This window comes from Coregonus clupeaformis, chromosome 18, assembly GCF_020615455.1.
Source record: "Coregonus clupeaformis isolate EN_2021a chromosome 18, ASM2061545v1, whole genome shotgun sequence".
In the NCBI taxonomy this organism is placed as follows: Eukaryota; Metazoa; Chordata; class Actinopteri; order Salmoniformes; family Salmonidae; genus Coregonus; species Coregonus clupeaformis.
The window spans coordinates 52,277,202-52,399,789 of NC_059209.1; the positions used below are offsets into that span (position 1 = coordinate 52,277,202).

At 44.5% G+C, this 122,588-nt stretch overlaps 5 protein-coding genes across 14 annotated transcripts in view; 2 read left to right on the forward strand and 3 right to left on the reverse strand.

The window, feature by feature from the left end:
• LOC121573811 (pleckstrin homology domain-containing family A member 2) overlaps positions 1 to 10,956 on the reverse strand; it is a 13,048-nt gene extending 2,092 nt beyond the window's left edge. The window contains exons 1-10 of one of the 2 annotated variants that reach the window (XM_041886132.2): positions 10,833 to 10,956; positions 9,037 to 9,201; positions 8,717 to 8,773; positions 8,565 to 8,613; positions 8,273 to 8,370; positions 3,219 to 3,347; positions 2,963 to 3,064; positions 728 to 796; positions 343 to 413; positions 191 to 254 (exon numbers count right to left, since the gene is read on the reverse strand). In XM_041886132.2, the coding sequence (XP_041742066.1) occupies positions 191 to 254; positions 343 to 413; positions 728 to 796; positions 2,963 to 3,064; positions 3,219 to 3,347; positions 8,273 to 8,370; positions 8,565 to 8,613; positions 8,717 to 8,773; positions 9,037 to 9,177 (780 nt within the window). In that variant the 5' untranslated portion in view covers positions 9,178 to 9,201; positions 10,833 to 10,956. The other variant, XM_041886123.2, reaches the window with a different exon arrangement.
• Positions 10,957 to 21,687: 10,731 nt separating this feature from the next.
• Positions 21,688 to 34,595, reverse strand: LOC121573797 (transforming acidic coiled-coil-containing protein 1-like). Its single transcript, XM_041886099.2, has 13 exons — positions 33,755 to 34,595; positions 31,714 to 31,805; positions 29,053 to 29,464; positions 28,034 to 28,094; positions 27,600 to 27,684; positions 26,877 to 26,929; positions 25,080 to 25,214; positions 24,889 to 24,965; positions 24,700 to 24,743; positions 24,424 to 24,584; positions 24,205 to 24,311; positions 23,983 to 24,103; positions 21,688 to 23,386 (listed from the first exon to the last, which is right to left on the reverse strand). Exons 1-13 carry the CDS (start codon positions 33,874 to 33,876, stop codon positions 23,318 to 23,320), a joined length of 1,539 nt encoding a protein of 512 aa, XP_041742033.2. The 5' UTR covers positions 33,877 to 34,595; the 3' UTR covers positions 21,688 to 23,317.
• Positions 34,596 to 58,591: 23,996 nt separating this feature from the next.
• Positions 58,592 to 86,339, reverse strand: LOC121573780 (phospholipase DDHD2). Of its 4 annotated transcripts, XM_041886058.1 has the most exons (20): positions 86,261 to 86,339; positions 85,403 to 85,688; positions 82,486 to 82,678; positions 82,040 to 82,230; positions 81,676 to 81,765; positions 81,375 to 81,495; positions 81,060 to 81,149; positions 80,725 to 80,866; positions 80,241 to 80,449; positions 71,243 to 71,310; positions 70,791 to 70,910; positions 70,615 to 70,710; positions 68,989 to 69,183; positions 67,957 to 67,983; positions 67,124 to 67,279; positions 66,911 to 67,013; positions 66,609 to 66,770; positions 66,255 to 66,356; positions 63,478 to 63,646; positions 58,592 to 59,891 (listed from the first exon to the last, which is right to left on the reverse strand). In XM_041886058.1, the coding sequence occupies exons 2-20, from the start codon at positions 85,553 to 85,555 to the stop codon at positions 59,810 to 59,812; spliced, it is 2,469 nt and encodes an 822-aa protein (XP_041741992.1). In that variant the 5' UTR covers positions 85,556 to 85,688; positions 86,261 to 86,339; the 3' UTR covers positions 58,592 to 59,809. The 4 variants fall into 4 exon arrangements, with proteins under 4 accessions (XP_041741992.1, XP_041742002.1, XP_041742010.1 ...); XM_041886068.1 differs by lacking the exon at positions 67,957 to 67,983; XM_041886076.1 differs by lacking the exon at positions 66,255 to 66,356.
• On the forward strand, positions 84,378 to 98,456 carry LOC121573769 (tuftelin-interacting protein 11). Of its 4 annotated transcripts, none has more exons than XM_041886015.2 (15): positions 84,378 to 84,490; positions 88,193 to 88,411; positions 88,681 to 88,846; positions 88,996 to 89,164; positions 89,368 to 89,495; positions 94,878 to 95,039; positions 95,138 to 95,329; positions 95,477 to 95,656; positions 95,797 to 95,931; positions 96,056 to 96,162; positions 96,266 to 96,434; positions 96,633 to 96,876; positions 97,296 to 97,438; positions 97,574 to 97,739; positions 97,903 to 98,456. In XM_041886015.2, the coding sequence occupies exons 1-15, from the start codon at positions 84,459 to 84,461 to the stop codon at positions 98,250 to 98,252; spliced, it is 2,562 nt and encodes an 853-aa protein (XP_041741949.2). In that variant the 5' UTR covers positions 84,378 to 84,458; the 3' UTR covers positions 98,253 to 98,456. The 4 variants fall into 4 exon arrangements, with proteins under 4 accessions (XP_041741949.2, XP_041741978.2, XP_041741957.2 ...); XM_041886044.2 differs by lacking the exon at positions 84,378 to 84,490 and adding an exon at positions 86,460 to 86,532; XM_041886023.2 differs by lacking the exon at positions 84,378 to 84,490 and adding an exon at positions 87,709 to 87,836.
• Positions 98,457 to 99,508: 1,052 nt separating this feature from the next.
• Positions 99,509 to 119,790, forward strand: LOC121573754 (THO complex subunit 5 homolog). 3 transcript variants are annotated; one of them, XM_041885983.2, is made up of 20 exons: positions 99,509 to 99,631; positions 101,460 to 101,637; positions 101,730 to 101,873; positions 103,404 to 103,517; positions 103,631 to 103,728; positions 103,869 to 104,015; positions 104,101 to 104,215; positions 104,505 to 104,637; positions 104,769 to 104,846; positions 105,379 to 105,425; positions 109,003 to 109,102; positions 110,346 to 110,454; positions 110,531 to 110,632; positions 110,758 to 110,854; positions 110,970 to 111,081; positions 111,178 to 111,281; positions 111,509 to 111,596; positions 111,717 to 111,832; positions 111,981 to 112,171; positions 119,493 to 119,790. In XM_041885983.2, the coding sequence occupies exons 2-20, from the start codon at positions 101,482 to 101,484 to the stop codon at positions 119,554 to 119,556; spliced, it is 2,115 nt and encodes a 704-aa protein (XP_041741917.2). In that variant the 5' UTR covers positions 99,509 to 99,631; positions 101,460 to 101,481; the 3' UTR covers positions 119,557 to 119,790. The 3 variants fall into 3 exon arrangements, with proteins under 3 accessions (XP_041741917.2, XP_045082875.1, XP_041741926.2); XM_045226940.1 differs by having other exon boundaries at positions 101,460 to 101,574; XM_041885992.2 differs by having other exon boundaries at positions 101,465 to 101,637.
• The last annotated feature ends 2,798 nt before the right edge of the window (positions 119,791 to 122,588 follow it).

The following is a 122,588-nucleotide window of genomic DNA, read 5'->3' on the forward strand; positions in this document are numbered from 1 at the left end:
TATTTTTACCCTAACCTTAACTCTAAACCCAAAAACCCTAAACCTTAATCTTAAAATAGCATTTGAACAGATTCAGGACATGGAAACTTTTTTTTAAGTTCTTGTTTTCCTACCTTGTAAGGCAATTCGGGTGAATTGTTAGGACATTGGGGTCCTGATAAGGTAGGAAAACAAGTACACACTCACTTACCTGGACGTAGAAAACCCTAGAGCTGGTGATGATCTCAAACAGGTTATCCCTCATCAGCAGGTCCCTGACAGAGAGATGACTAGGTAAGACAGCGAGATTGTGTGTGTGTGTGTGTGTGTGTGTGTGTGTGATAGAGATAGTGTGACTCTCACCCAGATTTGACCAGACACTCATGGACCTTCTGAATGTCTCTCAGAAGAACCGCTCTTAGCGGCTCCTTATCCTGAAATACATATCAAATACAGGTTACACACACGCCATCGTTTATCAGAGAAACCCCAAACTTTACTCTGTTCCACTGACAGAAACACATCTGTCACACAGGACACTGAAGCACACACCACACCAAAGCAGAAACAAAGACTTAAACATGGAGGACACATGTTTTACCCACGATGTATTGTCTTGGTTTGAATTTACTCCAAAGCCATTTGAGGACATCTGTAATTACACCTTACTGGGGTTTAAACAGCAACAGTTACCACCCAGAACCACTCACAGAGGAGAGGGGAGAGGAGAGACAGGATATGACCTCACCGTCTCACACTTGTAGTAACTGACAGCATTGTTGTCCAGCATGAAGAAACGCCTTTTCCAGCTTTTCCTCTGAAACACACAACCGATTAGTTCAAAAGTGTGTGTGCGTGTGTATGTATGTAGCAACGTACATGCCCCGCCTACCTGAGGATGTGTCTTTTTCAGCCATCTATTTCCTGTGTTTGAGGGGTGCAACATCCACTTGGCACTTAAATCTCTCTGGATCGATTGCTTTCATTTTACTCTGTCCTTTTTTCCAGTTAACTTTACGACCGCAGAGAATGTTTGTAATGTCCTGTCAAACACACCCGGTAAATACTGGGATTTAACGCATCTTCTCAACACTTACATCACAAGAAAGATAACTTTATTTTGATGGGTGTATATTTTTTTGTGGAATTGAAAAACGTTATAATTTAATACAGTTGAAATGCTTACAAATTAGATGCACTGAAATGAAAGCAACTTCCGAAAATGAACACTCGGATTATAGTGATATTATGTCTGATCTCGCATACAATGTAAAGTACACTACTGTGTATATATACACAAAAGTATGTGGACACCCCTTCCAATTAGTGGATTTGGCTATTTCAGCCACACCCGTTGCTGACAGGTGTATAAAATCAGCTCAGTGATTTTCAACGTGGCATCGTCATAGGATGCCACCTTTCCAACAAGTCAGGTTGTCAAATTTCTGCTCTGCTAGAGCTACCCGTCAACTGTAAATGCTGTTATTGTGAAGTGGAAACGTCTACGAGCAACAACGGCTCAGCCGCGAAGTGGTAGGCCACACAAGCTCACAGAACGGGACCGCTGAAGCGCGTAGCGCGTAAAAATAGTCTGTCATCGGTTGCAACACTCACTACCGAGTTCCAAACTGCCTCTGGAAGCAACGTCAGCACAATAACTGTTCAGCAGGAGCTTCACTAAGATCACCATGTGCAATGCCAAGTGTCAGCTGGAGTGGTGTAAAGCTCGCCGCCATTGGACTCTGGAGCAGTGGAAACGCGTTCTCTGGAGTGATGAATCACACTTCACCATCTGGCAGTCCGACGGACGAATCTGGGTTTGGCGGATGCCAGGAGAACGCTACCTGCCTGAATGCATAGTGCCAACTGTAAAGTTTGGTGGAGGAGGAATAATGCTCTGGGGCTGTTTTTCATGGTTCGGGCTAGGCCCCTTAGTTCCAGTGAAGGGAAATCTTAACGCTATAGCATACAATGACATTCTAGACGATTCTGTGCTTCCAACTTTGTGGCAACAGTTTGGGGAAGGCCCTTTCCTGTTTCAGCATGACAATGTCCCCCCGTGCACAAAGCGAGGACCATACAGAAATGGTTAGTAGAGATCGGTGTGGAAGAACTTGACTGGCCTGCACAGAGCCCTGACCTCAATCCCATCGAACACCTTTGGGATGAATTGGAACGCCGACTGCGAGCCAGGCCTAATCGCCCAACATCAGTGCCCGACTGCACTAATGCTCTTGTGGCTGAATGGAAGCAAGTCCCCGCTGCAATGTTCCAACATCTAGCAGAAAGCCTTCCAAGAAGAGTGGAGGCTGTTATAGCAGCAAAGCGGGGACCAACTCCATATTAATGCCCATGATTTTGGAATGAGATGATCGACGAGCCGGTGTCCACATACTTTTGGCCATGTAGTGCATGTATAGATAGTGGTAATCTAAAGCCAAGCGTGTTGATTTTTAATCCGAGGGTATGCTGCTATTGACACACTTGTTGAATTATGCAACAGAATGTGACAACAGTAATTTATGAGGCAGTCTAGACAGCGCAGGTGAGTGCAGGTAGGCCTAGACAGAGCACGTTTTTGGTGGTTGCAGCCCTGTGCGACCCCTTTACGTTAATCTATTCAAATATGCAAATACACCAATTGTATTTATGCAAATGAGGCACACTTTTCTTTATTTTAAACACAAAATATTTTTACTAATACCTGATACCATTACAAAATGTATGAGTGCATTCTACGAAAACAAAAGTGAAATTTGACAATAAATTGAATACCTGAATTCCCACCAAAATCCCTGAACTTCATTCATTATTTGTCCATGCCAGTAAAAGGTTTTATGTGCTACTATTCTGTCAATATCTGATGGATTTTAAAAATTCAAAAAGGTTTGGAGTATCTTCATCCATTGTCCAACTGTTGCATTTATTAAAACATTTTAACAATTTTGATGACCATTGCTAGTGTGTGTTTATTTGTACTCACCATGTTACCCTGTTTGACACAGTAGCCACACCTCAGCACGCCTGGTCTAATGCCTACAGAGTTGACCCTCCTGTCCCCTACCTCCATCTCCTCCCCCTCATTCTGCAACACACACACAATCATCATCCTCACAACCATCATCACTATCACCATCACTGTACATCATCATCACCCTCACTGACCATCGTCATCACCACCACCACAATCACCAACACTGTCACCGTGGCAATGGTGTGTTTGGACTAGAACATAGTACCTGGTACATGGGGGTGTGCACCACCACTCCTCCGATGATCTCAGTCTTGTAGGCCTGCCTCTTCCCCCCTGCCTCACCGGTTACCGGCGAAACCTCTGACCTGGGCTGGAGAGGTCCAGCTTTAGGGACCTACAGAAAACAACAGTTTGAGCATTAAGCCAAACCCATAGCTAGCATTTAGCCAACAATACATTATCATTAACGTTCACTTATTGATAAACCATGAAACTATAATATAACATTTCTGGAGTGATAAACAAGATATTTGAGATAAAGAAGGCCCACATGTAGCCCTACAGGGTTTCCTCAGGGGGAGTTCAGGGGGAGCCAAAGAGGAAGTGGAAGAGAGAAAGCGCATCTGTGTTTCCTGTGTGAGGGCAGGTGACAATTGAGAAGAAACAGAGCAGAACCACACTCCAGCCTCACAGAGCCACACACAGTGATGACTATTGGGACACAGGTCCCAATAATCTCTCCTTTCTCCCGAAGTGTCCCAATAATCTCTCCTTTCTCCCGAAGTGTGCACTTGTTCACCTCCCTTCATGGATTGGAAAGAAAAATGACTGGTATATGGAAACTCCCTCTAGGCCATGCCTACACCAATCCAATGCTTTCAAATTTGTGGGAAGTGGTGAACGAGTGCACACTTCAGGAGAAAAAAAAAGAGAGAGAAAAGAGATTATTGGGATGTAATCAGTAACTGCTGCTCTCAGCCTTCTGTAGTGGTGTGGAGGGGAGGAGTTACAGGCCTTATGACCTCCATGATTCAGCATTAAACTCTCTGAACCCCCCAATGTGTGGTCGAGAAGTTTGCGTGTGTGTGTCAGTGTGTGTTCTATAGTGCAGCTCCACAGCACAAACATCAGCAGTCTGTTAAAACAGTGAGTGTGGAAAGCCCCCCCCACAGGCTGGATATAAGATTCAACACACACACACACACACACACACACACACACACACACACTTTTCTTACCTAAATGTACGTGACCTCAATTACCTCGACTAACCCGTACAATGACTTGGTACCCCCTGTATATAGCCTCGTTATTGTTATTTTATTGTGTTACTTTTTTTACTTTAGTTTATTTAGCAAATATTTTCTTACTATGCATTGTCGGTTAAGGGCTTGTAAGTAAGCATTTCACGGTAAGGTCTGTTGTATTCAACGCATTTGTGACAAATAAAATGTGATTTGTTTTGAATCTGCTATGTGAAACCTCAAAACAAACTCCCACTGTCCTGTTTCACCATTTCCTCATATTTGAGATGCGTGTGCGTGTGTGTGTGTGTGTGTGTGTGTGTGTGTGTGTGTGTGTGTGTGTGTGTGTGCGGGTACACCCTGGCCAAACAGTTCAATGTGAGACCACAGACTTCTTCCTCGAGTGCTATATACAGGTAACTGCCAAAATAAAGGAAAAACACCAACATACAGTGTCTTAATAGGGCTTTGGGCAATCACAAGCCAGTACAGCTTGAATGCATAGATTGTGTCTGGAACTCTATTGGAGGGATGCGACACCATTCTTCCACAAGAAATTCCATAATTTGGTGTTTTCTTGATGGGTGGTGGAAAACGCTGTCTCAGGCACCATTCCAGAATCTCCCACAAGTGTTCAATTGGGTTGAGATCTGATGACTGAGACAGCCATGGCATACATTATTTTCATGCTCTCATCAAACCATTCAGTGACCACTCATGCCCTGTGGATAGGGACATTGTCATCCTATGGGGGCATAGCAATGGTAGCCAACATAATGGCCTGCCTATTCTTTAAGCATGATGGGATGTTAATTGCTTAATTAACTCAGGAACCACACCTGTGTGGAAGCACTTGGTTTCAATATACTTTGTATCCCTCATTTACTCAAGTGTTTCCATTATTTTTGCAGTTACCTGTACAGTATCTCACAAAAGTGAGTACACCCCTCACATTTTGTAAATATTTGAGTATATCTTTTCATGTGACAACACTGAAGAAATAACTCTTTGCTACAATGTAAAGTAGTGATTGTACAGCTTGTATAACAGTGTAAATTTGCTGTCCCCTCAAAATAACTCAACACACAGCCATTCATGTCTAAACCGCTGGCAACAAATGTGAGTACACCCCTAAGTGAAAATGTCCAAATTGGGGCCAAAGTGTCAATATTTTGTGGCCACCATCATTTTCCAGCACTGCCTTAACCCTCTTGGGCATGGAGTTCACCAGAGCTTCACAGGTTGCCACTGGAGTCCTCTTCCACTCCTCCATGACGACATCACGGAGCTGGTGGATGTTAGAGACCTTGCACTCCTCCACCTTCCGTTTGAGGATGCCCCACAGATGCTCAATCGGGTTTAGGTCTGGAGACATGCTTGGCCAGTCCATCACCTTTACCCTCAGCTTTTTTTAGCAAGGCAGTGGTTGTCTTGGAGGTGTGTTTGGGGTCTCCGAAGGGAGGGGATCATGCTCTGCTTCAGTATGTCACAGTACATGTTGGCATTCATGGTTCCCTCAATGAACTGTTGCTTCCCAGTGCCGGCAGCACTCATGCAGCCCCAGACCATGACACTCCTACCACCATGCTTGACTGTAGGCAAGACACACTTGTCTTTGTACTCCTCACCTGGTTGCCGCCACACACGCTTGACACCATCTGAACCAAATAAGTTTATCTTGGTCTCATCAGACCACAGGACATGGTTCCAGTAATCCATGTCCTTAGTCTGCTTGTCTTCAGCAAACTGTTTGCGGGCTTTCTTGTGCATCATCTTTAGAAGAGTCTTCCTTCTGGGACGACAGCCATGCAGACCAATTTGATGCAGTGTGCGGCGTATGGTCTGAGCACTGACAGGCTGACCCCCCACCCCTTCAACCTCTGCAGCAATGCTGGCAGCACTCATACGTCTATTTCCCAAAGACAACCTCTGGATATGGCGCTGAGCATGTGCACTCAACTTCTTTGGTCGACCATGGCGAGGCCTGTTCTGAGTGGAACCTGTCCTGTTAAACCGCTGTATGGTCTTGGCCACCATGCTGCAGCTCAGTTTCAGGGTCTTGGCAATCTTCTGATAGCCCAGGCCATCTTTATGTAGAGCAACAATTCTTTTTTTCAGATCCTCAGAGAGTTCTTTGCCATGAGGTGCCATGTTGAACTTCCAGTGACCAGTATGAGGGAGTGTGAGAGCGATGACACCAAATTTAACACATCTGCTCCCCATTCACACCTGAGACCTTGTAACACTAACGAGTCACATGACACCGGGGAGGGAAAATGGCTAATTGGGCCCAATTTGGACATTTTCACTTAGGGGTGTACTCACTTTTGTTGCCAGCGGTTTAGACATTAATGGCTGTGTGTTGTGTTATTTTGAGGGGACAGCAAATTTACACTATTATACAAGCTGTACACTCACTAATTTACATTGTAGCAAAGTGTCATTTCTTCAGTGTTGTCACATGAAAAGATATACTCAAATATTTACAAAAATGTGAGGGGTGTACTCACTTTTGTGAGATACTCTGTGTGACATCACTTCCTGTCAGTGTGACTCAGGTGATTGTAGTTTCAGCTGCACATAACCTACAGGTTTACCGAAATCAAACATTAACATGTTACCTGTGTAATGTTAGTGTTAAGTTATAAATGCAATATCAAAAAGGTAGAGTCAGACACAGTTACGCTCTAATATATTGGCAGCCTTGCACAATATATATATTTTTTAAATAATTCACCATTTCTTTTAAAATAAGTTGAAACTGAAATAACTTTTGGGGTTCACATGTGTATTTGTTTGATTTACAACTGCAAAGGACCAACAATTATTCAGAAGAATTTGGTTGGAGGCAGGTGATTCTCATTTACCGTGTAATTCATTCCACATGTGGGAAGTTGCAGGTCAAATCAAATCAAATTGTATTTATTGGTCGCATACACATATTTAGCAATGTTATTGCAGGTGTAGCGAAATGCTTGTCTTCCTAGCTCCAACAGTGAAGTAATATCTAACAATACACAACAACAGCTGCAGGTGCCTACAAGGTAAAAATACCCATTCAACCAGTTTTGAAAAGAAAAAACAGAACATTCTGCTCCATTGCACTCCATTGTAAAGTGCATGGGTGCCAATATATTACAGTGTAACTGTATGCACAAAGTAAACAGCAATACTGGGCCCATTTCCACAATAACGAAGAGTAGTGAAGCGCAAACCTAAACATCTCTGCTCTTTCTGATTCTCAGCTATCAAGTTGTAGCTATTGAAGCGCATCCGTGCACATGCTCTGTGATACTCTGAGTGCCAGAGGTGGCACCACAGGTTCAAAAGTGGTGTGGCAAAATGTGTACGTGTCTTTTCTGGGGCCTTTCACATCTCAAAATAGGATGCTGCCCCTTTCAGACAATTGCGTTTGAAAAGAGATAACGATCTAGCTGCAGCAGGCTAGCCAAGACGAATGTCAAAGTTCATTTTTTTTGCTTTCCTTTTGCATCAATGGTAGCCAGCAAATTGCTAGTGTGTTCACTATTGAAAGTTTACTTTGGTGAATCACTTTCCCTAAAATAAATAAGCTCAGCGAGCAGATTGATGGGCGCTTATTTTTGCTCAGGACAGCTCACGTCTGTGGTGTGAACGTAGCTATCAACTTCTGTACTGCTCGAGTGCCCGAGAAGTGGTGACTCGCGGGAGCGTAGTGGTGCTTGAATGAACGGCCAATCATATTGCTCAAATACAAATAGCACAACTTTTCTGCTTGTAGTCTTCAATGGTAGATGGCGACAGAGCAGGTAAATGTTGAACTGGAACTCAAAAATGTACTGAGAAGTTACTGGCCCAGTCGGTGCTGCTGCTATGAAAGTGGTGTGGCGGCACCACACCAGATTGAAAAGTACTGGGGCAGATGCTGTCTCGCCACACATTTTCCAGCAGCTCTGGTGAGTGTGCTTTGTCTTGCATCACGCTCCTCTGCAACATCACTATGTCTCAGTTTAATGAAACGTTATACGTGTAATAATTAGATGTCCGAATGTTAAAAGTTGATTTGATTTGATGCTACATGAGTTGGGGTACTCACAGTGATCTTGGTGGCTTTGTTGAGAGCAAGGACCCAGTCTCTGAGGTCAGCAGCATCGTTGGCTTGGAGGAAATACCGCCGAGATACTGCATTGATCACTGCAGACATAGTGATATACATAGAAATATATAATATTATATAGCAATACAGAACATAAATACAGAGGCTATAATAACATTGCTCACTGCAAAGAGGACAGAACAGGTACGATAAACATAGGAACACATTTTACTGTACGTGTTTCACCAGGGCCATGAGAACACCCTACACTCTCATACACACTTTTACTCACCGAAGCAGAACTCAGTCTTGGGCTTCTGTTTCCCTGTGGCCTCGCTCACCTAACCCCCAAACAGAGGAGGAGAAGACAAGAGAGAAAAGATGAGTCTGGAATCAGTCAAAAACATTGCCCTTAATAAGTCATCTGTTTTAGGGTATTGTTACCTTGGAGATATATGTCAGCTGCAGACTCCCGACTGAGTTCGCTCCACTGGGCAGGTTCTACAGGCAGAGATACAACACACCAATGTAATAAATACAGTAACACAACAGTCAATATAACAAACACTTCTGCAGGCAGAGAGAGTTAAAGACACAGAGAAGACTTCTACTCCTAGTCTCACTTCCTCTTTAGAGGTGTGTTTCTACCCTGCTAGTGGCAGAACACAACCACTATCTGAACACACACTCTTCTCAACTCTGCCTCAGACACATCAGAGGTCATGCGTGTTTGTACAGGCAGTATGACATGTGTTTGTGTGTACCTGGGGGTTGTCCATGTACCACAGCAGTGTGTTGCCCTGTGTGTCCAGTATAAAGTAGCGTCTCTGGAAGCGGTTGCTACCCTCTTTCTCCTCGATGTCTAGAAAGCCACACACACGGTTCTGCCTGTCCACGTACGGCATACTGCTGCCTGCTACCACATATCACTGAGAGATGGAAGGGGGGGAGAGAAAAGTTGAGTCTATTTGTAAGACATTTTGAAATAATATTGTACTCCAAACATACTAGTACAGTAATGAGACAGGTCTCCAATTCTTCAGAAACCCTAAATCCCCTTTTAGAGCAACAATAACAGCCAGTTGGTAGTGAATTGTCAGAGAGGGAGGAAGAGAGAGAAGGCATGTCACACACACACACTCAGCAGTTTTTCATGTGACGTTATTGAGGCAACCTAGCTAAGCCTAAAGCCTGAGGCTGTGCTGCTAACCAGCAGATTCACCACAGCTGGAAATTATAGACTACTGAACAGATCTGCATACAGGCACATTTCATCTGGCCAGATAGAGAGAGAGAGAGAGAGAGAGAGAGGGGGGGGTGACATGGGAATGAACATCAGGACAACCTAACCTAACTGTCAGAGAGACTGACATGCTGAGGACATAACATCATCATGACATCATCTGTGCAGTTGTTGCACCTACCTGGTCACATGAGCATACAAATTCAACTTCCCCTATGGAACAGCAATATGAACAACATTTTGTTTTAGGAAATAAAGAAATACACAGCCAATGCTTTTCTTATAAGAAAAATAATATATTTTGGGCATTCATCATAGCAGCAGTAACAAGAGGTGGAAAAAGTACTCAATTGTCATACTTGAATAAAAGTACAGATACCTTAATAGAAAATGACTCAAGTAAAAGTGAAAGTCACCCAAAAGTATCTGGTTTTAAATGTACTTAAGTACAGTGGTGGAAAAAGTACTCAATTGTCATACTGACTGCATGATTTACAGACAGCCAAAAGCACACTCCAACACTCATACATCATTTACAAAAGCAGTATTTGTGTTTAGTAAGTCTGCCAGATAAGAGGCAGAAGGGATGACCATGCGTTATATTGATAGGTGCATGAATTGGACCATATTGCTGTCCTGTCTGAGCATTTGAAATGTAACGAGTACTGTTGGTTCCATGTAGGCCTGAATCGTGTAAATATTTCGTTTTGTTTAAATGTACAGTTATTCCCCAAACCGAATGAGATAGATAGATAGATATGGATACTATAGGATCAGATACAGATGGAGCCCATCCTGTATCATAGATACATTATTTCGTCAGGTGCTCAACGGGCTATGTTCCGTAGATAAACTGTCTGTCAGTTATTTCATTAGTTGTCGACCCGTACGGAGAACTTCGTCAGCCAATAATGCATGATTTAGCATCAGGTTGAGATGACATTAAAGTTTCATGATGAAATTATCTGCCGACCACAACGCCCACCCCACAGACGCGCACACACACACGCACGCAGACATTAATTCCGCGAAAACTTACCCGTTTCAGCTGCTCAGTGTGCGCCCAAAGTGGAAGACAGAGAGTAAAACGCGTCTCACAGGGTAAAATTAAAGTTTAAACCCGCTGTTACTCTGACTTTACATGACATAGCCTGACATCTGAGATGTATCTCTGCAGCACCCGAACACCGCTGTCCTCTGAGGCTTCTTTCCGGGTAGGGCTCGCGATTATAATATATTTTCGACCTAGAACCAACCCCGGAAATGATCTAGTCTCTTGTCGTTTTTTTTCTCGAGTAACAACGAGCATTTATATACCTCTCTGGCATTAACTACAGTAGCTTATGAAGAACTGCGTTGATATGAATTCTTGACTGGCGCTGATCTCTCGGTTGTTGCTTCGGGTTTGAACTGTCCTCTTGACTGTCATTGTGCTCTGCGCTACAATGTAACTTTCTGCGGCAGCTGTCAATTTAGCCAGCAGATCCGACCCGCTTGCTTACAGCTGCATTAGGGTCTGACAGGCTTCCTGTGTAGATTGACACATTGGAGCCTGTGAGAGATATGGCTCAGAAAACATACCTCAATCCAGGCAGGAGAAATTAGTTGTGCGCCGAATTGTCCCATTATCCCAACTGTTTCTCCAAGGTTTAATAGCAGTCATTCAATATTCTTGGTGTAGCAGTTGGGATAATGGGACAATTCGGAGTAACAGTTGGGATAATGGGACAATTCTCATCCCTGGATTGAGGTATGTTTTTGGAACCACGACCCTAGTGCAGCTGTAAGCAAGCTGGTAGGATCTGCTGGATACTGTCAACTAGGCTACAGCAGGGGTGTATTCATTAGTTGGATTCTGTTGCAAAGCATTTTTTCTGTTGCATCGTAAAAATAAAATAAATAAAAAGTTAAACGTTTTGCAACAAAAACAAGACTTTCTATTGGACAAATTCAGGTAGGTCCCTCCCCATTTTGTTCTGTTTGCTTCCAAGAGTAAACAATCAATGGTTTTCATTGCAAAACGTTTTGCAACAGAATCCAACTAATGAATACACTCCTGGCTAGCCTGGCTGAAGCCACTCACAGCACAGGGAGAGCTGTGAAACTTAAGTCAGGAGGATTTCGAGTTAGGTGTTAGCTAGACCAGGCACCAGTGGCGTGTATTCATGGACGCCATGGGAAGCCAGGCTTCCCCAAAAATCTTTAGTCTCTCTGTGTTTCATAATTTTCATTCAATTCGCAAGAGGCTGAATGTATCTCACAGGAGAAAGCATCAGAGCGAGCGAAACAGCGCCCCTCTGTCTCTCTACGTATAGGCCATCAATCTGATTCTGTCTGGTCCAAACTAGTATGACATTGTTGCTGGCTATAGCATTGAATGAAAGGGAAGCCAGTGAGCATTTTGCCTCCCTTGACAAAAAAAAGTATACAAAATTTGCCAATCAACGCTGAGCTAAACTGAGTGAGCTCAAATGTGAATGGTCCAAGCGAATTTTAAAAAAAAGTGTCAAAGGAAGCCAGCTTGGATTTGGCGTCTCTCCTATCAAATCGCTTTGAGAGCATACATCATACATCACTTGTTGTGTTGTTGTCCTCCGTGGCTAGCTAGCTAAAATGGGCCCTTTCCTAAATTAGCCATGGAAGGAGATAGGGATTTGGACTTGTGGTTTTACTTAATTCTCCCTACTGGCCAATGATTGTAACGGCGATTCTGATCCAACCATTAATTCATACATTGTTGTGCCCCTGGCCTGAGAGGATGGAAGATCAATATGTGCAGTAGCTAGATGTAGAAGGCTAATGTTAACTAGCTAACATTGCCCATGAATGGAAGTTAGGCTAGCGAGCAAGCATTTTAGCCAGGTAGCCTAGGACAACAACAAATAAAAGTGTGTACTGTATGACAGAGTGATAGACCATTTCGCCAACATGAAAGACAGGAGGATGGCATTGGAGTTTCTCTACAAGTAGGGTGAGTCAACATGTATTTCTACTTGCACGAACACGCGCGCAAACAGAAATTAAAACCATGGACAGCCACATCATATTTAACTTACGTTGATTGGACTAAATTGTTTTTGGTATCTTTTAGTTGTCACTGTATTAGACTAAACAGAGGTGATTTGATGATGTTGAAGTTGAAATGGTGCTGCAATAGTGGAGGCAGCTCCTGTTTTCTTTGCGACTTGTGGTAACTCTGTGATTCTAAATCAATAGTTGTTTAGTGGTCCGAAAATGTCGTAAACATTAACATACTTGCCCATGCTGTAGGTCATGTAACTGTCTGTTACATGCAATATGTGTTGTGGACTTCACTGGGCAGAGGTTGCTATCCGGTTTTGCGATAAAACAAAGGTGTGGTTGAATTTATTCTGCCACTGTCTTCTTATTGTCTCGACCTTTAGGCCTATATATCACAGTCGCAAGGCATATTAATTAATATCAAACAACGCAATTATCACAACACATACAGTGTAGGTTGAAATATGCCTTTTTTTGCTTCGCTTCCCCAGTGATTTCACCCACGCACCGCTACTGCCAGGCACGTGCACAGATAGGGCTACCCATGCAGAGCACATGTCCCTTCGCCCTTCCAGTCTCCAAAGTGCCCTTTTCGGTGGTGGTATAATTTTGTAGACCTATACATTTTTGGTCATTGTTGTTCTGAACCCACTGCCAGCAAGTCCTTGTTAAATTATCATCTATGCTACAGAACCGAAAAGTTGAGCGTCTTGATTGTTGACCAATAGAGCCCCACAGTGGAGGCGTCATAATACCCATAAAACCTAGCAGTCAAACAGGGTAATGGTTCCAATCGTTTCTCCACCATTCATTTTTCCTGTAGGGAATTTTAGAAACACTTAAAATAAAGGCTGTGTTTTGTGTAGGCTTCGTGACATTTGGATAACCGTGTAAATCTCTCCCAGACAAGGTGACTTTTATCAATATATTCAGCTCTATTTACTCTCAGATCCGAAAATGCTAATTAGCATCAGAGTAGACCCTGCAAACTCCTGCAAGTCATCTCTAGCTGACACCTTTGCTAACAGGTATTGTGTCAATTTAAAACTTGCACAAGACAGTTCACAGAATTGTCAATTTAAAGAAATGATGTCAATTTATTCATTACAAAATTTAGCTAACATTAGTTAGTTAATCCAGAGATTCCTACCTTTTCCCCGTCTTGTCCAGATCATCATGGCATTTGTAGTTCTTCATATTAGCAGCTAATTAGCGTTTCATTTTGTGGGGGGTAAATACAGATGAATATATTGATTAAAGTCACCTTGGCCTAGAGAGATTTACACGGTTATCAAAACGTCATGCCAGGGTAAGCCTGCAACCTTTGCTATAAGCAGGCCTTATGATTTTGCCTGCTCTGGACTCCAGATAAGTGACATGATATATCCCTAGTTGATATTGGCTGTTAACATGAATGACTTTCAGCTCCAAATGCAGGTCTAAAACGCAATTTATGCGTTTTGAAAATGCATCACCGTTTATGGCTGTAATGACAGGCAACATTTAAGCAGCGATTGCGAGTGCGCGCGGGGGTCGCAAGTTATGTACCACTCCTTTTTGGGGGTCGCGGGTCAAAAAGTGTGAAAACCACTGGGATACATGATAGCGGCAGCAAATGGAGTTGGGTTGGATATAGTAATGGTAGGCTACAGTATTTCTTACAATATTCTATTTTTACTGGAATTGTATTTGTCATTCTTAATAAGTGCAGAATTTATTCCAGTTCAAAATAGTTTTGTAAAATAGGCTAATTTACTCATCAGATTGTGCTGCTTTCCCCTTTTGTAATAATTGCTCAATCTGTGACCATGGTTGCGGAAAAACATTTGTTAAAAAAAAAGTACATTCCCCCCAAAAGGTCTGTGCATTGCCCTCAGCCAGACTAACAACAGGCACTGTCTCATCAAACATTAATTGGTCTACCACTCACTAGGCTTCATGTATATCTGATACAGTCTAAATTGATTGTGGTCCTATGCTTTATTTATTGTAGGTTATAGGCCCTACCTAGGCTAGGCTATTAAATATGCTAGTTCAATACATTTTTAACCCTGCATTTATGATCAATTCTCATAAACCGAGCGAGATATTCTAACCATTTCTCTTCCCTTCTTCTTTCCTTGTTATCTTCTACCATTCTTTCCTCCCTCTCTCAGCTGGCAGCATCGCTATGGGAACTGGGTCAAAGTCACATCATATGATTCAGGATTTCACCCCCCTCCCTCTGTCTGTGTCTCTCTCTCTGTGTCTCATTCTCTGTGTCTCATTCTCTGTGTTAAGTATGCTATGGTGCACAGAGCTACTGTGACTAGCCTGTATGGGGAGATATTCTGTCTGAATGGGATGATCAGAGGATGCGATCTGTATCCTTGTCTAGACCAGTTGTTTTCTCTGCCTCATATCCAGCTGTCCTTACCTGAGCCTTCCCTGCATAGAGTTATTATACAGTCTGAGACAGAGACAGAACGGAAGTCAGTGTTCAGTAGAGACAACATGGAGGTCTGAGGAAGAAGTGTGTGTGTGTGTGTGTGTGAGCCCTCTATAGAGAAGACTGGAGGTCGGAGGAGAAACTAAGTGTGGTCTGATAACCACCAGCGAGCAGAATGCTACCTGAGTGACCGCACGTCCTGTGGGCTGTAACTAGGTCAGAGGTCACAGAAACAGCGGAGAGAGTCTAAATCTACAGTCTCAACATTTCCTGTGATGCCACCCACTGACAGTCTCATGCTGTAGCATGCTGCACAGGGTTGATTGGCCATCTGGCAATTCTGTCAAATGCCAGATGGGCTGGACCATTTTTTAGTTGGGTGGGCTGGTTGAAATTGACATACAGAAATAAAACAATGAAAAAGGTGACATGGCCGGCGGCCCATGGGCCTATTAAGATTTTTCTTAAAGATTTTTGTACAATTTCTCTGTTATACTAATCTATAATCAGCCTTTGGCTGATCAGTGGGCAACAGTCAGCCCCCATACCAAGACAGGCTAGCCCGGTTTTCTAATACCTGAGCTGAGGTCAAGCAAACTCACATTCAAAGTCAAACACAGCATTAGCAAAGAGACCTGCTCTGACTCTGTCTTCAGCAATTTTTGGGGTGGCTAAAACCATGATTTGGTCAAACAGTAAAGTGTATTATTCTCATGATTCCTGTAATGAAAGTGTCTGCCCTGCCCCTGTGCCCTCACTGGGGCCTGCTGCTGTGATGAGCCAGCTACTTTCCACTCCCCCCATGTGCTCAAGAGAAAAATGCGTTCTGATCATATAACATTTAAAAATACAATTGCGGGAAAAACACAGCTTTGGAAGCTTTCGTCCTCTTGTTCCTGTCAAAGAGAGGAGGGTCTCAGCTTTCTGTAGGTATATTTTTTATTTATCAACTTTCAATATTCAGCTCAATAGCAACTACTTTACAACCAAGATAGTTGATATGGCTTTGAGATATGGAGCGGCACGCACACGAAATGCACACCGGCCATGGCGAGACCATAGGCCTATAGGTCTCATGGGTAGTAGCCTACAACTGCAAAAACATTTAGGACATTACATTTACTGTTGGATGAATACATGGCTACTAGCAGTGGGTAATATATTTAGAGTTACCGATGTAGTTAATGTGTTGAAAAAAATACCAGGAAATTCTGGAGTCCTATTTTGACAGTAAAATATAGCAACTATAGTCTAATTGTTAACCCAAAATTCATGACAATCACTGGATTAGGTTGCACATAAAAATATCTTGAATCATTCATTCCTGTTGGGATGTGATAGATGAAACAACTTCGCGGCAAATTGGCGGCACGCACCGTGATGTGGGGCCGAAATGACAGGGCCGAATTCTTGTCCCAGTCCACCCTGATGCTGCATACACACAACAAAACCAACTGCAGAGAGATAGAAAGAAAAAATAAGGGTGGAATAGCATGTTTATTTATAAATAAGTATTGAAGCATAACAATATGAACAATGAAAGAAGTACTAACATGTTGTCTCTGTGTTCAGTTTCTGTTTAATTCATGATGTTTGAAGGCTGAAGAGTGCGGTAACATACAGTATGGGGTAACTATGGGAACAAGCCCAACAATAGGCCTACTGTGAACTCAGCATTGACCAATAGTGTCATACATGCACACAGTCTACTGACATGTTAGATCTGCCCCAGCTATTAAACAGTGGAGGCTACTGAGGGGAGGACAGCTCATAATATTGTCTGGAACGGAGCGAATGGAATGGCATCAAACACATGGAAAGCATGTGTTTGATGTATTTGATACCATTTCACGAATTCCGCGCCAGCCATTACCACGAGCCCGTCCTCCTCAATTAAGTTGCCACCAACCATATCGTGTGAACCGTTTAGAAATTACAGCACTTTCTGTACATGGGACAAATTCACTTATACTGTATGTGTATTAAAGTAGTCAAAAGTTTAGTATTTGGTCCTAAATTCCTAGCACGCAATGATTACATCAAGCTTGTGACTCTACAAACTTGTTGGATGCATTTGCTGTTTGTTTTGGTTGTGTTTCAGATGATTTTGTGCCCAATATAAATACATTGTAAATAATGTATTGTCATTTTGGAGTCACTTTTATTGTAAATAAGAATAGAATATGTTTCTAAACACGTCTACATTAATGTGGATGCTACCATGATTACGGATATTCCTGAATGAATCATGAATAATATTGAGTGAGAAAGTTACAGAGGCATAAACCTCCCCTGTTATTGTATTGGTGAGAGGTTAGCATGTCTTGGGGGTATGATATTTGTGCGTCTAACTTTCTCACTCATCATTATTCACGATTCATTCAGGACTATCCGTAATCATGGTAGCATCCACATTAATGTAGACGTGTTTAGAAACTTATTCTATTCTTATTTACAATAAAAGTGATTCCAAAATGACACAATACATTATTTACCATTCATTTCTATTGGACAAAAAATTATCTGAAACACAATCAAAACAAACTGCAAATGCATCCAACAAGTTTGTAGAGTCACAAGCTTGATGTAATCATTGCGTGCTAGGAATATAGGACCAAATACTAAACTTTTGACTACTATAAAACACATATAAGAGAATTTGTCCCAATTCTTTTCGTCCCCTAAAATGGGGGGACTATGTGCAAAAAGTGCTGTAATTTCTAAATGGTTCACCAGACAAATCCAAAGTGCTGGAGTACAGAGCCAAAACAACAAAAAACGTGTCACTGTCCCAATACTTTTGGAGCTCACTGAACGTCTATAGTTCTAAACCCAGCCTGGATGCATGCACCCAGAGTCTACTGACACTACAGGAGCTCCAGTCTCTCACTGAACATATCAAACAACTCATTTAGTACATATGACTGGTTACAGACACACAACTGCATTATAGAGCTGAGTCATATGGTATGATACATCAGTTCCATCTGTCTTTAAACTTAGTTGAATGTGCTTTTATGACCCCCTCCCCCCACCACCACAGGCAACACACACACACACACAAACACACACATTCACTACTAAACCCCGTATGATTGACCAAACCATGGCTCACCAGCACTCCGCTGACACACCTGACCGAGGCGATAAATGGTTTAGTGGTAGGGCTGTATGAAAGAATGACTACATGGATATATGGATAGTAGAGTGATGTATGTATATATGATCAGGAGTTTAGAGCCTGCTGAGGGCCATGCGGAGCATCAGAGCCCCAAGTAGTAGAGCAGGGCTGGCTCCCAGGGCTCTAGCTGTGTTATTGTGCTCCCCGTGGCGGTGGCCCTTATGGGGCCCGTTGCAGTCGTCCGTGAAACAACACTCCATCTTGGCTCCAGAGTTGCCATTGTGGGCCTTATCACAGAACGCCTTGTAGGAGCATGACTTCATCACCGTGTCTGAAACACAGGAGGAGAGGGGAGAAAGGGAGAAGAGGAGAGAGGAGTGGGGAGGGGGAGGGAGAGCGGTAGGAAAGGTATGAGGAAGGTGAGTCAGTATTAGCTTATTCCAGCCCTGTTGAACCATGGTTTCTTACTCTCCTCCTCGTCCTTCAATCTGCCTCTTCTTGGCCTTAGCCCCTGCCCCACTCCCTCCCACTCTTCCCTCTTCTTGGCCTTAGCCCCTCCCCCCCACTTTTCCCTCTTCTTGGCCCTAGCCCCTGCCTCGCTCCCTCCCACTCTTCCCTCTTCTCTCCCACAGACACAGAGGGTTGTGGTTGATAAAAGCTGCTGGGAACTTATCCAGAAACCTCAGCGATGAGGACACACACACACACACACACACACACACACTGATTACAGGGGCAGGGAGAGAGACTGCTGACAAAAGAGAGAGAAATACATATGTACTCTTATCAAATTTGCGTGGTCATTAATTTAGTGTGTGATGTAGTATAGTAGCATAAAGACATGTTTATTTAACATTAAAATCAGTTTTGTACAAGATGTGTTCAAGATGTGTTCATGTCAGTTCCACAGTAGCTAGAACACTGATAATATACACCCTATACAGCCTCAATGGGGGGAATGCTTTAGTCTAATTACAGCAATTACAGCAATTTCCATACAACTTATACCTATCCAATCATATAGTGGTGATGGTGGTGTTGTCCTAGAACTAGCCTGACATCTAGAGTCTGAAAAGAATGCTGCAAGCTTTGGTCATGAAAGTTATTTTTGTGCAGGTGGTGAGAGTTTGTGTGTGTACTCACTCTGTCCTGTGATGGTGGAGCAGGCGTCGGCGAATTGAGGGCAGGTGGTGGAGCCTTGTTTGATACAATCACCCTCATTGGATGCTATGCATGAGTGACACTTCAGTGCATGACCTTTAGACATGGAACAGGAGAGAACATCTGAGATGAGACTAAGCAGCATTTACCACTAGCACTCACAGACAGACTAGCACTCACAGAAAGACTAGCACTCACTCTGCAAGAAGTTGTATCCAGGCTACCGCTCAACATAATCCTAACTCTCGGTCTCACCATGCACACATTGCCTCTGAGGAACTGGGAGTTCATAACAACAAACTGATATCAGATGATGTACGGATAACTAAGGCTGTGTCTGTGACTTAACTCAGACTGACCCTGGCCATGTTTCCTGTCCTGTCAACCCCTTGGGTGTTTATGAACAAATCAGACCACACTGAAACCCACTACTGAAACAGCCAAATACACAGACAGACAGGTGAACACAGCCCTTCACTAGCACTTCAAGGCACACTTCCTAAAATTGAGTTGCACCTCCCATTTTGCCCTCAGAACAGCCTCAATTCGTTGGGGCATGGACTCTACAAGGTGTCGAAAGTGTTCCGCACAACCCCTACCAATATGATGACTAAAACAAAACAAACTGAAATATGACCATCTGGTACAGTTATGGATAGTGTTGACCTATGGTTAGGGTTAGGGTTAGCGTTAGCATCAACTACTCAGTCGGTCCCCTGGCAGTTCCGTGATCGAACTAAGCTCTTAACATTAATTTGCCACCCATCAGATAACCAAGACAACATTTCTAACCTGAACCCAGCTTTAACAGTGACCCAGTAGAGACTAGATTCAGACCCACCATTTGGGAATCAGAGTCCCCCATTTAACCCCCTTATAAACTCTTATAAAACCCTGAACCCCCCAGACGGTCCCCCCCTAGTTGAGTAAATAACCCTGCCAGCTGTACAGAGACTTACTGTGGCAGGCCAGGCATACCAACATCAGCAGAGCCAGGACAGTCTTCATAGTGCCGGATGGACGGTGTGTATCAGTGTACGTTTGGGAGTCCAGTGCAGTAGTGGGAGCAGAGAAGAGGTAAACGCAGAGGAGAGAAAAGAGAAGGGGGGTGGGGGTGTCTTGGGGCATTAACATCTTAGCCCTAATCCCTATCAACCCTGCACACCCAGCGCCCTCTATTAATGTGTTGTTGGACTTACCCAGGGTGGCTTTGACAGGGTCAGGTAAACTCTCAATGCTTGTGTATGTACTGTACTCATTCACTCAAACACACCAATACACACACACACACATACCTTGGTGGACAGCACACACACCCTGTGTTGGCTAAGTGATCAGTGAAATAGTACAATCACACTGGGTTGTCACAAACCATTCTCACCAACTACAGGGAAATTCAACTTAAAAATGTGTCACTCGCATGCAGTTGCCCTCTAACTCAAGGTCAGAGCCTCATAACATCCATTTAGCAATGTGTGTGTGTTTCTGTGAGTGTGTTAGAGGACATTAGTGCTGTGTCAGGGGATGTTAGGTGTGAGGATAAGAAGATAAAGCCAACATAGTGATACCTTCCACACTCTTCCCTGTTCAGCTGCTAGCCCGGGGCTAGGTTACAGTTCACCCTGCCAGAGAGAAGATGGCAGAGACTGAACATTCAGTAAAGTCCGTGCTTGTGAGTGTGCTATGTAACTGTGATGTCAGACCCAACCTGTGTAGCTGTGATGTCAGGCCCAACCTGTGTAACTGTGATGTCAGACCCAACCTGTGTAGCTGTGATGTCAGACCCAACCTGTGTAGCTGTGATGTCAGGCCCAACCTGTGTAACTGTGATGTCAGGCACAACCTGTGTAGCTGTGATGTCAGACCCAACCTGTGTAGATGTGATGTCAGACCCAACCTGTGTAGCTGTGATGTCAGACCCAACTTGTGTAGCTGTGATGTCAGGCACAACCTGTGTAGCTGTGATGTCAGAACCAACCTGTGTAGCTGTGATGTCAGGCACAACCTGTGTAGCTGTGATGTCAGGCCCAACCTGTGTAGCTGTGATGTCAGGCCCAACCTGTGTAGCTGTGATGTCAGACCCAACCTGTGTAGCTGTGATGTCAGGCACAACCTGTGTAGCTGTGATGTCAGGCCCAACCTGTGTAACTGTGATGTCAGGCACAACCTGTGTAGCTGTGATGTCAGACCCAACCTGTGTAGCTGAGATGTCAGACCCACCCTGTGTAGCTGTGATGTCAGACACAACCTTTGTAGCTGTGATGTCAGACCCAACCTGTGTAGCTGTGATGTCAGACCCAACCTGTGTAGCTGTGATGTCAGGCGCAACCTTTGTAGCTGTGATGTCAGACCCAACCTGTGTAGCTGTGATGTCAGACCCAACCTGTGTAGCTGTGAACAGAGAAACTCTCCTGAACACAGAAGCCATGAGAACACACTCCCTCATTACTACAGTCATGTTTACTCAGCACACACACTGCATATATTAGTCAACATACAAGTCAGTACAGCTATATGCTTCTTATTCACTTTACAAATATTAATGACAATGCAAAAAGGGATCATCAGTGATGTACAAACCGTTAAAACAAAAACAATATTATCTAAAGACACTTTCAATGAAGCTACAACAAAGATGTGTATTATAGACACTGGCACGTGTGTGTGTGCATGCGTACATGGTGTTTCACTGCATGCGTGTTATATTGTACATCTTGTTTAACTATGGCATCCACAGTGCAGTATGTTGGAGGGGGAACTAGTACTGTGAGGCGGTGTGAAACTCTCCACTGTGGAAAGAGTATTTAACAGAACCAGGTTAGCTGAGAACAGTGAAGCAGTGACCAGTGAATAGGAGAAACACACTAACTTTCTATGCCACTAACTAGGTGCTGCAGTAAAACACAGTGGTTACGTCCCAAATGGCACCCTATTCCCTATATAGTGCTCTACATTTGAGCAGGGCTCATGGGAGCTCACATAATCCCTGAACAGTTCTCTCTACCTCCATGTCATAACGTTTCATACCCGAATACTACAGGTGCATATCCGTGGCCGCAGGAGATTCTAAACATTTTTTATTCTGAAAAACCAAATCAAACACTCTCCCAGTTTATGGTATTTATTTTTAAATATACAAAATATATAGTCTTTGTATTAACTTCACCATTTCCAGATTTCCACTTACTGAGTATACTCTCTGCTCCACCACACTGGCCTGAGAAAGAGACTAACCAGGTGGGGTTTAGGACAGTGGGAAACCCTCCCCTCCCATGTGCAGTTGTGCTGGAGTTGTGCAGAATGCACAATAACTCTACAGCTCCTCTTCCTCTGCTAACACAAGGCCTCATATACAGACAGGAGAAAAGCTGTATATTTCCCAGGACAACCCCCCACCCCACCCCTATCTATAGTAGTGCATCCTAACCCGGAACTTACTCTCACATTCCCCTTCCCTATAATAGTGCAGTTATACAAAGGGATCAAACACAGCTCACCTCTGAGCTCTGACCCCTGACTGTCCTAGAGCCTAGAGAGTGTCTACCTGGTCCTGCCCTAGTCTCCTAGTGTTCAGAATAAATACCATATGTACAGTAAATCTCAGCGAGGGTGTTTTGTAAGTGTGGGGTTTATGTGCATAATATATTAATAAATGCTTTACAAAATGTTACCCTAAGTTAAATATGCACATACCTATGCAATGCCAAGACGGCACATTATATTCTGTTTATGTTACAGTACAGAAAGACAAACAGGTGGAGGGAGTGAGGGGTGTGGGGTGTGTGGTCTTGCGTGGTGAAAAATGACCAAGCCAAAAATGCGAGTCCACATGTACGTAACACAGGCTCTGGCTCAAATGACACCCTATTCTCCAAATAGTGCACTAATTTTGACTAAGATAAATGGGTTATCATATGATATTTGACCAGTACAGCAGCACTAGGTGTAGGCGCCCTGTGGGGAAACAGAACTGCTCATTGGCTGGAGGCATGCACAGGGGTACACTATAGGTTGTAGGCAGGGTTGGCTTGGCGGATCAAGATTGGTCAATTTGGAAGTATGGAATCTCTCTCAGTCTGTTCTGCCCATCTTGGCGATGAGCTCATCACAGATCTTGGTGAGCTCCTCGATCTCCTCAGTCTGTGAATAGACAGAAGATCACGTCAGGGAGACTGGTGATTCAGGACTTAAGCCTGGAGTTTTTCCTGGTCAGCAAAAAGTGTTGTGCATTACCTTTTGTTGCAGGGTTAGCATTAGCATGTAGCGTTAGGGTTGTGTGCGTAGAGATAGATAGAGAACTCTAGTGCCCAAAAGGCCTTTTTAGCATGGGCAGCGCCATAGAGGATGCCACTGAGGACTATGGGTTAAGGAAGGATCACATCAATCCATCCTGTTCATCAGGAGGGACCAACCAATGAATTATACTCGTGAGCAAACATTCCATAACTGCAGGTGGCAGTAAATCGCCAACCTTGGCTTCATACCTGTTCAAATGACACACTCCAGGTGGCAGTATGCACCCTTTCCGTTTGTTTACCAACTCATAGAAGTAAAAGAAGAACATTGACTACTCCAAAATGGAGATGGCCTCAATGGCGCTGCCCATGCTCTCACAGACGCCATAATGGGACAGATACAATGTTGCGTCCTCTAACAATCTCTATGCTTGTGTGCTACCTTCTGCTATAGGCCTAGCAGTGGGTGTTAGCATGTAGCTAGGTAATGTTAGCCCTTACCTTTTGCTGCAGGGCTTTCTCCAGAGACTCCACCTTCATCTGCTCCTTCCTTAGGCTGGCGGTGAGAGCAACACTCTCAGAGCTGGCCTTGCTGCGTACCTGGGCTATGTTCTCATTAGCCCTGAAGGGAAGAGTAGGGGTTGGTAGTTAGTGACAGACTCCTCTGTGTGTGTTTGTGTGTGTGTGTGTGTGTGTGTGTGTGTGTGGTGTGTGTGATCATACTTGTCTAGTTTCTCCTCGGCATGGAGTTTGAGGGTCTGGTATCTCTGCTCCTCTTGCTTGACTCTGGCCAGATACTCCTGAGCACACTTCTTCAATACCTCCTCATTCTACACACACACAATAGTAGAACCACAACATTACACATAACTAATATATGAGCTCAAAGACTAATCATACTAAGGTCAGACTATTCTTGATCCCTGAACTCTGACCCCTAACCTTCTTAAAGCCGTCCAGGGTGCTCTTCATGTTCTCATAGCGGCGGAACATATCAGACAGCGAGCGCTCTACTGAGTTCAGGTCTGTTAGCGCCGACTCCTTCTCCATGCTTACAGCCTGCAAAGACTTCTGGGAGCTCATGGTGTTGCACTGTTCATCCTCTGACAGAGAGAGAGGTCACACAGACGGGTCATTTTATGATTCCATGCATCAAGGCCACCACTACATTTATGGATAGGAATGTTTGAAGAGGTTTGGTTGACCTAAGCCACTCACCAATCATCTGGGCGATGGTCTTCTCATACTCTGCCACAATCTTTCTGTGAGAGAGGAGGAACGACTACTGATGAATCTTGACTAGCTGACACTCAGTCTGTTCTCTGCTCAGCACACATCACATCATTACTAGCCTCACAGTACAGTTGAGGTGAATGGTAACAGCATGGTACATGTGAATTAGCCTACCTCATCTCCATGACTTCCTGTCTGCTGTCCTCATACTTCCTCCTCCAGTCACTGGCCTCCGTCTCCTTAGTGATGATCTGACACAGGAGACAGTTATTACTATGTTACGTGTGTGTGTGTGTGTGTGTGTGTGTGTGTGTGTGTGTGTGTGTGTACGTGCATGCATATGTGTGGTCTGTTGTTTAACTTACCTCCCCTCTGATGAGGGTGAGAACAGCCTTCTTCTCTGCCTCGCTGATACAAATGGAGTCTAGAACCTCACTTCCTGTCTTCTGCGTGTCACTTCCTCCCAGCTTGGCATTCTTCAGCTGGCAGGAGTCCTCATACTGCAGAGAGATGTGTGTCAGAGCAGGTGCCTGGTTGGCCATGTCCGGGGGTATCGTTGGACGGGGCCACAGTGTCTCCCTGTTTTCAACTCTCTCGCTCTACCGCACCTGCTATTTCAACCTCTAAATGCCCGGCTATGAAAAGCCAAGTGACATTTACTCCTGACGTACTGACCTGTTGCAACCTCTACAACCACTGTGATTATTATTTGACCCTGCTGGTCATCTATGAACGTTTGAACATCTTGGAGATAAATCTGGCCTTAATGGCCATGTACTGTTATAATCTCCACCCGGCACAGCCAGAAGGGGACTTGCCACCCCTCAGAGCCTGGTTCCTCTCTAGGTTCCTTCCTTTCTAGGGAGTTTTTCCTAGCCACTGGCTTCTACATCTGCATTGCTTGCTGTTAGGGGTTTTAGGCTGGGTTTCTGTATAGCACTTTGTGACATCTGCTGATGTAAAAAGGGCTTTATAAATAAAATTTGATTGATTGATTAATTGATTGAGAGAAGTTCCATAAATTCCTGACTGGATGTTAGATTAAAGTGACCCTAATCCTGATTTAGTCACAATGTCAGTGTGGCTTGTAGCATGAATTCACTATCTGTGAATGTTTCTGGGTGTGGCAGGTTTAAACAGTATGTTTATAGGTAATTTCCATCTGCGTGTTTCGCTCAATAATAAACAGATTATAGTACAATGTAGTATAGTGTTTATTAGAGGGTTGTGGTGATATTCTCATCTCCATCCAGAGCCGTACAAAGACATCTCATATTGGCTCTGCCTTCAAGAGCCTGAGGCGAGATGCAGCAGGTCTACTCTAGCACTCTGAGGCTGTTTAAACAGGCAGCCCAATTCTGATCGTTTTTCCACTAATTGGTCTTTTGACCAATCACGTCAGATATTTTTCAGAGCTCATCTGATTGGTCAAAAGACCAATTAGTGAAATAAAATACCGGAACTGGGCTGCCTGTCTAAACGCAGTCTGAGAGGGAGATGGCAGTTGGAAGTTGAGGTCTTGTTCCTCAGTGCCAGAGTTAAGGGTGGTTACTTCCATCTCTTTCTCTCGCCCTACCCCTCAGCCCTCGCCCTCCTGTTGTCCTTCCCTGGATTATAACTCACACTCATATCCTAATCCTATGGGTCTGGTAATCTCAATCCCTCTATCACCTAATGAGCTGGAGATGATGACAGGCTGAGGAGCTCGCGGTCAGTTCATGTGCAGTGTGGGAGTAAAGCTACCATGGTACTGTACTGTAGTGGGCTACAGAGCACTGTTAGGCACCGGGTGGGTAGACCAATCAAGCCAGTCACCATCACCATCTCAGCCAACCAGATACAGTAGCACTAGCTCCTCAACATCACTGTCAACACAGCTCTAATCCACTACATCTACTAGAAACATGATGATGATGGGCCAAGATCAGCTAGATGGGATGGTGATTAAGTCATTCACTAACTGAACTTGTTAACCCTCCTAACTACAGTGACATCATGACCATAATGTGTTCAGAGGACAGCGTTCTAAACTACTGGCTAACTGATGTCTCCATCTAGTGGTCACCAGGGAGATCACATGATTCTGATGGAACCATCACTAGATCTTTGGTCTCTGAAGTGGGCTAAATGTGACTGTTAACAGGGCATGTTTTTGTACTCACCATAGAGCAGCAGTCTGACTCCTCTGATCTGCCTGACACACTCATTTCTGTCCCTGGGAGAGAAAAATGAAATGTCACTAAAAGTATCTGTGTGAAATATCCCACACTGTATTCTCATAAGGAACTATTCTATTCTATTATATTCTGACTCCAGTCACTGGGAGCTCCATGTGCTACTGCTGCTGCATGACCAGGAGGGGGCAGTGTATGCCTGCAGCACAGAGGACATCATGACACAATTCTGTCTCATAATAAACCCCTGAGATGACAGACAGATTCTACTGTATACATCTCCCCAGACTAGACAGAGCAGAACAGAACAGAACAGACAATAAGGCCAACTCAGCTCAGCAGAACAGAACAGAGCTACAGTAGAAGTGTGTCACATGCAGCCTGAGGGACTATTGATCTGGTACAGTCTGTCTACTTCCTATCACACTGCTGGGGTTCTGCTGTTGGGCTAATATAGCCTACACTAGTGGTTGAGCTGAGGGAGGGGAGGGAGCCCAGATCAGAGCACAGGAACTTAGGAACACTCATACAGATTCCTTGGATCCAATTAAGCTATTGTGGATGTTGACAATTAGTTACTAGTTAATAACTGTTACTGGGGGGTTCTATGAAAGAAAACAATGACCTTCCCTGTGACATTGATTAACCAACACATGAGTTCACACAGACACTGATATTTGGGTGTGTCTGATTCCCTCAACCTCCACTTACCTTTGTGGTCTCTGTCTGCTCTGACTCCTGCCGTGCTGGCTAGCTTCTCCTCATCTGTGGCGTGGGCCTCGCAGTGGTCGTCCTCCTACAGACAGACAGGGAAGGGAAATACAGTCAGAGACATTTTCAACTGTATAATGGGGCAGTCTCCCTTTGCTCCCTGGTGCTGTGCCAGAGCAGGGCTGATGTATACTGAGGGCTGAGGTAGAGTAGAGGACAGGGCAGAGGTATACTGATGGAACGGCTCAGTTCCATCAGTATACCTGCATGCATATGTGATACAATGATAGCCAAGGACAGCAAATATACACACATTTATCTGAAAAACATTATTTTAAACGTAAATAAAGTTTGCTGTCTTGATGAGAAAAGAGTAAAGGAGACAAGTGAAGCATTTCCTGTTTGAGGAGCTGGTAAAGAACATGAACCCTTACTTTTCCGCAGGCGTTCTGTAATGGAGTCTGGTTGTCCAGCTTCTTCACTTCACAGGAGTTCCTGAAGACAAAAAGCACTGAGGTCAGAGCTACTGAGACCAATCCTAATGTTAACCCTACCCAGATCGTAGCTGACCCACCGACCATGTGTGTGTGTGTCTGGGGAAGCAGCTAGACCCAAAGGTATAGGATTCCTGTGATATGATACTTTGTGAGACTGAAACAATGTACTCTTACTGAGCATAGAGAGAGTACAGTAGGATAAAAGCAGAGAAAGTAGAAGAGAAAGCAGGCTTTGTAATCAGACCTCATTCTGTGCTCTCTCTGTTGCGTTGCTCTGTGCGTCTGTCTATTAGGCTTTTGCCTAATAGAAATGAGAGCAGGGTCACAAAACCACTGCACAGAGCATGATTACGCTTATACAGAGAGTATCGGTGAAGTTGCTGTAGAGTATTATTAGGTCCTTCTCTCTCTCTCTCTCTCTCTCTCTCTATCTCTCTGTCTCTCTGTCTCGCTGTCTCTCTCTGTGTCTCTGTCTCTGTCTCTGTGTCTCTGTCTCTGTCTCTGTGTGTGTATTTAGGTCAGGTAGATGATGTAATAGACTGAGATTGACTAGCCCTGCCTGGGAGAAACTGATGACTGAAATTAATGAGAAGAACATGCATGGAGAACAGGGAGAGGAACAGGCAGGGGGAGAGGTAACTCAACTGGGCAGGGGGAGACACAGAGTCTGGGGATGTGGTTGAGGCCTAGTGGAGGGCCTACAGAGACATACAGTACTTACAGCGTCATACAGAGGAAACGGACCTGCTCAGCGGTCCTCAGAGACAGGTGGAGGACAGAGTATGGGGGGGGGGAGATAAGATAATGTGATTGTATGCTAAGTGGTCAGGCAGGGAGCTGTACTGGTAGTGCCAGGTTGATTAGTTTGGTTCCCTAAACCAGAAGGGGAGGGTGATAGGACTGAATGATAGGCAACACAAGATACTGTAAGATAAGATGTCGTGAGAGTTACTCACGTGATGCCTGTGCTCTTCCTAGGTGACTGTCTGTCTGAGTCCTCCGGTCTGTCCATTTCAGGAGTCAGGCTGTTGGGGTGAGAGTTGATGTTGCCATTGGGGTCAGAGGTCATAGGAGCGAGATCATCAACCTCAGCGGAGTCGGGGCGGTTGTGGACGGGGAGCGAGGGGGGGCGTAGGGCACGGGGCTGAGGCAGAGGGGACGGGGAGAGACCCTCTCCTTCTCCAGGTCTGGAGGTCAACATCAGGTTCAGGTTCTGGTCCAAACCTGCTCCGCTCAGGGAGGGGGAGGGGCTATTGAGGTTGTTTAGGGCATCCTGTACTTCCTGGAGGGAGGCGGGATAAACATTCTGATTGGAGTTCCTGTCCAGGAAGGCGCGGGGCGTCAGCTGTCCGTCATCTCTGGTGAGGGCTGCAGAGAGGAGAGGCGGAGTCAGTATCTCACGCTGGAGACAAGCAAGACAGCAACCTTTCTTCAAAAGTCATTTTTTTATTTATCTCTGTATGGTTTTCTTGTTTCAGATAATATACTACAGAAAGTGCACATCACTCTCTTCACCACTCCCTCTATAGCTGATCTTTTCTCTAAAGCCTATTCCATCTCTCTCCAAGTGGTAAATCTGCTGTCATGTTATAGAGAAAAGCATGACGTTTGTCCCCTTCCCTCTTTTGTGTGTGTGCGTGCGTCTCTCTGTGTCTATGTGTGTGTTAGTCTCTCTCCCTTAATGTGCTACAGATTTCCTGCCAGCGTTCTCTCCACCGAGGACAGAGTGACCCTGGAGTGTAGAGCTTCCTGTGTAATCACTCTTAGACTTGACTGTGGGGCGCTCTCCCATTCTCAGAAACGTCTCTGCATTTAAAGTCTTGCTGTAAAACACATTCAAAAAACGTGTGGGAGTGCTCCTCAGGCCCCAGTGCGCAGCTTGGAAAACATCTCTGGAATAGGACAGGGCATGGGTGGATGTGTCCCAAATGGCATCCTATTCCCTACATAGTGCACTATATAGGGTGACATTTGGGATGCATGGGTGTCTCATCTTTAAATCCTACAGTGACTCAGAGCACTGCAACTCCACAGCCTCAGTTCATGCTATTTAAAAGCATTTATGGACTGAGCGATGTTTGAATGGCCTCTCACTTCCTGTTAGAACACACACAATGGCTCCTCACTTCTAGAATTCTAAGAATGGTACCTTACAATGGTCCCTGCGTTAACAAACATCTCATCAACAGCAAACACCGACACACACACACACACACACACACACGGCCATGGTCCTCTCCCTAAGGGCACAATAATACAATAATGTTTTGAGTGCATGTTCAGCCAAGGACCCTGTTGTGTTTACGACAACCTGCCATGCTCCTAACATGCTTCTGTTCTCTGTGGACTGGGGCTGCTCATTCCAGTCTGGGCTGTGTTGACACTGCTAAGAGAGGAGAGGGGCTCTAGCCCAGGCCACTGTCAACCTCATTGAGGGGTTAAGCTCCAGAGAAAAGGCATCGCTGAGCAGTCCTGCCACTGTGTCCTGCATGTCTCATTAACATTGGGATACATGCAGCTCTACAGACACAAGGCACTGTCCTTGGGTTATTACGTGTGTGTGTGTGTGTGTGTCTGTGGGTATGTGTGTGTGTGTGTGTGCATGCGTGCGTACGCATGTGTGTGTGTCAGGGTTGCAGACTCATACTGCTGTACAGTGATCTCTCTGTTACAGAGAAATCCAGCACATAGCCCAGGAACACAGAACAATGTGACTACACAGCCATCCACACACACGCAGGCACACACACACACACACACACACACACACACACACACACACACACACACACACACACACACACACACACACACCCTTGTGATATTGCTCTCTTTCTCAGAGAGATAGGGTGTGTCAGATCATCTTTCAATTGTCTTTTCCCAGAGATATCAATAACAGTAAAATGACCCTCTGTGGATATGTAATATGGAGTCATTATGACAATCCCAAATGTCTGCTCTGTCAGAACAGGAGAAGAAACGTTCCTTAACCCTAACTCTAACAGACACCAGACATCTAATATCTAGTGTTGTGTTGTTATTACCATGTAGATTGCTCCCTGAGGTGATGTAGTCAAGTAGACTATTATTATTCCTCCAGACTGAATTGTCTCTCAGTCAATGTTTTATTTAGGACACTAACCCAAATGTGATTGGCTGCTGTTGTATAAGAGGAGGGGTTGTTATTGTCTACAGAGACAAAGGACATTTGGATCATAGAATGCCATCTTCTGATTGCATTGTGTCTAGATATAGGATTATGAATCCAAAACAAATCAACTAATCCGGTCCAAGGCGCCACAGCACAGTTTGACATTTTAATAGGATAACATTGTTTGCCTACAATGGTCAACAACACATGATCTGTTTCATATCACCCGTGTGTGCTGTAGGGTTGGGATGTCAGTGCTGTGTGTGTGGGTGTGGGTGTTAGAGGGGCACTCTTGTTTATCTTTTTGCCACTGACCCAAAAAATAGTTATCTTTATTGGTCTCTGTGGCATTACTGAGCGATTCTAGACTAGCTTATGACCATCTGCCATCCGTCTAATTTTTCCCTCTGTGCAGGGGGAGGGGTTTACCTGATGCATAGATAGTGAGCTGAGGATGGAATCTCACCTTTTTGGGCGGAGTTATCCAGTTGGGTGAGCTCATTCCGCAGACCTGGAGACTCCGCCTCCGGAGTCTCAAAGTTCCCTTCTGAATCCGAACTATAGATATAGATAGATAGATAGAGAGATAGAGAGAGAGAGAGAGAGAGAGAGAGAGAGAGAGAGAGAGAGAGAGAGAGAGAGAGAGAGAGAGAGAGAGAGAGAGAGAGAGAGAGAGAGAGAGAGAGAGAGAGAGAGAGAGAGAGAGAGAGAGAGAGAGAGAGAGAGAGAGAGAGAGAGAGAGAGAGAGAGAGAGAGAGAGAGAGAGAGAGAGAGAGAGAGAGAGAGAGAGAGAGAGGAGAGAGAGAGAGAGAGAGAGAGAGAGAGAGAGAGAGAGAGAGAGAGAGAGAGAGAGAGAGAGAGAGAGAGAGAGAGATTACAGGTCAGTACACTCTGATCTATTTCCTTGTTGTCTAGAAGGGGAACTTTCAGGACATCTGGTGGAGTGAGGACTGAGCGATGTTTGAATGGCCTCTCTATGAGGTCATATCCTGTCGTGTTAGTGTACCACCTGCTGCTCGCTAACGGCTCCTTCAACAGCCCGCCAATGGAGTTTATAAGGAGTGTCACAGTAAGAGAAGTAAAGGGGGAGGAAAGGGAAAGAGGGGAGGAAGGGAGTTGAACCCTGCCTGGCCACCTGCATCCACTAGCCTCCTCCTCATCCTGCCAACGTGTCCTCAATACACAAGGACAGACTGTGTCGCAGTCTCCCTCTCTCTTCCACTTTCTCTCTCTCTGTCTCTTTCACTCTCTCTTTGTCTCTCTCTCACACACACACAGCTATATCTTACTATACTTGTGAGGACATTTTGGGGACCAACAATTGATTCCCATTCAAAATCCTATTTTCCCTAACTCTAACTAACCTAACCTAAACCTAACCTCTAAGCCTAAAATAGCCTTTTTTACAAGTGAGTACCGGCAAAATGTCCTCACTTCTTTAAGTTGGTTACTATTCTTGTGAGGAATTCTGGTACTCACAATTATAGTAAAACGTGTACACACACAGCTTGGAAATAAGTCTGGGCCGGGCAGCTGAGGCAGCAGACCCAGAGACGGGTGTGTGTGTGTTTTCCCAGGCACTTAAATGCACATCATACCATCCACACACTAATGAAAAACAACTCAGAGGAACAAAGACACAGGCTCCCGAAACCCAGACATCTCTCTCTCTCTCTCTCTCTCTCTCCCCCCCCCCCCCCCCTCTCTCTCTCCCCCCCTCTCTCTCTCTCTCCCCTCCCCCCCCCCTCTCTCTCTCTCCCTCTCTCTCTCTCTCTCTCTCTCTCTCTCACTCTCACTCTCACTCTCTCACACACATCACATCTAAACCACACAGAGATAATCCTTAAAAAACACACACACATGCATGCGCACACACACACACAAAGCAGGCCCAGACAATCAGAAATAGAGTCCCAGCGATGGCCTCTACACTGCGATCTTGGACAGTTACTTGGAAACTAGAAACTGGCACAAAAAATCCCACATCTTTAGAAAGCTCAACCTCCCTTCCCCCAACCCTCCTCCAACCTTCCCTAACCCTCTCCCTCCTGGCCCTCTCTCACAGACAAACATATTATGAAGGCAGACAGCAAACAGCAAACAGAGCTACAGTACCTACAATAACAGTTTTACCAGAAGGAAGAAGGGGCTGTCTGTGTGTGTATGAGTGGTCGCATGACAAACCCTCTGCTTTTAGACCTGACAACATCATCTAGTCATGGTTACGCAGAGTGGCAGGAAAGGACAAGTGACCACGTCAAAACAACATCACATCTCCCGCTTTCTCTTTCTGTCTCTCACCCTCCTCTCTTTCTCTCTCTTTATGAATAATAACAGGAAATTCTCCCCAGTCATCCGGACAGATAGATGCAGACACACAGTCAGTCTGCTGCTATCCACACACAGTGATTTCTCTGCACGTGTTCACACACTATCTCTCTCCTCTCCCCTCTCTCTCTCTCGTTCCAGACAAGCATCTCACACACACACACACACACACTACTTACTTTCCCCCTTCATCCTTGGTTCCAGGCGCTCCATCCTCCCCCTCCTCCTCCCCCTCCTCCCGTACAGCTGACCAGGTCCATTTGGCCCACTGCACTGGAGACAGCAGAGACCCCCAGGACATCTCTACTGAGACACACCAGGTCCGCTACCACTCCTTTATACAGTACACAACCCCTCTGGCTCTGATGATACTCCTGGTTCTAGTTCTGGTACCTCACGGTTCTACAGTTCCACTGTCGGTTCTGCTACTCCCACACAGAGTCCGGTTCTCCTTGTCTGGCTCTAGTGTTCTGGATTAGACTATTTTCTTAGTTCTGCTGCTCCTCTGTGCATCAGCATCAGCACACCAGAGGAGAGGAGCAGAAACGAGAGGGGGAGGAGGAGTGACTCACCACAGAGTATGTTTACTTCTCTCTCGCTCTCTCTCTCTCGCTCTCTCTCTTTCTCTCTCTTCTCTTTCTGTCTCTCTCTCTCTCCCTCTCTCTGTCTTGTAGCTGTTCTGTGTGTTCTCTCTCTTATTGGTTTTATGGCATCTCTCGTTTCTCTCTTATCTCTTCACTTCCTCCTCTTGCTCTAGTTTCTCAGCCTGCTCTTTTGAATTGTTGATCCCGGAACAAACCGTGACAGAGGCTGCCAGATCTGTGATGACGTGGTTGGTTTCTGACTCCCTGTCAGATTACAGATTGATTTAGCATCAGTAGCCTCTTCTCTTCTCCCTCTGCCTCTCTCTCTCTATCCTGCACTCCGACTCTGAATGCTAGACCAGCGATCAGCTGGCTGCCAGACTGCTCCCTCCTCCCTCCTCTTTCCTGTCCCTGCTCCTTCCCTCTCTCATTCACTCTCACTCCCACCCAAAGAGAGTTTGCATAGCCCTCCACCCCTTCCCCCATCTCAGGCTGCTCTATTGTGAAATGGAGAGAGGCGTGTTGTGAGAGGAGGGAGAAGAGAGGGAGGGTAGAGGGAGGGGGTTAGAGAAGGAAGGGTGCAAGTTTCCTGTTTCAAAAGAGCCGTTGGATTTTTTAAGAGTCAGCTGACTGTTTACACAGAGTGGTAGATCCCTAGTGTCCCAAGGAGTGGGGGAGAGAGGGAGGAAGAAGGGACAGGAGGAGAGAGGAAGACACCTAACACAGCTAAGGCAACAGGTAGTACACATGTTTCTGTCAGACCCAGACACAATAAAAGGACAGGAGATCTAAGTGACAGATAGATAAAAAGTGTCTGCAGAGAATCAGAGTGAATCAGGCTGGGTGGACAGGCAGCAATTCAGAGATGCTCCATCTATCTCTATAACAATAACAACATTCAGTTTGTGTGTTCCACTGACTCTTCTATCCTCATCATTACAGTCTAATACATCTGTTACATCAAAACAAATACAACTGGAACATTTAGTTCCTCTTATGAATAGACAACAACCATCCTTAAAACCCTCCAGACCTGTTCTCTCTATGGGACGTGTCTGTAACCATCATTTCAACCCTCCAGACCTGTTCTCTCTATGGGACGTGTCTGTAACCATCCTTACAACCCTCCAGACCTGTTCTCTCTATGGGATGTGTCTGTAACCATCCTTACAACCCTCCAGACCTGTTCTCTCTATGGGACGTGTCTGTAACCCATCCTTACAACCCTCCAGACCTGTTCTCTCTATGGGACGTGTCTGTAACCATCCTTACAACCCTCCAGACCTGTTCTCTCTATGGGACGTGTCTGTAACCATCCTTACAACCCTCCAGACCTGTTCTCTCTATGGGACGTGTCTGTAACCATCCTTACAACCCTCCAGACCTGTTCTCTCTATGGGATGTGTCTGTAACTGTATGACCGTGGCAGGCTGTGGTTTGTAAACCTTGTGGAAACTCTCCCTTTCCCATCTCTGCAGACACACACACATGAACCACACATGAACATATACACCCACACACCTGAAGGGGGCTCATGATGGCTTACATAACTCACAAAACGTGCACACACAGACACACTCTCACACAGCACTGAGTACCACATGCACTGACAAACTCTGACTAACAATCATCCCACTCACTGAAACACACCCACACACGCCTTCTCTAACTAGGCCAAGCCAAATGAGATGTGTTGTATGAGAAACATCAACCATGACTAATCTAATAACCATTTTCTACTGTGGAGGAGAGGAGTGAGGGATGGATAAATAGAGGAAACAGTTGACAGCTTCTCTTTCATGTCCTCTTTACTCTGCTCTCTTCTGCTCAGACGTGATCAGCAAGATGGAGTACACACAAAGACACACAGAGGGTACCCTCTCTCTCCCTCTCTGTCACTTTCTCTGTCTCCCCCTCTCTCAGACCAAACCCCATTTAGCAGAGCCCTTTGTAGACCTTTGAGAAAGAGAGAGGAAGGGCAGGAGAGAGAGAGAGAGAGAGAGAGAGAGAGAGAGAGAGAGAGAGAGAGAGAGAGAGAGAGAGAGAGAGAGAGAGAGAGAGAGAGAGAGAGAGAGAGAGAGAGAGAGAGAGAGAGAGAGAGAGAGAGAGAGAGAGAGAGAGAGAGAGAGAGAGAGAGAGAGAGAGAGAGATTACAGGTCAGTACACTCTGATCTATTTCCTTGTTGTCTAGAAGGGGAACTTTCAGGACATCTGGTGGAGTGAGGACTGAGCGATGTTTGAATGGCCTCTCTATGAGGTCATATCCTGTCGTGTTAGTGTACCACCTGCTGCTCGCTAACGGCTCCTTCAACAGCCCGCCAATGGAGTTTATAAGGAGTGTCACAGTAAGAGAAGTAAAGGGGGAGGAAAGGGAAAGAGGGGAGGAAGGGAGTTGAACCCTGCCTGGCCACCTGCATCCACTAGCCTCCTCCTCATCCTGCCAACGTGTCCTCAATACACAAGGACAGACTGTGTCGCAGTCTCCCTCTCTCTTCCACTTTCTCTCTCTCTGTCTCTTTCACTCTCTCTTTGTCTCTCTCTCACACACACACAGCTATATCTTACTATACTTGTGAGGACATTTTGGGGACCAACAATTGATTCCCATTCAAAATCCTATTTTCCCTAACTCTAACTAACCTAACCCTAAACCTAACCTCTAAGCCTAAAATAGCCTTTTTACAAGTGAGTACCGGCAAAATGTCCTCACTTCTTTAAGTTGGTTACTATTCTTGTGAGGAATTCTGGTACTCACAATTATAGTAAAACGTGTACACACACAGCTTGGAAATAAGTCTGGGCCGGGCAGCTGAGGCAGCAGACCCAGAGACGGGTGTGTGTGTGTTTTCCCAGGCACTTAAATGCACATCATACCATCCACACACTAATGAAAAACAACTCAGAGGAACAAAGACACAGGCTCCCGAAACCCAGACATCTCTCTCTCTCTCTCTCTCTCTCTCTCTCTCTCTCTCTCTCTCTCTCTCTCTCTCTCTCTCTCTCTCTCTCTCTCTCTCTCTCTCTCTCTCTCTCTCTCTCTCTCTCTCTCTCTCTCTCTCTCTCTCTCTCTCTCTCTCTCTCTCTCACTCTCACTCTCACTCTCACTCTCACTCTCTCACACACATCACATCTAAACCACACAGAGATAATCCTTAAAAAACACACACACATGCATGCGCACACACACACACAAAGCAGGCCCAGACAATCAGAAATAGAGTCCCAGCGATGGCCTCTACACTGCGATCTTGGACAGTTACTTGGAAACTAGAAACTGGCACAAAAAATCCCACATCTTTAGAAAGCTCAACCTCCCTTCCCCCCAACCCTCCTCCAACCTTCCCTAACCCTCTCCTCCTGGCCCTCTCTCACAGACAAACATATTATGAAGGCAGACAGCAAACAGCAAACAGAGCTACAGTACCTACAATAACAGTTTTACCAGAAGGAAGAAGGGGCTGTCTGTGTGTGTATGAGTGGTCGCATGACAAACCCTCTGCTTTTAGACCTGACAACATCATCTAGTCATGGTTACGCAGAGTGGCAGGAAAGGACAAGTGACCACGTCAAAACAACATCACATCTCCCGCTTTCTCTTTCTGTCTCTCACCCTCCTCTCTTTCTCTCTCTTTATGAATAATAACAGGAAATTCTCCCCAGTCATCCGGACAGATAGATGCAGACACACAGTCAGTCTGCTGCTATCCACACACAGTGATTTCTCTGCACGTGTTCACACACTATCTCTCTCCTCTCCCTCTCTCTCTCTCGTTCCAGACAAGCATCTCACACACACACACACACACACTACTTACTTTCCCCCTTCATCCTTGGTTCCAGGCGCTCCATCCTCCCCCTCCTCCTCCCCTCCTCCCCGTACAGCTGACCAGGTCCATTTGGCCCACTGCACTGGAGACAGCAGAGACCCCCAGGACATCTCTACTGAGACACACCAGGTCCGCTACCACTCCTTTATACAGTACACAACCCCTCTGGCTCTGATGATACTCCTGGTTCTAGTTCTGGTACCTCACGGTTCTACAGTTCCACTGTCGGTTCTGCTACTCCCACACAGAGTCCGGTTCTCCTTGTCTGGCTCTAGTGTTCTGGATTAGACTATTTTCTTAGTTCTGCTGCTCCTCTGTGCATCAGCATCAGCACACCAGAGGAGAGGAGCAGAAACGAGAGGGGAGGAGGAGTGACTCACCACAGAGTATGTTTACTTCTCTCTCGCTCTCTCTCTCTCGCTCTCTCTCTTTCTCTCTCTTCTCTTTCTGTCTCTCTCTCTCTCCCTCTCTGTCTTGTAGCTGTTCTGTGTGTTCTCTCTCTTATTGGTTTTATGGCATCTCTCGTTTCTCTCTTATCTCTTCACTTCCTCCTCTTGCTCTAGTTTCTCAGCCTGCTCTTTTGAATTGTTGATCCCGGAACAAACCGTGACAGAGGCTGCCAGATCTGTGATGACGTGGTTGGTTTCTGACTCCCTGTCAGATTACAGATTGATTTAGCATCAGTAGCCTCTTCTCTTCTCCCTCTGCCTCTCTCTCTCTATCCTGCACTCCGACTCTGAATGCTAGACCAGCGATCAGCTGGCTGCCAGACTGCTCCCTCCTCCCTCCTCTTTCCTGTCCCTGCTCCTTCCCTCTCTCATTCACTCTCACTCCCACCCAAAGAGAGTTTGCATAGCCCTCCACCCCTTCCCCCATCTCAGGCTGCTCTATTGTGAAATGGAGAGAGGCGTGTTGTGAGAGGAGGGAGAAGAGAGGGAGGGTAGAGGGAGGGGGGTTAGAGAAGGAAGGGTGCAAGTTTCCTGTTTCAAAAGAGCCGTTGGATTTTTAAGAGTCAGCTGACTGTTTACACAGAGTGGTAGATCCCTAGTGTCCCAAGGAGTGGGGGAGAGAGGGAGGAAGAAGGGACAGGAGGAGAGAGGAAGACACCTAACACAGCTAAGGCAACAGGTAGTACACATGTTTCTGTCAGACCCAGACACAATAAAAGGACAGGAGATCTAAGTGACAGATAGATAAAAAGTGTCTGCAGAGAATCAGAGTGAATCAGGCTGGGTGGACAGGCAGCAATTCAGAGATGCTCCATCTATCTCTATAACAATAACAACATTCAGTTTGTGTGTTCCACTGACTCTTCTATCCTCATCATTACAGTCTAATACATCTGTTACATCAAAACAAATACAACTGGAACATTTAGTTCCTCTTATGAATAGACAACAACCATCCTTACAACCCTCCAGACCTGTTCTCTCTATGGGACGTGTCTGTAACCATCATTTCAACCCTCCAGACCTGTTCTCTCTATGGGACGTGTCTGTAACCATCCCTTACAACCCTCCAGACCTGTTCTCTCTATGGGATGTGTCTGTAACCATCCTTACAACCCTCCAGACCTGTTCTCTCTATGGGACGTGTCTGTAACCCATCCTTACAACCCTCCAGACCTGTTCTCTCTATGGGACGTGTCTGTAACCATCCTTACAACCCTCCAGACCTGTTCTCTCTATGGGACGTGTCTGTAACCATCCTTACAACCCTCCAGACCTGTTCTCTCTATGGGACGTGTCTGTAACCATCACTTACAACCCTCCAGACCTGTTCTCTCTATGGGATGTGTCTGTAACTGTATGACCGTGGCAGGCTGTGGTTTGTAAACCTTGTGGAAACTCTCCCTTTCCCATCTCTGCAGACACACACACATGAACCACACATGAACATATACACCCACACACCTGAAGGGGGCTCATGATGGCTTACATAACTCACAAAACGTGCACACACAGACACACTCTCACACAGCACTGAGTACCACATGCACTGACAAACTCTGACTAACAATCATCCCACTCACTGAAACACACCCACACACGCCTTCTCTAACTAGGCCAAGCCAAATGAGATGTGTTGTATGAGAAACATCAACCATGACTAATCTAATAACCATTTTCTACTGTGGAGGAGAGGAGTGAGGGATGGATAAATAGAGGAAACAGTTGACAGCTTCTCTTTCATGTCCTCTTTACTCTGCTCTCTTCTGCTCAGACGTGATCAGCAAGATGGAGTACACACAAAGACACACAGAGGGTACCCTCTCTCTCCCTCTCTGTCACTTTCTCTGTCTCCCCCTCTCTCAGACCAAACCCCATTTAGCAGAGCCCTTTGTAGACCTTTGAGAAAGAGAGAGGAAGGGCAGGAGAGAGAGAGAGAGAGAGAGAGAGAGAGAGAGAGAGAGAGAGAGAGAGAGAGAGAGAGAGAGAGAGAGAGAGAGAGAGAGAGAGAGAGAGAGAGAGAGAGAGAGAGAGAGAGAAAAAAAAACCACAGTGTGCCATCACAGCAGCAAGATTTGTAACCTGTTGCCACAAGAAAAGGGCAACCAGTGAAGAACAAACACCATTGTAAATACACCCCATTTTTATGTTTATTTATTTTCCAATTTGTACTTTAACTATTTGCACATTGTTACAACACTGTATATATACATAATATGACATTTTAAATGTCTTTATTCTTTTGGAACTTCTGAGTGTAACGTTTACTGTTAATACTTATTGTTTATTTCACTTTTGTTTACTATCTACTTCACTTGCTTTGGCAATGTTAACATACGTTTCCCATGCCAATAAAGCCCTTAAATTGAAATTGAAATTGAAGAGAGAGAGAGAGAGAGAGAGAGAGAGCGAGAGCGAGAGCGAGAGCGAGAGCGAGAGCGAGAGAGAGAGAGAGAGAGAGAGAGAGAGAGAGAGAGAGAGAGAGAGAGAGAGAGAGAGAGAGAGAGAGAGAGAGAGAGAGAGAGAGAGAGAGAGAGAGAGAGAGAGAGAGAGAGAGAGAGAGAGAGAGAGAGAGAGAGAGAGAGAGAGAGAGAGAGAACCTTGTATATATTTTGGTAGGACTATTTGTCATGTCTATCAGGAATGCCTGGCATAGCTTTCCCTCCCCTCTATATTGTCTGCTGTCTGTGGCAGGCAGGACAGACCTGTTGGGGGAGCTATTCAATCTTTTTTATCAGTTGCCTTCACATCCCTTATCACCATGTCAACACCCTCTCTCTACATCTATATAGACCAGGGTCTACCCACACAAGCCTGGTCAAGCAGACAAACCGCTACGCTCACATTTCGTTTCAGAATGTGAGCTATTGCGAGCTCAAGCTGGTTTCACAAGGCTACACCCACACTACATGTGGGATAAACAGCCCACCTTAAACACAAGCACACATGTACGCACGCACACACAAACACAGTTAGGTCTGACAGAGCAGAGGTTGAGAGTGCCTTGACTCACAGTTAGGAAAATGTGAAGAGGAAAGAAAAGAGAGGGAGATGAAGAGAAGACAGAGTGAAAGAAAGAATAATCAGGTCTTACGTAATTCCTTTCCTTGCACCCAGAAATAGCTCAGCACACATGGAACATTGGTGGAGCCACAGACATATAGCCATGCTCTAGTCTAGAACCCATACAGTCTGGAACACACTGGGACTTCACACTGAGACTTCTAGAACAACACCAAAGGTCTAACTCCAGGAAGCTTCAGAGAGTGTTAAACCAAACAGAGGCTGTTTCTATAGAGTAAATAGGGATATTATAACTCTAACAGACATACAGCCAGTCACATTTATGACTATAAATGACTTCAGCTTCCCTGAGTAAACACAGAGGGTAACATTCCCTGTGTCTGGAACCTCTGTTTAAGTCTGACCACATCCTAACCCTATCCCCCAGACAACTAGTGTGTGTGTGTGTATGTATGTATGTGTGTGTGTGTGTGTGTGTATGTGTATGTGTGTGTGTGTGTGTGTGTGTGTGCATGTGTATGCGGAGTGTACGTGCGAACAGCCTAGTCTATCATCCCTTTTCATTTAATTAAGAAGTGACTGAAAATGACAGGGGTGTGTGTGTGTGTGTGTGTGTGTGTGTGTGTGTGGTCAGGAGCTAAATATAACTAGTATGATAAACATTCATAGTAGCCACATGAGGAGTGATATGATACCGTATGAGATAATTGAGCAGGCTAGGACACACAGATGGGAATTACCAAAAGCATTTTAATCCCTTCCATGAATCTGAATGATGATCTGAACAGTAAATAGTACAAATCCTATAATAGCAGCGCTGCCTGGTGAAGCTGTAGCACTGGGACAAAAACAGGTTCAACAACCCCATCTGATGGTCAATAGAAGTCAACACATCTCTCGCTCTCTACTTGGCAAGTAGGCATACATACTGTAATGTAGTGGTGAACCACACCATTGGTGATACAGTCCCTCTAGTCTAAGGCCATACATACCTAAACACTAAGCCCCTTACAGCGGTGTTTAAATATAAATGACTACGGTCGGCACAGTTACAGTAACCAGGCCAGCTGACATTACAGCATAATCCTGGGGATGTAGTCTGAAGTGCATTGCATCATCTTGTACTCCAACAACAGCCCTTGTAATTGTGCTAGATGAGAGAGAGAGAGAGAGAGAGAGAGAGAGAGAGAGAGAGAGAGAGAGAGAGAGAGAGAGAGAGAGAGAGAGAGAGAGAGAGAGAGAGAGAGGGAGGGGGGAGAGAAAGAGAGGGAGGGGAAAGAGAGAAAAAGAGAGGGAGGGACGGAGAGAGAGGGAGAGAGATGGAGAGACATGAGTAGGAGAGACAAGTGCAGATAGTCCTATAATCAGTCCTTTGATGGTGAATTTGGGAGGCGTGCCCGAGTTAGTTTGCAAATAATTAACATCCGCACATTTAATTTAGGCCCCACAAGACAGTCGTGAACACAACAAAACCAATTCCCCCTAAGGAGAATGAAAAGGTTGCATCACTGCCTGGTATGGCCACTGCTCGGCCTCCGACCGCAAGGCACTACAGAGGGTAGAGTGTACGGCCCAGTACATCACTGGGGCCAAGCTTCCTGCCATCCAGGACCTCTATACCAGGCGGTGTCAGAGGAAGGCCCTAAAAATTGTCAAAGACTCCAGCCACCCTAGTCATAGACTGTTATCTCTGCTACCGCACGACAAGCGGTACTGGAGCGCCAAGTCTAGGTCCAAAAGGCTTCTAAACAGCTTCTACCCCCAAGCCATAAGACTCCTGAACATCTAATCAAATGGATACCCAGACTATTTGCACTGCCCCCCCCCTCCCACGCTGCTGCTACTCTCTGTTTATATCTATGCATAGTCACTTTAATTACTCTACCTACATGTACATATTACCTCAATTACCTCGACTAACCGGTGCCCCCGCACATTGACTCGGTACCGGTACCCCCTGTATATAGCCTCGCTATTGTTATTTTTACAGATGCTCTTTAATTATTTGTTACTTTTATTTCGTATTATTTTATATTGTATTTTTTTGTATTCTTTTCTCAAAACTGCATTGTTCGTTATGGGCTTGTAAGTAAGCATTTCACTGTAAGGTCTACACCTGTTGTATTCAGCGCATGTGACAAATAACATTGGATTTGATTTGATTGGATTTTAATCTGAGCGGAAAACACACACAGCCACACAAATGATAGATGAAAGGATCAGTAGAACCTCTACTACACATGGAGGTCTAGACATGTTATGTTGAAACATTAAGAACACCTTCTCTTTCCATGAAATAGACTGACCAGGTGAATCCATGTGAAAACAATGATCCCTTATTGATGTCACTTTTTAAATCCACCTCAAATCAGTGTAGGTGAAGGGTAAGAGACAGGTTAAAGAAGGATTTTTATGCCTTAAGACAATTGAGACATGGATTGTGTATGTGTGCAATTTAGAGTGTGAATGGGAAAGACAAAAAATTTACAGTACATTCGGAAAGTATTCAGACCCCTTCACCTTTTCCACATTTTGTTACGTTACAGCCTTATTCTAAAATGGATTACATTTATTTTTTCCCTCATCAATCTACACACATACCCCATAATGACAAAGCAAAAACAGGTTTGTAGAAATGTTTGCAAATGTATTCAGACCCTTTATTCCCTCGATCCTGACTAGTCTCCCAGTCCTGCCGCTGAAAAACATCCCCACAGCATGATGCTGCCACCACCATGCTTCACCGTAGGGATGGTGCCAGGTTTCCTCCAGACTTGACGCTTGGCATTCAGGCCAAAGAGCTAAATCTTGATTTCATCAGACCAGAGAATCTTGTTTCTCATGGTCTAAGAGTCCTTTAGGTGCCTTTTGGCAAACTCCAAGCGGGCTGTCATGTGCTTTTTATTGAGGAGTGGCTTCCATCTGGCCACTCTACCATAAAGGTCTGATTGGTGGAGTGCTGCAGAGATGGTTGTCCTTCTGGAAGGTTCTCCCATCTCCACAGAGGAACTCTGGAGCTCTGTCAGCGTGACCATCGGGTTCTTGGTCACCTCCCTGACCAAGGCCTTTCTCCCCCGATTGCTCAGTTTGGCCGGGCGGCCAGCTCTAGGAAGAGTCTTGGTGGTTCCAAACTTCTTCCATTTAAGAATGGAGGCCACTATGTTCTTGGGGACTTTCAATGCTGCAGACATTTTTTGGGTCCCTTCCCCAGATCTGTCTCGACACAATCCTGTCTCGGAGCCCTACGGACAATTCCTTCGATCTCATGGCTTGGTTTTTGCTCTGACATGCACTGTCAACTGTGGGACCTTATATAGACAGGTGTGTGCCTTTCCAAATCATGTCCAATCAATTTAATTTACCACAGGTGGACTCTAATCAAGTTGTAGAACCATCTCAAGGATGATCAATGGAAACAGGATGCACCTGCGCTCAATTTCGAGTCTCATATCAAAGGGTCTGAATACATATGTAAATGTTTTTTTTTTTTTATACATTTGCAAAAATTCTAAAAACCTGTTTTTGCTTTGTCATTATGGGGTATTGTGTGTAGATTGATGAGGATTTGTATTTTATTTAATCAATTTTAGAATAAGGCTGTAACGTAACAAAATGTGGAAAAAGTTAAGCTGGTGCTCTCATGCATGCTTTAGTGTTGCTTGCCTCGAAGCGAGCATAAAAGGCATTTAGCTCGTCTGCTAGGCTCACGTCACTGGGCAGCTCCCGGCTGGGTTTCCCTTTGTAGTCCGTAATAGTTTGCAAGCCCTGCCACATCCGACGAGCGTCAGAGCCGGTGTAGTAGGATTCAATCTTAGTTCTGTATTGACACTTTTCCTGTTTGATGGTTCGTCTGAGAGCATAGCGGGATTTCTTGTAAGCGTCCAGATTAGTGTCCCGCTCCTTGAAAGCGGCAGCGCTAGCCTTTAGCTTGGTGCAGATGTTGCCTGTAATTCACTGCTTCTGGTTGGGATATGTACGTACGGTCACTGTGGGGACGACGTCGTCAATGCACTTATTAATGAAGCCGGTGACTGAGGTGGTATACTCCTAAATGCCATTGGATGAATCCCGGAACATATTCCAGTCTGTGCTAGCAAAACAGTCCTGTAGCGTAGCATCCGTGTCATCTGACCACTTCCGTATTGAACGAGTCACTGGTACTTCCTGCTTTAGTTTTTGCTTATGAATTATGGTCCGATTTGCCAAATGGAGGGTGAGGGAGAGCTTTGTATGCATCTCTGTGTGTGGAGTAAAGATGGTCTAGAGTTTCTTTCCCTATGGTTGCACATGCTGGTAGAAATGAGGTAAAACTGATTTAAGGTTTCCTGCATTAAAGTCCCTGACCACTAGGAGAGCCGCTTCTGGATGAGCATTTTCTTGTTTGCTTATGGCCTTATACAGCTCGTTGAGTGCGGTCTTAGTGCCAGCATTGGTTTGTGGTGGTAAATAGACGGCTACAAAAAATATAGAAGAAAACTCTCTTGGTAGATAGTGTGGTCTACAGCTTATCATGAGGTACTCTACCTCAGGTGATTAATACCTCAAGACTTTCTTAATATTAGACATCGCGCACCAGCTGTTATTGACAAATAGACACACACCACCACCCCTTGTCTTACCAGACGTAGCTGTTCTGTCCTGCCGATGCACGGAAAACCCAGTCAACTGTATATTATACGTGTCGTCGTTCAGCCACGACTCGGTGAAACATAAGATATTACAGTTTTTAATGTCCTGTTGGTAGGATAGTCTCGAACGGAGATCTTCCAGTTTATTCTTCAGTGATTGCACATTGGCCAATAAGAACGGATGGTAGATGCGGGTTTCCCACTCGCCGACTAATTCTCACAAGGCACCCCGATCTCCGCCCCCTGTATTTCCGTCTTTTCTTCACGCAAATTACGGGGATTTGGGCCTGGTCTCGGAGAAGCAGTATATACTTTGCGTCGGACTCATTAAATAAAAAATCTTAGTCCAGTTCGAGGTGAGTAATCGCTGTTCTGATATCCAGAAGCTCTTTTCGGTCATAAGAGACGGTAGCAGCAACTTATGTACAAAATAATTTACAAACAATGCGAAAAAACACACAAAATAGCACAGTTCGTTAGGAGCCCGTAAAACGGCAGCCATCCCCTTTGGCACCATTATATCAATTGCGTTTTTTGCTCTATAACCGGTTAGTTCTTATGCCTTGCAACCGTGATATATAGGCCTAAGGCCGAGACAATAAGAAGACACAGTGGCAGAATAAATTCAACCGCACCTTTTACATTTACATTACATTATAGTCATTTAGCAGACGCTCTTATCCAGAGCGACTTACAGGAGCAATTAGGGTTAAGTGCCTTGCTCAAGGGCACATCGACAGATGTATCACCTAGTCGGCTCGGGATTAGAACCAGCGACCTTTCGATTACTAGCCCAATGCTCTTAACCACTAAGCTACCTGCCTTTGTTTGGTCACAAAACCGGAGAGCAACCTCTGTCCAGTGAAGTCCACAAAGCATATTGCATGTAGCAAACAGTTCCATGACCTACAGCATGGTAAAGCAAGTTAATGTTTCTGACATTTTTGGACTACTAAACAACCATTTGATTAAGAACCACGGAGAGTTTCAGCAAGTCGCAAAGAAAACTATTCAAGCACCATTTCAGCTTCAACATGATCAAATCACCTATGCTTAGTCTAATACAGTGACAACTAATAGAAACCAAAAACAATTTAGTCCAATCAACGTAAGCTAAATATGATGTGGCTGACCATGGTTCTGATTTGTGTGTGTGTGTGTGTGTGCGCGTTTGTGCAAGTAGAAAAAACATGTTGACTCACCCTACTTGTAGAGAAACGCCAATGCCATCCTCCTCTCTTTCATGTTGATGAAACTGTCTATGACTGTCATACAGTACACGCTTTTATTTTTTGTTGTCCTAAACTACCTGGTTAAAATGCTTGCTCGCTAGCCTAACTTCCTTTCATGGGCAACATTAGCTAGTTAACATTAGCCATCTACATCTAGCTACATATTGAACTTCCATCCTCTCTTTCCAGTGACACAACGTATGAATTTATGGTTGGATCAGAATCGCAGTTATAATCATTGGCCATCACGGGAGAATTAAGTAAAACCACAAGTCCAAATCCCAATCTCCATCCAAGGCTAATTTAGGAAAGGTTCAATTTTAGCTAGCTAGCCACCGGAGGACAACAACACAACGAGATGCAACAATTCAAGTTGTTTCTGTCAATGCGATGTAATAAGAGTGAAGCCAAATCCAAATTGGCTTCCCTTGACGCTTTCATTTGGTGCGCCAGGACCATTCACAGTTGAGCTTACTCAGTTTCTCGTTTTTTTATCAAGCAAAGCCAAATGCTCGCTGGCTTCCCTTGCATTCAATGCTACGGGCGGCAACAATGTCATATTCTTTATGAGCAGACAGCATCAGTAGATGGCCAACACATACAGAGACAGAGGGATGCTGTTTTGCTCGCTCGGATGCTTTCTCCGGTGAGATACATTCAGCCTCTTGAGAATTTTAGGACAATTATGAAAACACAGAGAGGCGAAATATAAATGGTTTTATATGTTTTTTTGTTGGTCCATTTTTTGGGGAAGCCTGGCTTGAATACATGCCACTGGTCACTACAAAGATACAGTTGCCAGAGAGGAAGGAAAACGCTCAGGGATTTCACCATGAGGCCAATGGTGACTTTAAAACAATTACAGAGTTTAATTGCTGTGATATGAGAAAACTGAGGATGGATCAACAACATTGTAGTTACTCCACAATACTAATCAATTAAGTTTTTGTCCTGAATACAAAGTGTTATGTTTGGGGCAAATCCAATACAACACATTACTGAGAACCACTCTCCATATTTTCAAGCATAGTGGTGGCTACATCATGTTATGGGCATGCTTGTAATCGTTAAGGATTGGGGAGTTTTTCAGGATTAAAAATAAACGGAATGGAGCTAAGCACAGGCAAAATTCTAGAGGAAAGCCTAGTTCAGTCTGCTTCCCACCAGACACTGGGAGATGAATTCACCTTTCAGCAGGACAATAACCTAAAACACAAGGACAAATCTACACTGGAGTTGCTTACCAAGAAGACAGTGAATGTTCCTGAGTGGCTGATTTACAGTTTTGACTTAAATCTACTTGAAAATATATGGCAAGACCTGAAAATGGTTGTCTAACAATGATCAACAACCAATTTCACAGAGCTTGAAGAATTTTGAAAAGAATAATGGGAAAATGTTGCACAATCCAGGTGTGGAAAGCTCTTAGAGACTTACCCAGAAAGACTCATAGCTGTAATTGCTGCCAAAGGTGCTTCTACTTAAATTAGCTAAAATGTCTAAAATCATGTGTTCACTTTGTCATTATGGGGTATTTTTTGTAGACGTGTAATTAATTTTTTTATTTGAACTGCCTTTCATTAACACTGTGTAGTGCCATATAATTCAGTTTTAGCTTGAACAATAAAGGTTGTTGCTTGTCGCTTCGCTGCAAGACATCTTACTTCACAAGGGTTGAAGTTCTACAAAACTGTAAATCCAGCAGCTGTTAGCGGTCAGGTGTGCCTCTGTCAGAAGTTTGTCTGTCAGGAGACCTGATCGCATCTCTCTCATTACATCATTATTCATTACATTAGATTAGCCTCTCTACTAATGATCCAAATGACCTGTTCCTCTCCTCCTTCCCCTGCTCTAAAATTAAATAAGTTACATTTACATGCTCACAGGACAGGAAAAAGATAAATAGCGCATGCGGAATATGGATAGAGCGCTCTAAAAGAGACACGCCAGTCGCTTGGAATAAGACATAACACACACACACTGTAACAGTGATAGGGTGGTGTACTCTACTCACATGCTGCTCTTCTTCCTGGGGGAGCCAAAGGAGTTCTTCCTGTGCTGACTGAGGGAGCCCCCCATGGCAACGCTGGGTGTGTATGTTGTGTGTTGTATCTTATTCGAAACGACCGGCGTATATATTTTTAGAGCGCTCTCTCCATATTCCCACTCTTCCAAAATAGCAGAATCCCAGTGATGAAGGCACGACCTCTATAGACTCTTCTCATTTAAATCTCTCTCTCTCTCTCTCTCTCTCTCTCTCTCTCTCTCTCTCTCTCTCTCTCTCTCTCTCTCTCTCTCTCTCTCTCTCTCTCTCTCTCTCTCTCTCTCTCTCTCTCTCTCTCTCTCTCTCTCTCTCTCTCTCTCTCTCTCTCTCCTGCACAGAGCAAATTACAGTCACTTGTAAGGAATTTCAGAGCTTCTCTAGAGAGAGTGAATAGGAGAGAGGGAAGGAGGGGGTAGTGTTAAAGGCCACTAAGCTCTGGGAGTGAGGGGGGGAGGAGGGTAGCTTGGCAGGGGTGAGGGGGGAGGAGGGGAGTGGGTAGCTTGGCAAGGTGGGAGGGGGGAGAAGAGGATGGGGGGGGCTAACCTGGTACGGGTGAGGGTACTGTTCCAGAGGAAAACGTGCCCCTATTGTTAGTCAGCTGAACAACAGACTGAGGGAGGGAGAGAGAGAGGGGTGGTGAGATGAGAGCGAGAGAGACCAATTAGGATCTGGCTAAAAATACTTGAATCAGTTATAGAACTCATTGCCCTCTACAGTTGTGAGGTCTGGGGTCCGCTCCCCAACCAATAATTCACAAAATGGGACAAACACTATATTGAGACTGCATTCAGAAATTTTTTTCCTCTGTGTACAATGTAAAACACCCAAATGCATGCAGAGCAGAATTAGGACGATACCCGCTAATGATCAAAATACAGAGAAGAGACGTTAAATTCGCAACCACCTAAAAGGAAGCGATTCCCAAAACTTCCATAACATAGCCATCACCTACAGAGAGATGAACTTAGAGAAAAGTACCCTCAGCAAGCTGGTCCTGGGGCTCTGTTCACAAACACAAATAGACCCCACAGAGCCCCAGGACAGCAACACAATTAGACCCAACCAAATCACGAGAAAACTAAAAGATAATTACTTGACACATTTGAAAGAACTAACCAAAAAACAAAACAAACTGGAATGCTATTTGGCACTAAATAAAGAATACACAGTGGCAGAATACCTGACCACTGTGACTGACCCAAAATTAAGGAAAGCTTTGACTATGTGCAGACTCAGTGAGCATAGCCTTGCTATTGAGAGAGGCCGCCGTAAGCAGACCTGGCTCTCGAGAGAAGACAGGCTATGTGCCCACTACCCACAAACTGAGGTGGAAACTAGCTGCACTTCCTAACCTCCTGCCAAATGTATGACCCTATTAGAGACACATACGGTATTTCTCTGAGATTACACAGACCCACAAAGAATTTGAAAACAAATCCAATTTTGATAAACTCCCAAATCTATTAGGTGAAATACCACAGTGTGCCATCACAGCAGCAATATTTGTGACCTGTTGCCACAAGAAATGGGCAACCAGTGAAGAACAAACACCATTGTAAATACAACCCATATTTATTTTCCCTTTTGTACTTTAACTATTTGCACATCGTTATAACATTGTACATAGCCATAATATGACATTTGAAACGTCTCTAATCCTCTGAAACTTTTGTGAGTGTAATGTTTACTGTTAATTTTTGATTGTTTATTGTTTATTTGTTTCCCATGCCAAGAAAGCCCACTGCATTAGAGAGGTAGAGAGAGAGAAAGAAAAGAGCAGGGGGTGAGCATGCCAGTAGATACAGTTGAAGTCGGAAGTTTACATACACATTAAAACTCTTTTTTTCAACCACTCCACATATTTCTTGTTAACAAACTATAGTTTTGGCAAGTCGGTTAGGACATCTACTTTGTGCATGACACAAGTAATTTTTCCAACAATTGTTTACAGACAGATTATTTCACTTATAATTCACTGTATCACAATTCCAGTGGGGTCAGAAGTTTACATACACTAAGTTGACTGTGCCTTTAAACAGCTTGGAAGATTCCAGAAAATGATGTCATGGATTTAGAAGCTTCTGATAGGCTAATTGACATCATTTGAGTCAATTGGAGGTGTACCTGTGGATGTATTTCAAGGCCTACCTTCAAACTCAGTGCCTCTTTGATTGACATCATGGGAAAATCAAAAGAAATCAGCCAAGACCTCAGAAAAATAATTGTAGACCTCCACAAGTCTGGTTCATCCTTGGGAGCAATTTCCAAACGCCTGAAGGTACCACGTTCATCTGTTCAAACAATAGTATGCAAGTATAAACACCATGGGACCATGCAGACGTCATACCGCTCAGGAAGGAGACGCGTTCTGTCTCCTAGAAAACAGGTACAAAAGTATCTATATCCACAGTAAAAACGAGTCCTATATCGACATAACCTGAAGGGCCGCTCAGCAAGGAAGAAGCCACTGCTCCAAAACCAGCATAAAAAAGCCAGACTACGGTTTGCAACTGCACATGGGGACAAAGATCGTACTTTTTGGAGAAATGTCCTCTGGTCTGATGAAACAAAAATAGAACTGTTTGGCCATAATGGATAAGAGCGTCTGCTAAATGACTCAAATGTAAATGTAAATAATGACCATCGTTGTGCTTGGAGGAAAAAGGGGGACGCTTGCAAGCCGAAGAACAACATCCCAACCGTGAAGCACGGGGGTGACAGCATCATGCTGTGGGGGTGCTTTGCTGCATGAGGGACTGGTGCACTTCACAAAATAGATGGCATCATGAGGAAGTAAAATGATGTGGATATATTGAAGCAACATCTCAAGACATCAGTCAGGAAGTGAAAGCTTGGTCGCAAATGTGTCTTCCAAATGGACAATGACCCCAAACATACTTCCAAAGTTGTGGCAAAATGGCTTAAGGACAACAAAGTCAAGGTATTGGACTAGGCATCACAAAATCTTGACCTCAATCCTATAGAAAATGTGTGGGCAGAACTGAAAAAGCGTGTGCGAGCAAGGAGGCCTACGAACCTGACTCAGTTACACCAGCTCTGTCAGGAGGAATAGGCCAAAATTCACCCAACTTATTGTGGGAAGCTTGTGGAAGGCTACCCGAAACGTTTGACCCAAGTTAAACTATTTAAAGGCAATGCTACCAAATACTAATTGAGTGTATGTAAACTTCTGACCCACTGGCAATGTGATGAAAGAAATAAAAGCTGAAATAAATCATTCTCTCTAATATTATTCTGACATTTCACATTCTTAAAATAAAGTGGTGATCCTAACTGACCTAAAACAGGGAATTTTTACTAGGATTAAATGTCAGGAATTGTGAAAAACTGAGTTTAAATGTATTTGGCTAAGGTGTATGTAAACTTCCGACTTCAACTGTACCTATAGACTTCCAGTCATTGCATTAACGTTAGTTAGCATTGACTCGCGAAACTACCTCTAACTTCCTTCATACTGGACACAGAGACATACAAATGGTATCCACAAGTTCATCTGACTCTGGGGAAGTAGATAAAGGATACTCAATCCTTAAGTATCTCTTTAAATGCGTCCACATGCTTCCCAGCCGAAACATTTCGGAAGAGTACGTGCATATATTATGATGACATTTTGTGACGTTTTTGTTCGCTTTGGGCTTCGGTGAGTTTTTTTTTTGGCTGTTCAGGCTCACAACATATTTTCTGGAGGCAAGCAGAAGTTCAGAGCCGAAGTCTACGCCCCTTCGTCGGTGATTGGTCAACAGTAGAGATTCTTCAATGAAGTATTCGTTGTAATTCAACGAGAGACGGCTAGTTGAATTACAAATAACCTTTTTTTCTAAGTGTACATAGGGAATAGGGTGCCATTTGCAATGGAGACTCTTCTCACAGCACAGAGCCAGCTAACAGGTTATGAAATAAGAGTCTTTTAACACTACTCTCTTCATCAACTACTTGAGTAGAGTTGCTGGACTGACTAGGAGGAGGTAGATGTCTGACTGCTAGGCTGGAATAACTATTACATAACATTCAGAGGTTAGTAACAGCCCTCAGGGCCAGAGAGCAGAGAGTCATTGAGAGTTATGGCAGTCATTATTACACAGGCATAAAACTACACTGAACAAAAATATAAACGCAACATGGAAAGTGTTGGTCCCATGTTTCATGAGCTAAAATAAAAGATCCCAGACATTTTCCATACGCACAAACAGCATATTTCTCTAAATTGTTTGCATACATTTGTTTACATCCCTGTTGGTGAGCATCTATCCTTTGCCAAGATAATCCATCCACCTGACAGGTATGGCATATCAAGTAGCTGATTAAACAGCATGATCATTATACAGGTGCACCTTGTGCTGGAGACAGTAAAAGGCCACTCTAAAATGTGAAGTTTTGTGACACAATACAATGCCACAGATGTCTCAAGTTTTGAGGGAGCGTGCAATTGGCATGCTGACTGCAGGAAAGTCCACCACAGCTGTTTGGCAGTATGTCCAACCGGCCTCACAACTGCAGACCACGTGTAACCACACAAGCCCAGAACCTCCATATCCGTCTGAGACCAGCCACCCAGACAGCTGATTAAACTGTGGGTTTGCACAATTTAAGAATTTTTGAACAAACTAGCAGAAACCACCTAAGGGAAGCTCATTTGCGTGCTCATCGTCCTTACCAGGGTCTTGACCTGACTTCAGTAGGCAAATTCTCACCTTCGATTGCCACTAGCATGCTGGCCACTGGTGTGCCCTTCATGGGTGAATCCCGGTTTCAACTGTACCGGGCGGGCAGATGGCAGACAGCGTATATGGCGTTGTGTGGGTGAGCGGTTTGCTGATGTCAACATTGTGAACAGAGTGTCCAATGGTGGCAGTGTGGTTATGATATGGGCAGTCATAAGCTACGGACAATGAACACGATTGCATTTTATCGATGCCAATTTGAATGCACAGAGATACCGTGACGAGATCCTGAGGCCCGTTGTCGTACTATTCATCCACCGCCATCACCTTATCACTTCAGCAGGATAATGCACAGCCCCATGTCGCAAGGATCTGTACACAATTCCTGGAAGCTGAAAATGTCCCAGTTCTTCCATGGCCTGCATACTCACCAGACATGTCACCCATTGAGCATGTTTGGGATGCTCTGGATTGACGTGTACGACAGCATGTTCCAGTTCCCGCCAATATCCAGCAACTTCGCACAACAATTGAAGAGGAGTGGGACAACATTCCACAGGCCACAATCAACTCTATGCGAAGGAAATGTGTCGCGTTGCATGAGGCAAATGGTGGTCACACCAGATACTGACTGGTTTTCTGATCCACGCCCCTACCTTTAAAAAAAAGTATCTGTGACCAACAGATGCATATCTGTATTCCCAGTCATGTGAAATCCAAAGATTAGGGCTTAATGAATTTAAGTCAATCGACTGATTTCCTTATATGAACTGTAACTCAGTCAAATCTTTGACATTTTTGCATGTTGTGTTTATATTTCTGTTCAGTGTAGTTGGTTGAGTACTGGGCCCCCAATATCTCTGTTGTTTAGGAAACACATCCATCCCCCCTTTCTAAGTGAAGCCTGACCCCCAACTGGAGAGATGAGGAACTACATCTCTATTCATCCGCCTGGCAGCCCACAACACTGCTTAATGTCAACTGTTGTGTTATTGAATGAAAGAAGTAGTCCTGGTTCTCGTTTAACTCGCTTTAATAATAACTAACAGTCAGACAGGTTTCACAGTTCAAAGCCATTCTAGTTCTGCCGTTCTAGTCGTCTTCATTCTTATAACATGTAGGTAATCTCTGTAAACCCGGCTCCCACACACTACAACACACACAGATCAGCTCCCACACACAAAGACCAGCAGTAGCATGTGAATATTGTTGCAGTGGATGAGATTCTAATAAACTCTAATCGCTCCTCTAGACATTGGGCAGCAGTGGGTACGTTTGCCTCCTGGCTCCTGTCAAGGCTCAGATACACATTCCTCTGGTCTCTCTGGCAGGTATTCCCTCTCAGCTGGTCTCTGGGGTGGAGCGTGCGGAGCACCCCGATCTAGCGTGAGAGACTACAACAACCCTAACCAGAGGGTCAGGTGCAGGAAGGACTATAATCCACTGACACATGCTTCATTATCAAAACATGATTAATGAAATCTCATATTTTTCTAAACGCATATATATGGTTCTTAGTCTCTGTATGATTCAATTGTAAACCAGTTTATATGAATAAGTCAATCCGATAGCCTGTCAAACAATGAAATACAGAACACTTGTGACAAAAATACACTATTAAAGTTTTATTATGACAAACAATATGTAAACATACTGTAGCCTATGCATGGTACTGTGGGTGAATAAAAAAAGTGCATTTGGTAACACGACAGGTTTAATGCATTACGATGCTATATGACCTCCTTATAAACGTCTTCTCATAATGATCCGGACTGAATTACAACCATTTTGAGTCAGTAAAACTATTATAATAAGACATAATAAGGGCTCATACATGCTTATATCAAGTATTAAAGTATACCTGTCAGCTTAAATGAAATGTTATTAATATTATATTTTGGGGGGGTTTGAATACACAATGTCACGAAGTGTAAAACGTGAGGTTAACAGAACAAAATACATCATTCGGGAGTGAAGCAGAGGATGAGTGCTCACAAAGCAGGGGTTAGGGGTCAGAGGGATAACTCAAACAGCACATTTTAACCAGGGAGTCAAGCTGCCTAATCAGAACATCCAAGCCTCTATGGTTGTAGAATGATTAGAAAACTAATATCTATTGTTCAGTTAGCTCCTGTCCAGGGCGTTACGTGGCTTGCTGACGCAGTAAGCCACACCTAACACCCTGGACCAAAGCTATTGTTCAGCTAGCTCGGTCAGCAGAGGAGAGGAGTGAGGAGGTCTATGGTCTGATTGGACCACAGTGATGATTCATGCCATGTTAAAGGACTGCAGAGGGTTTGTTGCTGGTTGACTGACAGTGAAACCAGTGTCAGTGATACAGTGGGGTCCGAAATGATTGGCACCCTTGATAAAGATGAGCAAAAACGACTGTATTAAATAAATCATTCAAATACTGAGCTATATTGTATGATTTAAAAAAAGGGAAATTATAATATAATAATAATTAGGTGGGTGCTTATATTTGTCCTATTTCACACATGTACACGTGTGTATTAATACGCATATGTGAATTTTTTTTTTTTTTCCATATCCCAACTCTCCCTGAGACACCCTCAGAGAGTTGTGATTGTATTGCTCAGAGAAATATATTTTTTTAACAAGTAATATATATTTTTTAATCTAAAAAAGATAGGGGTCAAAAGCATTGACACCCTTTTTCAATACCTTACCTTGCGAGTATTAAGGCATTGAGACTTTTTCTAAAATGTTTTATGAGATTGGAGAATACATTGGTAGGGATATTAGGCCATTCCTCCATACATAATCTTTCCCAGATCCTGGATATCCTTCATCTGCTCTTATGGACTGCCCTCTTCAATTCAAACCAAAGGTTTTCAATGGGATTCAAATCCGGAGACTGAGATGGCCATTGCAAAATGTTGATTTTGTGGTCAATTAACCATTTTGTTAATCTCATAAAGCCTTTTAGAAAAAGGCTCAGTGCCATTATCCTCGCAAGGTGAGGTATTGAAAAGGTATTGAAAACAGGGGTGTTAATAATTTTGATAAAAAAATTTCAACAAAATCTCTTTCTCTGAGTAATTGTAATAGAAAATAATATACTTTCCCTTTTTTTTTTCTTTACAGACAATATAACTCAGTATTTGAATTTATATTATACAGTCATTTTTGCTCATCTATATCAAGGGTTTCAATATTTACGGAACACACCATGTCCAGAGAGAGAGCGGGAATGTACACTTCATATACAAAAGTATGTAGACCCCCCCTTCAAATTAGTGGATTCGGCTATTTCAGCCACACCCGTTGCTGACAGGTGTATCAAATTGAGCACACAGCCATGCAATCTCCATAGACAAACATTGGCAGTAGAATGGCCTTACTGAAGAAATCAGTGACTTTCAACGTGGCACCGTCATAGGATGCCACCTTTCCAACAAGTCAGTTCGTCAAATTTCTGCCCTGTTAGTGCTGCCCCTGTCAACTGTAAGTGCTGTTATTGTGAAGTGGAAACATCTAGGAGCAACAACGGCTCAGCCGCGAAGCGGTTGGCCACACAAGCTCACAGAAAGGAACAGCCGAGTGCTGAAGCGCGTAGCATGTAAAAATCGTCTGTACTTGGTTGAAACACTCACTACCGAGTTCCATACTGCCTCTGGAAGCAACATCAGCACAAGAACTGTTCGTCGGGAGCTTCATGAAATGGGTTTCCATGGCCGAACAGCTGCACACAAGTCTAAGATCACCATGCGCAATGCCAAGCGTTGGCTGGAGTGGTGTAAAGCTCGCCGCCATTGGACTCTGAAGCAGTGGAAACACGTTCTCTGGAGTGATGAATCACGCTTCACCATCTGGCAGTCCGACTGATTAATCTGGGTTTGGTGGATGCCAGGAGAACGCTACCTGCCCCAATGCATAGTGCCAACTGTAAAGTTTGGTGGAGGAGGAATAATGGTCTGGGGCTGTTTTTCCATAGTTTGGGCTAGGCCCCTTAGTTCCAGTGAAGGGAAATCTTAACGCTACAGCATACAATGACATTTTAGACGATTCTGTGCTTCCAATTTTGTGGCAACAGTTTGGGGAAGGCCCTTTACTGTTTCAGCATGGCAATGTCTCCGTGCACAAAGCGAGGTCCATAGAGAAATGGTTTGTTGAGATCGGTATGGAAGAACTTGACTGGCCTGCACAGAGCCCTGACCTCAACCCCATCGAACACTTTTGGGATGAATTCGAACGCCGACTGCGATCCAGGCCTAATCGCCCAACATCAGTGCCCAACCTCACTAATGCTCTTGTGGCTGAATGGAAGCAAGTCCCCGCAGCAATGTTCCAGCATCTAGTGGAAAGCCCTCCCAGAAGAGTGGAGGCTGTTATAGCAGCAAAGGGGGGAACCAACTCCATATTAAAGCCCATGATTTTGGAATGAGATGTTCGACAAGCAGGTGTCAACATACTTTTGGTCATGTAGTGCATGTATTGCTATAGGGTCCTCTGAAAGAGAATAGATCAAAATTGTCCCTAACCACAGATTAAAGAGGTTGGTTGGCACACACCAAAAGGGGGGGTCTCTTGATTTATACACACACTCCCTTTTCTCCCCTCATACAAACCTGCCTCTCCGATAAGTGCTTGGAGGAAAAATGTCTTGTCAGTTCCATTAAAGATATCTTATGTTATTTAAATACTTAGCTTTTACATGATACAAATAAATACAAAAACTTCATTATCAGTTAATGTAGAGAGGAGTGAGATTATCAGAACATCACATTGCACTGGAATTATAGGTGGAGTACTTTTTATGGTAACACTTTACTTAGAGTGATATGCAGCCATCATATGCATGACGTAAGGAGTCGTAATGCCCTACATGTTTATATACCCTTATAAATGCTTTTCCAAGCCTCAAGCAGCATCTAAGTAAAGTGTTACCTTTTTGGTAGTCAAGTATGTACTGATACGTACTGGTATACAACCTTCTGGAGACATGCACTAAACACACAGGAGAGGAATCATCATCCTGCATAATCATGTGTCGTTGTATATGTATTATAGGACATGTTAAGTCTAAGGCAAAGTAAAAAGAAATGACCTGAAAATAACATATATAAAAGTTATGATCCAGACATGATCAAACAGGATCTGATTGTTTAGAAACACACATGTTACATGCAGTCTGCCCCTGCGACAGGAGGATCCAGCGGCTCAAACCCAAATCCTTCAGTGTGGTTTTAGGAGAATGGAAAAACAGTCTTCACTATGGTTATCCCATAGAGTTGGATAGAGGGCTCACTTGGATAGAAGATGAGCTCTCTACTACATCTCTATGGGTTCTCCAGTCCTCTTCATGTCAGCTGGGACAGGTTTGGTTCTTCAAGGAGCACTTCTTTGTCACACCCTTGACACACACACCCAGAGGCAGATGCCATCTTGTCTGAGGAGGTGACTCAACAGTTTTGTGAGGCTCAGACACAAGGCATTCTGGGAGAGAGCTGTGGCTGTATCTGTGGCCGCTGTCCTTCATCATGTTGCTTTTATTACACTTTAGTAACTTATTAATAACGCTCTGTGTATGTACAAAGCCTTTATAGCCCTCTCTCGCTGCATGTTTATAAAGCCTTTATAACTGTGTGGTTACTCAATCTTTATGTCTCTGTTTTTATTGACTTACTTGCCTTACTCCTTTCAGCATCTAGTAGAGCAAAGGGCCTCAACGGTGCATCTCCATGGAATTAATGTGATATTAAGCCTTTATACCAGTCTCTCTGTGTTTATAAAGCCTTTGTTACTGCTGTGGCTGCTCAAAGGCCACACCCAGTTTGTCGTAGATCTCCTTTAGCAGCAGCAGAGCAGTGTCCTCAGACTCCCTACACACACAGGAGAGACACAAGAGTGACTTACTTGTTGTGTGTATGTACTGACATGTACAGTGCATTCGGAAAGTATTCAGACCACTTCCCTAAAAATTCCTCATCAATCTACACACATACCCCATAATTACAAAGCGAAAACAGGATTTTAGAATTTTTGCAAATTTATAAAAAATTAAAAACATACATTTTATTTACATAAGTATTCAGACCATTTGCTATGAGACTTGAAATTGAGCTCAGGTGCATCCTGTTTCCATTGATCATCCTTGAAATGGTTCTACAACTTGATTGGAGTCCACCTGTGGTAAATTCAATTGATTCGACATGATTTGGAAAGGCACACACCGGTCTATACAAGGTCCCACAGTTGACAGTGCATGTCAGAGCAAAAACCAAGTCATGAGGTCGAAGGAATTGTCCGTAGAGCTCCGAGACAGGATTGTGTCGAGGCACAGATCTGGGGAAGGGTATCAAAAAATGTCTGCTGCATATAAGGTCCCCAAGAACACAGTGGCCTCCATCACTCTTAAATGGAAGAAGTTTGGAACCACCAAGATTCTTCCTAGAGCTGGCCACCCAGCCAAACTGAGCAATCAGGGAAGAAGGGCCTTGGTCAGGGAGGTGACCAAGAACCCGATGGTCACTCTGATAGAGCTCCAGAGTTCTTCTGTGGAGATGGGAAAACCTTCCAGAAGGACAACCATCTCTGCAGCACTCCACCAATCAGACCTTTATGGTAGAGTGGCTAGACAGAAGCCACTCCTCAGTAAAAGGCACATGACAGCCTCCCTGACCAAGGCCCTTCTCCCCTAATTGCTCAGTTTGGCCAGGAGGCTGAAGAAATTTGGCTTGGCACCTAAAACCCTCAAACCTTTACAGATGCACAATTGAGATCATCCTGTCGGGCTGTACCACCGCCTGGTACGGCAACTGAACCGCCTGCAACCGCAGGGCTCTCCAGAGGTTGGTGCGGTCTGCTGAACACATTATCGGGGGAGAACTACCCTACTCATTCAAGGGTTTTTCTTTATTTTTACTATTTTCTAATAGTGAAGACATCAAAACTATGAAATAACACATATGGAATCATGTAGTAACCAAAAAAAAGTGTTAAACAAATAAAAATATATTTTATATTTGAGATTCTTCAAATAGCCACCCTTTGCCTTGATGACAGCTTTGCACACTCTTGGCATTCTCTCAACCAGCTTCACCTGGAATGCTTTTCCAACAGTCTTGAAGGAGTTCCCACATATGCTGAGCACTTGTTGGCTGCTTTCCTTCACTCTGCGGTCCGACTAATCCCAAACCCTCTCAATTGGTTTGAGGTCAGGGGATTGTGGAGGCCAGGTCATCTGATGCAGCACTCCATCCCTCTACTTCTTAGTAAAATAGCCCGTACACAGCCTGGAGGTGTGTTAGGTCATTGTCCTGTTGAAAAACAAATGATAGTCCCACTAAGCCCCAACCAGATGGGATGGCGTTTCGCTGCAGAATGCTGTGGTAGCCATGCTGGTTAAGTGTGCCTTGAATTTAAAAAAAAATACAGACAGTGTCACCAGCAAAGCACCCCCACACCATAACACCTCCTCCTCAATGCTTTAAGGTGGGAAATACACATGCGGAGATCATCCGTTCACCAACACTGCATCTCACAAAGACACGGCAGTTGGAACCAAAAATCTCAAATTTGGGCTCCAGACCAAAGGACAAATTTCCACCGGTCTAATGTCCATTGCTCGTGTTTCTTGGCCCAAGCAAGTCTCTTCTTCTTATTGGTGTCCTTTAGTAGTGATTTCTTTGCAGCAATTCCACCATGAAGGCCTGATTCCCACCGTCTCCTCTGAACAGTTGATGTTGAGATGTGTCTGTTACTTGAACTCTGTGAAGCATTTATTTGGGCTGCAATTTCTGAGGCTGGTAATTCTAATGAACTTATCCTCTGCAGCAGAGGTAACTCTGGGTCTTCCATTCCTGTGGCGGTCCTCATGAGCCAGTTTCATCATAGAGCTTGAAGGTTTTTGCGACGGCACTTGAAGAAGCTTTCAAAGTTCTTGAAATGTTCAGTATTGACTGACCTTCATGTCTTAAAGTAATGATGGACTGTCGTTTCTCTTTGCTTATTTGAAATGTCCACCTTGTCACAACAAAACTGATTGTATGTATATATTCTTAATTCCATTCCTTACTTAGATTTGTGTGTATTGGGTATATGTTGTGAAATTGTTAGATATTGCTTGTTAGATATTACTGCACTGTCGGAGCTAGAAGCACAAGCATTTCGCTACACTCGCAATAACATCTGCTAAACACGTGTATGTGACAAATAAAATTTGATTTGATTTGACAGCCCGCTTGGAGTTGGCCAAAATGCACCTAAAGGACTCTCAGACCATGAGAAACAAGATTCTCTGGTCTGATGAAACCAAGATTGAACTCTTTGGCCTGAATGCCAAGCGTCACATAATATAATATATAATAATAATATAATATAATATATAATATAATATATAATATGCCATTTAGCAGACGCTTTTATCCAAAGCGACTTACAGTCATGTGTGCATACATTTTTAATTTTTTTTGTATGGGTGGTCCCGGGGATCGAACCCACTACCTTGGCGTTACAAGCGCCGTGCTCTACCAGCTGAGCTACAGAGGACCACCTGGCACCATCCCTACGGTGAAGCATGGTGGTGGCAGCATCATGCTGTGGGGATGTTTTTCAGTGGCAGGGACTGGGAGACTAGTCAGGATCGAGGCAAAGATGAACGGAGCAAAGTACAGAGAGATCCTTGATGAAAATCTGCTCCAGAGCGCTCAGAACCTCAGACTGGGGCAAAGGTTCACCTTCCAACAGGACAAAGACCCTAAGCACACATCCAAAACAATGCAGGAGTGGCTTCGGGACAAGTCTCTGAATGTCCTTAAGTGGCCCAGCCAGAGCCCGGACTTGAACGTGATGGAACAAATCAGGAGAGACCTGAAAATAGCTGTGCAGCAACGCTCCCCACCCAACCTGACAGAGCTTGAGAGGATCTGCAGAGAAGAATGGGAGAAACTCCCCAAATACAGGTGTGCCAAGCTTGTAGTGTCATACCCAAGAAGACTCGAGGCTGTAATCGCTGCCAAAGGTGCTTCAACAAAGTACTGAGTAAAGGGTCTGAATACTTATGTAAATGTAATATTGCTTTGTCATTATGGGGTATTGTGTGTAGATTGAAGAGGATATTTTTTTTTTAAATCAATTTTAGAATAAGGCTGTAACGTAACAAAATGTGGAAAAAGTCAAGGGGTCTGAATACTTTCTGAATGCACTATATGTGTAACTGATAGATGTGCACACACACACACACACACACACTACATGTTAATGTTTTTAAATGTATGTAAATTGTAAAGTATTTTGTCTGTAATGTAGTTTTCGTTATGCATCGGACCCCAGTAAGACTAGCTGTCACGATTGGCGTCGGCTAATGGGGATCCTAATAATTCAAAAGGTATTTGCATTACACACACACACACACCACAGACACAAACAGACGCACACACACAGACGCACACACACACAGGTACTGACCAGTAGCAGAGGTGGGACTGGATGGCAAACAGATATTCGTTGAAACTCTCGATGGGTGCCTCCTGCAGTACATAGTCTATCCTCCGCCCTCCATTCAGCATCCCCACCTTCACCTGACGTCCCTCCTCCTCCTCCCCCGACCCTGGAGACTCCGCCTCTTCATGCACACCTGCAGGGTCAGAGATGGACCAATCACACGGAGGCAGACGGACTCCTATGTCCAGTCCAGAAACAACTCCTAGCCCTTACTTGCTATTTGCAGATATGAAAGGACTGGAAAATAAAATCCAAAATGATGCCGGCTCCACCTAGACTTCCAATAAATAGGATTAGTGAAGTTTCTGCCATTTTGCACACACCTATCTGGTTCAGTCAGATCTGCAGATGATGAAGCTAGCTAGGGAATGAGAAGTGTTTCTGGGCCAGGTAAGTTTAGTGACTGCTGTTTGAAAAGTTTGGAAGATGATGAGGGGGAGGGGGGGGGTTCTAGAAACTGTGGAGAGAGAGTTAGCGAGTGGAGTGAGAGTTCAGTGGGCGAGGGGAGTTAGAGAGTTGAGTGTGCATAAGGAGTGAACGAGTGGAGTTTGCGAGAGGAGTTAGTGAGTGGAGTTAGAGAAAAATAAAAGTTGAGCTTCAGGAAGCAGAAGCCACTTGGAAAAGTCAGGCAGTCTATCAAGGCTCTGGGAGAGGCCAGGTGCATGGGTGAGGGGCCAGGTGCATGTGGGAAGGAGAGGGGGGAGATAACAGGGCAACAGGTGAGATATGCTAAGAAGAGAGTGTTTAAAAGGCTTGATATGCTGAGAGAAGAGGGAGGATAATAACACACTACCGAAGAAAGAGTGAGCTGTTAGACACTGCATCAATAGAACAACATCCAAGGTAAGATGGATACTTTCCTGAAGACAGTTAATGCTATTGATTTAACCACACTGTCTACAGTTTCATTATCTACAGTTTTAAAATCAGTCCATACAGTGAGGGAAAAAAGTATTTGATCCCCTGCTGATTTTGTACGTTTGCCCACTGACAAAGAAATGATCAGTCTATAATTTTAATGGTAGGTTTATTTGAACAGTCAGAGACAGAATAACAACAAAACAAATCCAGAAAAACGCATGTCAAAAATGTAATAAATTGATTTTCATTTTAATGAGGGAAATAAGTATTTCACCCTCTCAATCAGAAAGATTTCTGAATCCCAGGTGTCTTTTATACAGGTAACGAGCTGAGATTAGGAGCACACTCTTAAAAGGAGTGCTCCTAATCTCAGCTTGTTACCTGTATAAAAGACACCTGTCCACAGAAGCAATCAATCAATCAGATTCCAAACTCTCCACCATGGCCAAGACCAAAGAGCTCTCCAAGGATGTCAGGGACAAGATTGTAGACCTACACAAGGCTGGAATGGGCTACAAGACCATGGCCAAGCAGCTTGGTGAGAAGGTGACGACAGTTGGTGCGATTATTCGCAAATGGAAGAAACACAAAATAACTGTCAATTTCCCTCGGCCTGGGGCTCCATGCAAGATCTCACCTCGTGGAGTTGCAATGATCATGAGAACGGTGAGGAATCAGCCCAGAACTACACGGAGGATCTTGTCAATGATCTCAAGGCAGCTGGGACCATAGTCACCAAGAAAACAATTGGTAACACACTACGCCGTGAAGGACTGAAATCCTACAGCGCCCGCAAGGTCCCCCTGCTCAAGAAAGCACATATACAGGGCCGTCTGAAGTTTGCCAATGAACATCTGAATGATTCAGAGGAGAACGTGTTGTGGTCAGATGAGACCAAAATCGAGCTCTTTGGCATCAACTCAACTCGCCGTGTTTGGAGGAGGAGGAATGCTGCCTATGACCCCAAGAACACCATCCCCACCGTCAAACATTATGCTTTGGGGGTGTTTTTCTGCTAAGGGGACAGGACAACTTCACAGCATCAAAGGGACGATGGACGGGGCCATGTACCGTCAAATCTTGGGTGAGAACCTCCTTCCCTCAGCCAGGGCATTGAAAATGGGTCGTGGATGGGTATTCCGCAATGACAATGATCCAAAACACACGGCCAAGGCAACAAAGGAGTGGCTCAAGAAGAGCACATTAAGGTCCTGGAGTGGCCTAGCCAGTCTCCAGACCTTAATCTCATAGAAAATCTGTGGAGGGAGCTGAAGGTTCGAGTTGCCAAACATCAGCCTCGAAACCTTAATGACTTGGAGAAGATCTGCAAAGAGGAGTGGAACAAAATCCCTCCTGAGATGTGTGCAAACCTGGTGGCCAACTACAAGAAACGTCTGACCTCTGGGTTTTGCCACCAAGTATTAAGTCATGTTTTGCAGAGCGGTCAAATACTTATTTCCCTCATTAAAATGCAAAATCAGCAGGGGATCAAATACTGTAGATATCACTGAAATACTCTTGTAACTAGCCTGTCTGAAAATACCACTTTTAGTAGTAGCCTTAAACTAAATGGTTCGAGGCCCATATCAGGCTTCAATTTCCAGGTAGAGGACTCTATGCCTAGAGGACTATATAAACCCTAAATATTAGGCTATTTTTTTCCAAGTTCAAGACAAAATATCAGGCCAAATATCAATATTACAATTTCTGTGAGTGCACACAGGCTGCTGTCTCTCTCTGCCGGGGGGTGGGGTGGGGGGGCGTTGTAAGGAGTATTCTCTGTGTACAGAGTGCTGGGCTGCATCTGACAGTCAGACAGCTAGAACGAAGACCACTCATACAGTAGCTCATTCTAGCCTCCATATCGCCTGGCTTCTTACCTTGGAAGTAATGTAAGTGAAGGGCTTTGGGCCACTCCAGAATTTTTGTCCACAAATCAGCCTTACTCTCTTCCCTCACAGCAGCGCAGGCTGCCGCAGGGACTAGGGTCAGGGGTCAGGGGTCAGGGGTTAGGGTAAAGGAAAGACCACCAGAACAGCAGAGAGGAGAGGAGAGGGAACATGCAGAGAGCACAAGGAACGGGGAGACTAGGTTAGACATGTCAGCAAGAATACTCACACGCTTCAAACATGCTGGGGACTGGAAGTTAACGGTTAAGTTAAAAGCCTTAAAACTTGGGGTATTAGCCTACACAGAGCAGTAATGCACTGACACTGTGTGTGTGTGTGTGTTACCCTCTGTCTCCTGCAGGGATCTCTCTGCTGTAGTTTCTCCATCCTCCACCGGGGGCAGTGCAGCGACGGGCATTCGGACCAGAGACTGCCAGGCAGTACGAAACGAGCCGAGAACGTTATTCTTCAGATCAGTACTCATCCGCGTCAGACTCTCTTTCAACTCTAGAGAACACACACGTGCACACACACTCCAAACGTTATTATTTTTCATGTCATAAGGCTTTTCAACACTACAACACATTACTGACAAAGATTAATTCTTTAACAGACGTATTGATAGAAAGATAGGTTGATATCCGTACCCAGGTGCATCCTCTTGCGGCCCTTGTGATGTGGGATCAGCATGGGCTCTAGGTCTGACTCAGACACAATCATGGGCTCGATCCGATAGGCCACAGGGTCAAACTTTAGAGGGAGAGAGAACAAGCCATGTCTCAATATATCGGATGTGCGCAGGTGTGTGGGTGTTATATTATACAATCTCAGGTAGGCAGGGATGGTGTGTGTGTGCTTACAGGGTGGTATATGTTATAGAAGTGCTTGCAGGTGGGAAAGGTGTAGTTTGGGTCGATGCGTTTGAGTCCACGGACGGTCAGGAACATTCCGATGGGAGAACCGAATGCAAAGAAGGTCTGAGGATGGAATGCCAGCTGGGGGTAGTTAATGGACACCTGGAGAGAAACGGGGAGGGAGGGAGAGTGAGAGCGAGAGAGAGATAGGGGGGTTATAAATCACGTGTGTATATTCAGCCCAGAGAAGAGCAAGACAATAGGCTTGAATAGCCCAATAGAAATCGATCCCATGCAAAATGTCAACATTAAGTGATATTACATGGGTCAATACAATCCAGTGAAAAATAATGACCCAATAACACAGCCACACACACATACATTCAGCATGGGTGCAAAATGTTCATGCAACACAACAAGCCAGCAAATATTGACGGCAACAGAAGGTCTGGGAACCCTCACAGCAGCTGGCAGGAAACCATGGAGATGAGGACTCACACAGGAAGGGCACTAACAGTGGATGTGTTAATGTACTGTATGTACATACAGTATGTATCCTGGTAACAGTGAGAGTCCTATATGGAAGGAAGGGTGGAGGTGGAATGAGAGATTTGTCTGATTCATATGACAGTAAAATAGATCTTTGAGAGGGGCCTGACAGACTGGATGACCTGTCACATTGGTGTTGAGGTTAGGGTTAGGGGCGGGGCTAGAGTTCTTTCTAAGGATAAATTCTAATGCTTTCTATGAGGACAGGAGCATAAGAGGAAATGGAAGAGAACTGGGGTTGGGGACCACAACCAACAGCATGTCCTGTATAGAGAGACAGTGTGACAGACCTGTCCCTTGGCTATGCCCCCGTTGGTCTGTCCAGGCAGGCAGAGGGAGACAAGCAGGAGGGCTAGTTAGACTTCACAGCCACTTTTACTACTACTGCTGCTGCTACGACTACTACTCCAATCAAATCTAGTTTTATTTGTCACATACACATGTTTAGCAGATGTTATTGCGGGTGTAGCGACTACTGTGGGTACTATGACTACTACTGCTGCTGCTACGACTACTACTGCTGCTACAACTACTACCGTTGCTGCTTCAACTACTACTACTACTACTACTACTGCTGCTGCTACGACTACTACTGCGACTACAACTACTACCGTTGCTGCTTCAACTACTACTACTACGACTACAACTGCTATGACTACTACGACTACTACTACTGCTACGACTACTACTACTACTACTACTACTACTACTACTACTACTACTACTACTACTACTACTACTACTACTACTACTACTACTACTACTACTACTACTACTACTACTACTGCTGCGACTATTACTACTACTAATACTACTGCTGCTACTACTACTACTACTAATATTGCTGCTACGACTACTACTGCTGCTGCTACTACGACAACTACTGCTACTACGACAACTACTGATACTATTGCTGCTGCTACTATTACTACTGCTGCTACTAATACTACTTATGCTACGACTACTACTACTACTAATACTGCTGCTACGACTATTACTAATACTACTTCTGCTACTACTACTACTACTACTACTACTACTAATACTGCTGCTACGACTATTACTAATACTACTTCTGCTACGACTACTACTACTACTACTAATACTGCTGCTACGACTATTACTAATACTACTGCTGCTGCAGCTCACACCAAACAGACAGGGCAGCAGAGGTGATGGTTTGAGAGCAGTGATTCAAGAGTAGAAAGTTAGTTACCTCAGAGTTAGTTGTCACTGAGTAAGTCATCACTGAGTAAGTCATCACAGAGTACCACACGCACGCAACCACAGGTAGGGGGTATGTGTTTTTTTGTGTGTGTTACCTGTCCAATGCCCACGTCGAAGTATTCGTAGTCAACAGCGCTTGTTATGGACTGGACTCTGAGAAACTGCTGTCGGCGTGCCGACGCCCCTGGAGACTGGTTGCCAAGGCTAACCGTGGAAGAGGGGGCATCGTCGGAGGGGTCTGGGGGGGCCTGCAGCCCGGGGGCCAAAAGCACCGTCCCCTGCCGACCCTCCTACACACACACGCACACAATATGGGACAAAACAATAAATGAGAATGATTAATATCTCATGTTTCCTGCTGAGACTCCACTGCACGCAAGCGCGCGCACACACACCCATACAGTACTTTGTGACAGTGTTTCCTCTGGAAAAATTTGTATTAGCGGGGGGAAAGGAGTGGGGGGGGGTGGGTCCCTCCTATAATTTTTATGTTGAAGGACTGAGGAGCTCAGTTCTGGTGACTTTTTAAAAGGACATTCTACTCAAAATGAATGAAAATAAGTATGCTGACACCATCTAAATGATCATTTCCACCTCCAGAAATTAGCCCAATAACACATTGCTAAAATTATTTGTTACAATTATTTTAACATATTGGGCCATGTACAGTATATAGCCTTTGCATGGTCCATATTTTCAGGTATGCTATTAGCAGTAAGCATTATCATCTGTAGCCCAACTGATGCAGCATAGTGGCTATAAATAAATAGGCTGAAGCATGGGGTTGCCTATCTGTATTTACCCTATTGGTCTAATCATTAGCCAGATCTCAAATGTGATATTTTAACTAGTTATTATCATATTGATTAATTTTATGTCCCAAAAAACGTGCATAAACATTGAATATAATGTAGGTCTACCTGTTAGGGTATCTTGGGGTAACTCTCAACACACGGGGTAAAAAGCACCCTGCCTGTACTTGTCACAGAAACCACTTCATGTCAAAATTTCCCCCCCAACACTTTCCCTGGTTTCCACTACTCTTGCTCAACCCAAAATATTATCTGTCTCATCACAATTTTTTAAGTCATTCCAAATAAATGATTTTGAGGTAGAGGCGTTGTACCCCAAGTCACCCTACAATTGACCGATGTTACATTTAGCCCCACTCTCCCCTATGCACTCACTTCCAATTGCTGAGGGGTAACATGCTTAGCCATGCTTCTGCTAAAAAACCCAGGTTTCAAATGGCACAGTTGGCGCATATTTAGGAGTTGATAAATAAATAAAGTAGGAATGGAAAGCTGGGATTCCCCTCTTTTTAACAAAAGCCATTAAAACTGCTGTTTTCGCGATTGCAAGAATTGTTGTGCATTGACTGCTTGTCAGAATGCATGTTTCCCTCCCTATGGCACTTATAACATGAATGCGCCACGAGAGGAATATTTATCTAGCATAGAACACAACAACAAGCAGACTAGGTAAATATATAAACTATTCTACTATGGGGTTGTTCGATTGTTCTATTAGTTACTTGTTTTGTTTGCAGAGGAAAAGTACATGTGGAATGTTCTAGCATCTTCAAAATGCGCCTCAGCAGAACTATTTTTCATGTTCCATATTTTTTGTTGTTGCGTGGCGGTAATGATTTTGCCGTGGTGCAGCGCCACAGCAAAATGAGTGCAGCGGAAACACTGCTTTGTGACCTTATGAACCCTGACCTGTAGGAAGTGTCTCTTCCGTATGAAGCTGAGGATCTTCTTCCTCGGTCCCAGAGGGATTCCAAGCTCTGTCAGGTCAGTCTCGTCACACAGAGCCTGAGGGAAGACTGGGATATTAGTGCACACGACACACACACACACACACACGACACACGACACACAGGACACAGTCTCACCAGTGAGTCAAGGTCTAGGTCCACGCTCTGTAGGGTAGCCAGGTGCTCCTGGAGGCCCATTCTGCATAGAGCCTGCTCCAACGCATCACAGGTCAGAGGGCAGGGGTCACGGTTACGACCCTACAGGCCAGACGAGGGGTGTTATTATGTTATAGAACATAAATATAATTCAATAGTCATTACATTCCTACACTGTGATGTCTATAGCATTAACAAAGTGGCATCTATACCTTAATTGTACTGTACAGCAGGATGTCTACCACTAAGAGGCCTACAGTTCCCCCTAATATAGACAAGACATGAGTTATGTAGCACACTAACCGCAACAAAACCCCACTGCTGTGAGATTATAAAAGATCTCTAGTACCTGGATTTTTTAGCTTGAGGTGTGTGTCAGTCAGGTATGTAATAATACAGACACAGGGTCTCTGTCACTGTAAAGACCTGGTTACCTCATCTCTGTCTGCCTCTCCTGATCCTGTCTTCTGATTGGTCAGCAGATCAAACAGGATCAGCGAGCCTGTAGGGGAACGTGAGGTCATTCAATAAAAGGTCATAGGTCAAGATAGGCCAATCCTGTTTAAGATGTACGATTCCTACAGGTGGTATGTTTCCTAGACACTTGCATCATTTTATTGAATTGTAATTAAAGTGGTTGTCAAATCATATTTTGAGGAGGACAGTTGACAAACTCTGTGTGTATCTATAAAGCCATAGAAATAAATCCCTTACCAAGAATGTGTTTACGTGTGTGTGTGCAGGGTTCTACACCAACTTTTTCCAGTTCGTGGCACCAGCACATGATTTGGTCGCACCAATTTATTTTATAAAAAAATTGATATAATTGATAACAACCTGGCCTGTGTGCATAATGTGCCTGCATTTAAATGTTATGCCCTTGTGTTCTTACAGCAAAGAAAAGAGACTTAAAATAAAGTACAAAATGTATTTACTGCAGATTTCAAAGTGCCATGTGTTCTTTTCTGCAAAATCCTCTAGAGGGCAGAATGTGAAAAAACGACACTTGATACATAAATGATACCACTGCAAAAAAATAAAAAATTTAAAAAACGGGGAGAAGGACTGATTTCCCTAAGTTCCTTTTAGGTTTCTGCTCTCAAACATCACACTTTAAAAAAAAGAAAATTGGATGTTCTAAGTCCACAACAATGCTTAAACCACATCAAGGAACAATTTGAGGTCTGTGAAAAATCTGAGAAATGTATATATTTTTTGTGTAGACAACCTTTAATTCAGGTGTGCACCAGCCAGACTGTTGTGTTTGGCTAGCGGTGTTTCTGTAGCACACTTATGATGGAGTTTTCAAAACAAATGGCCACTTCATTGATGCAAATAATCATGATTCTGCCAGGTAGGCTACTTTGTAGTTACCTTTTATTTCCTTTCCATCTACCCGAAAAAAGGTTAGGCTATCATTAGCGTCGCCATTAAGGCTACACAGTGGTAGAAATATACAGGATATAGGCTAGTAGCTAGTCAGTCTTGCCATTTGAGATGTTGAAGAGATATTGAGGGGTTACTGTATCATGCTTTGAAACGAAAAAGCGGCCAAAAACCGGGTTGTTTTTGTAATGGAACACTTTGTAAGGAAAACCAAGTTGAAGCCAGCATTCGATGTTGTCTTGCTCATAATAACCACAGTTTTAACGCAACAGACTAGCGCAACACCCTTCATTTAAAACAGCGGGAAACAAACGAAAGTGCCTACATCTCTCATAAAAACTGATCAGAAATGAAATCACTGAATAATTATAATGGAGCAGAATAACTTTTAAATTGGCTTCAATGACCTTTCAAGGACCAAAGAGCCTACACTAGAGAAATGTCTGATTTTCAAGGTAGGCTATTCCATTATGAGTAAATTGTGCATGCAAATATTCAACCAAGACTGAACTTTTTAAATACCTGGTTTGCATACCCATTCTTGCCTTAGCATATATTGGTAGATACTGTATCATAACTTGGAACATCTTTCGCAACCTTACCGCTGTCGATCTTTCCTCCACGCAACAACCAGCTGTGTGCTCTCTCTGCCTGACAAACTATCTATAGCAGGAATGGGCAACTTTGATGGGGTGGACCCCACAAAAAAAAAGGAACTCATGAGGGGCCACAGTGGCTCGTGGGTCTGCGCACCCCCCCCATTTTTGTTTTAAAGTTAATTTTCTGTAATTCTGCACATTTTAACATGGGCCGTAGAAAAAACTGTTGCCGTTATAAAGCAAGTTTGCTGCAATTCTACTCATTTTGCCATGGGGCAGAGAGAATAATTAGCAAGTTTACAGCTAATTTCCAGCAATTCTACACATTTGGCAATAGGATGGAGGCAAATGTTTGCAGTTTTTAATATGATAACTGATGATCAATGGGCCCCACCACGGTCGGTATTTCAACCATGTTTACTACAAGTTTAGATAGCTGGCCGCTAGACTAATTTACCAATCCAAAAACATTTTGCTGACATGGGCTAATTGAGTGACTGCTGATGCACAACCAAATTTCTAAATTGCACCTTCTAACTCTCAACAGTAAGTGGAGACCACGACTGAGTTCCTAATTTTTTTTTTACATAAAACACATACAGTGAGGGAAAAAAGTATTTGATCCTCTGCTGATTTTGTACGTTTGCCCACTGACAAAGAAATGATCAGTCTATAATTTTGATGGTAGGTTTATTTGAACAGTGAGAGACTGAATAACAAAAAAAATCCAGAAAAACGCATGTCAAAAATGTTATAAATTGATTTGCATTTAAATGAGGGAAATAAGTATTTGACCCCTCTGCAAAACATGACTTAGTACTTGGTGGTAAAACCCTTGTTGGCAATCACAGAGGTCAGACGTTTCTTGTAGTTGGCCACCAGGTTTGCATACATCTCAGGAGGGATTTTGTCCCACTCCGCTTTGCAGATCTTCTCCAAGTCATTAAGGTTTCGAGGCTGACGTTTGGTAACTCGAACCTTCTGCTCCCTTCACAGATTTTCTATGGGCTAGGCCACTCCAGGACCTTAATGTGCTTCTTCTTGAGCCACTCCTTTGTTGCCTTGGCCGTGTGTTTTGGGTCATTGTCATGCTGGAATACCCATCCACAACCCATTTTCAATGCCCTGGCTGAGGGAAGGAGGTTCTCACCCATGATTTGACGGTACATGGCCCCGTCCATCGTCCCTTTGATGCGGTGAAGTTGTCCTGTCCCCTTAGCAAAAAAACACCCCCAAAGCATAATGTTTCCACCTCCATGTTTGACGGTGGGGATGGTGTTCTTGGGGTCGTAGGCAGCATTCCTCCTCCTCCAAACACGGCGAGTTGAGTTGATGCCAAAGAGCTCCATTTTGGTCTCATCTGACCACAACACTTTTACCCAGTTCTCCTCTGAATCATTCAGATGTTCATTGGCAAACATCAGACGGGCATGTATATGTACTTTCTTGAGCAGGGGGACCTTGCGGGCGCTGCAGGATTTCAGTCCTTCACGGCGTAGTGTGTTACCAATTGTTTTCTTGGCGACTATGGTCCCAGCTGCCTTGAGATCATTGACAAGATCCTCCCGTGTAGTTCTGGGCTGATTCCTCACCGTTCTCACGATCATTGCAACTCCACGAGGTGAGATCTTGCATGGAGCCCCAGGCCGAGGGAAATTGACAGTTCTTTTGTGTTTCTTCCATTTGCGAATAGTCGCACCAACTGTTGTCACCTTCTCACCAAGCTGCTTAGCGATGGTCTTGCAGCCCATTCCAGTCTTGTGTAGGTCTACAATCTTGTCCCTGACATCCTTGGAGAGTTCTTTGGTCTTGGCCATGGTGGAGAGTTTGGAATCTGATTGATTGATTGCTTCTGTGGACAGGTGTCTTTTATACAGGTAACAAGCTGAGATTAGGAGCACTCCCTTTTAAGAGTGTGCTCCTAATCTCAGCTCGTTACCTGTATAAGACACCTGAGAGCCAGAAATCTTTCTGATTGAGAGGGGGTCAAATACTTATTTCCCTCATTAAAATGCAACTCAATTCATAACATTTTTGACATGCGTTTTTCTGGATTTTTTTGTTGTTATTCAGTCTCTCACTGTTAAAATGATAGACTGATCATTTCTTTGTCAGTGGGCAAACGTACAAAATCAGCAGGGGATTCAATACTTTTTTCCCTCACTGTACATACATACATACACAGACTACCAGTCAAAAGTTTGGACACACCTACTCATTCAAGGGTTTTTCTTTATTTTTACTATTTTGTACATTGTAAAATAATAGTGAAGACATCAAAACTACGAAATAACACATGGAATCATGTAGTAACCAAAAAAAGTGTTAAACAAATCAAAATATATTTTATATTTGACATTCTTCAAAATAGCCACCCTTTGCCTTGATGACAGCTTTGCACACTCTTGGCATTCTCTCAACCAGCTTCATGAGGTAGTCACCTTGAATGCATTTCAATTAACAGGTGTGCCTTCTTAAAAGTTAATTTGTGGAATTTCTTAATGCGTTTGAGCCAATCAGTTGTGTTGTGACAAGGTAGGAGGCACTCACTAACTGTAAGACGCTCTGGATAAGAGCGTCTGATAAATGACTCAAATGTAAAATGTATACAGAAGATAGCCCTATTTGGTAAAAGAACAAGTCCATATTATGGCCAGAACATCTCAAATAAGCAAAGAGAAACGACAGTCCATGATTACTTTAAGACAGGATGGTCAGTCAATATGGAACATTTCAAGAACTTTGAACGTTTCTTCAAGTGCAGTCGCAAAAACCATCAAGCACTATGATGAAACTGGCTCTCATGAGGACAACCACAGGAATGGAAGACCCAGAGTTACCTCTGCTGCAGAGGATAAGTTCAAGAGTTACCAGCCTCAGAAATTGCAGCCCAAATAAATGCTTCACAGAGTTCAAGTCACAGACACATCTCAACATCAACTGTTCAGAGGGGACTGTGTGAATCAGGCCTTCATGGTCGAATTGCTGCAAAGAAACCACTACTAAAGGACACCAATAAGAAGAAGAGACCTGCTTGGGCCAAGAAACACGAGCAATGAACATTAGACCGGTGGAAATTTGTCCTTTGGTCTGTAGTCTAAATTTGAGACTTTTGGTTCCAACCACCGTGTATTTGTGAGACGCAGTGTGGGTGAACGGATGATCTCTGCATGTGTATTTCCCTCCATAAAGCATGGAGGAGGAGGTGTTATGGTGTGGGGGTGCTTTGCTGGTGACACTGTCTGTGATTTATTTAGAATTGAAGGCACACTTAACCAGCATGGCCACCAAAGCATTCTGCAGCGATACTCCATCCCATCTGGTTTGGGCTTAGTGGGACTATCATTTGTTTTTCAACAGGACAATGACCCAATACACCTCCAGGCTGTGTAAAGGCTATTTTACCAAGAAGGAGAGTGCTGCATTAGATGACCTGGCCTCCACAATCCCCCGACCTCAACCCAATTGAGATGGTTTGGGATGAGTCGGACGGCAGAGTGAAGGAAAAGCAGCCAACAAGTGCTCAGCATATGTGGGAAGTCCTTCAAGACTGTTGGAAAAGCATTCCAGGTGAAGCTGGTTGAGAGAATGCCAAGAGTGTGCAAAGCTGTCATCAAGGCAAAGGGTGGCTACTTTGAAGAATCTCAAATATAAAATATATTTTGATTTGTTTAACACTTTTTTGGTTACTATATGATTCCATATGTGTTATTTCATTGTTTTCCTGTCTTCAATATTATTCTACAATGTACAAAATAGTAAAAATAAAGAATGATGGAATGAGTAGGTGTGTCCAAACTTTTGACTGGTACTAATATATACAGTGGGGAGAACAAGTATTTGATACACTGCCGATTTTGCAGGTTTTCCTACTTACAAAGCACGTAGAGGTCTGTAATTTTTATCATAGGTACACTTCAACTGTGAGAGACGGAATCTAAAACAAAAATCCAGAAAATCACATTGTATGACTTTTAAGTAATTAATTTGCATTTCATTGCATGACATAAGTATTTGATACATCAGAAAAGCAGAACTTAATATTTGGTACAGAAACCTTTGTTTGCAATTACAGAGATCATACGTTTCCTGTAGGTCTTGACCAGGTTTGCACACACTGCAGCAGGGATTTTGGCCCACTCCTCCATACAGACCTTCAGATGCTTCTTACGGAGCCACTCCTTAGTTGCCCTGGCTGTGTGTTTTGGGTCGTTGTCATGCTGGAAGACCCAGCTACGACCCATCTTCAATGCTCTTACTCGCGATACATGGCCCCATCCATCCTCCCCTCAATACGGTGCAGTCGTCCTGTCCCCTTTGCAGAAAAGCATCCCCAAAGAATGATGTTTCCACCTCCATGCTTCACGGTTGGGATGGTGTTCTTGGGGTTCTACTCATCCTTCTTCTTCCTACAAACACGGCGAGTGGAGTTTAGACCAAAAAGCTCAATTTTTGTCTCATCAGACCACATGACCTTCTCCCATTCCTCCTCTGGATCATCCAGATGGTCATTGGCAAACTTCAGACGGGCCTGGACATGCGCTGGCTTGAGCAGGGGGACCTTGCGTGCGCTGCAGGATTTTAATCCATGATGGCGTAGTGTGTTACTAATGGTTTTCTTTGAGACTGTGGTCCCAACTCTCTTCAGGTCATTGACCAGGTCCTGCCGTGTAGTTCTGGGCTGATCCCTCACCTTCCTCATGATCATTGATGCCCCACAAGGTGAGATCTTGCATGGAGCCCCAGACCGAGGGTGATTGACCGTCATCTTGAACTTCTTCCATTTTCTAATAATAGCGCCAACAGTTGTTGCCTTCTCACCAAGCTGCTTGCCTATTGTCCTGTAGCCCATCCCAGCCTTGTGCAGGACTACAATTTTATCCCTGATGTCCTTACACAGCTCTCTGGTCTTGGCCATTGTGGAGAGGTTGGAGTCTGTTTGATTGAGTGTGTGGACAGGTGTCTTTTATACAGGTAACGAGTTCAAACAGGTGCAGTTAATACAGGTAATGAGTGGAGAACAGGAGGGCTTCTTAAAGAAAAACTAACAGGTCTGTGAAAGCCGGAATTCTTACTGGTTGGTAGGTGATCAAATACTTATGACATGCAATAAAATGCAAATTAATTACTTATAAATCATACAATGTGATTTTCTGGATTTTTGTTTTAGATTCCGTCTCTCACAGTTGAAGTGTACCTATGATAAAAATTACAGACCTCTACATGCTTTGTAAGTAGGAAAACCTGCTAAATCGGCAGTGTATCAAATACTTGTTCTCCCCACTGTATGTATATATATATATGTATATATATATATATATATATATATATATATATAGTATTCACACCCCTTAACTTTTTCCACATTTTGCTACGTTACAGCCTTAATCTAAAATAGATTCAATTTAAAAAATCCTCAGCAATCTACACACAATACCCCATAACGAGAAAGCAAAAACAGGTATTTAGAAATTTTGCAAATTTATCAAAAATAAAAAACAGAAATACCTTATTTACATAAGTATTCAGACCCTTTGCTATGAGACTCAAAATTGAGCTCAGGTGCATCCTGTTTCCATTGATCATCCTTCAGATGTTTCTACAACTTGATTGGAGTCCACCTGTGGTAAATTAAATTGATTGGACATGATTTGGAAATGCACACACCTGTCTATATAAGGTCCTACAGTTGACAGTGCAAGTCAGAGCAAAAACTAAGGCATGAGGTCGAAGGAATTGTCCATAGAGCTCCGAGACAGGATTGTGTCGAGGCACAGATCTGGGGAAGGGTACCAAAACCTTTCTGCAGCATTGAAAGTCCCCAAGAACACAGTGGCCTCCATCATTCTTAAATGGAAGAAGTTTGGAACCACCAAGACACTTCCTAAAGCTGGCTGCCCGGCCAAACTGAGCAATCGGAGGAGAAGGGCCTTGGTCAGGGAGGCGACCAAGAACCCGATGGTCACTCTGACAGAGCTCTAGAGTTCCTCTGTGGAGTTGGGAGAGCCTTCCAGAAGGACAACCATCTCTGCAGCACTCCACCAATCAGGCCTTTATGGTAGAGTGGCAAGATGGAAACCATTCCTCAGTAAAAGACACATGACAGCCTGCTTGGAGTTTGCCAAAAGGCACCTAAAGACTCTCAGACCACGAGAAACAAGATTCTCTGGTCTGATGAAACCAAGATTGAACTCTTTGGCCTGAATGCCAAGCATCACGTCTGGAGGAAACCTGGTACCATCCCTACGGTGAAGCATGGTGGTGGCAGCATCATGCTGTGGGGATGTTTTTCAGTGGCAGGGACTGGGAGACTAGTCAGGATCGAGGCAAAGATGAACAGAGCAAAGTACAGAGAGATCCTTGATGAAAATCTGCTCAGGACCTCAGACTGGGGCGACAGTTCACCTTCCAACAGGACAACGACCATAAGCACACAGCCAAGACAACGCAGGAGTGGCTTCGGGACAAGTCTCTGAATATCCTTAAGTGGCCCAGCCAGAGCCTGGACTTGAACCCGATCGAACATCTCTGGAGAGACCTGAAAACAGCTGTGCAGCAACGCTCCCCATCCAACCTGACAGAGCTTGAGAGGATCTGCAGAGAAGAATGGGTGAAACTCCCCAAATACAGGTGTGCCAAGTTTGTACCGTCATACCCAAGAAGACTCAAGGCTGCAAAAGGTGCTTCAACGAAGTACTGAGTAAAGGGTCTGAATACTTACGTAAATGTGATATTTCAGTTCTTTTTTAATAAATTAGCAAAAATGTCTAAAAACCTGTTTTTGCTTTGTCATTATGGGGTATTGTGTGTAGATTGATGAAGGAAAAAAACAACTTAATCAATTTTAGTATAAGGCTGTAACCTAACTAAATGTGGAAAAAGTCAAGGGGTCTGAATACTTTCCGAAGGCACTGTATTTCTATATCTTTTTTTTTATTTTTATATATTGGTCCGCAGGCCTACAAAAGGGGGGCCAAGGCCGCCAGTTGCCCATCCCTGATCTATAGGCTATACGTGTGCAGCGCGCATGTGATAAATAATCAACATAACGAACGAACAGCTTCGAGAATCCTAATAGTTTTTAATCAATTATATAGCCTAGATTAAAAATATCATTATTACAATAGTTTTTACACTGGCCCAAGCGGGCACTGACACACACACACAGGGGCATTCATGTACCGTTGTTGCCTCTTCAGAAAGTTGGTTTATTTTTGGTCAATGGCACATTACTGTTTGAATAAATCATGATGATAAAAATATATAGATAATGTGACCAGGTAAAACAATTTCACTGACACCCTGGCAACCAATTTTTTAAAAATGTGTGTTGCACTCCCAAGTCAAAATGGTTGCAAATGCTGTTTTGATCGCAGTATCAAATCCTGGTGTGTCCGTGTGTGTGTGTGTGTGTGTCTGTGCGTGCATGGCTGTGTGCGTGTCTCACCCAGGCTGTGTCCAACCACAGACACTGCCCCAGTGAACTCTGGGTGTCTGTGTTTGAACAGTGAGTGGAGCTTGTTAACCTCGGAGGCCACAGTGTCCACTATGGTCTGGCAGTAGGTAGGACTGTTGTAGAAGAACAGGTCGAGCAGAGTGTCATTGGTGAAATGTCTCAGACGACTGATACTGGGGAGAGTGATCCTCTGGATGTCCCTGAGAGATAGGGGAGAGAGAGAGAAGGGAAGGAGAGGGAAGAGAGAGGGGAGAGAGAAGGGGGGTGAGGGGGAGAGAGAAGGGTAGAGAGGGGGGTGAGAGGAGGAGAAGGGGGAGTGAGAGGAGAGGGAGGAGGGGGGTAGACAGCGATAGAGAGAGAAAGAGATGAGTAAATGCAGTATTAGATACTGGTTGACTAGACTGAGGTTGCTTATCTCTCTGTGTGTGTGTGTGTGTGTATGCGTGTGTGTGTGTGTATGCGTGCATGTTCTTACTCGTCTACTCCAGTGGCGTCTCCGTGTAGTGCGCTGTGCCAGTTGACAGGTAGGAACTCCACTCTGCCCACCCTGCCCTCCTCCTGGCCTCTCCTGTAATGGCTCCCCAGCAGGGACAGGGACGCACTCCTAAAGTCATTCACTACACACACACACACACACACACACACACACACAGAGAGACTGTTAACACACACACAGAGAGACCGTTAACACACACACACAGTTGACACACACACGCACTCACAAACACATGGCCCGACAGCCACAAACACAGTCAAACACATGCATTGACACACACACACAGTCAAACAGGCACAGACACACACACTCACCACATTGTATGATAGATCTGAAGCGAATGTCACAGGCGGGGCCGATGCCGTGAACCATGAACACCAGGTGATCTATTGTCTCTGGCTCACCTGGATAACACACACAGGCCTTCAGTAGAGCAGGACACATGTCTCACACACATGCAGATTATAAACTCTCTCACACACATGCAGATTATAAACTCGCACACACACACCTAAAAAGGTGTTTAATAATGTAGGACACAGATATACTGGAGGTAATCCATTATACTAAATGGCTTTGAGACTGACCAGAGGGCAAACAGCAAATATATCTCTCACACACACACACACCGTCAGGTATCTCTGCTGTGATGTTGTCGACACCCCTCTTGACAGTACGTGGGCGAGTCTGCTCCGAGGGAGAGGAGACCCACTCGTCCTGCAACGCGATTGGCTGGTACTGCATGATCAACTGACCATGGAAGGAGGGTTAGGGGTGGAGAAAGAAAAAGAGCGAGTAAATACAGATAGAGGGGGAGAGGGTGCAGATACTAAAGACATGACACCCCATAACTAATGCATCCAAACTTAGCATAGCATCGGTCAGTCCCATTAGTGTAGCAAAGAGGTGAGGTGCGGTCAGCGTTCTTACTTTAGGGTTGTGCAGGATGACTGTCTCTCCTGAAGGAAACTCCAGCTTCCTTTTCCACTCATCTAGAGTCACTGCTATCATATAGGCATCCTGACAGACAGACAGACAGGGAGGAGGGGGCGGGGGGATTACAAGCCAGAATTAAGAGAATAAAAAAATGTGTAGGACAATTTAGTAGCGCTGTAATAATATTGTAGTTATGTACTATTGTTGTTGTAATGGTGTATTAGTGTTGTAGCAATGTTGATTACGTTGTAGCAATGTTGTACCGATGGTGTAATAATGGGGGTACTAATGTTGACATGATGCTTTAATAACATTGTAGTGATGTTACAGCTCTGCCAGGGTAACGTTAGTGTCTTACCTCCAGGTTGGTGCTGAACTCCTCAGGGTAGGGCATGTATCTGGCATCTTTATCGCCTTTATAGAACCAGGTACAGCGTCGCACCTCTGACGGGCCCTGCTCCCAGTACACCGCATACCTCTGACGCTCCCGAACACGCACGTCATATCTCTCCCCTTCTACTGCCACCACCACCTCCTCCTCCTCTCCTCCTAAACACACACACACACACACACACACACACACACACACAAATATTCTCAATGAACACAGATGAAACGGATAGAGAGACCATGTGAGTGTGTAGCCTATTACTCTCATTTCTGCCAGCCGCAGGGACTGACCCAGTGGGCAGCAGACCAGAGAGGACTGTTATGGTGATAACTATCTGACAGTTGTTCAACACACATTCTCTCTCTACCTCCTTCTGCTGCCCTCCCTCTCTCTAGTTCCCCTCTCCATCTCACCGGTAGACAAGGCCTGTTCCAGTCTCTCCGAGTCCTTTCTGCTGAAAGGGAGCCACACATCCTTGGAGTCGGCATGGCGACAGTAGAACCAATGGGGTTGCACGGGCTGGTACAGGGGCGGAGCTGGCTCCATGTCAACCAACTCGAAGGAGGAAGTGGAGGAAGGGGAGGTCTCGTCCACCACGCCAGACACCTGCAGGGGTGACATCATCATCATGACATCATCATACTGATACCTGGGGTGTAATGGTGCTTTCAAGACAACTCAGAAACTCTGAACCTACAAGTGAAAATGTGCATACCTTTTTTGATTAGGGCTTCATATTGGTCAACTCTGATACTTTCCAAGTGGGAAATTCAGAGCTCATCTTTCTACAACGAGTTTCCAAGTCAGAAATGTCAAATTTTCCGAGTTGTCTTGAACGCGACATAACTAACTGAGTAGAATTCTGTATTTACACATGCACATACAGTAAGAAGCAACACTGGAGAAACAAAGGTCTAAATAACACTAAGCTCTGAAAAACCCTGCAGCTACAGTAGCACCCACCTGATTAGTTAGTCCTCATTCACCTTCACTGGAAAAATCTACTTTAAGACCCCTATAACCAGGAGGTCTCTGTAGAGATCCATGGGTGCTATTCTAGGGAGGTAGTAACGTCACAACCCCTGACGTAGTTCGACCTACCTTCCCCTCCACACAGCACAGTCTCTCCACAATCACACCATTCTACAGTTACAGCCAGGAGCTTCAATAATTAAAACAGCAGCCAAGCAGGGCGTCGGTTGTCCCTTTTTCCTGTAGCTCCCACTGATCACTGATCCTCAGGAGACGAGCAGAGACGAGACCAGGACAGGCGAGGAGAGCACAGCGTAACGGACCTCTCCCGGGCTAAACAAAGCTCTGCTTTATTCTCTCTACCGCAGCAAGCATCTCCTCTCTCCCTCGCCTTTCCTCTGTTCCTCTCTTATTTCCTCTTCACTCTTCCCCACTATTTGCCTATTTTCTCCTCTACTCACAGCTAACCTGGGCCCTAACTCAGCCCCAGAGTGTGAAAGAACAGCACAAAGGCTGGATCTCTCTGTACCTCTGGAAGGGAGATTGACATCCTCACTTCACGTGCTGTGCTAGAATTCTGTACGCAAAAGGACATTCTGCAACAGTGTTTCCACAGCCAAAACGTTCAACTCCGAGTTGCGAAATAAAAACTCTGATTTGTGCTGGTTAAATCTTCTGTTGCCTGGGCAATCATTTTATTCCTGTGACACCAATGCAGATTTTACACAACTTAACCATGACATTGCTCTTCTAAACAGATTCCGTAATGTGGCTTTAGGAATGAACCAGGAATGTTTATGGAAGGCACTTCCTGTTAGCTACCCAAACAGGAAGTCTCCTTCGCCTCGCAACAGAGTTTTTAACCAAACTAATAATGACCTGTATCCGCTCACACAAATTGGCTTTTGCCAATCATGACAATGCTTTTGAATAGACCTACACTATAAAAGTGTCAACTGTATGACTACCCCTCCCTTCCTAACCTCTGTTGTGTGTGTGTGTGTTGGCAGTTGGCACAGGCCCTAAGGTGACTGCAGGACATACCGTTCTTATTGTAACATTAGCTCTGTGGGGCAGGAGAATGTAACAGTTGACTTTGAGCAAGGGGACCAGAGCACACACACACTAGAGCAGGGGGACTAGTGGAGGGGGCAGTGTTGTAAGAGGCTGGGGAGGAACCTAGTAGTGACTGACGTTAGTCAACAAGTGTTTACTGACAGGACAAGCTGCCTTATAAGGCCTCTGCTATAGAAGTGTTATGGGAGGGTTTTGCCTTTCAGAATCTGTTTTACATCAGCCAGGTCTGGAAAGTTCCTGGCAAAGTCTCAAGCCTGTATTTGTGGTTATGGACTATTAGGGGATTTCTACTGGGTTATTGGAGAGTGACAGGGGAGCCTGTTAAAAATGACTAACAATGGATATTGGACCCTCTCCCCACACACACAGGTAATTGATCATGACTTGACACTTCCGGTGCAGCTGAGACACACACCAGGGTTGGGCTCAATTCAGAATTTTGGAATTGACTCCCATTCAACTCATGAGTTGAAATTCGAATTGAATTGGCCAGACCCCACAGGATGTAGAATTTGAGAGTTTCATTTAATCTGACAGGTCACACTTCCAGATATCAAAGAAACAATGGAAACAATGTTTATATACTCTTTTAACCATAGTGCTTAGAATAGCCAATTATATTTCCACCAACCATTTCATTTGTTTGGCTTCTTTTTGAAGGCCTCAGGGTCAACTTGAGGGTTAAACTAATGCATTCTGGGAAATGTAGTACTTAACCCCATATTGAACAAAATGTAAGTGATTAATTAAATATAATAACGTAGAATATTCACATACAGGTTCTGTTTTCCTTGATCATTAATTTCAAGAGTTTGTCCTGAAAATCAACTGTTCAACAATATTTTATATGCATGTATACAACAACGTTTGTTGTTTTATTTTCAAGATGTATATTTGTATAGACTACACCTAATATAGAATAGAAGAGGCATTTGAATTTCATTGAATTTTACATTTTTACATTTTAGTCATTTAGCAGACGCTCTTATCCAGAGCGACTTACAGTTAGTGAGTGCATACATTTTCATACTGGCCCCCCGTGGGAAACGAACCCACAACCCTGAATTTAACTGAATTCAATTATATTTCCTTCTAATTCAAATTACAATTCTATATTCTGTTTACTACAATTAAAATGTAATTAAAATTCAAGAATTACATTGGAATTCATGAAGCATTCTCAATTCAAACCTGAATTGTGCCCAACCCTGACACACACACACACACACACGCACACATTACTGATCATTCCTTCACAGAGCAGTACACACACAAACTCACCTGCTCCACAGGCGTGTTCCCATCCAGAAGTGTGTGTGCAGGTGTGATCCTGTCCAGAGGTGTGTGTGCAGGTCTGTGTGACAGGTCCTGAACAGTGATGGTGGGGGGGGCAGGCTGAGACAGCCCCCCCTCTGGCCCCAGGCCCTCTGACATCACCCTTATCCCTCAGGCCTACAGAGAGAGAGAGAGAGTTGGGCGCAGAGGCACCTGTCCCAGATGTATTGTCTGTGTGATGCTCTGTGCCAGGCTAGGAGCCAGATCTGTGGTACTGTAGCTAACTGAGGACCTGAAAGAGAAATAATAACAACAAAACAACCATGTTAGCTAATCTCTGAGCACCAGCTAGAGATACACAAGAGAGTAACGGTATTATTACCCATGCATGGTATCTCTGTTTTAGATTAGATCCGCAATAGTCCAAATGATGACGGAATAGTGCTGGTTCTTTATTATTTTGGCAGCGCGTTAACGTTTGAGGTTTCTCTTGTAGGACGGAAAGAGAAGAGCTGTCAGGAGCACAGCAAAAATTATTGGCATGTACTACAGTCTCATGATGGTGATGGCGAGCTAGCTAGCCGGGTGGCTGACTGGCGTATGCAAGATGGTCTTTATTAATTAACTAGCTAGTTAAATAAAGACCATCTGGCATACGCCAGTCAGCCACCCATCCGGCATAGCTTGCTTAGCCTGGCTGCAGGTTTAGCTATTATCGCTAGAGTAGATATCCTTGGTTACTAGCTAACTAGTACCTACATGAACACCACACTCCTAGCTATAACGGATTTGCCTCAGTCAATGCAGTGCCAGTAGCTAGCTAGACAGGACGGAGAAGGCAGTCAGAAAACAACATGAACTGACCTGCTGCTGCTGTCCTATGTGGTCGGGCAGCCGGTCGGGGCACTCACATAGCTCGTCTAATGTTATCACATTACAGACGTGGCAAACTAACCACGGTTGCCAAATCAATAAAACTATGTAGCAACAGTCGAAGCCATCAACAGCTAGCTAGCTATCAGATTACCAAGAGTATGCGGCCATCTCTCGATTGTGTAGTTGTAGAGCCTGTCCTGTCACTACTGGCGATGTCCCTGACCCCAAACATCAACCTGGCGTCATCAGTCAGTCAAGAGGTGAGAGGTCACTTGTGAGGGTATGGAATTTATATAGCTCAATGGAATTTACTAAGTCAGCCTACATGAACGAAAACGTAACCAAAGACAGTACAGTATGAAGATAGGCTAAAACTGCTTCTCCAATAGAAATCCACCGATCACACTTTGTAGGCGATGTCATGGCGACGTTGGCTAGCTGGTGCTTTCAAGACAACTGCGAGTCGGAAAAAAACGAGGTCAAATCATGACGTCAGTGATCTTAAATTCGGAAAATTGGACCGCTAGAAAGAGGACCGAGTTCTCGACTTGGAATTCCGAGTTGGATGACCGTTCAAAACGATTTTTCCCATTCGGTGCTCGTGTTTTTCCCGAGTTCCCAGTGGTCTTGAACGCACTGAAGTCGGAAGTCGGACGTTTTCGAGTTCCGATCTTCCAGTTGTTTTGAACGCAGCTCATGCATAGAAACACGTCATCGGGTCTAACAGTCGTCTAGCGCCGAACTGCGCATGTGCATGCTGTCAAATAAAACGCACTCCCTCGCTATAAAGTTGTTTTTGACGAAAATTAAAACGTGTCAGTTTCACTATGACGAGGTTGGATATTTAACACCCTTACGAAAAAGATTGCAGTCAGAGTGCAGTATAACTGCAGTTAGAGTGCATTATAACTGCAGGATGCTGCAAATAATACGTCCAAAATTACACGTTTTTTTTACTGTACTAATTTTGCAGTGTAACTGCAGTTAGAGTGCCATATAACTGCAGGTCAACTGCTGCAGTTATTCTGCAATTACTGCGTCCAAAATACCACAGTCGACTGCAGTTACTGCACTTTTACTGCAGTTTCAAAACTGCAATCTTTTTTTGTAAGAGCATGTTGAACTACTTAAGACGTTGGCTCGAATCTAAGTTGTGCCTTTTGATTTCGAGAATTTAACAACTAAGGAATAATTTTTCACTTCCCTCATTGACTTCTCAAACCCCAAACCAATGATGTACAGTATTTCAACACATACCGTACGGTGTTATTTTAACTTTTTTTAAGCAAAGTATAAGGGTGTTATACTCCAGTCTAGTAGGTGGCGGTAATGCAACATTTATTGGATGCCAACCGCCGTTAAACCTCATCGAATAAGAATTTCTGCAGCACACGTGTGGACTGTTTTGAAAGTGGCGAAAGCGTAGGCCCTTTTGCTTCCGGTGTAATTATGTCAACCGGAAGTACTTGGGATTTTGTGTTGTTACGATGCTAGCAGGTGAAACATTTCTGTACAAATTGTCCATATTTGCTTTCATTGATAGGTGCAACAACTGAACAATCACGTAAGCATTTAAGTTCAAATTGATTTATTTCCTAGCAATGTAAATCGAACTGGTCCCTCCAACGACGCCGTAGTAGCACAATGGTTAGCCCTGATAGCGAGCTAGCTGGTTAGCTAACTTTTAGTTAGCTAGGATTAATGAGCCAACTAAATAGCTATATTCTGCATGCTAACAGGACCCTGTCGCTTCAATTGTTTAGCCATAAAGCTATAGACAGACAAATCTCTAGACCACCATACATGTGACCATACTTTCTAAACATCCATAAGTGGATGTGACTGTTTGATTTCTAGGGGAACTATTCATCTGCGATAACTTTAATTACTGTCAGTGAATGTTAACGCTCTTCCTCTCAGAGGCCCAGCCATGTCTATGTCCCATCTGTACGGACGGCAGGGAGAGGAGGAAGAGGAGGGGGTGGAGGTGGAGAAGTTTGAGGTGACAGAATGGGACCTGGCCAACGAGTTTAACCCGGAGCGCCGTAGACACAGACAGACCAAAGAAGAGGCCGTCTATGGCATCTGGGCAGAGAGGGGTGACTCCGACGATGAGAGACCCAGCTTCGGAGGGAAGCGGTAGGAGGCTGGTTCCTGTACACTCTCATCTGATAAGGGCGGCAGGAGTTAGTGGTAAGAGGGTGAGTAAAAGTGTGGTTCTAATCCCGAATCTGTCGATGTGCCCTTGAGCAAGGCACTTATTTTGTAACTGGATAAGGCTTGCTAAAAAATATAACATGCAGATGACTGAACTACAGACACATATTCAGAAAGAGGGGAGGGTGGCAGAGATGGATCTCACAATCTCGTGGTCTTCATTGGGTCTGTGTCTACTCTCTTTATACCAGGTCTAAGGACTACTCTGCCCCGGTGAATTTTGTGAGTGCTGGGCTGCGTAAGTCTGCAGCAGAGGACAAGCAACAGCAGCAGAGTGGTGGAGGGTCAGACGACTCTGACAATGACAACACCCCCCCTGCGCCACCCCGCGACACCGCACCGAAGAAACTGCAGACGGTACGTGTGTGTGTTTTAAGGGACCCTGAAGGAGCATTAGGTTCAGTGACTCAAAGGTTCAACACAGAATCACATATTAATGACAGATGGAATTATTAGGATGACTGATTTTGGTTCTCTCTCTCTCCTCTTCTGTCTGTTCTCTCCAGGGTGGTAATTTCCGTGGCAACAGCCAGTCCCAGAGGACTGGATTTGCGGCTGGTATCCGGGCTGGAGGAGACATGGGCACTTGGGAGAAACACACAAAGGGGATTGGCCAGAAACTCCTCCAGAAGATGGGCTACATACCAGGGAAAGGACTGGGGAAGAACGCACAGGGTGGGTATGGTGGGAGAGTAGAGGGAGCGAGAAAGAGAGGAGAGTAATGGAGGTAGAGAGAAGATTAGGGATAGATAGCGCATAGCCCTTCTGGTTTTTCTGTTTCAGGGAAAGGACTAACTTATGCTAAATTGTTAGGGGTAAAATGTCCCCTGTCTGACGCCTCTCTCCTCAGGTCTGACCTCTGAACTCTCTCTCCTCAGGTATTTTAAACCCCATCGAGGCAAAGCTTCGTAAGGGGAAAGGGGCAGTGGGTGCCTACGGCAACGAGAGAACCAAACAGTCATTACAGGACTTCCCTGTGGTTGACTCTGAGGAGGAGGAGGAGAAGGTAACACTCTCTTTCTGTCTCTCCCCAACCACATCAGGTGCCTCAATTATCAATAATGCATAGAAACTATTCTAAAATACTACTTATGAATGGAATTAAGACTGGTCATACGCATAGAAAAAGTGTGATTTATCAAACAATCCTACAAGCATCATACGCACACCGGTAAGAGATAACATTGATAAATACCAATTGTTCTCAGCCTTAGTGCTCACGCACAACCTTGGCTTTTTGCATTTCTAAACGCCCCTAAATAACCAAATATGGTCAATCATCCCTTTAAAGCCTGTGGGGAATATACAACGCTGTACCATGAAATACAATGGCGCAACCAAAAAAAGCTAATACATTATTACTTTTTTTGAGACTGAAATAGAGGTGCCAGTGTCAGAGATTGAGTACAACCAAAAGGTTTTATTTGGCTCGCTCAGTTGAGCTTGACCAGTAAAAATAAAAACATAGCTACAAAGAGAGGACCATTAGGACAATTTAAGTTGCTTTAGCAATGGCAAATATACTTCAAATGAGTAGACAACACTCACCAATAAGCCATCCATCCTCAACAGCTCCCTCCTGTAGGTGTATAGGCCAACATTGCTGTTCTGCAGAATGAACGAATCGTGCATTCCACCTAGCCACTTTTCCACCACATTCAGCAGCGTCTTTTGTGCATCACATAACTTATCACCAGCACATAAAGAGTGGAAGCCTTTTCTGTTCACATAGTTGAAATAGTTTTGGGATGATGATTTTTATGGCAATGTGGGTGCCATCTATTGCTCCATTCGTATTTGGGAACCCATTGATGGCATCATGGCAAAGAAACCCCTCTTGACTTCAACCTGTTGTGTGATGGTGTATGGAAATTGGCTCATCTAGGGCTGTGAGATGCCGATCGGCAAGCTCCCGATGAAAAATGCCTGTTGCCAAAAAAACTGAGGGTGGTTGGACTTGGATGTGCATCGGAATGACATGTGTTTGCCTTTTTAAAGTAGGTCTTAAATCCTCGCAAAAATCCTATAAGATTGGTTTTTGGAAGTGATATCTGATGAGCCAATCTACTTTCTGTAGAAAAAGGCCCACGTGTCTCTAAAAACGCGCTCTCTGCGAAATGCAGCATGTGCCAAATCTTCAACCCACAAGATCAGCCATCTCTCATTCAATTTCAAATTATCTTTTATAGTATTTTATAGTACTTTTATAGTATTTCAACAATGGCTTCACTTTCACAGTACCTCTCATTTAACAAATTACTGTACTTTACCCCCCCCCAAAGGCAATACTTTGTAGAGCCACCTTTTGCAGCAATTAAATGTTTCCCCTTAAACCACTCGTGTTGCTTTAGCAATATGCTTAGGGTCATTGTCCTGCTGGAAGGTGAACCTCCGCCCCAGTCTCAATTCTCTGGAAGACTGAAACAGGTTTCCCTCAAGAATTTCCCTTTATTTAGCGCCATCCATCATTCCTTCAATTCTGACCAGTTTCCCAGTCCCTGCCGATGAAAAACATCCCCACAGCATGATGCTGCCACCACCATGCTTCACTGTGGGGATGGTGTTCTCGGGGTGATGAGAGGTGTTGCGTTTGCGCCAGACATAGCGTTTTCCTTGATGGCCAAAAAGCTCAATTTTAGTCTCATCTGACCAGAGTACCTTCTTCCATATGTTTGGGGAGTCTCCCACATGGCTTTTGGCGAACACCAAATGTGTTTGTTTATTTTTTTCTTTAAGCAATGGCTTTTTTCTGGCCACTCTTCCGTAAAGCCCAGCTCTGTGGAGTGTACGGCTTAAAATGGTCCTATGGACAGATACTCCAATCTCCACTGTGGAGCTTTGCAGCTCCTTCAGGGTTATCTTTGGTCACTTTGTTGCCTCTCTGATTAATGCCCTCCTTGCCTGGTCTGTGAGTTTTGGTGGGCGGCCGGTTTGTTGTGGTGCCATATTATTTCCATTTTTTAAATAATGGATTTAATGGTGCTCTGTGGGATGTTCAAATTTTCTGATATTTTTTTATAACCCAACCCTGATCTGTACTTCCCCACAACTTTGTCCCTGACCTGTTTGGAGAGCTCCTTGGTCTTCATGGTGCCGCTTGCTTGGTGGTGCCCCTTGTTTAGTGTTGTTGCAGACTCTGGGGCCTTTCAGAACAGGTATATACTGAGATCATGTGACACTTAGATTGCACACAGGTGGACTTTATTTAACTAATTATGTGACTTCTGAAGGTAATTGGTTGCACCAGATCTTATTTAGGGGCTTCATAGCAAAGGGGGTGAATATATACAGTGGGGGAAAAAAGTATTTAGTCAGCCACCAATTGTGCAAGTTCTCCCACTTAAAAAGATGAGAGGCCTGTACTTTTCATCATAGGTACACGTCAACTATGACAGACAAATTGAGGGAAAAAAATCCAGAAAATCACATTGTAGGATTTTTTAATGAATTTATTTGCAAATTATGGTGGAAAATAAGTATTTGGTCACCTACAAACAAGCAAGATTTCTGGCTCTCACAGACCTGTAACTTATTCTTTAAGAGGCTCCTCTGTCCTCCACTCGTTACCTGTATTAATGGCACCTGTTTGAACTTGTTATCAGTATAAAAGACACCTGTCCACAACCTCAAACAGTCACACTCCAAACTCCACTATGGCCAAGACCAAAGAGCTGTCAAAGGACACCAGAAACAAAATTGTAGACCTGCACCAGGCTGGGAAGACTGAATCTGCAATAGGTAAGCAGCTTGGTTTGAAGAAATCAACTGTGGGAGCAATTATTAGGAAATGGAAGACATACAAGACCATTGATAATCTCCCTCGATCTGGGGCTCCACGCAAGATCTCACCCCGTGGGGTCAAAATGATCACAAGAACGGTGAGCAAAAATCCCAGAACCACACGGGGGGACCTAGTGAATGACCTGCAGAGAGCTGGGACCAAAGTAACAAAGCCTACCATCAGTAACACACTACGCCGCCAGGGACTCAAATCCTGCAGTGCCAGACGTGTCCCCCTGCTTAAGCCAGTACATGTCCAGGCCCGTCTGAAGTTTGCTAGAGTGCATTTGGATGATCCAGAAGAGGATTGGGAGAATGTCATATGGTCAGATGAAACCAAAATAGAACTTTTTGGTAAAAACTCAACTCGTCGTGTTTGGAGGACAAAGAATGCTGAGTTGCATCCAAAGAACACCATACCTACTGTGAAGCATGGGGGTGGAAACATCATGCTTTGGGGCTGTTTTTCTGCAAAGGGACCAGGACGACTGATCCGTGTAAAGGAAAGAATGAATAGGGCCATGTATCGTGAGATTTTGAGTGAAAACCTCCTTCCATCAGCAAGGGCATTGAAGATGAAACGTGGCTGGGTCTTTCAGCATGACAATGATCCCAAACACACCGCCCGGGCAACGAAGGAGTGGCTTCGTAAGAAGCATTTCAAGGTCCTGGAGTGGCCTAGCCAGTCTCCAGATCTCAACCCCATAGAAAATCTTTGGAGGGAGTTGAAAGTCCGTGTTGCCCAGCGACAGCCCCAAAACATCACTGCTCTAGAGGAAATCTGCATGGAGGAATGGGCCAAAATACCAGCAACAGTGTGTGAAAACCTTGTGAAGACTTACAGAAAATGTTTGACCTGTGTCATTGCCAACAAAGGGTATATAACAAAGTATTGAGAAACTTTTGTTATTGACCAAATACTTATTTTCCACCATAATTTGCAAATAAATTCATAAAAAATCCTACAATGTGATTTTCTGGAATTTTTTTCCTCATTTTGTCTGTCATAGTTGACGTGTACCTATGATGTACCTCTCTCATCTTTTTAAGTGGGAGAACTTGCACAATTGGTGGCTGACTAAATACTTTTTTCCCCACTGTATGCACGCACCACTTTTCCATTATTTATTTTGTATAATTTTTTGAAAAGTTATTTTTTAAATTTCACTTCACCAATTTGGACTATTTTGTGTATGTCCATTACATGAAATCCAAATAAAAATCCATTTAAATTACAGGTTGTAATGCAACAAAATAGGAAAAACGCCAAGGGGGATGATTACTTTTGCAAGGCACTGTATTCAGGCACCTTGACCTTTTCCACATTTTGTTAGGTTACAGCCTTATTCTAAAATTTATAAATCGTTTTTTTCCTTCATCAATCTACACACTACCCCATAATGACAAAGCAAAAACAGGTTTTGATAAATGTTTGCTAATTTAAAAAAAAAATATTAATACCAAAAATATCACATTTTACATAAGTATTCAGACCCTTTACTCAGTACTTTGTTGAAGCACCTTTGGCAGCGATTACAGCCTTGAGTCTTCTTGGGTATGATGCTACAAGTTTGGCACACCTGTATTTGGGGAGTATTTTGGCAAACTCCAAGCGGGCTGTCATGTGCCTTTTACTGAGGAGTGGCTTCCGTCTGGCCACTCTACCATAAAGGCCTGATTGGTGGAGTGCTGCAGAGATGGTTGTCCTTCTGGAAGGTTCTCTCATCTCCACAGAGGAACTGTGGAGCTCTGTCAGAGTGACCATCGGGTTCTTGGTCACCTCCCTGACCGAGGCCCTTCTCCCCCGATTGCTCAGTTTGGCTGGGTGGCCAGCTCTAGGAAGAGTCTTGGTGGTTCCAAACTTCTTCCTTTTAAGAATGATGGAGGTCACGGTGTTCTTGGGGACCTTAAATGCTGCAGAAATGTTTTGGTACCCTTCCCCAGATCTGTGCCTCGACACAATCCTGTCTTGGAGCTCTACGGACAATTCCTTCGACTTCATGACTTGGTTTTTGCTCTGACATGCACTGTCAACTGTGGGACCTTATATAGACAGGTGTGTGCCTTTCCAAATCATGTCCAATCAATTGAATTTACCACAGTTGGGCTCCAATCAAGTTGTAGAAACATCTCAAGGATCATCAATGGAAACAGGATGCACCTGAGCTTAATTCCGAGTCTTGTAGCAAAGGGTCTGAATACTTATAAAAGGTATTTACGTTTTTTATTTGTAAGAAATTTGACAAGAATTTCTAAAAACCTGTTTTCGCTTTGTCATTATGGGGTATTGTGTGATAAAAAAAATAAAAAAGTAATCCATTTTAGAATAAGACAAAATGTGGAAAAAGTAAAGGGGTCTGAATACTTTCCAAAGGTACTATTTTCCCCATTCTACATTTGACAAGCGGATCCCTTATTCCACCACTTGGCACTGTGCGCACGCATGGTCATGGCTGTGCGTACATTTACACACACTCTCAAGCAAACGTTCATATTGATAAATCTCACACTTTGCGTGGAAATGATCCCACACATGGTTTACGCACAGATTTGTGTCTGGGTTAATGATGTATACCTTACCATACCTTCACCCCCCTTATTTTTCTAGGAGTTCCAGAGGGAGCTAGGTCAGTGGCGTAGGGATCCTGTGGGTGGGGGAGGGAAGAAAAAACCTAAGTATTCCTACAGGACTGTAGAAGAGCTGAAGGCTAATGGCAAGCTGGCTGGACGGACCACACAGACACCCGCTGGAGAACTGGCTCAGGTCAAGGTGAGGGGGAACACGCGCACAAACACGCATAGTTGCACATTTAAGTATCTAGAAACAGATTTCAACATGTGAATTGCTGTTCTTCTCTCTCTCTCTAGGTGATAGATATGACAGGCAGGGAACAGAAGGTGTATTACAGCTACAGTCAGATGACTAACAAACTCAGTGTACCAGAGGAGGCTCCAATGAGCGTAGCCGCACGTGAGCAGAAGACGTCTGGCTTTGCCCTGCCAGAGCTGGAACACAACCTGCAACTACTGATCGACCTGACGGAACAAGACATACTACAGGTGACCTCTAACCCCTGACCCTTTAACCTCTTACAAGAAACAAGAACCTTTAACCCATTACCACACATCTCACCCATTACTATAACCCTATTTCCCGAGAGCTCAGAAACTCGTATAAACTAACTATATATTCCCATTTGTCTGTAGTCCTCGCGGCGTCTGCAGCATGAGCGTGACGTGGTGGTGACTCTGAGCCACGAGAGCTCCAGTCTGCAGACTAGGCTGGGGACGGAACGAGACGCCATCCAGAGGCTGGAAGCAGTACTGCAGCTGGTGGATCGCTTTCAGAGTGGAGAGACTGCACCTGGGGTGGGACCCAGCCTGCAGGTACATACACACACACACATTTGTGCTCTCTCAGGGCTTGTCATTGTTGAAGATGGAGAATAACAGTGGTCCCAGTATTGAACCTTGTGGTATACCCTTTTCTATGTTGTATTTTACTCCCTCTCTCTCGCTCTCTCTAGGAGTGTGCTGGTATCTTTGCGACCCTACAGAGTGATTTCTTTGAGGAGTATAAGACTCTAGGTTTGGGAGATCTGGCTGCTGCTGTAGTACATCCACTTATCAGAGAGAAACTACGCACATGGGACCCTCTCAAGGTACACACACACTCCCTTGCTCGCTCCACCTTCAGTTGTGGAAGCACCACCAAGTGCTAGAAACACTCACATGTATTCCTAGTTTCCTCCACTGACTCCTGCTGTTTGTGCTGTTTGTCTGTAGGATAGTTCATATGGTCTGGAGGAGGTGGGTCAGTGGCGAGCCATCCTGGAGTCTGGTCAGCTACACCACGCCAACGCCCCTGAAGCACACATGGACCCCTACCACAGGTAAGTCAATAGCATGTCACACCTCAGAGGTGTGTTTGTGTGTCCCCAGCGGGCAAGTGGCTAAAATATCAGAATGTCAAGCATTGTGTGTGTGTGTCTACAGGCTGCTGTGGGAGGTGTGGATCCCGGTGCTGCGAGTGTGTGTGTCGGGGTGGCAGCCTCGTATGGTAGGACCCATGGTGGACTGTGTGGAGGTCTGGGCCCCTCTGCTGCCCCTCTGGATACTAAACTACCTCCTGGAACAACTAATCTTCCCCAGGCTGCAGAGAGAGGTACAATCCCACAGACAAACATCAGCACTATACCAGTGATACAAATATGAAGACTCATGTCATGGTGCCAAGCTGTCTGTTGAAAAAAGGGATACACTTTTCAGAACTGCTCAGTGTCTGTTCTTTTCTACCCAGAACCCTAAACATCATGAACGCACCCTTTCTATCTCCACTAAACCAACCCCTTCTCTGTGATAGGTGGATAGCTGGAACCCCCTGACGGACACCGTGCCCATCCACTCCTGGCTCCACCCCTGGCTGCCTCTGCTCCAATCACGGCTGGAGCCTCTGTACCCACCCATCCGCAGTAAACTGGCCAATGCACTGCAGCGCTGGCACCCGAGTGACGGCTCTGCCCGCCTCATCCTCCAACCATGGAGAGACGTGTTCACGCCCGGTGCCTGGGAGGCCTTCATGGTTAAAAACATCATCCCTAAACTAGGTACACACACTAACCTTGTCCCCTAGAGCCAGCTGAATGACACCTCGCTGATTGCCTCAGAAAGGGACACTGAGGGTGCGTCCCAAATGGCACCTTCTTCCCTAATATTTTGTATTTTATTTAACCTTTATTTTAACAGGGAAGAAATTGAGACCTAGGTCTCTTTTACAAATGCGCCCTGTATATACAACATAAATATACACATTATACCCTCCAAAAAAACGAAATAAGTGTGTGTGTGTGTTCACACACACCCCCACATTAAAATACAAAATGCAAGTGCACTAGTTTTGACCAGCTCTGGTCATAAGTAGTGCACTATATAAAGGGAAAAGGGTGCCAAAATTAGGAAGCAGACAGATATTACTGCTTAGTAGAACAGTAGTTCCTTACTTCATGCTCTCCCTCCCCTCCTATAGCTCTGTGTCTGGGGGAGCTGTTAATAAATCCACACCAGCAGCAGATGGAGACGTTCAATTGGGTGTTGGACTGGGAGGGCATGCTGTCTCCCTCAAGCCTTGTATCACTGCTGGACAAACACTTCTTCCCTAAGTGGCTACAGGTATGTATGTGTGTGAGAAAGCACATAGGTTATACTTAACGATAATTGACTTACTCCTCATTTGTGATTACCTTTGCTGTTGTTTAGACCTAAAATAGTAGGATAAATGCAGAGATAACTGTTTTGTGTGTGTAGGTGCTGTGTTCGTGGCTCAGTAACAGTCCTAACTATGAGGAGATTACTAAGTGGTACCTGGGCTGGAAGTCCATGTTCAGTGATGCTGTTCTGGCTCAGCCACTCGTCAAGGACAAGTTCAATGAAGCTCTGGACATCATGAACCGCGCTGTCTCCTCTAGCCTAGGTTAGTATTATACACAGCACCAGACAACATGAACTGAGAAGTGACCTTTGAATAGGTTAGTATTTGGTATTTATTAGGATCCCTATTAGCCACTGCAAAAGCATCAGCTACTCTTCCTGGAGTCCACAGTATGATACTCACCCTTCTTGTTCTCTTTCTGTAGGTGGGGGGTACATGCAGCCCGGTGCCCGTGAGAACATTGCTTACCTCACACACACAGAGCGTCGTAAGGACTTCCAGTACGAGGCTTTGCAGGAGCGCCGGGACGCTGAGAGCGTGGCGCAGCGTGGCATCGGTGCCAGCCTGCCCACCAACTTCAAAGACCTAATCCAGACCAAGGCTGAGGAAAACAACATCGTCTTCATGCCGCTGGTTGCCAAACGCCACGAGGGCAAACAGCTGTACACCTTTGGACGCATCATCATCTACATCGACAGAGGAGTGGTCTTTGTACAGGGAGAGAAGACCTGGGTCCCTACGTCCCTACAGAGTCTAATCGATATGGCCAAGTGATGGAGAAAGAGAGGAGAGTGGGATTGGAGAGGAGAGGGGGATTGGAGAGGAGAGGGAGGGGGTGCAGGAAGAGGGAGTACAGAGAGCTGGAGATAAGTGCACTGCCTCCACCTTATCATTTGTTTGTAATAAGTGTTAGATATTCAGCTTGTGATCACTGGAATATGTCATTGGGAACCAGGAATAAATAATGTTTGGACTTTCCACTTTAGAATCCTTTTTTTATTGTAGACTCACCGCTGCAAGCCAAGAGTGGGAGTTTAAATACTTAACTGAAAAATCCATAAGCATTTTTGCCTCCTGAAACCCTTGTGTATGCCTACCACTGTGGCACAAATTATATTTATACTGAACAAAAATATAAATGCAACATGTAAAGTGTTGGTTTCATGAGATGAAATAAAAGATCCCAGACATTTTCCATACACACAAAAAGCTTATTTCTGCAAATTTTAGATCCCTGTTAGTGAGCATTTCTCATTTTCCAAGATAATTCATCCACCTGTCAGGTGTGGCATATCAAGAAGCTGATTAAACAGCATGATCATTACAAAGGTGCACCTTGTGCTGGGGAGAATAAAAGGCCACTCTAAAATGTGCAGTTTTGTCACACAAATGTAACAACACAATGCCACAGATGTTTTGAGGGAGTGTGCAATTGGCGTGCTGACTGCAGGAATGTCCACCAGAGCACTTTCCACATAATTGAATGTTCATTTCTCTACCATAACCTGCCTTCAACATGGTTTTAGAGAATTTGGCAGTATGTCCAAACGGCCTCACTACCGCAGACCAAGTGTAACCACGCCAGCCCAGGACTTCCACATCAGACTTCTTCTACTGCAGGATCGTTTGAGACCAGTCACCCGGACAGCTGATGAAACTGAGTATTTCTGTCTGTAATAAAGCCCTTTTGTGGGAAAAAATGTATTCTAATTGGCTGGGCCTGGCGCCCCAGTGGGTGGGCCTGGCAACCCAGTGGGTGGGCCTATGCCCAATCATGGCTGTGCCCCTGCCCAGTCATGTGAAATGCATAGATTAGGGCCTGCCCACTGATTTCCTTCTATGAACATTAACTCAGTAAAATCGTTGAAATTGTCACATGTTGCCTGTATATTTTCGTTCAGTATAGACGAGAACAGACCGAGACAGTCGAGATACTGAACTCTCTGAGGTTCGGGCCTCCAGTACCCTAGGTGGCGGTATGCATCTCACCTCGCTAATCTACCTGCTGCCGCTACCACCAACGAAGAAGAATGTCGTTACCCATAGTGCTTTGCGTTGTAACTGGAAATAAAGTGTGTTTCGAACAACTTGTGCACGAGATTTACGGATAAATGAATGTTCTGTTTTAGTTTTTCGTATTTTATATCGTTTTGGTGAGTATGTGTGGTGCCTGTAATATTTGTTATCGCTAGTTGGTAGCTAGCTAGCTTGTGCATTTGCTGACTTTAGCTGGCTAGCTTGCCAACAACACCATCCTGGCTTGCCTAATAAATCAGACTTTTATATCAATATTTGATATACAGTTTGAAACATAGCATTGAAAAATCGTCGAAGTTTTCCTTAAACGACAGAATATAGAATAAAAGTACATTTGAACTCAATCGACCTCTTGTCTGTGCGGTTGCCCAACCGGCAACAAGATGGCGCTATTATGTATTTTACGTCGTTTGTCAATGTGCTCAGCCAGCAATACACTGGTGTCCCCCATCTACCGGCTCGTACATAAAACAGCCTCAATTTTTTAACGGGCAAAATATGCGGACTGCCTTATAAAACATTTTTTGTGAATCGGTTGTTTACTGCTGGCTGAATGCATACCGCAACATCAGGAAGTATAATTTGCCACCCCAGCATGGTGGTGCAAAATTGTGTTTTATTAAGACAGATATTTCCACCGTTTTCTTTCACCGATGAGACATTACATTGAGTTAAGGAGGAAACCGATGCATTTGCAGCCTGACTGGAGAATGTTTTTTGTATGAGCCGGTCCATGCTGGACGAGAGTATATTACCTTCTGGGTTGCCTGGAAACCCGACATTGAATTGCATTGAATTCTACATCATGCAGAAATATGCGTTTGAATCAGGAAAGTTTACTCTCACTACCTGTACAAGCCAGAATGTTGAATACAATTTTATTTACACTTACTTTACCGGTTGGTCCTTTTGCAAGTAGGAATGCGAGACAATATATCAACAGGAAACAGGAAGTATAATTAAATCAACTTTTCATACTGCTGGTAGTGCATTCAGATGAAAATACACCCATGCATACTTGCCGAGCTCGTGCACACACGTAGACCCATGTTTTGAAGTCGGGTTAATAACACTGACCTGTGGATATTTTGTCTCGAATTTCGACCAACTGAACGACCAACACCACAGACAGAGTTCAAATGAAGTTTATTCAACATTCTGACTTGTAAAGGGACTGTTTGGAATTAAATATTTCAGTTGTGTATATTACTTATGACTTATTTTTAATTCCTTCAAGTCTTCATCTCAGCTCAGGCAGTTGCAGTCAGACAACCATATAACGTTCTTTGTTCTGTCTTTAGTCATCCTATTTTGCTAGGCTAGCCTGCCTAAGTATGCCGCAGAGCTTTGACGAAATAATTTTACTCGTTTTTCAAAGTAGATAAGGCATACAAAAAAACGACCTAAATGGAATTCAAGTAATTGAACCGTCGTTAGTTGTTTAATAACTGCGGCATACTTAGGCAGGCTAGCCTAGCAAAATAGGATGACTATACAGTACAGAGAACGTTAAATTGTTGTCTGACTGCAACTGCCTGAGATGAGATGAAGACTTTAAGGAATTAAAAATAATAGTCATAAGTAATATACACAACTGAAATATTTAATTATTTCATAGTAATTTCCTTTCTTTTGTATTGATTTCTACCCATTGTGGACCTGACAGAGACAATGGAATATTTTCAATGTTTTGGTAATTTAATATTTTTGCCTCAAATCTAACCGAAACCGAAGTGACCTCAAAAAGCAGTAATCGCTCAGCACTACTACCTAGCTAGATCATCTCAGTTACTGACTTTGACTTTGTTTTTAGCACAATCATATGGTCACTTATGATTGACATTGGTGGAACTTTGGTAACTAACTATTTATGTGAAATGCATTAGTAACATTTGCATGTTACTGGTCTGTTTCCATAAAAACAATTCTGCCTTTGTGTCCTAGACTAGTCTGACGTTGACCAGCCATGTCAGACGCCCTGAAGAAGCGCAAGTCGAAGGTGCTGCGCAGCGAGATGGGCACACCTGAGGGGAAACGCGGCCGCGGAGAAGGGGACCAGGTGAGCACTGCAGAGGAGATGAGAGGGGTGGACAGCATAAACAGTGGGGGTGAGGGGGTCAAGGTGAGAACTGTAGAGAGAGGAGAGGCAGATGAGTATAGAGAGGAGGGGAGGGAGCATGAATGAATTTGACTACTTTGTGTGTGTGTTTTCAGGACTTACCTGTGTACAGTGAAGAGGTGGAGCTGGATAGCAGGGACCCAGAGGAGGACTACCAGGAATATAAACTAACCTGTGAAGCTCTGGCCCAACTGATGAACGACATCCAGGAGCAGAAAGCCAACGGCGCCAAGGATGGGGTAAGAAACACACACACCAGGATTTTCGTTAGCTGGTAATTGCTGGCTTTTGGCCGATAAAAATAATGAAAAGCCGATAAATAAAATTGTAGCCAGCCAAATTGTCCGGGGCTGCCCATCATACACCCAGATTTCACGCTTCAGCACCATTCTCTCACTCCTTGGCATTGCCCACTGCCTTACGTGCATGCGCCTGCTGCTGAGGAGAGAGAGAGATGAGCCTTGGCCTAGGCTACTGTTGATTGTGAAGATGGAGGCCTTTTTCATTTAAGTAAAACGAAAGTTAGAGATTATGCCTATATTGAATAGCGTACAATGGTTGTGTCCTCCGTATGGACAAGTTTGAATATTATAGTGGTCAAAGATGAGAAATACATTGGCGGGGCCAAATGCAGAATACTGTGCAACTCTCTATTCAGGTAGGAACTTTTATTTATAAAAACATTTGTATTTATAATAATTTTTTTATTACTGTATATCATTGTTGTTATTGTAGGCCTATTTATTAATATAAACCAGTTCTTTAAATATGCAAAACGTGTTTAGTTTAAGATGGGTTTTAAGTAGGCCTGTTGGGGGGGGGGGGGGGCTCCAGGCCGAGTTTGGGAAACCCTGGTTTAAAGGATCATTTAAAAAAACTGTGGTGCACATTATTGTTATACACTTAGCGTTCTATTTATCGTTGAAGCATAAATTCAGGCAATTTATCCAGACATGGATTTTTGTCCATATTGCCCTGCTCTACTTCGACAGTTAAAATTGAGGTGAGGAAGAATGTTTCAGGCCTACCAGAGTAACTCCTATAATTTACAATATAAAAAAAATATTATGATAGAAAATTAAAGCAGGAACCTCCTTCTGTACACCTATATCTGTATAGCAGACCGAAGCACCGCCGCAAAGCATTATATTGCGAATGCTGCAGAAGAAGCAAACTCCTTCATATGTGACTCTTTCGTCCTCGCACGCACACACGGCTGGCTGTTTAAACTGGTCTGAAAACAGCCTATACTATATCTTTGTCTATAAAAAATCTGAGCTGCATGCAATTGAACAAGTCACAGGAAGCATGCACTCCTTTCGTTGCATTCCTTATAGAAATAATTAAACAGTGTTGGGCGGATTACTTGAAACATTTACTAGGCTAATCCATAAACCTACTAATACATTTATGAATAAATTAAAAAACGTGCACAATGCACATATTCAATAGCTTTAGAAGAAACCGAAAAAAGTTATTTTAACCTGGTATTAATTCATTTTCTATAGAATCTAATTATCAATAATAAATCTAGGCCTACGATATTTCATTAAAGTGGACTCCAACAGCGTATGTTGGATAGGAATTGCCTTTAGCAAGGCACTGCGGCTTGTTCTGGCCGATCCCCTCAAACTTGTCAGCAGCACACCGAATCTCTCCGTCGATTGGAGGAGTTTTAGGCTACTAATGATTGGCACCAATATGTGAAGTCTGACTGTAGCCTATTACCAGTTGCATTTCACGTTCATGTTGTCTACCCTTCCCTCCAGTGTACTGAGATAGAGGAGAAGAGGATGCAGAGCTGTATCCACTTTATGAGTCTGAAGAAACTCAACCGCCTGGCTCACATGAGACTGAAGAGGGGGAGAGACCAGACACACGAGGTACATATATGCACACTCTTTCACACGCACAATTCCCTCTACACACACACGGCAAAAGCAGTTATTAACTCCCCTCGCCTCTCTCCCACCTCCCTTGCCCTGTCTTCCTCCAGGGCAAGCAGAGAGTGGATGTGTTGCACCTGCAGCTCCAGAACCTGCTCTATGAGGTCATGCACCTGCAGAAGGAGATCAGCAAGTGTCTGGAGTTCAAGTCAGTACCACTTGGGGGGTTCTAATTCACATTTGCTCCAAGTCAGTAGGCCTATATCCAGGAATAAGAAGCTTAGAGTTTTGAGGCACAATGTCTAACATTAATATTATCTTGTCCTCTGCGTGTTTGTGTGTGTCCAGGTCAAAGCATGAAGAGATAGATCTTGTGAGTGTAGATGAGTTCTACCAGGAGGCCCCCCCTGAGACATCCCGCAGCCCCCTCACCAAGGACGACACCCACCAACTCACACTGGCCAGGCTGGACTGGGAACTGGAGCAGAGAAAGAGGTACCACACACACACTGAGACAGTTGTGTTGTTCTGTAGGTTGGCTAAGCAGTACATGAACTCCCACTGTTCTGTGTGTGTGTAGGCTGGCTGAGCAGTACAAGGAGTCTCTGTCCAGTAAGGAGAAGATCCAGAAAGGCATTGAGGTTAAGAAGGAACACCTGAGTTCTCTACAGCCTGGACTCAACGCTATCATGCAGGTAACACACACTCTCTGTAACTCACACACCCTACAACCTGGATACAATGCTATTACCCAGGTACACACTGAAGCAAAGTGAACTTTAAACCTCCCTGTAAGCCATAGCAGCATTCAATTGACAAAACAACACCAGTCCCACACAGCTTTTGCAAGTCTAGGTGTCTGTCTGGTATGGATGGCTAGCATTGTGCATGATTACACACACAGCAGGCATGGGCTTCTGAAATGGCCCTGCCCACAGAATGTGACCTTCCAGGCCTGAAGCCTAAACCTGTCCTCTTCCCCAGGCATCCCTCCCGGTCCAGGAGTACCTCTCCATGCCGTTTGAACAGACCCAGAGACAGACAGAGATCGCCCGCCACCTCCCCCCCTCTCTCTATGTCCTACTGGTACAGGCCAGCGCTTACGGACAGGCCTGCGGTGAGTGTTTGTGTGTGTGTTTACTTACATTTGTGAACGCAATTGTGTGGCAGACTTTTTTCATTGTCACTTTATCAATTTTGATGAGGACATGCGGTTTTTATGCATTTTTGTATTTGTGTGCGTTTCAGATAAGAGCCTGAGTGTGTCCATCAGTGGAGATGTGGACGAGGCCAAAGCTCTGTCTAAACCTCCAGAGGACTCCCAGGGTAAGTGTGGTGTTGAAGGAGTCAGGCGCAGGAGGGTAAATCACAGAATAACAGGCTTTAATCCGCAAAATACAGATTTACGCAGAAATGCGTCAAACACACTCCAGGACACAAAACAGGCGCACTGGAAAATTCTCCCGTCGATACAAAATACGAGCTCCACCGAGCTTCACTAACCTCCACAAATAAACAATCACCCACAAGGACAAGGGGGCAGAGGGAACACTTATACATGGACTAATTAGGGGATTAGAACCAGGTGTGTGTGTGATTGACAAGACAATTGTGATGATGATTGGGGCGGCAGTGGTTAGTACTCCGGTGACGACGAATGCTGAAGCCTGCCCGAACAAGGAGGGGAGGCAGCCTCGGCCGAAGTCGTGACAGTAAGACTGCAGCACACCTGCCTGGCTGCATGTTAATGACCCTATATAATGTGCGAGTGTTCGACAAGGCATTGATTAAATAGAGAAACGTGTGTGTATTTTGACTGTGTATCTAAGTGTGTGTCATTTGATTGTCTCTCCTCTAGATGATGATTCTGGTGATTCTGATGCAGAGGAGGAGCAGGAGAAAACTGTGAGTGTGAGAGTCTGTCCCACACCATGCAGCCACTAGAGGCCCCTCTAATACGGCTCTCTACACACACACACTTCAGTGTCAACGAGTTCACCGCAACTCTCCTATACCCAACCCTTCTACCTACACAAATTGTCCCAACAACCTCTGGTGACACACACACCCTATTGTTGTGGCAGACAGGGAATGGAGGCCTATCGATCGCTTCCTGACTGGTGCTAGTTGGGGGGTTCTGGGAAGTAGGGATAGGATGGGTCCTTGTAACCCGAGCCCACACAGACGTGAGGTCATAATCGTCATTCTCTGACACGTGTCGTACTCATACTCCTCATACTCGCGTACAGCTCACACACAGCCAATTTCACTTGTATATTGTTATTTATTTATTTATTCATATTTTTGCTGAATGAAATTGTCTGTCATTGCCTGGTCACATTACTGCTGCTCTGCCACTGTACACCTCAGCTGCCACTCCTTTTCTCCCCTCCCTCCCTCCCTCCTTCCAGCTAGTCCTTCTCTTTCTCTGTGAAATATGTATGAGCTGAAGGTCAAGCCTCTATTGAACTCTGTCCTCCTATAGCCTTAATGACAGCTGATCAGTTAGGATTATAAATTGCATCCCAAATGGCACCCTATTCCCTATATCAAGGGTTCCCAAACTTTTTCACTCAGGCCCCACTTCCAGCATTCATGAACATCCCGCGACGTCTATTTCTATGGGCACAAGCACTGTTCATGACACAAACCGTTCACACACATCTTGTTGGCAGAGAGAACATTTTGCAAGTTTTAAAGTTTATTTCCTGCAATTCTACACATTTTGTCATGGGGTGTAGAGACAATTTTGTAGTTTTAAAGCTAATTTTCTTGCAATTCTAAACATTTTGCCGTGTCTAATGTGTATTCGTGTGACATTTGAGTGACTCCAACATTACAACAAAAAACCTAGTTAAAAAACGTTAGCTGACATGGGCTAGTTGATCTGGACATTTCTGACAAGTTATAAATAGCTCTAAGGTATGCAATGACTGACATGACAAGAGGAAAACTGATGATGCACTATCCAATTTCAAAATTGCACCTTGTGCATTCTACTATTACAACTTTCCAAAGTAAGTTGAAAGCCAGACTGAGTTCCACCAAAAAATACATACATATACACAAAAGTATGTGGACACCCCATCAAATTAGTGGATTCGGCTATTTCAGCCACACCCGTTGCTGACAGGTGTATAAAATCGAGCACACAGCCATGCACTCTCCATAGACAAACATTGGCAGTAGAATGGCCTTACTGAAGAGCTCAGTGACTTTCAACGTGGCATAGGATGCCACCTTTCCAACAAGTCAGTTCGTCAAATTTCTGTCCTGCTAGAGCTGCCCCGGTCAACTGTAAGTGCTGTCATTGTGAAGTGGAAACGTCTAGGAGCAACATAGGCTCAGCCACGAAGTGGTAGGCCACACAAGCTCACAGAACGGGACCGCCGAGTGCTGAAGCACGTAACACTCACTACCGGGTTCCAAACTGCCTCTGGAAGCAATGTCGGCACGAGAACTGTTCGTCGAGAGCTTCATGAAATGGGTTTCCATGGCCGAGCAGCCGCACACAAGCCTAAGATCACCATGTGCAATGCCAAGCGTAGGCTGGAGTGGTGTAAAGCTCGCCGCCATTGGTCTCTGGAGCAGTGGAAACATGTTCTCTGGAGTGATGAATCACGCTTCACCATCTGGCTGAATCTGGGTTTGGTGGATGCCAGGAGAACGCTATCTGCCCCAATGCATAGTGTCAACTGTAAAGTTAGGTGGAGGAGGAATAATGGTCTGGGGCTGTTCTTCATGGTTCGGGCTAGGCCCCTTAGTTCCAGTAAAGGGACATCTTAAAGCTACAGCATACAATGACATTCAAGACGATTCTGTGATTCCAACTTTGTGGCAATAGTTTGGGGAAGGACCTTTCCTGTTTCAGCATGGCAATGTCCCCGTGCACAAAGCGAGGTCCATACAGAAATGGTTTGTCGAGATCGGTGTGGAAGAACTTGACTGGCCTGCACAGAGCCCTGACCTCAACCCCATCGAACACCTTTGGGATGAATTGGAATGCCGACTGTCCCCACAGCAATGTTCCAACATCTAGTGGAAAACCTTCCCAGAAGAGTGGAGGCTGTTATAGCAGCAAAGGTTTACCAACTCCATATTAATGCCCATGATTTTGGAATGAGATGTTCAAGGAGCAGGTGTCCACATACTTTTGTTCATGTAGTGTATACCAGGGCTCTGGTCTAAAGTAGTGCACATTTTACATTTTAGTCATTTAGCAGATGCTCTTATCCAGAGCGACTTACAGGAGCAATTAGTGTTAAGTGCCTTGCTCAAGGGCACATCGACAGATTTTTCACCTAGTCTGCTCGGGGATTAGAACCAGCGACCTTTTGGTTACTGGCACAACGCTCTTAACCACTAAGCTACCTGCCGCCCTACAGTGCTATGAAAAAGTATTTGCCCCCTTTCTAATTTTCTCTACTTTTGCATATTTGTGATACTGAATGTTATCAGATCTTCAACCAAAACCTAATATTAGATAAAGGGAACATAAGTGAACAAATAACACAACAATTACATATTTATTTCATAAACAAAGTTATGCAACACCCAATTCCCCTGTGTGAAAAAGTAATTGCCCCCACACTCAATAACTGGTTGAGCCACCTTTAACTGCAATGACTCCAACCAAATGCTTCCTGTAGTTGTTGATCAGTCTCTCACGTCGCTGTGGAGGAATTTTGGCCCACTCTTCCATGCAGAACTGCTTTAACTCAGTGACGTGTGGGTTTTCAAGCATGAACTGCTCGTTTCAAGTCCTGCCACAACATCTCAATTGGGATTAGGTCTGGACTTTGACTAGGCCATTCCAAAACTTCAAATGTGTTGCTTTTTAGCAATTTTCATGTAGACTTGATTGTGTGTTTTGGATCATTGTCTTGCTGCATGACCCAGCTGCACTCAGGTGAATCCAGGTGAAAGCTATGATCCCTTATTGATGTCACTTGTTAAATCCACTTCAATCAGTGTAGATGAAGGGGAGGCGACAGGTTAAAGAAGGAATTTTAAGCCTTGGGACAATTGAGACATGAATTGTGTATGTGTGCCATTCAAAGAGTAAATGGGCATGACAAAAGATTGAAGTGCCTTCGAACGGGGTATGGTAGTAGGTGCCAGGCGCACCGGTTTGTGTAAAGAAGTGCAACGCTGCTGGGTTTTTCACGCTCAACAGTTTCCCGTGTGTATCAAGAATGGTCCACCACCCAAAGGACATTAGCCAATTTGACACAACTGTGGGAAGCATTGGAGTCAACATGGGCCAGCATCCCTGTGGAACGCTTTCAACACCTCGTAGAGTCCAGGCCCAGACGAATTGAGGCTGTTCTGAGGGCAAAAGGGGAGGGGTGCAACTCAATATTAGGAAGGTGTTCCTAGTGTTTGGTACACTAAGTGTAGACATCAGTACATCTGATTAATGAGCAGTAGAACATGACAGCGTGATGTAATGGTAATTCTCTCTCTCTGTCTCTGTGTGTAGAAGAGGAGGAGACCTACTACAGGTGGTCAGCTGGATGATAAGAGACGTGAGATGCTGAAGAGACACCCTCTCTCCCTCTGCCTAGACCTCAAATGCAAAGGTACACACACACACACTTTCTATTCCAGTAGTTTCTGTGTGTCAGCCTCTCACAGATAGTGCTGCTTCTGCTGTTTTTCTTTCTCTGTGGAAGACTGCAGTAATCTGTCACTGCTCCTCAGTGACACACACACACTGCTCCTGTGTGACAGGCAGCAGGACGCTGTCACTACTTCTTAGTCTCTCTGGGACAGTTAAGGGTAGATGACATCATTCAGAGCTATATGATAGGACTGTTAGAAATTGATATCAATGGTAGTGGTAAGGATTATGTGGTGCAGTGTATATGATAATGGTGATGGTTCATTGCATAGATTACACTAAATGAACGATTCTTGTTCAATGAACAATGACATCACTACTAAGGTTACACAATGTCGCCTCTCCTCTCCTCTCCTGGCTAGAACCCAATGACACCTTGAGAGACGGACACACAGACGCACACTCACTCTCTCACAAATACACACACACACACACACAGCTTTTACTGCTGCAAACAGTCATAAGCTGCTTCATGGTTTAGAGTAGTGGTTCCCAACCTTTTTCGGTTACTGTACCACCAACTTAATTTTGCTCTGCCCAGAGTACCCCTGAAGTACCCCCTCATGTGCATTTTACCAGTAAGCCTATGGTCTCATGAGTCTTCTCAAGTATCCCCTGTGGATAGGCCAAGTATCCCCAGGGGTCCTAGTACTCCTGGTTGGGAACCACTAGTTTAGAGGACAACAGAGAGAGTGCGAGGAGGCTGATGAAAATGTGCTTAGAATAAGGTGTGAGTGCTGCAGCCCTACACTGCTGCCAGCTCCACACACATACACCGTCCGCTCCTCCCTGCCTGCTTGCCAGTGGATAGAGTTACGCCTGCAATGCAGAACATCCTCACCTCATCCCTCCTCCTTTTCACCATCTCTCCCTCCCCTCCTCCTCTTCTCCATTCTTCATAGCTAAGAATCTAGTCATCCTCTTTGTGTCAATTTACACTGACATCCACGGGGTATACGAGTGCATTGCAGGCTGCATACAATGCTTTTGAACAGTAAGATTGCCATCTCAATTTGCCATCTGCCGGCCTTTGGGGTATCTTTTGGCAGAGAGGCAACTTACCAACCACAATACATGCTCACATACACACACACACACGTCTCATCTCCCTGTTTGATAAATAGCATATTATGTATATATTATTAATAGATCGCATCATACCCAGTGAACCCTTCTCTCTCTCACTCTCTCTGTCTCTCTAGACGGCAGTGTGCTGCATCTGTTCTTCTACTACCTGATGAACCTGAACATCATGACTGTCAAGGCCAAAGTCTCCACCGCCACAGACCTCACTGGAGCTATCAGTGCTGGGTACGTGTGTGCGTGTGGAGTTTGGGGAGTGTGTGACTGTGTGTGACTGTGTTGTAATGATTCTATCTTCTGGCAGGGAGCTGTTAAATTCTGACACGCTGCTCAACTGCCTGTATGCTAACGATCAGGGGCGCGAGACGCCCAACCCTGCTAACCGCTACCAGTTTGATAAAGTGGGGTAAGGATGCTGTCCTAAAGCCGAACACCTATACACACAGCTTGTACAGTTGCTTCAGTATCAATACAGATATTGTTTGATGATTGTAGGATCAGTATTAATTCATATATTGTGTTTTCTTGTAGGATCAGTTCATTTGGAGACTACGTGGCAGAGCTGGGTCATCCCTACCTGTGGGTGCAGAGACTGGGAGGACTGCAGTTCCCAAGTGACGCCCCAGAGGTGTGTGTTTGTGGTGTGTGTGGCCCTGACATTCCGTTTAGTAAAGTGTCTGCTGCTATGCTGTACTTCTTTCTCTCTGTATGTGTGTGTTAACCCTGCTGTGTGTGTGTTTCAGGGTGTGCATGCAGGCAGTTCTCTGAGTGCCAGTCACATGGAGAGCACCATGAAGCTGCTGAGAGGACGCGTCCAGTCACGCCTGGCCCTGCACAAACAGTTCTCCTCACTAGGTACACACAGACAGTTCTCCTCACATTTCTCATCACCGGGTACACGCACACAGACAATAAAATAAGTGTTTATGGTATTGTGTTTGTGTTTTTCAGAGCACAGTATTGTTCCAGTGTCCAGTGAGTGCCAGCACCTGTTCCCTGCTAAGGTTCTCTCCCGCCTGGCTCGCTGGACTACCATCACACACCAGGAGTACACAGTACGAACACACAAAACACTTCCATACATTTTGTTTGCTGTCAAAACAACCGAAGAGTACACAGGAAGCACACAACTTTGACTACAACTCATCCTCACACTCAATATAAAAATTTCTGACTCTCATTGTAGCTGCTGTGTAGATGGAGTGGCTATAGAAGGTATTGTGGTTTAATTAAATAAACCATATAGCTTACTATTCTTTGTGTGTTCTCTCTCGCTGTATAGAATCTGGTGTTCACGCAGCATGTGTCAGAAGCAGGTCTTGCTCGGGAGACTGACCTGTTCTTCATGGCCGTGGTGGAGAGAGGAACAGGTAAATACCAGGGGTATATATTAAGACATTCCTGAAGAATTGGAGGCCTGTCTCTGCTTTGTTTGGACTATAAGATTTCTTAGAAAAGTCAGGAAAATAAATTATCTCTTTCCTTTCCAGCTCGTCTTCAGGCTGCGGTGGTGTTGAACCCCCGTTACCCAGTCATTTCTCCTCTCTTTGCTGTCTCACTCAGCTGGAAGGGGGAGCGCAGTGGACGTACTGACGACAACCTTCGAGTGAGTATACACACACCCATCACACACTGTGAATACAGGACCCTAACCCAGGGGAGGGCAAATCTATATGCTGTAATGCCCTTTGATGCCACTGGTTAGTGGTTAGACACTCACCGGCTGGGATTGACATGTCTAACCCCTCCCCCAGGCCATGGAGAGTGAGGTGAACGTTTTCAAATCGGAGCTCCAGGGGCCCCGCCCAGGCCACCAGCTGCTGACCAATCAGGTGGCTCGTCTGGGTGTCTGTCTGGACGTGTACCTGGAGACAGACGGACAGGACGACAGTGTGGAGGGACCACGGGAGTTCCCCAGAGAGAAGATGTGTCTACGCACTGTCAGGTACACGCACACACATACACACACACAGAGATGGCGCCGATCGACATGGCTGGCCTGTTTCTGGCTCCTAAGCAACTTTGCAGTATATTTTTTTCTCACATTATTAGCCCAGAATGTTTTTTGCATTATTACATACAGCTGGAAATAACTTTGGAATATCAGTAACTCGCCAGCATTTCGACCAGAAATACGACTTTCCTGAATTGGATCCTTTGTTCGTACCCCCCAAGGCGATTTAACTTATGTCAGAGGCTGCTCCAAGACGCCGCTGGCATAGAAGAGGTATTCGGAGTAGACTTTTAGTCCAACTCGGGAGGCATGCACACCATCCACCGCTTACGAGTATATTACAGTAAAGTAGACGAGCTCAGGGTGAGGATATCCTTCCAGAGAGACATCAGGGACTGTAACATACTCTGTTTCACGGAGTCATGGCTCTCTCCTGATATACTGTCCCGTTCTCAGTACATCGCGCAGATAGGAATAAAGAACTCTCTGGGAAGAAGAAAGGCGGAGGTGTATGTTTCATGATTAACTACTCATGGTGTGATTGTGGTAACGTACAGGAACTCAAGCCCTTTTGTTCACCCGACCTAGAATACTTCACAATCAAATGCCGATCACATTACCTCCCAAAATAATTATCTTCGGTCATCGTCACAGCCATGTATATTCCCCCTCAAGTCGATACCACGACGGCTCTCAAGGAACTACGCTGGACTTTGTGCAAACTGGAAACCGCATATCCTGAGGCCGCATTTATTGTAGCTAGGGACTTTAATAAAGCAAATCTACCTATGTAAGAATGCTGTTCATTGACTACAGCTCAGCCTTCAACACCATAGTACCCTCCAAGCTCATCATTAAGCTCGTCCCTGGGTCTGAACCCTGCCCTGTGCAACTGGGTCCTGGACTTCCTGACGGGCTACCCCCAAGTGGTGAAGGTCGACAACAACACCTCCACTACGCTGATCCTCAACACAGGGGCCCCGCAAGGGTGGTGCTCAGCCCCCTCCTGTACTCCCTTTTCACCCATGACTGCGTGGCCACGCACGCCTCCAACTCAATCATCAAGTTTGCAGACGACACAACAGTGGTAGGCCTGGTTACCAACAATTACGAGACGTCCTACAGGGAGGAGGTGAGGGCCCTGGCGGAGTGGTGCCAGGAAAATAACCTCTCCCTCAACAAAACGAAGGAGCTGATCGTGGACTTCAGGAGACAGCAGAGGGAGCACACCCCCATCCACATCAATGGGGCTGCAGTGGAGAAGGTCAAAAGCTTCAAGTTCCTCGGCGTACACATCACTGACAATCTGAAATGATGCACCCACGCAGACCGTGTGGTGAAGAAGGCGAACAGCGCCTCTTCAACCTCAGGAGGCTGAAAAAATGTGGCTTGGCCCATAAGACCCACAAACCTTTACAGATGCACCATTGAGAGCATCCTGTCGGGCTGTATCACCGCCTGGTACAGCAACTGCACCGTCAGCAACCGCAGGGCTCTCCAGAGGGTGGTGCGGTCTGCCCAACGCATCACCAGGGGCACACTGGCTGCCCTCCAGAACATCTACAGCACCCGGTGTCACAGGAAGGCCAAGAAGATCATCAAGGACCTCAGCCACCCAAGCCACGGCCTATTCACGCCGCTATCATCCAGAAGGCGAGGTCAGTACAGGTGCATCAAAACTGGGACCGATATAAGTTGTTTTTCAGTCTCAAGGCCATCAGGCTGTTGAATAACAATCACTAGCCAACCTCCACCCAGTACGCTGCCCAGAACTTTGTCACTGTCACTAGCCGGCTACCACCCAGTTACTCAAATCTGCACCTTAGAGGCTGCTGCCCTATGTACATAGACATGGAACACTGGTCACTTTAATAATGGAACACTGGGCACTTTTAATAATGTTTACGTATGTTTTACCCATTTTCATATATATATGTGTGTGTGTATATATATATATATACATACATACATACATACAACATACATACATACATACAGTGAGGGAAAAAAGTATTTAATCCCCTGCTGATTTTGTATGTTTGCCCACTGACAAAGACATGATCAGTCTATAATTTTAATGGTAGGTTTATTTGAACAGTGAGAGATAGAATAACAACAAAAAAATCCAGAAAAACGCATGTCAAAAATGTTATAAATTGATTTGCATTTTAATGAGGGAAATAAGTATTTGACCCCTCTGAAAAACATGACTTGGTACTTGGTGGCAAAATCCTTGTTGGCAATCAGAGGTCAGACGTTTCTTGTAGTTGGCCACCAGGTTTGCAGACATCTCAGGAGGGATTTTGTCCCACTCCTCTTTGCAGATCTTCTCTAAGTCATTAAGGTTTCGAGGCTGACTTTTGGCAACTCGAACCTTCAGCTCCCTCCACAGATTTTCTATGGGATTAAGGTCTGGAGACTGGCTAGGCCACTCCAGGACCTTAATGTGCTTCTTCTTGAGCCACTCCTTTGTTGCCTTGGCCGTGAGTTTTGGGTCATTGTCATGCTGGAATACCCATCCACGACCCATTTTCAATGCCCTGGCTGAGGGAAGGAGGTTCTCACCCAAGATTTGACGGTACATGGCCCCGTCCATCGTCCCTTTGATGCAGTGAAGTTGTCCTGTCCCCTTAGCAGAAAAACACCCCCAAAGCATAATGTTTCCACCTCCATGTTTGACGGTGGGGATGGTGTTCTTGGGGTCATAGGCAGCATTCCTCCTCCTCCAAACACGGCGAGTTGAGTTGATGCCAAAGAGCTCGATTTTGGTCTCATCTGACCACAACACTTTCACCCAGTTCTCCTCTGAATCATTCAGGTGTTCATTGGCAAACTTCAGACGGCCTGTATATGTGCTTTCTTGAACAGGGGGACCTTGCGGGCGCTGCAGGATTTCAGTCCTTGAAGGCGTAGTGTGTTACCAATTGTTTTCTTGGTGACTATGGTCCCAGCTGCCTTGAGATCATTGACAAGATCCTCCCGTGTAGTTCTGGGCTGATTCCTCACCGTTCTCATGATCATTGCAACTCCACGAGGTGAGATCTTGCATGGAGCCCCAGGCAGAGGGAGATTGACAGTTATTTTGTGTTTCTTCCATTTGCGAATAATCACACCAACTGTTGTCAACTTCTCACCAAGCTGCTTGGCGATGGTCTTGTAGCCCATTCCAGCCTTGTGTAGGTCTACAATCTTGTCCCTGACATCCTTGGAGAGCTCTTTGGTCTTGGCCATGGTGGAGAGTTTGGAATCTGATTGATTGATTGCTTCTGTGGACAGGTGTCTTTTATACAGGTAACAAGCTGAGATTAGGAGCACTCCCTTTAAGAGTGTGCTCTAATCTCAGCTCGTTACCTGTATAAAAGACGCCTGGGAGCCAGAAATCTTTCTGATTGAGAGAGGGGTCAAATACTTATTTCCCTCATTAAAATGCAAATCAATTTATTACATTTTTGCCATGTGTTTTTCTGGATTTTTTTGTTGTTATTATGTCTCTCACTGTTCAAATAAACCTACCAATTAAAATTATAGACCGATCATTTCTTTGTCAGTGGGCAAACATACAAAATCAGCAGGGGATCAAATACTTTTTTCCCTCACTGTGTGTGTGTATATAGATAGATAGATATATATATATACACACACACACAGTGGGGAAAAAAAGTATTTAGTCAGCCACCAATTGTGCATGTTCTCCCACTTAAAAAGATGAGAGCGGCCTGTAATTTTCATCATAGGTACACCTCAACTATGACAGACAAATTGAGATTTTTTTTCTCCAGAAAATCACATTGTAGGATTTTTAATGAATTTATTTGCAAATTATGGTGGAAAATAAGTATTTGGTCACATACAAACAAGCAAGATTTCTGGCTCTCACAGACCTGTAACTTCTTCTTTAAGAGGCTCCTCTGTCCTCCACTCGTTACCTGTATTAATGGCACCTGTTTGAACTTGTTATCAGTATAAAAGACACCTGTCTACAACCTCAAACAGTCACACTCCAAACTCCACTATGGCCAAGACCAAAGAGCTGTCAAAGGACACCAGAAACAAAATTGTAGACCTGCACGAGGCTGGGAAGACTGAATCTGCAATAGGTAAGCAGCTTGGTTCGAAGAAATCAACTGTGGGAGCAATTATTAGGAAATGGAAGACATACAAGACCACTGATAATCTCCCTCGATCTGGGGCTCCACGCAAGATCTCACCCCCGTGGGGTCAAAATGATCACAAGAACGGTGAGCAAAAATCCCAGAACCACACGGGGACCTAGTGAATGACCTGCAGAGAGCTGGGACCAAAGTAACAAAGCCTACCATCAGTAACACACTACGCCGCCAGGGACTCAAATCCTGCAGTGCCAGACGTGTCCCCCTGCTTAAGCCAGTACATGTCCAGGCCCGTCTGAAGTTTGCTAGAGTGCATTTGGATGATCCAGAAGAGGATTGGGAGAATGTCATATGGTCAGATGAAACCAAAATATAACTTTTTGGTGAAAACTAAACTTGTCATGTTTGGAGGACAAAGAATGCTGAGTTGCATCCAAAGAACACCATACCTACTGTGGAACAAGCTCCCTCACGACGCCAGGACAGCGGAGTCACTCACCACCTTCCGGAGACATTTGAAACCCCACCTCTTTAAGGAACACCTGGGATAGGATAAAGTAATCCTTCTACCCCCCAAAAAAAAAAATGTAATGTAAAGTGGTTATCCCACTGGCTATAGGGTGAATGCACCAATTTGTAAGTCGCTCTGCTAAATGACTTAAATGTAAATGTGGAAACATCATGCTTTGGGGCTGTTTTTATGCAAAGGGACCAGGACGACTGATCCGTGTAAAGGAAAGAATGAATGGGGCCATGTATCGTGAGATTTTGAGTGAAAACCTCCCTCCATCAGCAAGGGCATTGAAGATGAAACGTGGCTGGGTCTTTCAGCATGACAATGATCCCAAGCACACCGCCCGGGCAACGAAGGAGTGGCTTCGTAAGAAGCATTTCAAGGTCCTGGAGTGGCCTAGCCAGTCTACAGATCTCAACCCCATAGAAAATATTTGGAGGGAGTTGAAAGTCCGTGTTGCCCAGCGACAGCCCCAAAACATCACTGCTCTAGAGGAGATCTGCATGGAGGAATGGGCCAAAGTACCTGCAACAGTGTGTGAAAACCTTGTGAAGACTTACAGAAACGTTTGACCTGTGTCATTGCCAACAAAGGGTATATAACAAAGTATTGAGGAACTTTTGTTATTGACCAAATACTTATTTTCCACCATAATTTGCAAATAAATTCATAAAAAATCCTACAATGTGATTTTCTGGAATTTTTTTCCTCATTTTGTCTGTCATAGTTGACGTGTACCTATGATGAAAATTACAGGCCTCTCTCATCTTTTTAAGTGGGAGAACCTGCACAATTGGTGGTTGACTAAATACTTTTTTCCCCCACTGTATGTATGTGTGTGTGTATATATATATATATATATATATATATATACATACATACATACATACATACATACATACATACATACATACATACATACATACATACATACATACATACATACATACATACATACATACATACATACATACATACATACATACATACATACATACATACATACATACATACATACATACATACATACAGTGGGGAGAACAAGTATTTGATACACTGCCGATTTTGCAGGTTTTCCTACTTACAAAGCATGTAGAGGTCTGTAATTTTTATCATAGGTAGTACACTTTAACTGTGAGAGACGGAATCTAAAACAAAAATCCAGAAAATCACATTGTATGATTTTTAAGTAATTATTTTGCATTTTATTGCATGACATAAGTATTTGATACATCAGAAAAGCAGAACTTAATATTTGGTACAGAAACCTTTGTTTCCTATATAAGGTCCCACAGTTGACAGTGCATGTCAGAGCAAAAACCAAGCCATGAGGTCGAAGGAATTGACCGTAGAGCTCCAAGACAGGATTGTGTCGAGGCACAGAACTGGGGAATGGTACAAAAAAATGTCTGCAGCATTGAAGGCCCCCAAGAACACGGAGGCCTCCATCATTCTTAAATGGAAGAAGTTTGGAACCACCAAGACTCTTCCTAGAGCTGGCCGCCCGGCCAAACTGCGTAATTGGGGAAAAGGGCCTTGGTCAGGGAGGTGACCAAGAACCCGATGGTAACTCTGACAGAGCTCCAGAGTTCCTCTGTGGAGATAGTAGAACCTTCCAGAAGGACAACAATCTCTGCAGCACTCAACCAATTGGCCTTTATGGTAGAGTGGCCAGACGGAAGCCACTCCTCAGTAAAAGGCACATGACAAGCCGCTTGAAGTTTGCCAAAAGGCACCTAAAGGACTCTGACCATGAGAAACAAAATTCTCTAGTCTGATGAAACCAAGATTGAACTCTTTGGCCTGAATGCCAAGCATCCCATCTGGAGGAAACCTGGCACCATCCCTACGGTGAAGCATGGTGGTGGCAGCATCATGCTGTTGGGATGGTTTTCAGCGGCAGGGACTGGGACACTACTCAGGATCGAGGTAAAGATGAACGGAGCAAAGTACAGAGAGATCCTTGATGAAAACCTGCTCCAGAGCGCTCAGGACCTCAGACTGGAGCAAAGGTTCACCTTCCAACAGGACAACGACCCTAAGCACACAGTCAAGACAAACGCAGGAGTGGCTTCGGGACAAGTCTCTGAATATTCTTGAGTGGGCCAGCCAGAGCCCAGACTTGAACGTGATGGAACAAATCAGGAGAGACCTGAAAATAGCTGTGCAGCAACGCTCCCCATCCAACCTGACAGAGCTTGAGAGGATCTGCAGAGAAGAATGGGAGAAACTCCCTAAATACAGGTGTGCCAAGCTTGTACCGTCATACCCAAGAAGACTCTAGGCTGTAATCGCTGCCAAAGGTGCTTCAAGAAAGTACTGAGTAAAGGGTCTGAATACTTATGTAAATGTGACATTTCAGTATTTTTTTTAATAAAATTGCAAAAATGTCTAAACCTGTTTTTTGCTTTGTCATTATGGGGTATTGTGTGTAGTCCGCGCACACACTCCGGACTCCAACATTGCTCGTCCTAATATTTCTTAATTCCATTTGTGTGTATTGTTAGATGTTACTGCACTGTTGGAGCTAGGAACACAAGCATTTCGCTACACCCGCAATAACATCTGCTAAATATTTGTATGCGACCAATAAAATGTGATTTGACCAATAAAATGTGATTTGATTTGACACTCACACACTCCTCTCTCAGTATCTCTGACAATGTGTTTCTCTATGGTTGTGTTTCAGGGGTCCGAACCGTCTGAAGCCGTTCAAGTACAACCACCCCCAGGGCTTCTTCAGTCACCGCTGACCTCTCTACCCCTCTCCCTTCACCGCTGACCCCCCGACCCCCTCACCCCAGAACTCTTACCCTACCTCATGGCTTCTTCAGTCACCCCTGACTCCTGAACTTTACCCTCTGCTGTGCCCCTGCCCTCATATCCCCCATCTCTTTTTTTAATACACAAGTCTTGTCTGTTTAACACACTGTTTGACACATTCTGTGTGTCGGTTGGACAATAAAAAGCTAGTGATCTTGTTTGGATCAGTAAGTTCTGTCTTTTTTAAATGTTATTCTTCACTGCTGACTGATTTATGCTCAGCTTTATTCTACTATGAATTATCTCCTCCTCTTTTAGCTAGTACATATGTATTTCCTCATCTCTCCCTGCCTTCCCTTTTTCTTTCTCTCTCTCTCTCTCTCTCTGCATTATGGCCTTTTATTATCATGGCTCAGCACTTCTCTAAGATGACTCATGCCCATTGGTTCTGGAAATACAGGGTATACACTATCATACACACACACACACACATAGAAATGTGTTTCCTATCCTGTCTTTACAGTGTAGTAAGAGATGCTTAAATGTGTTCCCTATCCTGTACGTACAGTATGGAAAGAGCTGATTAATAATACAGGACAACTTGATCACTGCTCTGGATTTAAACTGACATTAGTGCAGCATCATAGAGCCCCAGTAGCTCTCTCTCCTCCAGGACAAGCTTGCCACTGTTAGGATGTAGCCGAGGTGTTTTGTGGGCTCCATGCCATGGTGATCATTAGGGGAAGTGGTGTTCTGAGGATGTTTTTGCTGCCGGTTGTGTCTGCTGTTAATACACCGTCATCCATCAGACACAGAGATTACATTACAACCCCAAGGAGAAATCTAATCATCAGGAAATAATTCAAGGAGAAACTTAACGAACATGATGATATACTGTCAGAATTTTGGGAGATTCACTACATGGCCAAAGGTATGTGGTCATCTGCTCGTCGAACATCTCATTCCAAAGTCATGGGCATTAATATGGAGTTGGTCCCCCCTTTGCTGCTATAACAGCCTCCACTCTTCTGGGAAAGCTTTCCACTAGATGTTGGAACATTGCTGCGGGGACTTGCTTCCATTCAGCCACGAGCATTAGTGAGGTCGGGCACTGATGTTGGGGGATTAGGCCTGGCTCACAGTTTGCGTTCCAATTCATCCCAAAGGCGTTCGATGGAGTTGAGGTCAGGGCTCTGTGAAGGCCAGTCAAGTTCTTCCACACTGATCTCGACAAACCATTTCTGTATGGACCTCGCTTTGTGCACGGGGGCATTGTCATGCTGAAAAGGGAAAGGGCCTTCCCCAAACTGTTGCCACAAAGTTGGAAGCCCAGAATCGTCTAGAATGTCATTGTATGCTGTAGCGTTAAGATGTCCCTTCACTGGAACTAAGGGGCCTAGCCTGAACCATGAAAAACAGCCCCAGACCATTATTCCTCCTCCACCAAACTTTACAGTTGGTACTATGCATTGGGGCAGGTAGCGTTCTCCTGGCATCCGCCAAACCCAGAATCATCCGTCGGACTGCCAGATGGTGAAGCATGATTCATCACTCCAGAGAACGCTTTTTTTTCCTTACACCACTCCAGCCGACGCTTGGCATTGCGCATTGTGATCTTAGGCTTGTGTATGGCTGCTCGGCCATGGAAACCCAACAAACAGTTATTGTGCTGACGTTGCTTCCAGAGGCAGTTTGGAACTTGGTAATGAGTGTTGCAACCGAGGACAGACGATTTTTATGCGCTACGCGTTTCAGCACTGGGCGGTCCCGTTCTGTGAGCTTGTGTGGCCTACCACTTTGCGGCTGAGCCGTTGTTGCACCTAGACGTTTCCACTTCATAATAACAGCACTTACAGTTGACCGGGGCTGCTCTAGCAGGGCAGAAATTTGACGAACTGACTTGTTGGAAAGGTGGCATCCTATGACGGTGCCACGTTGAAAGTCACTGAGCGCTTCAGTACGGGCCATTCTACTGACAATATTTGTCTATGGAGATTGCATGGCTGTGTTCTCGATTTTATACACCTGTCAGCAACGTTGTGGCTGAAATAGCCAAATCCACTAATTTGAAGGGGTGTCCACATACTTTAAGCCATGTAGTGTACTTCATGATATCAGATGTAAGATTCAGCATCTCAATGTCAACAGCGTACATACTCTCCAGCCCCTATGGAAACATTGTTTTCCATTGCCCATAACTCCACAGCATATCACAACCACTGTCCCCCAGTGCAGCTGACTGTAGTGTTGTTTCCATGACGATTATGGACCACTGTGTTACATCAAAGAAAAGACAGAGACAGTCTGAAACTTATATCAAAGTCTACAAGAGACCTTTTTCTGTTCTGAAATAAAGGGTGTAATTTTGGTTTATAGCACTTCTCAAACTGCGCTCTATCTTTTGCAGCACATGCATGGATCTTCAGATTAGTGTGTGTAGATTATCTCCACTGGCTGGGCAGGTTACTGCAGTATCTCTACTTCAGGGTTACTGTTTTGCAGGCTGGCTTTGTGAAGCAGGTACATACAGTGTGTGTGAGAGAGAGAGAGAGGGGTAAAAGAAGGGAGAGGTGAGATAAGAATGAGAGACCTAACCTAAGGACAAGAGAGAGATGTGTAAGGGCAGATGTATTCTCAAACTCTAGGATGTTGTGTGGTGATGTGCTGTGTGGAAGAGGGGAACAGTTCTGTTCAGGTAGCACTATTCTCCAGACCACCTCCGGATTTATGTATGAGTCCAAGTTAGGCGACGTCAGAGCAGGGAGGTGAGGGGAGGGGAGGGGAGAATGGAGCGATGTTGGGAGGGTGCTGCAACACTGCTCCCTGCACCCCTCAGCCGCAATGCAGCACAGCACACACACACACATAGTGTTTTAGGAGATCCACACCCCACTCACACCTCAACTTCCTCTCTCTCACATCTCAATTTCCTACCTTTCACACCTCAACTTCCTCCCTCTCAACTTCCTCCCTGTCACACCTCATCTTCCTCCCTGTCACACCTCATCTTCCTCCCTCACAC

Excerpts from the sequence above, each read along its gene's own strand:
- LOC121573797 (XM_041886099.2), bottom strand. The coding sequence starts at position 33,876 with ATGTCCTGGGGGTCTCTGCTGTCTCCAGTGCAGTGGGCCAAATGGACC. Across the intron at positions 28,095-29,052 it reads AGGAAGAGCACAGGCATCAC|GAACTCCTGTGAAGTGAAGA; the intron begins GTGAGTAACTCT and ends TTTTGTCTTCAG. Across the intron at positions 24,312-24,423 it reads CCCTGGACGGCTTTAAGAAG|AATGAGGAGGTATTGAAGAA; the intron begins GTTAGGGGTCAG and ends GTGTGTGTGTAG.
- LOC121573769 (XM_041886015.2), top strand. The coding sequence starts at position 84,459 with ATGGATATTGGACCCTCTCCCCACACACACAG. Across the intron at positions 84,491-88,192 it reads CCCTCTCCCCACACACACAG|AGGCCCAGCCATGTCTATGT; the intron begins GTAATTGATCAT and ends TCTTCCTCTCAG. Across the intron at positions 88,412-88,680 it reads CCCAGCTTCGGAGGGAAGCG|GTCTAAGGACTACTCTGCCC; the intron begins GTAGGAGGCTGG and ends TCTTTATACCAG.
- LOC121573780 (XM_041886058.1), bottom strand. The coding sequence starts at position 85,555 with ATGTCAGAGGGCCTGGGGCCAGAGGGGGGGCTGTCTCAGCCTGCCCCC. Across the intron at positions 67,280-67,956 it reads GGGGCATAGCCAAGGGACAG|GTGTCCATTAACTACCCCCA; the intron begins GTCTGTCACACT and ends GTTTCTCTCCAG. Across the intron at positions 59,892-63,477 it reads CAGTCCCACCTCTGCTACTG|GGAGTCTGAGGACACTGCTC; the intron begins GTCAGTACCTGT and ends CTGTGTGTGTAG.
- LOC121573754 (XM_041885983.2), top strand. The coding sequence starts at position 101,482 with ATGTCAGACGCCCTGAAGAAGCGCAAGTCGAAGGTGCTGCGCAGCGAG. Across the intron at positions 109,103-110,345 it reads CCTAGACCTCAAATGCAAAG|ACGGCAGTGTGCTGCATCTG; the intron begins GTACACACACAC and ends CTGTCTCTCTAG. Across the intron at positions 112,172-119,492 it reads ATGTGTCTACGCACTGTCAG|GGGTCCGAACCGTCTGAAGC; the intron begins GTACACGCACAC and ends GTTGTGTTTCAG.